Here is a 144,179-nt window from a genome sequence, read left to right on the forward strand (position 1 = left end):
GAAACAAATTATTTTTTCCAGTTAAAAAAACACAGCAGTTTAAACTCAACAGTCATTTATTCTATTGGCCGAGTGTTAGCCAATGCATACTTTGGACTCAGTCACAGGACAAACCATTTTTTACTTAGCCAGTGGTTGACTTGGAAAGGACCTGATGGATTGTGAATGTAGATAGAGATTCAAGAAACAAGGAGGGGAAATTAAGCACTGTTGTTGTGGCTGGAGGAAGTAAGTAAGAATACAGAGTAAAAAGAATCTGAAAAAAACTAGTTGTTACTAGCCACAGTCTCACAGAACAACTTGTACCACAAAACAATGTATTTCAAAACAATACACTGTCCTAATGTGCACAAAATCCACATTCTTGTACCCAAAATGAGTAACTAAATGTGACATTGGCCAGCAAAACACCTATGCATGCATTTGTGAGGACGGGTATTTTTGAGTGAAGACAATTTTACAGTCAACAAAGGAAAACTTTAGCGTTACTCTGTCCTGTCCACTGTACCTAATGAATGTATCTAAACATATGCAAATCTGAGAAGAGCCACAGAAGAATGCATGAGTTTTCACAAGGTTCGTTATGAAGATTGTGGAAACATGCACTGTATTAGTAATGAGGATACTGCAAGGATATCTGGGTAAGAGAGGAGTTACGAGATTATTTAAGTTTAACCATCATCCTGTGTAAAATAAAGCTTGACTGACTTTGACAAAGTTATGTACATTTACACCAACTGAGGACCTATCTCGTATTTCTTCTGTATGTTTTTTAGATCACTACTTCATTAAGGAAATAGTTGACACCCCCTCCCCCTAAATGAATAACTATATTTACCCTGAAAGAACTGAATAATGAGCTATCTGCACTAACTGATGTGGTTCCAGATGCTTAGAAGTTCAGCCCTGCAGTTTCAATGTCTATGCTGATTTCCCTTTGGAAATGTGCGACTACATTCAGATACTGGTTAAACAGTGAACACCTTACCTACTATAGGATCTTCCCTAGATTATTATAAATAAAACCAATTTAGGGAAGGAATCATTTTAATGTGATTGATTTATGACTGGTAAAGACAAACTAGCTTGCTGTAGCTTCCATACAGACACATAGTTAGGCTTACTTAATATCCATAAAAAACAACTTTATTTTCTGTGTAAATATCAAAGTCTATCACTCCTAATAGTCAAATCTCTCAGGCTCCACACTCATTATACCTTCGCTAGTTTCCCAGTTTGGGAAATGAAAATGCATAAATAAATTGTACATGAAGTTCATAGTGGTTTTATACTGACAATGTACACAATTCTTACCAGCATGATAACTCAGGTGGTCACATTATGTACAGTGGACACCAGTGATCACTAATCATCAATTTGATGATCATCATCAAATGTCAAGTTTTGTGCTTGATCCTGCAAAAGGTTTGGAATTCTTCAAAGTATATATCTGGAATTGGTATGCAACCTACAGGATTGACCCCCAGAGCATAATGCAAGTTTCGTTATCGCTCAACCCCACATCACTGAGAGCAATGGGTGTTTGATAACATTTACTTATTTTTTAAATGCTATTGGAGAAATTCTTGTTCATTTTGGCTTTGACAAAAATTATAGAATTATTAGATTGAATGGAGGGTTGGTAGGTCATCTAGCCCAGCCTCCTTATCAAAGCAGGGTCAATACTGAATTCAGACCAAGGTGGTTAGAGATCTGACCAGTTCAGTTTCTAAAACCTCTGAGGATGGAGACTCCACAATCTCTTCAGATAACTTTTTCTACTGCTTGATTATCCTCACAGTAAAAAATGTCTTCTTCACATCCAGTCAGAATATTCCCTGCTTTTTTTATGACTGTTGCCTCATGCCCCATGCATGTCAGTAAAGAGCCTGGCTCCATCTTCTCGATGCTCTTCCCATAGGTACTGCAGAGGAGCTGTTGGGTCCCCGCCAAAGCTGTCTCTTCTCCAGGCTAAGTACAATTCTCGCAGCTTCTCCAGCCTTACAGACCCTCCACTGTCCATCAACAAGCTCTCCTTGCTTTCATCAGCAAGGTGTAAGACAGTCTTGCTTGCTAAAGGCATGGCCCAAAGCTCCCTGAAATCAATAAAAAGACCTCCATTGACACTAACCATGAGATTTGGATAAAGTCCTAGTACTATGAATGTTAAGTGATCCAAAAATGTCCCTGCTCTTCTCAACTTTCAAAAAAGTTTGTTACTTCTGAATCACAGTTTTGTTTTACTTGTCTGGGTGGGTTGGAGAGCATTGTATTTAGAGAAATAATATTCAGTGAATGTACCCCTAACTCTTACTCTGACATCATCAAGACAACCACAACGCAACTTTCACTGCTGTGGATTTAGCTTTGCCATGAAGTGTAATTTCTGCTCACAGCAAACAGCAACATAATGTTCATTTTAACTGTGAAATTCAGGATCACAAAGTTGATGTGAGCTTGAATCTTAGATATTTTATTCAACCCCTCACCCCTGTGGCTCACCATCTTCCTCACTTTAGCAGTTTTGTATTTCAGCATCTGTCAATCAGTTACTTTGTACTCCAGCAAACCCCTGAATCACTTTTATTTGAAGAAGGCAGACACAGAGCATACTTGGTTTTAGTCTGGAGAGAGAATACTGCCTAGAATTTTAGTATTAAGTATACAGTAGCTGGCTATAGATAAATAATTAAAATGGGACTTTCCTACAGAGAGAAAATCAGATATATTAAACCCAGGGTCAGAGAAAGCAATAAGGGCCTGGTCTGCCTTCCTTCCAGACAATGGACACAGTCCATGACTCTTTAATATAAGATTGTGTGGTCTTAAAAGAGCTTAATGATTAAACACACACAGGAGAATTTGGGTATTTTAGTAGGTTTCTTCTTTTAAAGAGTTTCACTGATACAGCCAATTTCAGCAGACTAAAGCTGAATTAACATTTAGAGTTCTGACCAGAAAAGTTTAACTTTAAAAGAGCCTGCTTTTAACAAATCAAAGAAACTTATTCAGTCCGTAGATGAAAGGCTGGAATTTAATTTTGAACATTATAAATTATAACCTAGAAGTGCTGAACTACAATTAAACAATAATGACTTTAATTTTCAAATGATTTCTTAAGAAAGGGAAAGATGAAGTCAGTGCAATCCTAATCTTCCCCTCCACCCCTTAAACCACTGTTCTGCTGATCCTGTTCTCCTGAGTTCTTTTGTCTTTATTCTATATCAGTCTAGTGCTCAAGGTGCACAACATGCTCTATACTGATTTTTGTCATAGTTTACTACTGCTCTTGTTGGGCACATCAGTAATTTTTTTTTTACATTGTTTCTATCTTGGGTGGCTTCTGATAAAAGCATAGACTGCGTCCCCCCCCTTTTTTTAAGCTTATCATCACAGTAATTCTTGATGCTCTGTCTCACAGCAGTTGCCACCTCGTGTTTTCTATTTTGCAGTGGAAGCTGTAGTGATTCTGCAGGTTTTTATTCACTTTGATTTATGATGTGCTCTCTGGTCCTGTAAAATATTTTCAACTAATCTTCAGAAGGAGTTATTGTAATGTGATTGCTGCCTCAAAGCTGTTGGAATCTGATGATGGTACCAGTGCTATGGCCTTCCTAATAATTCATCCTGATGAATGGGAAGCTGTTGCTTGAATTACTCAGAACCCTGTTGGACATTTCATTCACTGGAGGGTGTTTAAAGGTTTATTTCTTCTCTATACAGATAGCTTTTTTTCTTTGACATAAATTTCACTTGATGTTCAGGATCTTCTGGTAGATATTTGGAAAAACTAAATGTATTTTTAAAAATAAACATTAAATAAGAAAAATGTCAACATGGGAATGACTTAGCATCCCTGCAGCAACCCTGTAAAGGCACATGGAAGAAAAGTCACGAGATCATATTATTTATTTCCCTATGCTTTTCAGAGCTTAGGGGAGAAAAAGGTGTTGTGTAAGCAAAACAGAAATGGCCATAGACTCAAAACTGCCCATCCTGATGTCAGAGTCCAATACTCTCTCACCAGGTTCCTTTAGATATTCCACCCATAGAGGTTGCAATGTATAATACCAAATTTACTTATTTGAAGAAAAGTGATTTTACACGGGATTTTCAATCTAGCAGAGTAGTAAAAAATGTACTGAAAACACAATATAAATGTAATACTGATGAGATCTGCATTACTGGTCTCTATGATATGCTGTTACTATGCTGGGCATCCCCAGTCAACAGGAAGGAATACATGGGTTAAAGCCAGCCCAATCCTATTGCTCTCTTCCAAATTATTTTATCAGTTTTTTAGTACTTATGCTCTGTATTGGGCTGAGACACATCTCATGCTGGTCTGGCTAACCCAGGGAGACATCCACATCCTTATAATTAACTCAGGTATAAACACACCACCAGTTCACCCACTCAACTGTCGATAGCTGCTTGTCTAAAACAAAGGCCACCCTCAGTCCCCTTTGTGTTGAGATAAAATCAGCTTTCTTTACACCAGCTGTGGTCAGACACATCCTGCATTATTCCCTGAGCTTCATGAGCACAGTGTCCCTGCTCAACTCCTCTGATCCCTCTTCCATTATAGGGGTTTATTGGTCAGTCACAGCTGACTTCAGTGGAAATGAATGAAGTGAAATAGCAGTACGTGTAACGACACTCAGGTCTTCAATCAACCCTAAAAATGCCCTGCTTCAAAACACAGTAGTAGAAATTCTCTAACCAAAGATAATGGAAAGGAACAACCTATTCCCATGTATTTGTCTGTTCCCTGATCAAAATTCAATCTGTTGTAATTTCATTCAGTTACCAAATGCCTCTACTGCTCTGCTCCCTCAGTTTGTGCAGTGATGAACACTGCTGTGTTTCCTATATATGCATTTCCTAGGCACATTTAGGCATGCAAACCCTGTATAATTCTGGGGGGAAACCAAAAATTTTGCATGCTGGACCCTAGGTTCTGAAAGCAGAGCCCCAGTTTTCCCAAGGTGAGTGTTGTTTTGACTTACTTCCTCATTTTCATGAGGAACGCAAGTAAAAGAATATCATAACCACGTATTCTTCTAAAATATGACAAGATTGTAACAAATCTTTGCCAAAAAAAAATGCCTGCCACAACCTCCAGGTTTATCTCTCAATACAGGATATTACTGTAAGCATTCAGTCCTGCTCAACAACTTAAAACTACACCATCTCTTTCATGCTTTCACTCTCCCCGTAAGACTACACCAAAGGGCATTAGAGTAGGCGCTTGCTCAGAAAAGCAACCTCTTGAATTTCTGCATTGCTTTTTAAGCAAGTTTTTTCCTTCTCACCTGCTGTGTAGCACCTTGTCACCACAAGACAGTAGTGCCACCTGCTGTCACGGCACTAAGGCTCTGTCCTCTGTGACAGGTGTATGGATTGTCTGCACGGGATTTACTTCAGACAGGCAGACAGGACTGCAGCATCCAAGAATCAATCCCTGTCTCCACTCAACTATCTACCAATAAATTTCCTTGTCTTTGCCTTCCACAGTAAATATCACACAGCACTCTCAAATTATTTGCTGCTGTATAAAAAAAAAAAAGGCTACAACACACAGCAAGTGGCAGGCTATCGCTGTGTTATCACACTGAATTCAGACCCCAAATTACCAAAGTTCAGTTCTAAAGGTTTGGCCTGGACCTGCTTGTGCCTGTATTTCAAAAATTCAATGAAAACAGGTGGAATAAGTTTAATAAGTAATAAACTCCTGAAAATTTTGAAATTAAGTCCATAAAGTCAACCACGAATGCTTCTGCAGGCTTGTCAAAGGGTGAAACTATGAAAGTGGTTACAAGATAAAACTGACATAGGTCAGGATGGGATAAATCTACCTAAAGGTTAGACTGTGTAAACATTGCAAAGTAGCAAAGTACTTTCTTCAAGGTACACAAGATTGCAACAATAACCCTGTGAGCTATGCCAGCAGTAAGACATCATTAGTTATGCAGAAAATCCTCCCAAGGATCCTGATAACGTGTACGCTGTAAATCTTAGATCTCAGTTCAGAGAACTGTTATATATTAGCAGAATGCTGAATTTGCTGAGAAACCACTCTGAAAATCCAAATAGGAGATACACTGAAAATACTCATCAAAAATAACACTCTGGGAAAAACGTCTTCTGCGGGATGGAAGATGAAGCCAAGTACAATGTGTACACTATAAGAAAATTTTAATTAAATTTTATTTTGTTTAAAAACAAACAAAAGGGTGAGAGCTCTTTCCCACAAAGGACTTGTATTTAAAAAAAAAAAAAAAGTTGTATTTTATTGTATCTTCTAAAAGTTTTTTACCTGAACCTTCATACTTAATTTGGTTCCATTTAAAAGCATTGTGTTTTAAATTAGATCCTGGCTAGAGGATAGGTGTTTACTAGATCAAGTTTAATCTACTGATGGTGAGTTTCAAATAATGAGGCACTGAATACTTTATAAAAGAAGTGTACAGCAGCTCTGCTGAACCAAGAGAAAATTAAGCACATTCAAAAATCCTTTATTTTGCCTGAAAGATACATTACAAAGGCTGTGTTGAGTTTTTTGGTCAAAAATTTACAAGCCTGAAAATATGTATATTCAAGTATGTTTTTTCTATGATCAATCCCTCCGTTATATTTTTGCAGATATGCCTTCAAGCAAAGCCCTTTTTTTGGTTTTGACTGTTTCATGAATAAAGATATCTATTCAGAAACTATTAATGCTTGCCTCCATTCTGACTGAGAGGTGATTATCTACTTCGAAAACCACTTTTACTCATTTTTCATTCCAAGGACTATGCAGGAATCCACCCTTAAAGCATTTGACTAAGTTAGTCACTTATTTCTGATTTTAATGCAATTATCATAAATGACAAAAAGATCAGTGACTTAGTGGTTCATTTTGTGACACCACAAACCTGAATGTGTGAAAGGACATGCTTTGAGACAACTAATCCTTAGGGGAATTGAAACATTCAAAGCTGACACAGAGATGAAGAGCCAGCACCAGTATTTTAAATTGGATTCAAATAAATGCACACAGGTCCTAAATTTTCTCCCCCCACCACTGCCAACCTTCTGACCAGCGAGGACTGTGACAGGTTCAGAGAGCGCTTAAGCTGAATGCCGGACATGCTTATACTTTCTACTTTTGGTTTAAAGTGCAGGCTCAAAGTCTTTGAATCTTGTACCCATTACTTCCACCCATCTGCATCCTACTATTCTTTATTATTATTCCCATCAAAATGTTTTCTATTTGGCAACCCTAACATAATATTTGATGATGTGTTGATTTTGGATTTGCTTTGTTTTTCCTCTCAAGATTGATGAGATTTTTTATGTTTCAGACATTTTGGGAAGCATGAATTACAGAGCCAGAAAGCTAACACTCATTTTTTTCCTAACTTATAGCGTATATCAATATATATTTTGGATTCTGCATTCTAACGGTGTCTTCTAGCACTTCTTTCCATAGTGATTTTGTTTATTAGTAAGCTTTGGGGTGGTTTGTCCATCTGACCAGCCACAGAGCTCAGGTCTTTCAGTGTCCTGAGCAGCAGAGAATGACAATTGAACTAAGGTCAGCATTATTTGACGTGCCAGCAAGGGCAGTGGGAAATGGAGCCTCATGTACCATCCAGCCAAACAGCACTCGAACTCCATACTGCTGCAAATGTCACATGCCTAGGAAACTTCCGGTGAATGACATTTGGAGAAGTATGTGTACTGTCAGTAACTAGGATGTCATGAGGATATAAACTCTAAATTTCTGAGGCTAATATCTGCAGAGCCCTATCCTAGAGATACGTTAAGTGACAAGTGAGGCCCAGGGTACACAGACAATTCTCACACTGACAAAGAACATGGGATGTAGCATATCTTAAGGATGAGTCTGCAATTCACTTTAGCTACAACAACATATATCAACCTACAAAAATTGGCATGGTCTTATTGTCTTCTCTATGCCTGGTATTTATCTCCATATCTCCAAAAGATTTTTTTTGTCATTATTTTCCTGATTGTTTTAATGAGTAAAAAGGCACTATGTATTTTATGTTCAGTTGTAAAAGTAGGACCTTGTATTTAAGTGATGAACAAACTGCAGAAGGATATTTGTCTACTGGTGAGGACTTTCTTTTTCATGTACAGGCATGTTACCTTATTAGTACTTTTTAAAGTAAATCCTCTAAAAATTTTAATTTCTGACCATACATTCTTTTCCTCACTTAGCCGCTGACACTTTGTTGCCCCTATCTTTGCTTGGTGGGTCTAAAGAAACGATCAAACATATGGAGAAATTATGTCTTTCTTCTTGTCTAAAATACATGCTTCTTGCTCAGTGCTTTTTAATTCTTTTGCTAAAATTGCAAGCCAGCAAAGAACGAATAGCAGCCATATACAAAATCTGTATGTGTATGTCATTACTACCGAAGGCACAACAAATAAAAGGCTTTCAAGTGTATGTAAAGCAAGCAAACAAACATACAAATTAATTACTGTAATCAGTGTAACTCCTGATCTAGGAGGTATTTGTAAAAATATCCCATTTGTATTTATAAAATATATCCCATTTTTCCTTGAAATATATATTTCAAATTAACAGTGTCCTTTGAATCAGATATATTGACTGAGACCGGGAATCATCATAAAAGACTACCTTTATACTTCATGTGTCTGGAAAAGCAGGTAGAATCCTCAGAGGAACTAAACAGGTTAACCAGGGGACAGAGCTAAGTTGCTTTCAACCTCAGTTATTTTCTCCTGTATACGTATGGGTCTGTGATCCTATTAAAATGAGTACATCAGTTCTGTTTATTATTCACAGATTTCTTAAAAAGAATAAGAAAAAATACATGAAGTACAGTATCACTGAGAATGAACTGACAGTAATTTAATCAGTTTCAAAGCAAGTAGAAAAATGGTGTTGCCTTCTACATGGCATATCAGAAAGCTATCTCACACTTAGCAGTAACATCATTTCTTTAAAAAACCACTAGGTTTGTAAGCAACCTGTGTATCTCATTCATCATTTTCTCACTAGTCCTTTCAAATTAGACATACCATGAGAAATAGGTATTGAAGACCATCAGGGATATCATGGATTAACTTTGAAAGAGAAAATAATATTTTCAGAAAAAGGTTGGGAAAGAGACAGACACAAAAATGTTTTAATGTGAAAAAAAGATTAATTAGTTTTAAAATTTTATTTTGTTTCAGGCCTAACTCATGCTAGGGGCAACTTACTCAAATATGGTCTGTCTTCCTAGGGCTTACTGCAAGCTTAACTTCTGTTTCATAAATTAAAAACTTTGCAACCTATTTCCCATGAAACAAAGACAATTTAATGTTATGATTGCTGGTTTTCAATGGCATTATATATGCAGTGTTATAGATGTAAACCACCTCAATTAAAGGCTGCTTTCTCCTTTAGCAGATACAAGGAACGATTTTTCCCGCTCCGAATTTTAACCCTATTATGGATGCCCAGTTGCTAGGAGGAGCCCTACAGGGAATAAGTGAGTATCTTGACCGATTCTAACCCATCTTTTTTTTTAAGAAAGCTCTCATAAAATAACAAGCATTAGGCAAAATAAACACTCATAAAATTAAAAGTGTCACCATGTATCTGTTGATTCTTCAAAGTATCACAGTAAGACACACTGGTGATGTCCAAATAAATCATGTATTTGCATTTACAGGGACTAAGAGGTGATTAAGATTAATCTGGAATCTATACCAACACTTATAGTAATGAATGCTTTCCTTGAGAAAATAATTAAAAGAAAACAGAATTCTGTGTTATGTCACTACAATGAAGGCCAACAAAGGAAAGGTTTTTAATTGTAACTTCAACAATTATCTATTAAGTCTTTCAATCAGTCATCAAGAAATAAAAATAAATGGACTAGAAAGTTTAAAAAATTTATTATCTTTCACTCAGGAGAAATTTTTGCTTTCAGTCTATGTGCAAAAACATTTTTGTTCACCAAAGCATTTTTCTCTAATCATATTTTTGTGTTTTCCTGTTGAACATTGTCAGTACTGCTGAGGGTCAGAATATTGATTTAAATTTTTTTCTGAAACATTTTCCTCACATTAAAATTGTTTTCTGTATCAGAATTTTTATACCCCTTAGGCTTTTCGCAAGGTTGTGCAGCACCAAGTCTTGCATTCTGTTTCAGTTTTTTTAATGGAAAAAATAGTTCATCTGCTGAAAGTGTGATAAAGCCAATTGATTTGCACTTGGAGATACACTTACACTGGAATGTCATTAAAATGCTCAGCCATCAGAAATTACCAAGGGCCAACTTTTGGGATGGAAAAAAAATTTTAAATGATAGAACAATTTTCAGAATATGTTAATCATAAGCAGTAAATACTGATTCATTATAAAAGTTTAGTAGAATTCTCTAGCCATCAAGCAAAAGATCACTGGTAACCTTCAATAAAATGCCCTTGGAAATAGGCTAAAATTATATATTTTTAAAAAATTAATAACTTATTTTATATAATTCCTCGGAAAATATATGTCTTTCAGTTTTTCAACAAATGGTCTGACCACAATTTGTCATCCCCATAAAGGAGATCTCTTATCCTGAAATGACAATTTAATCAATATGAACAGGGCATACAAGTATGACTTCCCAGGCTCAGCCACAAATTCTGCTCATGTGCCTAGTTCTGAACAGATTAAAGCCTCTAGCTGTTTTATTGATGCTTTCAAATCCATTGAGCTTGAGAGAGATGGTGATGTATCTGATAATAACAGACTACTACACTTTTTGCTAGTATTACACCAGCAAGTGCAAGGTACATAAGCACAGTAAATATAACTGATGTTGGTAAATACCAGTGGGATATTAATCTGTTGATCTATTTTTTTCAAGAAATTAGGTTAATGTTCCTGAACAAAACACGAACAATCACAAATATAAGTAAATAACACTTTGTTAACTTAAGAGTCTGTGTCATGTTTCCTTTACAGGTTGTGAGAAAGATGTGTTGATTGATATCCTAACACAGCGTTGCAATTCACAGCGGCTTATGATTTCCGAGGCGTACAGAGACATGTACGGCAGGGTATGACACAGCCGTTTTGTACTTTCAGTACTTCAGTCTCTCCTGTCTCCAGTGCGGTCAGTCAGCCCTTCTCTCAGGTCAGTCACTGGAACCAAAAACCTGGCAGACAGCTAGCTGGCACCAACAGATTGGCACACAACTTCGCTCTTTTAACTATGGATACCTCTGCCAGTTTCAAATTGTCATTTATATAGCAGTAGAAGTATGTCTTCCATACACAAAGTTAAAAATAAAGAGACATAGAAAGTTTCTTCTTCTGTAGTTCATTTGCCTCCTCTATTGACCAAACCAGCATTTCTGGACCAACTTATTTCTTCCTCTATGTGCTTTTGGAGGTTTCTGCATTACTTTTTTCAAGTTTTTGGGCTACCTTTTAAAATAGTATTGTATTTGGTTTGAAACACCAAACAAAAACGCCATACCAACAATTACAGGTAGTTCTATCTTACACACTGATTAATGTTCTCATCTCAAGCACTGACATTCTCAGACCTCATACCATGTAATCCCATCCATACTCTAAGCACAATATTCATCTAAGCTGCCTAATGTTAAATTTATGAACCTTTGAAAGGTGTTTCAAAAATTTTAAGACATAAAAAGCTAGCTTTTTTTAAAAAATGCATTTTATCCATATTTACTGTATATTACAAGGTAATTTTTGTTATACAAGTTGTTGAACATACACAGGGATAGATATCCTCATTCTATTTACAGATCTACTATTGCTAACAAAATGACTTTGGGAAAGTTGCAATGCCTGCATTTTCCTCAGTTACCCCAGCTGTATGAGGTCGAAAATAATAGCAACACCTTTCATAAATCCCTGTGAAATCTGGTGATGAAAAGTGCTGTATGAAACTAGATCCTATTGGAAAGCTAAAGAAAAATGCTGTGATTAAATTGACCAGACATGCCCTTCCCCTAGTAAAAGCCAGCCAAACATGTTAAACAAAATCCAGTTTTCTTCTTTTCCTGAAGCCTGAAAAAGTAACAGCTTGCTGGAAAATGTCTTGAAGGTCAGTGTATGCTTGCCATTGAATCGATCAGTGTGAATGACAACAGTGAATTTGCAGAAATCCTACCACACAGCCATCAGCCTTAATTAGAGTTCACTAGAAATGGTTCATTCAAAAATTCCACATTAACTGCTGATGTGGTAGTCTCTTACACCACCAGTCTGTTAACCAGCAGAACAGTGTATTATCTTATTTGGGTAGCCCAGCAGTTTTTCAGAGACAGCTTTTGTGCCACCAGTATAACAAAATAGCTCAAAATCATTGACCTCTAAACATGCTGAAATGCCCCCATAGTCTCCTGGAACTGGGAGAAAGAGAAGAGCTGGGTTTAATCACTGTAGTGGCTTGATTTTGTGTTGTTACTCACCTATAGGAGATCACTGGCTTTATTTGGAATGTTATAAAAATTCAAACACACAATATTTGTGATATTTTAGATGCAGCTTTGAATGGATTAGTATGTTTTAAATAGACCATAAAAGAACAATAACTGAATTACAGGTATCCTTACCTTCCAAAGACTGTGACAATGACTGTCACAATGACTGATTGATTAAAAGTGGTTTTCTATTATGACATATTTATTAGGTTACCATTACCATTACACATGCAAACCACACATGTTCAGTGTTTATCCATGCAACATTCTTCACTGAGTTTTATAGAAAACTAAAGCATGTCAAGCTACCCAAAGGTGCCTGTGAAAGTAAACTACCCAAGCCCATTCTTTTCAAGTCTTCATTTATCTCCTTAATCACTGAACAGTGCTCCTTCTCTACTCTGTCCATAGCAACTGGCTGGTTTCTTTTAACCTTTCCTCTAGAGTGTTTCAACTGGACCCTTTGTTTTAACAAGGAAAAATGTTTAAAAGTTCCATATATTTTTTTTTAATTTCTGCCTTTTGATACAGGAAGATGACCTAGAGATATCACTAATAATATCTCAATAAAGAATTGCCAACTGTCTTTCAGGAATAGAGTTACGATTTGCCATATTAGGATTAACAGAGAACAATTATTGACTTGTTCAGCACTGATCTATTTGGATTTTCTTTTCAAATTCAAAATGAAAATATAAACAAATAAAGAAAATGCCTATGAAACAACACTGCCTTTAAATTTATACCTCTGTCAGTCATATTCAAACCTGAAGCGCTATAAAACCAGTGGCCACAGACCTAACGACCTAGAACTAAAAAAGCCAAGAAAACCTCAGATGTCATTTTTAAGAATTTCAATGTCTAAAACTATGAATAATAATAGAAGACAAAGGCAAGCAAACTATTTTTATGTTCCAGTAATGAGCTACTGAAAATTCTGAAACTCATGGACCAAATATTGCATGTATACCCATAATTTTAATTTAAATGAATCTGTTAAGCACTGGGTATACTTGACAGCTTATGATATATCAAGATAGTCTTGATAGCTTTCAAAAAAAAAAACCCAACTAGTTCTACCTTTTGTCACGTGGAAATGGGGGTCAGTACAAATTAGTTTTATTCTAGTTCAGAGATGAAACTGGAATACTGTGGGGTTTTTTTTTGTCTAACCTGTGATAGCAGATATACTGAAATAGCTAATCTGGTTAGTGCTTCATGCAGTTCATTTGATTTATCCCTCAAAGTTTGTTATCCTGGGCAGGAAATGCCAAACAGGGTGGTATGCGTTTTGCCCTGAATTGGTGCAGTTCACACTTCAAAAGATAGTTCAGCACTCATCAGTGATCGCATTTCACAGGCTGTAATCTGTATTCATGGATATACTGCATTGGGTAAATGTGCCATTCAGCAGTCCCATCTTATGAGTGGTAAACTCTGCAGGACAGAGAAGACAGACAGCTAGGCAACAACAGTTTTAGCCTTCTCAGTTTAATCTGTGTCAGTCCAATCCTCCACCCTATTAATTTTAATTCGGTCTGTTCAATATGGTAGCCACTACGCCCATTCATTTGACAAATGTAAAGTGTGACACATTAGAAGGAGAAATATATTTTAAAAAAAGAAAATAAAACCCTGAACTGGCTGCATGATTCAGACATGCAGGCAAGCTTTAAGATTCCTTCTTAGAATTAGCCTTCAAGGACTTCTTATAACAGAGACAAACAAGGAAATGTTAATAAGGACAACTTACAGTTGTCTTTTCTTATTTTTTAATACTTCACTTCCCTTAGTTCTGATTGCAAGAGTAATTTTTAATTAGTATCCATTTGTATTATTAATCCATTTTCCCCCAGGCATGTTGTCAGAAGTGAAATGTCTTAATGAATTCATTTCTATTCCATGTGTGATTTAGTGGTTGTCAAATGCATCTAATGTGCATTCACTGAAGACTGCATACATTTCTTCCTCATAAATTTATGTTTAATGTGTTCTCCATTGCTACTCTAGTTACTAATTTAATTATATTCAGATAGGTATCAAAACCAAAGTACAGGCCTGAAAAAGATGCATCTCAGAAAAAAGACAGTTTATATATTGGGAATCATTTCTGGTACTCTTTTAAATTCAGACTTGGGTCAGAACATATCTGACAGTTGCCCAGTGCTGTACAGAAATAAAAAATAAAAAATAAAAATGAGTGCACAAGTATCCTCTTAATCAGAAACAGCAGCAGTATAACTAACAAGCTTTTGCCATTCACCGTGTTCTGAAAGATGCTACTGGGAAAGGGGAGCGTGGGGAGGAAACTCTCATCCATTAGTCAGCTACCTGGCAAGTGAGTACTGAGACACATGCGGGGGAAGAAGGGGGGAGTTCTTTTTACTAATCCAGCGAATTCAGTTTGAATGTACATAAATTGAAGCACATAACCTTCCAGTAATCCAAAGCAGATATTTTTATGTACTAGGAGCAATATGGATGATTTTTTAAATTATTCACATAGTGAGTAGCACTGAAAAAAGCACAAGAAATCACCTGTGTTCTATGGGATTTGACTTCCAAAGCTCCTTATCTCCCACAGATTCTCACAGGGAATATGCTAAGGGAAGCTGCAGATGCTCTGCCATGGTATTCAGGTTTCCAAGCCTTTAAGTACTAGTTGCTCTTAAATCCCTGAATTTTCTTCTGTATTCTAATGAACTGAAAATCAACAATCCTATGTGGTCTACTTGCTTGTGTGTGTCTATTGACATCTCACCCATACTATTAGAAAAAGCAGATACTATTTAAAGGAATATTTTTCTTACTTAATTAGCCAGAATCCATCTTCAACAGATCATCTTTATTCATTTACACAGAAAACCACTAATACTATTTTTGAGCTGTCTTCATAAAGTGTGACTATTGAAATAATCCTGTCTATGCATTTTCTTTTTCTGTTCAAGGACCTGATAACAGACCTAAAAGAAAATCTCTCTCATCACTTCAAAGAAGTCATGGTTGGCTTGATGTATCCACCTGCCTCCTATGATGCCCATGAGCTCTGGCATGCCTTGAAGGTACTTGTCTAATTCAGAATTTCTTCGAGTTGCCGTCACTAATTACAGTACTGAACATATGTTAAATTGATTTCTTTGACATTTAAACTGTTGATAAACTGCTGGAAGTTAGTACACGAGGTCATCAGACATCCAGTGCTATATGAAGTTTATTCACTGGTATGCTAAAAACAGCATAAATAATATCCTAGCCATGTAACAAATAGAACTGACTTAACACCCATGGTAAACTTGGTAAGTGAAGAAATATTTATACTTAGAAATGTAAGGCCCTGATCCTGCAAGCATTTCTGTATGTTACAAACATGATTCATTTGAACAGCCAGTGCCACGCACTAAGCCTCCACCTCTGAAGAGACCAATACTTCTTTAGTAGAACATGTCTTTACATAAACACAAATTACTCTGTGACAAAGCAATGATCACTGCACTCAAATTGAACTGACTGCACATTTTAAAGAAATTATTTCCTATTCTTTCCAGGATCTGAGACTGTGCTCCTTAAACAACTGAAGTTTTGAAACAAAAAAAAAAATACTTTTTCAAAGGTTATGTAATTAAACGGTGAAATTCATTCCCACGGGGCATGGTGGAGGCCAGAAGCACAAATCAGTTCTTAAAGGACTTCAACAAATTCTTAGAAAACTGGTCTACTGTTGGCTATTGAAAATAATAACACTTGGCAAATTCCTTCTCAGGAATTTCCTAAATTGCCAGTTCCTGGAAGATGAGAACATATCAGAGTTCAATAGTGCTTTCCTTTTCTTTTTGCTACTGTCCACTGCAACAAATAAAATACAGATTATACAACTCTGAGCAAGGTGATCCATCTTACCTATTTTGAGAATCCCCTCAAAAAAAAAAATTAAGTTTGTTAATTGTCCTTCAGACACTTAAACCAAGGCACTTTAATACACTTTTTAGAACTACTGATGTATTTTTAATTACAGCTGGCATTAAAAGGATTGTTAAATATCATTGGTAGCACTGGAAGCATGACTTTTATTAAAATTATTGACAAAATTGCCAAAGTTATAATTTTTTCTAAATGTGGCTCAAAATTAATCTTTCTTATAGTATTCTATCTTGATCTGGATTCATATGGCCAAAGCAAAAAACAGGCCATACGTGTCTCCAGGCTCAGGCTCGATGTCATGTTCTCCCATTATTCCAAATGCAGAATACTCACCAACTCTATACATGTGCATATCAAAAGCAGCATATCTTATGTCAATTCAAGTTTAAAACACATTAATTCAAAACCTGTGGGAAAATACAGTGATTTGCAGCACTGCAAGCATGGCCATGATGCTTCCCTCAAATACCAAGCTCTACGGTAGACATTACAGACCATAACTTTCCTAAATAAATAAATAAATGAATAAAAATAAAAGAAGATAGAAGCACAACATAATACTTGTACTCATATCTACTTCAGATTGCCTGAACACTTGCTGGGGATGTATGCTCAATCTCTGCATCTGATTTCTTTCAGCAAATCCTAAATGCTTACTAAAGCTTTAAAATTCTTCCCGTTATGTTTCTGTCATCACTAGTCTTGCTTCATTCCCCACCTGTTAATGTACATGATGAAATTCAGACTAAGTAGGAATATATGTACAATACAGGGTTCTACTATTAAAGTTATTTTCTATTTAAACAGGCAGACTATGCAAAAGTACACATTGCATTGCTCCAGCAGAGACTGCTATTATCTTGTTACTTCTGATAAGTGCAGCATTGCTTTCTTCTAAAAGCTGTGATTTCTACTAACAACATCTTTTCTTATTTACTTCCTTCCTCACAGGGAGCAGACACGGAAGAAAAATGTCTAATCGACATATTAGCCTCAAGATCAAATATGGAGATCTTCCAGATGAAAGAAGCCTACTTAATGCGTAACGTTTTTCACAAGTGCACAGTAGCAATTGTACTATGTGTGCTCTGGATGTATTAGTACACATGAAGGAACTGAACTACAAAAATTACTTCCCAATACTAACTGGTTCCCTTCCCCTTCCTCTCCCATAACTATATACAAAACACTGAACCGAAATGTTTAAAGTTGAAAATATGTTATAGTATTTTTGAGATGCATTCCTGCCTATGACATTTGAAATACTTGGCAGTCACATTTGGGGATTTTCAGAAACTTGCACAATTTAAAAAAAAAAGTACATAAGCTATTTTCCTTCAAAAAGTGCTTACTTGGGCTGGACACTCCACTCACTTCCCTTGATGGGTCATTTCCAAGTATCCAACCATCACACAGCTGCAGCAGTGGTAGGGCTGTGCCCGTGTGTGGGTGGACAGGCGAGCCAGGGCAGCAGCTGGGCCCAGACAGACCTGCCAGCCCCATGGCTAGGTCTGTGTAGGACCTGCATTGGTTACTGTGGAATAGTCACTATAGAAAATGGACATGTATTAGCACCCTATTTATTTATCCTTTGTTTGCTAATCTTCACTAGTACTATTCAGAGCATGTTAATTTGTGATTTAGATTATACATTTTTGTTTTAACCTAGAATATAATAATGATCTTCAACAAGATATTGATTCTGAGACTTCAGGTCACTTCAGAGATACACTCATGAATCTTGCTCAGGTACTGTAAAAACAAGTAATATGACTTGCATTTCTAAAAAATACATAACTACTTTTGATCCTGTTTGAATAGTCTTAAATTTTAAGGTGACCATGGTCAAAGCTAGTTCAATAGGGCTACGCTTTTGAACAAGAGATGGGAAAGAGCAGAAGAGGAAGAGAACTTGAAGTCCTCCATCTACTTTGACTTGGCTTTCAGATGGAGGCAAAGGTCAATAGACTATTTCATTGAGTAAGTCTCTGGATATTCAACTGCTGACCCTCTGCTTAATCTGTCTCATCTCAAAAGGAGTCTACTTGCATGTACAATTTTTAATTTTTAAAGCTCTGTTTTCTCTGTTGGTAGAATAAATGGTTCATAATTCAGTCTAGGTATTATGTAAAAATTGAGATATACCCATATTTGATTATGAAATAAAGTATCAAATAGTCCTCTGGTTTAAACATTATGTTCTTTGTGCTACTGCACATACTAAATCACCATGCATTTGCACGCAGGCAAACAAATCATCACTATTACACACCAACTTCTGCAGTTTTACCAGTTTGTAGTTTTATGCAACAAAGTTGGTCACCCTTGTCAGATCACAACTTCCCATTCCCGTTGTTGTCACTGCCCTCATTGTCTTAAAATCCTTTAGTAAATGATTTTGATGATGAGTAACAAACAATGACAAAAGGATTGCCAGCAGATAACAGCATACATAAGGTATATCCATACTTTTATATATGTTTCTTACTAAGATAAGAAATGGCAGTAGGCTTCACTCAGGTATAGAGATAAAGAGCAGATGTTTCAAATGTAGAAGGTATAAACAGGAAATTTTTTTTTTAATGATGTTACATGTTTTTCCCTTGCAATAACGAAAATTCTTCCTTGCTTAAAAATGAAGAGCTATAGGTTAAGCAACCTCACTTCTCACCTTTATTAAACCACAAGACACATTTCACTTGTCAAAAGAACAAATTTAAAATAAATTATCTCAGACTAAATTGTTACTCCTTATTTTCTTAAACCACAGATAATTCATAAAGAGGCCTGAAATCAGCAAGTTCTTAGCTAACAAGATTTAACTGCTATTTTTCTCAAGATAAAGAATAGTTGCAGGAAATTCCAACTTTATTCAGTTATACTGTATACTTCTGAAGATTGTTAGTTTAATCATCCCTGTTCAGATATATTAAAAGTCAGGGATATTTCATTAAAATATATCCATTGTGGTACCATGCAATTCACAGAAGATTATTCTATAGCAACATTTCCAATGCATCCCTTAATGTTTTTTTCAGAAACCCTTTGATTTGATTTCTATTAAATCTTGGGACTCATGACACACACATCTGACTGAGGATAGAAGTAAATGTGCTTCACGTATGGACAGCAAACTATTCAACTGCTATAGTGTGGTATTTATGGTTTTCATGTCCACACTGAGGCAGATCAGAAGTTATAGATTGTGGAATAGTTAGTCCTTCCTAAATAAATGGACTGAGTTACAAATTCAGGCTAACTAATGTTCTAGTATGAGACAAACAGAAGCTTTTAATTCTAATTCTCTTTTTCAGCATATTGATTGAAACATGATAATTTCCTACAGTTTAAAAAACAATTATACATATTGTGGTGTTCTCCAGCAAAACTATGCCAAGAGTAGTCACCATTAAATGTTACAGAGAAAAGTGGGCATTTGACTAACGTAGAGTATTATTTAATTTATTTTTCGCTTGTCTGTCTTTTTTTCCTGTGTTTTCTCATGTATGTAACTTCATGCAGTCATTCCAGCATAATTTCCTTCAAGTAATTAATCTGGTTAGTAGGAATTCCACTGTGTGAAATTCTTACAATTTAATTAAAATATAAATTAACATTTTTAACAGGAAAGAGCTACAAATCAGTCACTCTACAAGGTGACAGCCAATACATAATTTTAATCCTCCCTTTCACATACAGGGTAAAATGACTAAATTTTAAACTAAATTGCTTCAAACACATACCATTAAGGCAGTGATTAAATGCAGCTTGAGATTGTTAAGAGTTCTGCAACCAAGGCTGATTTGTACCCTTACAAGACAATTATGGTTAAAAAAGCAATTCCAAAAGTTGTGTGCTTTTTGTAACAACTATATAATTCAGATCATAGCGTGTTTACTAAAGCATATTAGCTTGATTTGTGTAGAAGAAAAGCTATTAAATGTATGGGAAAATTAGTATTCTTCTGTGGTTTATGTATCAAAGTTGTCAAACAATTTCCTAGTCTTGGATCTTAAATTTAGGCAATGATTACGAGCAAGCAAAATCTCCAGTATTTGATGTGCTTGCTCCTACAGTTTGTGCAGGGAGAAAAAAAAAAGAGAAAAAAATTCTCTGTAATATGCATATTAATAAGAAATAATCAGTGATGGGAAAACTATGATATTTTCCCATCATAGTTACCTATTATAGTAAGCAATATAACATCGATAATACTGGAAATGGTGGTGGGATGGTGGTGGTAAGGAAAAAGCTTATTTAAAATGGGACTAAAAATGGCATAGGTTTATCCACTTGCCCCATTTTTTTCTCTCACAAGACTGTTTGCCATTCCAGAGTTCCTCTACTTAGAGAAAATGAAGACATAATGTGACAACTTGACAATATTTCCTACAGTTGCAAATTCAACCATTGAATGCACTGATCCAATCTAAAAGCCCATATGTGTTAGCTCAAGAAATGAAACATAGCTTCATATAGAGACAACCTTATATTCCTACAGTCTTTTAGGATTTAACTTTTGAAGACAATGTATCTTATTTTTTTCCCTCAGGGAACAAGAATGGAAGGATATGCAGATCCTTCTACAGCTGCTCAGGATGCAATGGTAAATATAGTCAGACGCAAGCTTCTCAAACATAAAAAAAAAGAACAAATACAAATGTTGAAAAGTGACTTGTTTAAAATCTTTTTCTTTTTTTTTTTTTCCTTTTTCTGGTATATTAGATTCTATGGGAAGCATGTCAGCAGAAAACAGGCGAACACAAAAATATGCTGCAAATGATTCTCTGCAACAAGAGTTACCAGCAGTTGTGGATGGGTAATCCAGCAGTTCAGCTGTTTGAACATAAAGTGGAAAGGGAAAAGTCTGATTTGCTAATAAAACCGTGGTTTACGTACCGAGAAGCTCAGTGTGCAGCATGGTGTTAGCCTGAAACCTAAGTGTGAACTGTTGGAGCTCTCAGACTCCCACTGAAGTTAATGGGATTTTGGAAGTAATGCAAAACTGAACTTTGCCTGATGACTACAGACAGCTGTAGATAGAACAGAGAGACATCAGGATGCCTAATAACAGAGAGAAGAATGCATGACCAAAGAAAGGCATCAGCTATGGCTGCACTGAGTTTACACACACCACCACAGGATGAGGCAGATTCTCTCAACTATTTTCCTCATTTTTCTTAAGTCATACTGCTATGAGTGGAAACACCTTGGGAGAGGCAGTTGGAGTATTTTCAACAATGAAAACACATTGCTGTGTTGAAGTTTTTCCCTGAAGTTTCAAATAAGTTTTTGATGGGATCACTTTAGGGTCCACATCCACTCTCTCATAATGGATATATACACAGAAACATAATGGGACATTTTTGTTTAAAATACATAATCAGACACAATTACAGATTGCAAGGAACTTATGTGAGACATCCAGATCTTCCACTGTAGAAAAGAAACCTGTTGTATGTGTTTGGTGACAAGTTTGAGATATCTTTTGCTCTGCAATGAAAAAACAGGCTGTTTGGTGACAAGTTTATCACTGTTCAGCCAGCTGTATTTCTTATGCCAAATTGTAACAGTAGCTCAGAACTACTTTGCTGCCATGGATCAACAAATTAAATCTTCTATCAGGACTTCTGTAAGGCTGGTGATGATAGGATTAACATCATGTAACATGCCTGCTTATGCTCTACTCTCTTTCTGGAACAGAGATTTGAGGGTTCTGCCTGTGATGTAGTCTTCCACAAGTTTTATAGTAAGGAGTGACTTGAAAATTTTCCTCCTTCCCTAAAGGAGTAAGCACACCCTATATATTTGTGTGTGTAAGTCTGGATACCTGCATCATCCAGAGAGTGTCCATGTCTGGATACTGACATGTTACACATGTCATGCCATGGCTTCTTGTCATAATCTGTGAATCTCTGGCCAGTTTTAGCCAAGCTGAGCAAGAAAGTTGTCTTAATGATATGACTTTCTTACAAATTTCATAAGCAGAGGTTGCTCGATAGAGAATTTATTAAAGCTGCCAGTGAAACAGAGGCCTCGGCATGCATTCATTTTATACTGTATACCGGAGAACCCGGAGAGAGAGAATGTCCTGGAAGCCAGATTTCAGGCTATTCATTTAGATTGCCTTACCTGGGGGATATAAACATAATGAAAAACTGAGAATAAACAGGGGAAAAAATAAACTCAATAGTTATAGTACTGGGGGGAAGCAGGGGAAAAAAAGCAAGTTGATCGTTATTAATGAACTAGAATAAAGCAAAATATTTTTTTTTCCCCAAGTTTTCCAGGAGTTCCAAAATATCTCTGGGCAAGACATAGTAGATGCCATTAACGAATGTTATGATGGATACTTTCAAGAATTACTGGTTGCAATAGGTAACGTAAAATATTATTTTATACTAGCAGTAATCTCTTAATAAATATCTGTTATGGTATCTCTGATGCATCAAGAATATTGTTTTTCTTATATTTTTATCCACTTCACTCTCCTATATTGTGTAATTAAATTCTCAGAGATAATTAGAAAAGAATATTTGAACTACTTTTTCACATTTATGTAAATCTAAAAATGTATATATGCAGCACTAGATTCTGACTGAGCAGAACTAGTATCTGTCCTTTATTTGATAACAAATTTTGTGCAATCAATGACAACTGCATTACCAACTGATTCTACACAAATTAAATAATTTGCAAAGTTTTCAGGAATTCAAAACAAATATAAACAAATTCCAAGATTTATGTGCCTTTGTTTCCCATTTATAGAATAAGGATTATAATATTTCTACAAAGATGTCACGTGAGCATATTCACTGATATTTAATAAGCCCTTCAAGGCAACAGCATTGAGTACCCACCCAAAATAAGTACTTGACTTTTGAATTATAAATACGGTTATGTTTGTGAAAACAGGCAGCTTAATTTTAAGTTGAGTCATGGACAGCATTACTAGCTTTATATTTCAAGGAGCCCAAAGCCAATAGAAATTATCTTATAATAATCTTATGTTTACCTGTTGCAACTCTTCTCTCCTAGTTCTCTGCGTTCGTGACAAGCCTTCCTACTTTGCTTACAGGCTTTATAATGCAATTCATGTAAGTAGTCTTTCTTCTTCACATATCATTAAAAGTAGCTTCCTCACGTATTTGTTTGCTTGACCATTCTCAAACAAGTACTTACAAATCAGTCTGTTCAATCTTTAAGGTGTGATTGCGTGTTTCAAAACCATTCATACCTGCATAAATATCAAAGCAGTAGTGTCTAAGCAACAGTTAGAATTTATTAGTAAAAGGTTAAATATTTAGATTCCTTAAAAATATATCTGTCTGGTAACTTTGTCGATTTGTTTTGTTGAAATTGAAAATCTTTCTTTTCTACGGATTCTATCTCCCCCTGCTGTGCAGAACTCAATGTGCACTTTTCTTACTATGCGATTTTTGTCTCTAGAGATTTAATAACTATCACTAAAAATTAAATCATAAATTAATGTAACATAAAACCAAATGGTCATATTTTCATGTGGGGCTCAGTGTATATATGCAGGTTCTTTTATCTTTGTGCGTAAGTGCTCACATACTAAAACAAATGAGTGCCAAGAAAAAATGTGGGTAAATGCAAAGAAACACCCACAAATTCTTCCTACTAGAGGTCACTGGAGACATTTTCTTTTGTTTTTCATTCATTAGTGAAAATAATGAGGCGTTATGTTACATGAAAAATAAAGAATAATCTTTTAAGATTAATCTATTAAGTGTAATCTTTAGAAGATGGTCATAAAAGCTAGGCATGGGTAAAATGTGAAGTATCATCTTAAGCAGGAATGGCAAAGATAGGATTCAAGCCAGAACCATCAAACAAAACTTTTCAGCAACAGTTCAACAGGGCCCCAGTATCCTCTTCCAGATGCTGCCACTACTGCTGTCCCTTGTTTCAGCTAAACCAGCAAGAGTGGCAGTAAAGAACCAAGGAAAATCCTGGGGGCTGTGAAGAAGAGGCAGTATTTTGTCTGAGTGGTCAAAAGAGGACATGAAAAAGGTTTGCCAAAAAAACAGGAAATACCAGCTACCAGGAAAACTGATGTTTCTCAAAGGTCCTGTATCATGACCGCTTTTCAAGTTAAAGCCTCATTTTTAAGTTTAAGAAATATCACATAGATACTTTTCTTCTATATTATATTCAGATGATGTACGTCATGCAGGAAAAAGTTTTTTTAATGATTAAGGATAAACATTTGCATTTTGGTTTAATTAATATTTTACCCTGTTTTCTCAGTGTTTTAATGAACACAGATAATTCTCAAAAGAAATGCAAGAATTTAAAATAGTGTCTGTTTTTGCAACCAAGTTATGTCCATATTATACCAAAAGCTCTTTATACGTCTATTTATAATACAATGTAATAAAACCCACCCAGGATTCTAATGCTTGAAATCACAGTCCATAATGGTTTATAAAGAAAGATTTTAAGCTAGCCATCAAGCACGTATCAAATTCTCCACATGCAGCTTTGTAACATATCTCATTACTTGTTTTTTAGAGAACAAGATTTGAATATGAATAGCTAGTTGATAAAATTACGATTTAGCTTTAAACGATCTAGATTGGTCATCAATCATCCCAACCCTAAACCTGTTTTGTTTACTTTTATTGCCACTAGATGTCCCCATTCTCCACACAATTACAGTATGAATATTTATTTAGAAACAGTTAAAATAAAACACAGGTGAATACAAGCTACGTAAGTTCCAAATCAATGGTTAAAAATCTCACTGAAATCACATTTGGCAGAATTTTTTGTGAAATAGATTATTGGCTTCAGTATAGTTTGAAATGGACTCCACGACGACAGTCACAACAGCTACTTACAAACTGAATACCTAAGACTACTGACAAAATTTCATCAGGTTTTTCTTTTTAAAAGTTTCAGTGCATGGCCAAAACACTGATACATGAGGAATCTCTGTTATTCAGTAACATGAAGTCTATTATCTGAGCATGTGAAAACTCTAGAATAAAACCTTTGAATGGTTAGACTTGTTTAAAATCTAAGATATCTCTACGGATAGCCTAATTAATTGGCTTATCTATCAAACATTAATATGAGTATATACAGACAGGAAAACACATATTGTCCTACTGTCAAGTTTCCTCTCATTTTCTTTTCTTTTTAGGACTTTGGGTTTCACAATAAAACAGTTATAAGGATTCTCATTGCCAGAAGTGAGATTGATTTGATGAATATACGACAGCGATACAAAGAGAGATATGGGAAATCACTCTTTCATGACATTAAAGTAAGTTTTTATACACTTTTGCATATATTCAGCACTGGCACCACACAGACTGTGCTAAGCCCTACCAGAAAAATACAGAGGGTTAATCTCCATTCAATCACATGGTTAAAAAAAAAATGTATAAACGCACTTTTCAGTGCCTCAGACTTCAGTACACGAGCAGTGAATTCTCAACTCATTCTCATTCTATGTGATTTTGTCCCTCCCCAATAGCAAGAGGAGGATATACAGGGCAGGACAATGTATGCTGAGGAATAGGTTGCGTGAATAGTTTGTACGCTAATGATAGCATCTTCTTTCACACTGTCCTGCAAAGTTAAGCTGATATCACTTTCATGCAAAACTAAGATAAAAATCTGTTTCTATCCTTGCCCTTAGGTACTTTCAACCTTCAGAAAAACTATTCCTCTTGTGTTCTTGCTCTGTATCTTAAAACTCTGACGCTGTTTAATTATACAAAAATGACTCTTGCTACAACAATTTACCTTTTTTATGTTGCTATAATCCAACTGTAAGATGTGCAGGAACTGTAAGAAATTGCCCATGACTTTTGGTATTGAACTTGAGAAGTATTAAACAGGTTTGATCCAACCTTTCAAGGGCAGATTGTTCTTAGCTGCCCAAGCAATCAAAGCCCAAAGTATCTGAAATGAAAAAAATCTTGGCCTAGAATTCTTATGAAAACACTGTAGTATTTTACAAAACTTTACAACATCAGTCTAGTCCTCACACACCAAAAGAAGAAAAATTATGAAAACATATAGTCACAGAAATGTTGATTTTTTTTTCTTGCAGCATTTTGCTTCAGGGCATTATGAGAGTGCTTTACTTGCTATCTGTGCTGGCGATGCTGAAGACTATTAAGGAAGAAGAAGATGAATTTTGAAGGCTGTATAAATCTATTTAAATAGAAATTGAAGCTATACACAATATATTAACTGTGAAGGACTCCTTTTCTGCATAATAGAACAGAAAAATCAGTGCTATCCATTTGCTAATATTAAATCTTTCTTGAGACAGGGCAAAATGTTGGCAGGAACATGGTTTTATCCCTAGTTCTAATTAATATTTCTGTTTCTATGCTTAATGTAAATTAATGAAGTAGTAAAACAACTCCATGCAAGCATATGTTTATCATTTAGTCTCACAACACTCCAAACATTAGGCAATAAGCTCTGGAAGAACCTATTCACTTCCACAGTGCAGAGAAAAAACTTTTTGCTTTATTTACTTCTAGCACCATGATTTCTTCAAGTATGTGGGTTTTTTCCTTTTCTTTCCCACTTCTCATACCTCATATTTTATGCTCTTTAATATTATTGATTTAGTTATTAGCAAACTAAGTATCTGCCCCTGTCTATTATAAGTCACTCACCAAAAAGGGCTTTTGTATTCTTTTTCACTTAGCCCACATACTTAATGGCATTTCCCTTTTTGCATTTGAAACGAAAGAAAAAATTAGAATCAAGTATTCCAAACAATTCTTGATTCGGTGCCATGCACTGGAAGCCCCTGGAAGACAAAGTGGTACATAGCTTTGAGCGGAGAAGTTCCAGAGGATTAATCTCTGAAATTCCATTTGCGCCTCTCTCATTTTAATCATTAATTGAATATGGACCTTCAGAGCACTGAGGTATTTCCAGGATGCCCTGGTCGGTAGCAGTGTGTAACACCACACCTCCAAATGAGGCTGAAGGATGCAGTGCTCCTCCGAGTACCAGAAAACAGAGTCTGACAACATCTGGTGACAACTGGTGCCGCACTGAGGAAAGGCGGCACAGCCGGGCCCTGAGCCCTCGTCCCACTGGAAAATGTGACACTGCTTTTAAATATCCCAAGTCTATTCAGTGCTGCCTGTCGATGAGATGCTCCAGCCCCTGTGTTTGTACCTCATGTCAGTCTCTTATGTAAACTGACATGAGTAAGGGAAAATGTGGTAATATTCACTAAAATAAGCGCCCTTCGTTTTAATCCTGCAGCTACAAGGTTTCAGAATTGACAGAGACATTTGGTATTTTTTTTAAATAGGTACTTTCTGCAAGTGTAGCTCAGTATGAGTGAATAAAGCACTGCTATAAAAACATACAAATATGTGGTTGCTTTTATGCTGTTTGCACCTGTCCCCTCACTCTGTGAAAACAATGTTATTTTCAGTCTCTTGCTTTTTTGCAAATACTGACTTTATGTTACACATCTACTGATTTACAATAAACTTAAAATTTCAATCGAATCCCTCTTGAGTTTGGCGCATTTCAAAATATTTGAGGTGGCTAATGTAATTATTAGGCCAGAACTTTGGAAGGAGGGGCTATGGGAGGAAAAATACACTAAGAACAAAAATGATGAGGACTATCCCAATTCGTCAGCATTAACAAAATCCTAAGCCTAAGTTATATAATGATTTTGCAACTGCAGTTGGAGGTAGCTAACAACAGCCGTACCTCTGCACTGTGGAGTTACTTCACTTTAACTCTGTGTACTTGCAGACAGGAACAAGAACCGCAAACGCCTTGTTCACCCGGTGCTTCCCACAACACCACCTCCCCAGTCCCCGCCGCCACACGCAGAGCGGAAATTCTCTGGAGAGCCTCTCACAAAATGGCGGCGGCGGCGCTAGGGCCCGGCAGACTGGTCCCGGGGCGCGGCCCCTCCCTCACAGGCCGGGCAGGAGGCGGGTCCGATCACACCCGGACTGCTCCGCGCTCCTCCCCCCCGTGGCACCGCCTCACGCCCCTGTCTGCCCTGACTGGAAAGTGGAGGTGTCAATCTCGAGCCTTTCCCAATCGCCAGCGCGTATCTCCTTGCCCCTCCCCTCGTTACCTCGTTCCACTTCCTGGCAGTTCGCAGCTCGCCGGTGTCTTCGGCTCTACTCGCCGCGGCTCGCAGCCCCTCAGCAGCGGGGGCTGGCTGCTGCCGAGCTGGAGGCAGCGGAGCAGCGGGACGAGCCGGAGGCGCCCAGCCAGCCCTCCTGCGAGCCGGGCCGGGAGCAGTGGGACGAGCCGGAGGCGCCCAGCCGGCCTGCCGGCGAGCCGGGCCCGGGGCAGCAGGAGCGGCGGCCTCGGTCGCCCGCCTGCCTGTCGCAGATGGAGGCCAGCCTGACGTGCGCCGTGTGCCTGTCCCTCTTCGAGGAGCCGGTGACGCTGCCCCTCTGCTCGCACAACTTCTGCCGGGCCTGCGTGCTGGAGTGCCTGGCCTCCGCCTCGGCCGCCCGCCTGCAGCAGCAGCAGCGGGGCCAGGGGCAGGCCCGCCTCTCCCGCGGGGCTTCGGGGCCCGGCGCTGGCGGCGGCGCGGCCGGGGCCCGGGTGTCGTGCCCGCTGTGCAGGAAGCTGTGCCCGCTGCCCCGCGGCGGCGCAGCCGCGCTGCCCGTCAACACCACCCTGGCGGAGGTGGTCAAGCTCTACCGGTCTGGCGCGGCGGGGGCCGCCAAGGCCGGGGAGGCAGAGCAGGGGCCGGGGCCTGGGCTCATCTCCCCGCTGGCGCTGGGGGGAACCTGCCAGAAGCACCCGAGCCGACTGGTGCAGCTCTACTGCCGGATGTGCCGCCAGGCGGGCTGCGGGCAGTGCGTCTCCGAGGAGCACCAAGGCATCTTCCACTCCGTCAACCTCATAGACACCGTGTACCAGGAGGAAAAAGTGAGCGCGGCGCTTCCCCTCCATCTCAGGGGTCCGGCCGGGAGGTCGGGCTGTCCCACAGGGTTGCTTTTCCTCAGAAACGCAGGGAAAACCGCAGTGTGGTGGGCAGGCGAGGGGCAGCGAGGGAGCGTGCTGCTCTGAGCCAGGAGTTGGGATTTGTTTGTGGAGTCCCGGAGTGTGCCTTCCCCTGCTGCCCTCAGGCTTTGTTCAACACATACAGGGAGCCAGGCCATTATTACAGTATCAACAGATCTGTACCCAACTTGCCAAAGCACCTGAAGAGTGCGGGGAGTGGTATTTGTTTTTAATGTAGAGTATTACAGTCTTTGCTGGGGAAGCACACAGATGCTAAGGGTTTATTGCATGTCTGAACGCAGTTTTTCCAAGTTCAGGAAGATGCTAGTCCTACTAACACAAAAAAAAGCCCACTCACAGATACCTTGTTTATAGGCTCTCTGAGCTGGCGTATGTAATTGGGTCATGGATAATTACATGTCTAGAAATGGTTTAGGTACGTAACAATCTAATAAATGTAAAACCAAAATGCATTCCTTTTTGCATGAAGAAAGCAACTGCCTGGCCTAATGGTTAGTTGGCTGGTTGTAGAAGTAGTTGTGATTTTTGCCAAAACAGCTACCATCTGGGTAGAATGAGCTTTTTATGTCCAGTGCAAATTGTGTGGGGGGTGGCATGTCATACAGTAGTTATGCTCTGTAGTAATTGAAACAACTGCAGGGCAGTGATGAAGAGTATAGGTATGAAAGTATAAGTACAGCACTGACTGTTCTTAAAGCCAAAAGTTGCTTTTGCACTAATTTCCCTCCTGCCTCGCCCATCACCTATTGCACGTCACTTGGGAAAGCAGGGAAAAACAGTTTTTGCACTAGACTGTATGTAAAACTTAGTGATACTGTAGTGAGGTAAAGGAGGAAAAAATAGTGATAATCTTAGTTTAAAACCAAACGGAATTAGCGTAGGTATTGGCAGCTTTCTATTTTATCAGTCTGAGGCATTAAAAAAAGTGAATATCACACAGTTGCTTGTCAAACTAGAATAACAGCATTAAAATTTACTTTGTGATAGATGTGTGAGTGAGGGGAGAGCTTAAAAAAAAAAAAAGTGCACAGGGAAACAATGGTTTAACTGTAAAGTAACCCTGTAGCCATTCTAGCAATAGGTATTGTAGGTGAGCCTAAAAACATTATTTTGAGAGAGAGAAATAGCAGAAGAAAGTTTGCATCCTGATCCAGGAAAGCATTAAATGTTACTAAGTGGTGTTTTCACTCACAACCTTTGTTTAATATGTTGTACAGAACATTCCATGATGTGATTCTAGATAACCACTGAAATGTATTTATTTTATGAAGTGGATAAAGTTGTAATAAGTGTTTCAATTGTCTTGCAGTTAACCTTCTTCAGCAGTCTGAAAAAAATGAGAATAATAAATGAGAAGCTGATGAATGAAATCTTAAGTCAACCAAATGATACGGATGTGAGTTACAGATGCTGGATGTCATTTTTATATATATACACATATGTGTCTTTGTTTCTCTTATCATAGATTAATGACAACATGGAGGGTACTGGTGCTTCTTGTGATATAGTTGTGCTCTGAGCTTTGTTGGGAAAGTGACTCCGTGTAGACATTGCTACTGCATTTTCATCTGGTTTTATGTTCTTGTGCTTCTAGGTAGCGCTGAACAATGATGCAGAGATAATTTCACTGGAATTTGGAGAAATTTTCAAAACTCTGGAAATGAAGAAACGGCAATTGCTTGAAGATGTTGAAAATCAAAGAAGTAAAAAAGAGAAAGAATTTCAGATTTGGAAAAAAATGAAGGAAACTCACAAGAAGACCATTGAGAATTTTTTGAAGGACTGTGAAAAGCTTGTCCATGAGCGTGATCCTCAGCGTTTCCTGGAGGTGATGGCCTTTCTGTTATTATTTGATATCAGTTGTATAATGAACCTCAACTGTCATGTAGAGCCTGCTGTATTGTAGATTATGGTTATGATAATGACTGGACCAGGAAAAACAAATTCAACAAACAAAACATACAGACTAAAATTAATTAACACTTCATACTCTTTTTTTTATACTAGTGATTTTCATTTAGAAACATTTGAAAAGCGTTCTTTGCAGCTTATCAGTGATATTTAGTGAATTCAGTAGACACTTATTTTCTTCACAGAAAATTGGTGAAATTAATATTGACTGTGCAGCTGTTGCTGTAACACTTGATATATTGTGCTGCCAGCTGTGAAAATAAACTGCCTTGATGCTAGGTAGGGAGATATTTACTGCCTTCAAAATTGACTCACATTTATTTGCTTTTTCATATTTATTTTCAAATGCTTTGTGTATTAAGCACTTCCATTGCATTTTTAACTTGTAAGACACTAAAAATGCTTTTTGGGGCAAGATTGGAGCCCAAACTGATAACTTGTCTGTGCTGCACCATGGAGTACCATACTGGGGATACCTGAGCTAAGGTGATAATACTGATTCTGAAACCTGCTGTAAACTTTGCACTGTGGTGTGCAATGGAGGTAAATCAGCCTATTCACAGCTAGCTTGGGTACTTCTGATATGCGCTGTACTATGTAGTATATAAGCTTCTGCATACAAGACCCTGAAAGTCTTCCTCGTAGCATTCAAGGGAACTGCAGAGAAAAAACAATTTTTCTGATTTAGAGGTAAATGCTAGAGGAACCCAAGACACAAGCTTAATTTTCACTGTCTTTCATCTCATTTATGTCAAACACTGGCTGCAGTTGTATGGAATTTAGGCAGGTGGTAGATATGGGGCAAAGTACTTAAATAACTACTGAATTTTGTGTTTTCTTTAACTTCAAGGCTTATGCTTTCCTAAGAAAACACAGCATATTGCTGTTTTCAGCAATGGGTCTTTTTGCTGCCTTCAGAAAAAACAAGAAGCTAAGAAAGTACTTGGAGTTTGACTAAGTTTCTGGTAACAATTCATTACCCACAGTAAAAGCAACTCCCACTTTTGGAAGAAACAGTTTGATTCCAGTGATTAGTATGCTTTACACTTAGGACCTTCCTGCCTGCCCCCCATAACACTACATGACTCATTTCAGTGAGGTGGGGGGTTGGGGGGATGATGTTGTTTTAAGATTCAGTACAGTGAGATCACCAGGTTTTTATAGAGAAGAAGCTAGTCTATAATCTAGTCTTTTTTTTGTTTACTTTTCATTACATGTTCTTTGGGAAGTGACACTTTACTATACTGCAGTGCACTTCATACTGCCATTATCTGACTGATTTTTAAAACTAATAGACATGTATGTTCGTTTGTGTTTTTTTTCTTTTTTTTTTTTTTTAATCTCAGTGTAATAGCATCTTGAGAGCAGGTAGCAGAGGCTTCTCTCACCAAAAAATACACAATAGTCTTTGGTTTGAATGTTTACAAATATCTGAAGATCTGAAATGGATTATATAACCATATGGGTCATGATTCATGATTTGAATGCCTTCATTTGGCTCCGAGGCAGCTCTTTTTGTCTTTAACACAAAATATTACAAGATACATCATTGTCTCAGACATACGTTTTTTTCCTTTACATTTGGCTGCTCTTATTTTTTTTTTTTTTTTGAATTAAGAGGTTTATTTCCTATAGTTCTGTGAAATGAAGACAGGGAGTTCAATCTTAATTATTTTGATAAAGCAATAATCTCCTTTTGAGAGTTGGAGGAAAACGCATTCATATCTTACGAATTCTTGTTTTATTTATAGGTGGCCTGTGGCTTGAATACAAGGTATATTATTTCTTTTTCATGTTTTGTTAAGTTCTGTAGTGTAATTTTAAAATTAAAAGCTAAGAAAATAGTTACTTTGGATATGGTCAGATACAGCGACTTAAAATTAAAATACTATTTAGTAATTAAGACTGTAATGCTTTCAGATTTTTGGATGATCCATATTCTAAATTTTAGGAAATATGTCAAGAATTTTAGTGATGGGATTAGAGATAATCAGTCTTCTGAATTGGCTCCCTGACAAAAACTGCGTATAGGAATTCATTAATACATGATGATTGTATATTTTTAGATATCTAAGGAACACTGAAGCATGCCTGGAGCTTTTACAGACATCTTTAAGTCTAAGAACCTGTATGGAGATTCCACAGTGTCTTCATTTTTGTTTGCAGTGCACATACCCTGTATATTTCTTTCTAAAGATTTTTAATTACATTTCTTATCACTTCTTAAGCAGAGTTTAAGAAAGAATATTGGAAATGGAGTTCTCTGAAATATGTTGTGAGTCAAACTAACATTAGCAATGCCCTTTGAAGAAAGAGTATAATTTAGATTCAGGTATAGTACACAAAGAAAAGCGGGGGGGTTTTAATCTTTTTGCTGAACTACAGGCACTACTTCTAGCAACTTTCATTGTGTATGAAACCTAATTCAAGTGAATCATTAAGTAGGAAGTTTTAAGAAAATCTGGGAAATTTGACATTTTATTGAAGACTTTTTCTGATTTCTTCTCCCTCTTAGTAATTGCTTTTTAAAATACTTTTTTGTATCAGGCAGGTGTAATTTAGTTGTTGGCATGTAAGCCTTAAGAAAAGTGTTTAAGTTTTGGTTTTTTTTTTTTTTTTCCCTTTTCCAGGATGAAAACTCAGCTTGACCTGATGAATATAGCATCCAGCTATGAAAAACCACCAGAGTATACTCAAAAGAAGATGGATATCAAACCTGTGGTTAATGAAATTTTGGCTTTGAAGTTAATGCCCGTTAGTGTAGGCATTGTTAAAGGTAGGGAAGAGGAAATTATACGACAAGACTCGGGAAGTCACTCTAGGAACCTGCAACTTGTGGAACTAATCACTAATAAACAGTCTGCACTGCAACAGTATGCCAGTGATCAGAAAGCAACTGAGCAAATTGATGGATGGTAAATTCATCAAGGGCTTTTAAATGCATTTTGTGAATGTGCTTTCTCTACAAAGTCCATAGGCTGTATTTTTGGAAGGTGGGGGAAGTACTATCGCCACCGTTGGAAGTGTGTTGCTGCACTAAATGGGCATTTGTTGTAGTGCAATATGAATGTTAACTATGCTCTGATTAAATGATTTTACCCCATATGAGAAAATGTTATGTTTTGTATCGGGGCAAGCATCTCCAGGCATTTAGAAAACTTCTTATGCAGGCCTCTTGCTTTATATCACAGAAATTTTGATAAGTACTAGGGTCTCACTTATGGCAATATACTTCTGTTCTTAATCAGAACCTCTGTTTAGATGCACAGGAACCGTTCAGTGTTTTCCATACTTAATATGCTCGCCATCAGTATTCTTATATTCTTTCTAATAGATCTACCTTCTGGAGGAAACGAGAACTCAACAAAAAATACTCTACTTAAAAATAACATAAAGCAATGGCAGGACCAGAAGAATATACCCAACACATTTCTTGTAAGTTATTGAGTATGGGGCTACAGCACTGTGCTATTTTGTTTATTTTGTCTTATCAAAGTGAACTATAATGTCTGCTGCAAAACATTTTTCAGCCTGTGTCAGGACAGGAGGAAGCACTAACAGACGGTAGCAGGATCTGTACTCGCTTAATGTCAATATCAGAAATGTCAGCGTTTCAAAACATGAGTCATGAGGTATGATTGAGCATCTGTGTAAGTATGGTTAAGCTACTATTTGTTATGATACAACTTTCTAAATAGCTTGTGTAATCTTTTTTCAGTTTTCTTAACAGAAAGGTACCCTTCTAATTCTAGAATGTAAATCTGACTAGGTTATTAAAGCTGTCAGGATTTTACTTTTTTCTTTTTTCTTCAGAAACCTGGAACTTAATCTTACTGCTAACTTCAGATACTTATTTTTATGTTTTATTGTGGCTTTTTGAGTCAAATTTGTAGCTTTCTAATCCAAATAAGCTTCTCTATTGCCTGTTTGAAGAGGAAGTAGTCTGTGTTGTTTTCTGAAGATAATAGAATTCACTCTTCTAAGACTACCTAAATTCCTGATGATTTGACATGAAACTGAGTCCAGTCTCTTTTTTGTTTCATTTCCAACTATACAACTAGAGTTTTTCACTTAATAGCAGTTCAGTGTTGGTGGCTGAGTATTGTTCCGTACAGAATTATTCTAGTTACAGCTAGTAAAGCATGGCTGGCAGTGAATCACATAATGTATGTCCTGAGAATACCAATGGCAGATGACTGAATGAAAAAGTTGCTTAGGTTCTTTAAATACAGAATTATTTTTCTTTTACTTTATTATTTTGGAGAACATCTGTTTTCTATTCCCATTGAGAATGTAAGTTCTATAGTTATTACATCTAGTTTAAAAAAAAAAAAACAAACAAACAAACAAAACCCCAAAAAAAAACAACAACCCACTACTTAAATTGGTTTCAGTTGGTTATTTTTCATGACAACTTGAGAATTTGCCCCTTAACGTCTAAGCTAGTATTTTTAGCTATTTCTGGTTTTGGCAGTGACTTTAAATACAGTTTTCTATAGTCTCCTATTTGAAAACCAACTTTGTCTTCAGGGTTCCTTGTGTATCTTGTTCAATTGTTTTTAAAGAACTTTTTCCATAATGACTTGTGTTCTGTTGCCTTCTAGCAGCAATACATCATAAATGCTATAGAATGTACAAAACCTTTTCTTCAGTCTTAGGACTGTATGTGAGTTTTATAACCTCTGAATCCATAATTCCATTTTACTTAATGGGATTTTTTGCTGTAATTGTAGGAGTTACGTTACAAATACTATATGGAACATCAGAAGCTCACCAATGATTTCAAGGCACAGACTTTACTTGCAAATAAAAAGTACAAATTTGTAACTGCTGAGGCTTTGAAGGATAGGTCCTCAGGAACTCCTTTTCTATCTTCACCTACCGAAGAAAATAACACGGATAAAGTTAAAATGGGAACTCTGCAAAGAACAGATGGCTTTGATGAGAGAAGCTTTTCTGGAAGCAGTAATCACAGCATCCCATCCACAAATGTGAACTTTTCTGAAACAAGTCGTGACTTTAAATTATTTCATGAGAGAAGTTCCCAGGAAGTAACCACTCCAGCCTTGTCAGAAAACACTAAAGACTTAGTAGTTAAAGAAAAATTGCCAATGCAGGGATCGGTGGTTATTGTTTCTAATGAAATGGACACAAAGTCTAGCACTTCATCTGGCTTAAAACCAGCAGCATCAGTAGCTGTTACTGTTTCAAATTCAGAATTTCTAGATGTTTCTGCCTCACCTTTTGCTTTCAGTGCATGTAACAACTCATTACCCAGATTCATTAAAGATGCAGGTACATTCTCCTTTAAAAAGAAAGACAGGAAATACGTTTTCCCTCAGTTTTATCTGGGAAAATCTGATCATGTGGATAAAACCGATAATGAGGATGAAAGCAGATTTAGAAAACACGGTCCTGTAACCAAAACCACAGTTTCTGATGCTTCAACCAGTCCCAATTTAGACTCAGCAGAAAGTGAGAAGCAGGATTTTTCATTTCCCTTTGGTAATTCAGAAAGAGACTGTTTTGCAGGATTGGGAGTCAGCAATTCATTTAAGGGTTTACCATTATCCTCACTTTTTAGCCAATCTGAGAAGCCATCTGACAAAAATACATCATCTCACATGACAGAACAAACACTTTGTGCAAAGGAAACTGCAGAATATGGTACGCAGAAGCCATCTGTCTCATGGGAACAAAAAGCTAATGCCTCGGAATCCGTCACAACTGTAGCTTGCAGTACTTCAGAAACCCACACTGCAGCTGGGGTGAATGATGTCTCCAAGTCCCCCCTTCTCCCCAGTAATTGTGTATTTTCTTTCAAAAATAACTGTGCACAGTGGCCTTCACCAGTATTTTCATTTGGAAGTATTGTCAGAAATACCTCTGATTTGCTGACTTCCTCCATGTTTTTGTCTGGAAATGGTACTGAAAAAACAGAAAGAGAGACAATGAAATCTGACAAAACGACTCTAAATCTAGGGAAGCCTGTGTCTTTGGAATGTGCAGAGCCTGCTTCTAGACACAGTCATCCAAAATGTGAAGGTTTATTTCTTCCCATGAACTCATCTAAGAAAACTGAAAGTGCAGAAATGCTTGCTGATAGTAATTCTTCATGTAGTCAGCCTATATGTTCACTTGTCCTTCCTGTTAAACACGAGAATGCATCTTCCACTCAACTTACTATTACAGCAACGAAACAAGAAACAAAGGTAAAAGATGAAGAAAGTGAAACTGTTGCTGAAAACAACTGTTCCTGTCCTCAGAGGGAAGATGCACCCGAGTCTATACTGTTTCAGAATGCAGCTTGTTCTGTTCCTGGCACATGCAATGATCCATCTTTAGGAGGTTCTCTGCTTACAGTAAATGAGGCAGGAGGAATGCCAAGTGACAGTGATTCTGACACTGAAGAGCTAAGTCAAACATCCGTCTCTACTGACACCAGCAGTGCATCAGAGTATTTTTCTGTCGCTGAAGAGAAAATGTCTAGTACAAGAAAATCAGAGACATGAAGACAGTGAAATGGAAGATAACTATACTAAATAAGCTGGAATGAAATAAATGCTACTTAACTCATTAAAAAGTGGGGATACTTGTGTTTTTACAGCTGCTGTTCTCCCTGATTCTTGCCAATTTGAGGTATCTCTGTGTTAGAAACATAACTGTTTATTAGCAAGTACAGTTTACTAAAGTGATTTTTATAGTACAAACCCAAACTGAAGAAACAATCAAAAATGTTTTGTCTGGTTTAAGACTTAAGTATGTCCACGTATGCTGTATCTCTAAGAAGGCAGACCTTCCAAGAAGTGCCACTGGGGTACGTGTGGGTGGTGGGGGAGTGGGGTGTCCCAGAAAGCAGGTTCAGTGAAGCCTCAGCAAGAGGAAGCAGTATATTGCTGTTTCAGTGCAGCAGCAGTTGCACTAGGGTTAAATCAGTAACGAGAGCACGACAATAATCCTTCACCTCATAGGGAGGGAGGGAGCAGAGCCATGGGGAAAATAGGGGATGTGGAAGGGCATTACTGAAAATTGTTTTGCACATCTCCCTCTGGCTGTTTTCTTTTCCTATGATGTATTTGATATATATTGAAGGTGGAACTTCTAGTGTGGTTTCAATAATTTCTCTTGTACTTTTGAAATTGAGACACCACATCAATGTTCTTGTTGTACGTTGCAGAAGGCTATCAGTTGTGCTTCTGAAATGCTGCCTTTATGAAAAGTAACCGTCACAATTAATTTTCAGTTCCTTTTGGCACCAGTTTGGGAATCAGTGGACAGATAATGACTTGCTGTTTTGATGAAAGCATTAGGAGAATCTAGCTTTTCAAACACAAAAATCTCCTTTTAAAGTTTGTGTACTTACAGGTAAAAAGGAAAACAGCACTTTTCACTGTAAGTACTAATGATTATTGAATTCTTAGTCTGTGAAATATGATACAAAATGAGGATAAAAATACCATCTTTTCTAGTTTATTAACTGTGTTGCATCTAAGAGATAATTGTGCTTTAGCTATTAGAATACACAGATGGTAGTACTATTTCAAGTTAAAGCACTACTTCATTTAGTGTTCAATCTGCAGCAAAAGCTAGTGCCAGATTTTAAATAAATTAATCCTGCATTAGGTAGACATGTAAACTGGCAAGTATTGGCTCAGAATGTTTGATAGCCCTTCAGAATTTTTCACTGGCACCTAGATAGCAGTAGTCTTTAAAAAAAAGAAAAAATGAATCCGAATTATCTTTGTAACTTCATAAGTGAAATAGTACTTAAATTAAAATCTCTGCAAGGCTTACCAATATACTTACTGTGACAGAGTACTTAGAAATACTATTCTTGGTTTAGGAAACATCAACCTAATTTTAATTTCATTTGTGTTAAATTCTTGGCCTCAGGTTTTCTATGGCAGTGCATTAATCTATTAAATGTGTTGAAAAGTAGACTCTAGAAATTATAAAACTTATTAATCTTCCCTTTGCATCTGCATCATCGTAAGGAAGGCGGTGAAAAATCTCTTTGTTAGTTTTATAGTTCTTTGTGTTATCTCTTAAGTCTTACTGTTTTTCAGTTTTCTTAGAATTGTTCTGCTTTTATCTCTACACATTCTTGTCGATTCTTCTACACAAGTACGGGAGAAGTGTTAAAAAGGTATCAAGTTAAATTGCTGGAAGATGAAGGCTGAGCATGATGATAATGGCAGAAAGTGTTATGGATGGAGGTTGATCTCACTATAATGAAAACGAGAGAAATGGCACAATTTTAGAGAGACAGATGAGGTGTCTATAAAACTTGTTGCCAGAAGGTTGTAGAAAATGCTTGTTTTCTGCTACAGTGAGTAAAAAAAAAATCCTAATGAGCTTGGGTTATTCAGAAACCGTATTGAGTTTCTTAAAATTGTTTGGTTTTGACGTATCTTCTGTTCATTTCTATCACAGTGTTTCGTAAGAGTTTGATAAAGTTAAACTTTAAAGCAAATACTTTGTCTTTTGGTGAAAAGAAACCTTTATAAAATCATATAAACAGACTATGATACACTTTTTTGAAAAGCAGAAATTGTTGGTGTGTGGGTTCAGAACAGTCCTAGGACTGCTTTTCAAGCATGACAAGTTGTTGTCTAAGTGCATTATAACTCAGCACTAAGGTTTTACAGGTTTTCCCCCCAGTATCTCTTAGCAACATGTTACATGTGGTTAATTGCTACCTTGAAGAGACTTCAAGTCAAAGACTTCATCAGTGGTTGGTTGATGAACACCAGAGCTAATTCAAAGAAATGGGATTCTGAATTGTCCTTAATGCACATTTTGCTTATTATCAAGAAAATAACTTCCTTCACTATCTTAGTCATCATTACAAGATTGTGTGTGGCAACGAGGACTGTTGTCAAAGCCTAATTTTCCTATCTAAACATTAGTAATGTGTGTGTATATTTTTTCAGACTAAGAATAGACTTAAATGTGGTGTTAAACTGAAAAATTTTCAGGAATAGTATGAAGATACTGCTAAAAACTTTCCAGCAAAAAACCCAAGAAAATAGTTAGGAAACATTTTACTGAACTCGGTGATTTGTCTTGCAAGGGACTTTTTGACAAGTATGCTAGAGGTGTCCTGGATCTTTCTGACTCCTAAGGATACAAGAGGTGAAAAGTGAAGCAATACTCCATATGGTTGGAACATTTTATTAATCAAACTTCATTGTATTGATACAAAACCCTCTATATGCTTAAAATTTTGTAGACTAAAATTGCAGACCTGTTTAAAAGGTTTTATAATGATTCAGGAAGGTACTACTTCATAACTTAATAGAAACCTTGGAAAATAATTAGACCAATTTATTTGATTATAATTGCCAAAGTAATTGCTGATCATCCTTCACAAATGGGCTGAAAGTTTCCCATGCTGTCCTACTGAGAGGCTAATCTCACCAGCTGTCAGAACTGTGACATTTGTCCAGTATATTTCTGAGAGCTGTCTTAACATATATATCACTGCCTGGAAAAACAAGAAAAAGTGCAATTGAGAGATAAGTGCAATTGCCTAGTTTTGTAATCTGTTAGAAACAATTATGTAGCTGATACTGGAGCTGCTAAAATGTCCATGTCTAGAGGCTGATTTTCTAAAGTAAGCTTTGTATTACTAATATTGGCTATTACTGAAGCTTTATTATGAAACATATTTGGTAACTCAGACCTAGTCACTTCCTAACTTAAAAGGCTGATCTATGTGGTAAGAGTATTATGTACTGCTGCTTTTTTTTTTTTTTCTTCAGGTAATGGACTTCAGTTTCTCTGCATAGATTTCACCCAGTTGTTGAAATGCCAGTAGAACGTTGTCATTTGGATCATCACACAGTTCACTCAGTGATGTTCTGTTTAAAAAAAATTTAAAAAAAACATTGTTTCATTTTAAGTTGCTTTCAAGGTGAATTAATTAATTATTAAATATACTGTATTATCTTTTTAAAATTAAAAAGCAAAAGTTTATCATACCCAATAGACTTAATGAGGAGTGAAAAATCCTTTAGTAAGTAGTAAGCATCTCCTTCAATTAACCTGAAGAAAGAAAAAAATTCAAATGGATATACACTATAACATACTGTTTCACCTTTAATAAACCCTGCCATTTAATTTGGGTAAGGATGTAGAGATCATATTCCATGGCCTCAAACATGACATACTAATTCATTAGTATTACTGTAGAATATCTATAAGCTTAAAATAATAATGCTGTAGAGACACGTTTCTATAATTATACTAAACATATAAAAGACTCATGAGTAATATTTGGGAAAATTAGATAATTTATTATCTTGGGAACATGGTTTAAAATGTTTGAATAACTAACCTGTCACCAGCTAAACTGGAACGCTATAATTCAGATGAAGCTGCTGGCTAAATTGAGCAGGAGATAGCATAAGCTTTCTACAGATGTTGAAGACCCTCTATTTTGCAAAAAGGACCACTGATTACTGAAAAGCAGCTTAATAAGCTCAGGTCCTAGTAATTAAGAATACCACATTTTTTAAAAATTACAATCATTATTGTGCTAAAAATAATAGAATTATTTGGGCTGTAAGGGACCTTTAAAGATCATCTAGTGCAGCCCCCTTGACACGGGCAGGGACATCTTTCACTAGCCCAGCTTGATCGAATCAAAGAATGTGTTTCTTTAATCAGTATATTTCCTCATCTCTTGATAATGTAGCATCAGTGCCAAACTCTGCTATTGTAACTACAACAGTGCATGGAATGTGTACTCTAACTGTTCTTATTAGAATCTTCTTTGAAGAGCTTACAAAAAAGTAGATAATATTGTATGCTCCAAACAGCAGCCTCAGGAAGCAGAGTGAAGTGGTATTTTCCTACTCATAAATAAATTCATGGCTATGAGCATGAAGGCAAAATAAAGATACTTGATAGAGTAGTTGGGAGAGGGAGCTTGTGGTGGAATTTTTTGAGCTGAGGTTGGGAATAAAACGGGTATGTGAATGCCTTCATTAAGAACAGCAAGCCATAAGTTTTATAAAGAGATGGATTTAATGAACAAGGTTACAGAAGGCCAGTGAGATTCAAAGGAGAAAGTAATAATGATGAAAATAACAAGACATCACATTTGGCAGGTGCATCTCTAAAAGACTGAAGAGGACAACAGGGCTGTAAACAGTAAGAGCAAAAGAAAGAAAATCTGAAATTTGGCTTCTAAGAAGGAATAGAAGACTGATGCAGTTTATAAGTTGCTAAATTAGGAGGGTGAAACTGTCTGAAAGATTATTTGTTTGTAGTTGTATCAAGGGTAAGAGCTTGACAGGCTCTTCAGAAGTTGTTGGGTTTTTTTATTAATCAAGCTTTTTTTCACAATGAAAAAGATCAGGAATGTCCCTGAAATGACTGCCCAATGCAGTTGTCTAGAAGATAGTAGCAAAGAGATGTCAGAAGCTTGGTCAAATAATAGAAACATATTAAAGGTGGAATTTGTGATCAGCATTAAAAGAAACAGGCACAAGAGTGTAAAAGAAAAGGTTAAAACTCCTGTTTTGGAAAAGCTAGAGCATAAGTGACCCAGGAGGAGAGAAGAAAGGAAGACTGCATGTACCACAGGTTTAAACATGAAAATATTGTGAGATACGGCAGGGGTCCACCAGCTTGGGCACGGAGTTTTTGGTGGGTGGCTGTTTTTTTTTTCCTTTAAAGAGAGAAGATGGATAAAGATTGAATTATCAGGACAAGTTGCTAAATGCTTAGAAAAGATTAGGAAAAGGGGAAGCATTGAAGCAATACTGATACAAATATTGAATTACTGGCAAATTTTGCTTTGCTACTGTAAAAGTCAGGTTTCTATGATGACAGTCTTCCTGTTCCAGAAAAGAGTTTGTTTTGGATGCAGCAAGCAACGAGAGGTAGTTTGAGCTCACACCACTGTTTGGTCAAAATAACCTGTGTCACTGTTGTGGTTTGGCCTCAGCCGGCAACAAAGAACCACGTGGCCGCTTGCTCAACTCCCACAGCCATGGGCAAAATCGGAAGAAAAAGGCAAAACTCGTGGGTTAAGATAATGGCAGTTTAACAGAACAGCAAAGGGAAGAGAAAACAATAACACTGGTAAAGGAATATACGAACGCGATTACAGTGCCACTGCTCACTGACTGGACACGGACAGCCGCAGCCTGCTCCAAGCCTGACTTCCTGCCCCCTCTCCCAGCCAGCTCCCCCCTATAACCTGGGCATGGCTCACATGGGATGCAATACCTGTGTCCCCTTGCCAGTTCCTTGAGAGAATTAACCCCACCACTGCTGGAACCAGGACAGTCACTGAAGTCAAGACTTCCCATTTATGGTACTGTTTTGAATACCCAGCTAATACTTTACAGCCATTGCCGTTGGACTTTAATATAGTATATGTTTTACTCTCATTAAAGCATTCACTTTATCTAGTCATATTTAACAGCTATTCCATCCCTAAGTTCTGGAGGGAGGAGGCTCTAAAAACAAAAAGATGTACTTATTTACCATGTTGTAAACACTGCTGGTCTCTAACCATATTTAAATTTGTAGTACGTACCAGTTATCCGTTGTCAATGCAATCAAGGAACCATGCTTATAGAAGTCCAGTGCATATGCATTGAGTGGCCTCCTCCTTCCTTGATTATCATACTTGTTCAAATAAAGCAGGGGGCAGTTTGTGACATTAACTCCAAGGGAACGTAAGACAGCCTTAAAAAAAAATAGAATTATCTGCTGAATAGCTGTTGTGGTTTTGTTTATGTGCCTGTTTCTTCAAACCTACACCTTTAGACCCACAGCTGGAAAGTTCCACTCTTCTGATCCTACACCACTCCAAAAATCTGCACAAGTACACGTAAGCTGTAGACTTAGGAGAGAGTTTGTTAGTAAAGTGACTTACACTGCCAGGGCAGCTCTGGGACATTCTGAGTAGTTTAAAGTTTCACTAGGCCACCAGATTTCTCTTGAGTTTTAGATGAAGATTTTTCCATATGCATAGACTATGTATGCATACTATCTCACTGATGCTTTGAGTGTATTAATCAACCTTAAGCATGGAACATTTTAAGGGTAAGGGTGAATTTAAAATCCCCAATTGGAGGAATTCAATTTTTTCTATTACAGAATTGTCAGTCATGTGGTAATTCCCTAACATTCCTACAAAGCCCATGTAGAAGACAGCAGGAAAATGCAAGCTGAGTGTAAACATGTTGAGGTATATTACAATTAAGCTAATTCACACACTATTTAACATGATCTCTGAAATCCAGTTGAGAAGCAAATGATCAATGCAATAATGCATCCTTTTGCTAGGATCCTTGAGACTATGGTGTGATTGGTTTTAAAAAACAAATGAACTCCTGATGTGGAGAAAACAAACTGGAGATATGGTTTGAATCTGAAATTTTAAGAGTCATTTACTTGTCTCAGTGTCAGAAGGAACCAGATGCCTTGCAAGAAAGCAAACTATTTACAGAATATTTTTTCCTACATCAATCTATTCTGTGTTTCTTGCACTGTGATAATCTGGTGCTACTGAGTGCTGATTTTTTTTTTGAGACCTTTCAAATTGTTTCTCTAAAAGAGTGAACATGAGCACAGTGCCATCATATTACAGATAGGCAAGAAAAGTGTAATAAAAAATATTTTTATTGAAATGTAATAAAATTCTGCCCCCTATAAAAAATAACTTACTTTATTAATGATATCCCCATGAAACAGGTTGTTATCAACCACTCCAGATAAACATGCAAAAGGTGAGATGGCAGATACGCTTTTGGTGTTGTCCATCAAATAAGATGCTAGTTCAGAGCCATGCCAATTCTTAGATGTAAAATCTAGGCAAGAAGTTTCAAATACAACGTAAGTTATGCAGACACAAGCTCCCTTTCAGCAATCTATTTTAAAAGCAAGAAATTTTCAGTTGAGTAGATAATGATAGGAAATAGAATTAATCTTCTAAACTTAAATCCTTCTTGATACAGGTTTGTTTCTTTTGTTCATAAGAACCTTTATGCAATTGATTATAGTATATAAGAAAAAGCTTTCTAGTGGTGAGAATAATTACATCTCAATCTCCCCTTTGCATCTTAAGCCTTTCTCCTTGACTCAGCTGTAGCCAAAATTGCTAACAGCATGGAACTGTGCCAAGACCAAAGTGACTGTTACTATTAGAAGACTTATTTTACCTCCATCTTTTATTCTGTCCTACATTGAAGAAAAACAGGTTTTTTCAACCTGTATTCACAGGTCTTAATAGCTAGACATCTAGTAATCTTTATTGCTATCCTCTGAACTCCCAGCCAACATTCTTCTTCAAGTGTGGAGCTCTAAAGAATGAATATTCTAACTGAGGCCTTGTTAGAGCTTAAGTACATGAAGGTTGTCACATAGAAGCACTCTACTTTATGCAACCCAGGACGAATTTCTGTTCTTACAGCAGTATTGCGTTTCACTTGGCTTATAGTCTTATTCTTTCTTTCCATATTGTCAATGATACTTCCAATCCTTATGCTGCAACCTTTTCTGCTGTGTGTTATGGTACGTATGCTGTAGTTACACTGTTTATGGCACTCATAAAAAAATCTGAGCAGTCTGACTTTTTTTTTTTGCAGCCTTCCCCCAAGTTATCGTGTGTACAAAAGTCTCTACCACCTCTTGAATTGGACATGCTTTGATCTTGTATTTCTTTTTCTGTAAATCTAATGGAAAGTGTTTCAAAGTGAAACAGCTTCAGTAAAATGGGGGGAATGCGACCGTATTACACCTTCTATTTAAGCAAAAACCATTACTGTTAAAATAGAATATGAATTCAATTTCCGCAGCTCACATCCTGGGTAAAAGTAGCATTAGTAACACTAATATATATAAAGGAATATATACCCTGAAAATGCAAGGCAGCCCACGCTTTGCTTTTCTAATTTGGAATGCCATCATTTTGTGATTTACAGCTCTTCATATCTGATGTTTTTCAGGTAACTTATCAAGGTGTGGGGTCCCTTCATTGTTAAAATAAGCAATCTTAATTGAATATGAAAAAATAGGGTTTCAATAGAGTGTTGCTAACGTTATACCATTATGTAGCACTTTCCAGTGCTCCATACTGGAAATGGAAAACTGCTATTTACTATCTCAAGCCATACGTAGTATTCAACCTTGTTTTGCATTGACCTTATCTGTTGATCTCCTCCAGTGCCTCACCTTTGTGTTGGCATCCACTTTATACAAAACTTTCTATGATCCAGGTATTCCCATACTTGAAATTCAAAGTAGATGACAAGATACGGTAGTTTCTAAGGTGATTTGGGCTTTTTTTTTTTCCTCATTTGTACACAGCAGAGAAAAAAAAAAATCACTGTACCAATGCAGGAAAAAAGGATGAATAAATACAGTTATTTGCTATAATTAAAGTGCTTCCTTACTGCAAAAATAGTATTTTTGAAGGCATGCTATTTTTAGAAGAGCTAGGCAATGGGGTAGTGGTGTATTACATTGCTTTTATATCTCTCTTCCAGGAAGTAACATGACATTATGTAGTAGTTAAATATTTTTCGCCCAATCCATATTGCTTGGTAATTTTATAGTCATGCCTTTTCATATTGCTTTGGTTATTGGACATCATTTATTGGCATAAGTAACTTAGTTGATTTAACAAATGGTGCAATGTTTTATTCCTTCAATCTTAAGGCTGTTCAGATGTTGAAAATCTAACCTTTGTAATACTCTGAAAGCACTTCAGTTATCACAGGCATTTGAGGATCTGCAAATGCATTGATGACTACATAAAAAGGCTTTAATTCAATAATTACATTTAATATATTTTTTCCTTTTATAAAAAACTCCCTTTGATTTTTATTTCCTCTACAAAGTAATAAAAGAATATCAACTAAAATGATCCTTTTCCTGTACAAAACTTCTACCATATACAATATAATGATTGTAAACCAAAAGTGCAATAGAAATTGTATCTCTTTATTAGCATGTCTGACATCACCATTTTTTTCTTTAAAAAACAAGAATTAATTTTCCTAATAAAATAAATTTCACAAATTATGAATATGCATTAATTTTCCACTTCCTACCTGTCATTGACAGTGGAAGTCTGTATTCTTGTTCCATATCTGCCAGCTTGGCAGTTGTCAGAAGAAAATGAGCAAAATTTTCCTTTACTTTGGTGTTGTATTCTTTCACAGCATCCGCAAAGTCTTTTGGCAGGTCTTCTAGAAAGACCTGAAATAACATGCAGTTTATTGTTTAATTCAGGTAACTTCTCCAAAAGTTCTACATTGGGGCATACATAAAGTATTAGCACACACATAGCATATTAGTAGAAAGAAGGAAGGAGTACAGCTCCAAACTTTACCCAACTTGTTATATTGCCTGACCATCTAGAATGAATGGATCTTAAAGATAAGCATGAATTTCATGCAAAAAAGGCATGGAAGATAATCAGCAAGAACAAAATTCATAGATTTTTAGTTACAGAGTACTTTGCAAACAATTCTATTAAAGATGTTTCAGCTAGCTAAAAAGTGACTTTTGAAGGGCTGCCTTTCCCAGATCTTGTTTTGCATATCTTGGTGTTCAACCAGTTCCCTACCAACATGACAGACCGATGCTTTGCTGCCATCAGCCACAGCAGTCCGGTAATCCCTCCTGCACGACTAGCCACTTTTCAGACATAAATAATATTTTTCCTCGAATGCTTGCTAGAAACTGGCCACATAAGCATCTTCATCTGGAATAAGTTTTCTTTGTTGTTCCAGCCATAGCTGTGTCCTCCAAAACATTAAGGCTTTGCATAGAAGTGTCAACAGGAGCACATTACAAATGTTTCACTTTCTGCCTGTACCCATGGTGGGTTAACTTCATGCATAACTAATGTTAATGCTCATCCTACTAATATTGTCCTATTTTTGGAAAAAGCCCTAAGCCTACAGTGTCATGTACCACAGAGCACGCTGGTGTCCTTCTGGGTCATTGGTATGTGTCACAAAAAGCTACGCTCCTTAGATGGAGACAAAATTCTAGCAAAGCGAGGAGAAGGAAGGAAATTGCCATTTGGAGAAGAGATCCTTGAATTGTATTGTATAAAGAAATGCTGTGTCATTTATACTTTTACATTTTGCAATATCTTGACAGTAACTGCATAATCATCTGTCATCATTAAAACATACTTGGATAATCTGGTACTTTTCATTTAACTTGACAGTCAACTGCTGCTTCTGTGGTTAAATCAAGGCTTCTTTATTTTAATCCATTAAGTACTTCTGTCATTATTCTAGCTACTTATATTGTGTGTAGGTAGCAAGGTGTTGGCAGGGGGCAGGTATATGGCTCAGGGCTGTCTGCTGTGAGAAGTCACGGGCTGCCCTGTGACAGACAGCCCCACCACAGGATAGAGCTGAGCCCATCAGGCACAGGTGCAGCACCTCTGTGAAAACTTATTTAAGAAAGAGCAAAAATGTCACACAGGCAGAGTGAGAAGCAGCAGTGCTAACACCAAGATCAGAGAAGGAGGGGGAGGAGGTTCTGCAGGTGATGAAGCAGAGATTCCCCTACAGCCTGTAGAAGAGACCACAGCAGAGCAGAGACTTCCCTGTAGCCCTCTCAGTGGAAACGGCCATGCTGGGGCTGATATCCACACTGCAGCCTGTGAAGGACCCCACACTAGAGCAGCTGCATGTTTCCTTAAAGAACTACAGCCCATGGAGAGCCCACACTGGAGCAGGTTTATCCTGAAGGAATGCAGAGGGCTCACACTGGAGCAGGGATGACACGTAAGGAGGAAGGAGCAGCAGAGCAAGTTCCTAAGAATCGACCACAACTACTCATTTCTCATCAACCCTGCACTGCTTGGGGTGGGGGGAGGTAAAGGAGTCAGGAATGAAGGAATAAAGTTGAGCCTGGGGAAGGCAGGGAGGGGGGGAAGGTGGTGTTGAAATTTTTATTTTTTGTTTCTCACTACCAAAATCTATTTTAATTGGCAACAAATTAATTTAATTTTCCACGAGTTGAGGCTGTTTTGCCCATGACCATAACTGGTAAGCAATGTCCCTGTTTTTGTCTCAACCCATGAGCATTTCCATCCTATTTTCTCCCCCATCCTGCTGAGATGAGGGAGTAAGAGAGCAGCTGGGTGGGCAGCTACCTGCTGGCCCACCAGACTACTGTACATCCATAATGACACTAGTCTAACTGACAAAAGGAAACAAGTTCATTGAAGTGGTACACAACATAAGTTACAGTAAAGACCAACGCTTTCTCTACCTTTGACTGGCAAAATGTGCGTTTATATTTCATTGAGCAAGCTGGAAGATATTTTCTCCCAAATAGGTTTGCTAGAATGAGCACTAGCTTTTCCAGGACATCTTCTGAGAAAACAGTTGAGCCTATGTCAAAACAGAAAGTACTTGGGTTAAATATGAAAGTTTAAAAAAAAAATTTTTTTTTTTTTTTTGCTTAATATAAAAAACTCCTGCTCAGGAGTTTCCTTCCCAGCTGCCATTGTCATGACTGGTTATGCAAAACTATGTTGGATAAAGATCAACTCATTACATACAAAAAACTCTGGTAGATAATTAAGCAACTAATATATACAAATTAATACTGTATTCTTACATGTTCACATATCGCAGATTATCTCAGTGCACAGAATGGATTTTACTCATGTAATGAGACATTAATAGTACTTAATTTTTTAAATTTGTTAAGATGGATGACCACTCTGAATATCATTTGCTACATGGCACTCAAATCTTGCTCTGGAGTAAAAATTATTAGTTTTTCTATGTATAGCACTTTTTTCTGCCTCATTAGAATGTTTCACAAACAGTAAATTTAGGTTCATGACACTAGCATTGCCATATGTGTGCCTTGGCTTTCTCAGACAGAAATATAAGCATGTACAGACTGTGTAGAGGCAGAGGCTGAGGATATGAGGATGAAGGCTAAGCGAACAAAAGGTGGCAGCAGCAAGAAGGCACCCAAAACATTTCAGAACCATTTGGGTTACAGAGCCTGCCATAGACTGCAATTAAGATGCATGGAGTATTATTTACCTTTAATTGGCTGGCATAATTTGTGGAATAAACCTTTCACAAGAAAGCTCACTAAAACAAAATTTGAAGGTTCATGATAGTACAAGTGTGTGACAAGTCCAGCAAATCCCATGGGGTTACCTTCTCGATCCAAGTAGCCCTATTATTTTAAAAGCAAAAAAAAACTTAGTTGTGAAAGATGAAGTTGGATATTACAAAAATGTAAAATGGTTGCATTCAGAACAATAGTCATTCAACCTAATACATATGTACCTATTGAGACCATTCAATTTCCACTGAAAGGCAAAATTTGCCCTTACTGAAAAAAAAGTCACCAACTATTTGAGTATTTCCGTGAGAGGTGATCTTCTCCCTGTGCAGAGCATAGTTTTAGCACCGATTTAGATCATATTACAAAAGAAAAGTGCATACAGGCACCAAAGTAAGATTTGATGCAGCTTTCACTAAAAAAACCTATTAACCCAAATGTTTGGTGGGATAAAAGCACAGTAAGCAGTGATCTGTCAAATATGTTGCTGGAAGATGTTTTGGTGCTAGAAGCTTACATAGTTTCAAAAAATAACAGGTCAAACTCATGGAATGAAACTCCATGAAAGGCTATAAATGCCAGGACACCTCTCCTGCCAAAGATCACACTGCATCGCACCCTTTAAGAAAGTAGAAAGTATCCAGAGAATAATCATTATAGGGTTGCTCCCCTTTCCCCCCCTCCCTTTTTTTTTTTAATATATTTCCGTGGGAAAATTATGATACTAGGTATGTGGGTCAGATTTTGTCCAGTTCTTAGGCTAACTGTAATTTTTTGGAAACATTACTAGTCTCTCTTGTATACTGACTAGATTCTTCTCTTCAATGGGAATATCAGATTCTTGGTCTCACATACATGGGACACCCAGCAGAGGAGGCAGAAATGTTGGTTAGGGCTCCTACTAGGAGTAGGACTCGGAAATCTGGGCACAGATGATTTGTTAATGTAATCACATTATTGGTACCTCTTACTGCCTGTAGTTCTGGGATGTAAGCCAAAATGGAGTAATGCATAAAATTTTTCCAAAATGGTACCCATCAACTTAAAACTGTTACTATCGAAATATACACCACTAATTTTCAGTTGTCCCCAAGACCTACTTCCTAAATTTTTGTTAGAGATATAATGTCTCCCAGCATTTTGGAAATCATGTCATCCTTAGTGTGTTTTAAAAGCCTATCATTTCATGTGCATGCATCTTCATATACAATATAAATGCATAACGCTTACTTTCCTAATCAATTTCTAATCATATAAACCATAACATAAGATTTCCCCTGTTGAATTTATTCCATAATATAAGCAGCTCAAAATTAACCTCAAACTTAAAGCACTCTAATTTTATCTGTTTCCTTGAATTTCTTCCTAATAGAAAGAAATAACTTGTTGCTATGGTTCTTTAAAGGAAAGCATACTAACAAAACCAAATGAGAATCTGTAGATATAAGAACTATGCTTTATGAGAATAAGTTAAAACCTACCTCTTTGATAAGAAATTGCAAGGAAAACATAAAATAAATTTTTAATATTTCAGCATATCTTTCTTTTCTGAATGACATCAGTGAGTGCTTCAACACTGACAATGCCTGGTCAAACAAAACAAACAAACAAAAGAAGACAAAATTAGAAATCCAAGGGAATGTTGATATTGTAACAAGCAAAGAAATTCTATATCCAGCTTTTATGCTTTGTTTCATCAGTTGGTTTTCAGGGTAAAAATGCTGGGTGGGGATTATGTTGTATTTTTATTTGAATTGAATACCTAACTCCTGGAAATGCTTGTGAAAAAGTCCATCCTCTGTCAGATGCGTGTGCATTTTCTAAATTTATGCTGAGGTTTGTAAAGTTAATTACATGAAATTCATATAGATGCCCACAAGAAAATGTATTTAAATATCATTAAACTAAAACCAGGAAATTTTGAAATTACTCCTTACACTTTAATAAGATTTTAATATTTTATTATTTAACAGAGAATTTTACCAATTTACTTTGTTATCTTAAGAAGACTCATGTCTGAATGCATTCAGTGAGTCCTTGAAAATAAACGTCTATATGCTGGAGTGGATGTAAAAACAAATAATCTGGAAGTAAGAGTTCCTTAATAATTACAAGAGATCTCTGACCAATTTGTAATCATGGTCATGGGTTGTTTACTTAAATCACTGCATTAAATGCAAGAATAAGAATTCTTTGATTCCAGGGAGTTAGTATGCAGATTTAAACAAATGAGTAATACATAGAATTTTCTCATTGCTTTAATTGAGATAGCATTTCACAGTTCCCCTCTTCCCTATGGAAATGTATGTTCACATCTTTTCCTCAAATAAAGCTGGAATTTTAAATATTGGAAGACTTTCTGATTCTTCAAGTTAATGCAAATATTGTATAGAACAACAGTCAGTAAAAATACCTTCCTGATAGTAGCATTCTTTCTGATGATAATATTTGTTGCAAAGAATAAATGCATGAAAATGGACAGTACAATACTGTGGAGAAGACAGTACAGGTACTAGAAGTAGTATGGAATTTAATTTGGAGGCAGATTGTTTACTTCTGAAACACATAATTTTCTGCTCATGTTAAGACACAATTTAATTAAATTGCTATTGCAAAAAAAATATTAAACCTTTGCTCTGGCATCTGCTTTGTCATCAGCCTTCGCAGCCAACAGCATGAGTCTCAATATCAAAGTAATAGTCAGAGGAAACTGGCCTTTCAACTGAGGTACGTTGGATTTTATAAGTCTTTCAACTTTGGGCAGTGGGATATCATAGAAGAACACATTTCCAATCATATCTTGTCCCCGTCTTCCAGCACGTCCTGACATCTAAGATTAAATATTTAATAATTATATTATTAAAATAATAAAACTATTAATTTTTAAGTAATATATGCTTACTTTGTATACACTGGTACCATCTACACAGTCTTAATAAAGTATTTACGGAGATTTATTAACATAATGTTTGCAAAATAAGTTGTTCCTCAAATATAGCTGGTTTACAAACGTTGTGGATTTATTTACTTTTTAAAATATGGACTTCCGAATTTGATAGAAGACCTAAACACTGGCTGGGTTACTTACATTCTCTCACATGTCTTTTTAACATTTATATTTCTTCAAGGTAAGTTTTAACTTAATTTATACCCATACACCTGCTTTGTGTTCAATTCACATTTAGCTCTGAATTATTTCTAGGTAGATTTGGGGCAGAGCTAGTCTCAGTAAGAATAAAGAGCAGAGAATATGAATAAGGAGTAGAGAGAAGCTGCCTAAGTGTGCATTCTCTTGCTTGGATCACCTTTTCTTGGTCAGGGCCATTGTAGGGACTTGGCCCTTGTACCAGATGATGTGACAAAGCAGGAGTCATATCTGCAGCAGAAGGGAGATGCATGTAGGTCTGGCTACTGCACAGATCCACCTACACTCTGAGAGCTACCTGCCAGGTGATGCCATCAGCTGTATCTGGCCTATATGGTCTTTAATCTACTGAGCAATTCTAACACTTTCATTGCTGAAACAGGTCTTTTGACTACATACGTTATTTGTGGGCTGGCAGTTCTGAAACATAAGTAAAAATCACCTTAGCTAAAACTATTATTGTCACCAACGTTAACAACTAAAACTCAGAACACACCCAGAAGCATATGTAAAAAAGACATTTTTCTGAATTTGTGTATGATGACAGCTACATGTGTACTGTTCTCATAATAAGAAGTAGGTGTTCTATTTCCATACCTGCCTGTAATGTAGAGCATCTAAAAAGACAGAATCTTCAGCAAAGACAACAGATTTACATGGCATGTTGATTCCTAGAGCAAGTGTTGAAGTAGCTGTGACTACCTATAAAATATCAAACATAAGTATATCTATTAGAAATGGTAATATCCAGTTTAAAAAAAAAATGCCTGTAATACCCAACTTAAATCAATAGGAATGTTACTGTCATTTTTCATATAGCTAAACTTTAATCTCATGAATTTAACAGAGCTATGAACATACATGAATTTCACTCCTTAGTGTAGTTCATGTAGATATTACATATGCGTATTAAACTTTTGTATCCTGAAAGTTTATACTGCTGTGGAACACCAATTGAAATAACATTGAAATTGAACACAAAATGAAATATTCCGTGAAGACGGTACAAAATATCATAATCTTATAGTGGTCATTTAACTAAAAAACATTCAGTTGGCTGTTGCAGTAAAAGACAATAAAAAATGTTTCTATAAATACATTAGCAACAAAAGGAAGGCTAAGGGGAAACATGGTGACCAAGGCTGAGAAAAAGGCTGAGGTACTTAATGCCTTCTTTGCCTCAGTCTTGAATAGTAAGTCCAGTTCTTCTCCAGGTACCCAGCCCTCTGAGCTGGAAGACAGGGATGGGGAGCAGAATGAAACACCCATAATCCAAGGGGAAACAGTTAGCAAGCTAACAAGACAAACACAAGTCTACGGGGCCTGATGGGATCCACCCAAGGGTACTGAGGAAGCTGGCAGAAGTGCTCACCAAGTCATTTTCCATCATTTATTAGCACTCCTGGCTAACCAGGGAGGTCTCAGTTGACTGGAAGTTAGCAAATGTGACAGCCATCCACAAGATGGGCTTGAAGGAGGATCTGAGGAATTACAGGCCTCTCAGTCTGACCTCAGTGCCAGGGAAAGTTATGGAGCAAATCATCCTGAGTGCCATCCCACAGCATGTACAGGACAACCAGGTGAACAGGCCCAGTCAGCATGGGTTTATGAAAGGCAGGTCCTGCTTGACTAACCTGATCTCCTTCTATGACAAGGTGACCCACTTAGTGGACGAGGGAAAGGCTGCCCAGGGAAATGGTTGAGTCACTATCCCTGGAGGTATTTAAAAGATGGGTAGATGTGGTGCTGAGGGATATGGTTTAGTGGCGGACTTGGTAGTGATAGGTTAATGGTTAGACTTGATCTTAAAGGTCTCTTTCAACCAAAACAATTTTATGATTCTATAAGCTAATCTGAAGGATAGAAACTCTTAGTTAGAAGTAAAGTTTTACTGCTATCCATTCACTTAGTTTATTTTGTTTGTTTGGAAATCGTCCTGTCAACATTTTTTAAATGAGTGTGACAAAGTCAATGCAATATATGTTACCACTGGTGAAAGTTACACTATATTTTTTAATTAAATATATGGAGAAACTAAAATTAAGAAAGAAAAACAAACAAACAAAAGTGATCCCAATTTACCAACCTTGATATATCCCAGCCTGAAAAGCATCTCCACTACTTGTCTTTCCTTGGCACTCATAGATCCATGATGATACCCAATGCCCCTCAGTGCCATCATTTGCTGCAGATAACCTCTTCTCTCAAACCTAACTCGATGAAAAATCTTCCTCAAAGTCTACAAATAAAAAGAAATGTCAAGTATCAGCCACAATGAGGTTTTGATAGTGAAAAAGAATGTCTAATCTGATGAAATTCCAAGCACTACAGAGAAGTATAGCTGTTTATGATCTTCAGTGAACCTGACATGACATGACATCCTCATTAGGAAGCTGAGGAAGTATGGGCTAGATGAGGTGACAGTGAGGTGGATTGAGAGTTGGCTGCGGGACAGAACTCAGAGGGTTGTGATCAGCGGCACAGAGTCTAGTTGGAGGCCTGTAACCAGTGGTGTCCCCCAGGGGTCAATACTTGGTCCTATTTTGTTTAATATATTCATTAATGACCTGGATGAGGGGACAGAGTGTATCCTCAGCAAGTTTGCTGATGATACCAAACTGGGTGGGGTGGCTGACACCCCAGAGGGCCGTGCTGCCATCCAGCGTGACCTGGACAGGCTGGACAGCTGGGCAGAGAAGAACCTCATGAGGTTCAACAAAAGCAAGTGCAAGGTCCTGCACCTGGGGAGGAAGAATGCTAGGCACCAGTACAGGTTAGGGGCGGACCTGCTGGGAAGTAGCTTGGAGGAGAAGGATCTGGGGGTTGTGGTAGACAGTAAATTATCCATGGCCCAGCAATGTGCCCTTGTCGCCAAAAAGGCCAATGGAATCCTGGGCTGCATAGGGAAGAGTGTGGCCAGTAGGTCGAGGGAGGTCATTCTCCCCCTCTACTCTGCACTGGTGAGGCCACAACTGGAATACTGTGTCCAGTTTTGGGCTCCCCAGTTCAAGAGGGACAGGGAACTGCTGGAGCGAGTCCAGCGAAGGGCAACTAAGATGATTAAGGGCTTGGAGCATCTCCCTTATGAGGAAAGGCTGAGAGAGCTGGGACTCTTTAGCCTGGAGAAGAGAAGGCTGAGGGGAGACCTTATTATGGCATACAAGTATCTAAAGGGTGGGTTGAAGGAGGATGGAGCCAGGCTCTTTTCATTGGTTCCAAGTGACAGGACGAGGGGCAATGGGCACAAGTTAGAACACAGGAAGTTCCGTTCAAATACACGGAAACAGTTCTTTACGGTGAGGGTGACAGAGCACTGGAACAGGCTGCCCAGGGAGGTTGTGGAGTCCCCTTCCCTGGAGATTTTCAAGATCCGCCTGGATGCAGTCCTGAGTAATGTGCTCTAGGCAATCCTGCTTTAGCAGGAGAGTTGGACTAGATGATCTCTAGAGGTCCCTTCCAACTCTGATAATTCTGTGATTCTGTGATTCTGTGAAGCCCAAAGTCTACCATCAGTAGCTTATGACAACAAATCCAGGCTTTTTGGTACACTCCTATATACTATCATTTTTTTTCACCTTTGCAATAAATGCCAATTGTCATACCACACAGCTAGATGCAACCAGACATGACAAGCCTGCATATTCATGACTTTCCTACTCAAAGCATGGCTTCATGACCATGTACTGCATGCCACTATCACAGAACAAATTCCCAAGTAGCTATGTGAAGCTGATACTCTTCTGCTCTTGTTTATCATCCCTGCTCTGTACCACCACCTCATCTCGCTACACAGTTAGAAGCTTCCCTTCCCCAAACTCAGAAATAGCACTGAATTAAGCTTTTTAGTATTTTCTGAACTTCACTCTACAGTTAAGTGCCATCTGTTCCAATGTCCGAGCTACTTCTTCACTGCCTTTACCCATGTGCAACTGTGGGAAGCAATGCTCCCCCCATGCTGGCTGACAGCAGTCTAAAAATGCCACTGGGATTCCAAGTTCCCAGGATAAGGAAACATAAGAGTTTTCGAGTTTGGTCCCAATACACAGAATTTTCCGCTCTTTCAAGACATATCACAAAAAGCAGAAAGCATTATCAAGACACTTCATCAAAATTTTGAGCACCTCTTCTCTGAATTAAGAATTATATATCGCAATTACTTTTTTTAATCAAAAAAAAAAAAAAAACAAACCCAAAAAAACCCAACCAGCCACGAAGAGACAGCTATATAAACCACAGTCATGTTTCAGGAAGTTTAAGCCAGAGGGAATATCCTGGATAAAGGCCCAGTCACCCACTACTGCTGGAAACAACATTATATAAGTATCTTTCGTAAATTATTCCTTAATTATTTGTATAAAAATACATATATTAATATTTCTGATGCACATCTGAAGATTTTCAGTGCTTTTCTCACCTTTTCTTTCCTCAGGGGACACAAACGCATTGAAGAGCGTGGAAAATGTTGTTTTGTGAGAACTAGAACTTTTAGAGCCTAAAATAATTTATTATTTAGTATTTTTACAAGATAAGAACAGCTTACAAATATTTTGATAAGCACACAGAGGTGCCACATAGCCTATGCTGATGACTCAGTCAGAAAAATAAAGTCTGCGATCGGAATCAACAACTAACAGAATTGTATTGCTGATAGTTCATGGAAATTAATTAATTCCAGTATAAATCCCAGGACTCCTATCACAAGGACAAGTCAACATCTTTTTATTTGGCAGAATGAAAATTATCCACACATCTTAAAAACAAAGTTACCCAAGATTGATACCTGGAATCAAATTTAAATGAAAATATTCAGAATGTTTCATGAAGTCAATGTGTACTGTTATGAAGTACAACTGCATCACACACTACATGCTTTTTGTGTATTTATGCACAAATTCAAGCATTTCAGACATACAAAACCAAAACTATGTTATAATTATCAGTGAATTACTTACATCTTCATCCACTGCTTTAGGATCAGCATAGGTACATGCAGAAGGGATAGCAGTTAGCCTTTTAAGTCTCCTTTCTAACTGTTGTTTTGTACTCAAAAGAAATATCATGTTGTCCATTGTACTGGGGCTCAACTTTTTGGTATCCCTGTATAAAACATACAATTAAAATATTATTTCTTTAATTAACATTTATTTCTTGATGTTAAAATATTCTTTGGGTGCTGAAAGACGCAGACTCATTCCCTTTTAAACTGTAGGCTCAAACAAGTAGGTAGATCGGTTAATGTAAATTTACTGATAATCCTAACAGCTTCCTTTTATCATGGCTTGTATGCAAAACAGCGAGTAATTCTGGGTGAAGTAGAGAGAAGGAATTATGGTGATACACAAAATCAAAGGAAGATAAAGACAGTAACAGTAAGTACCCTATTTAGCAAATTAGTAAGCCAACAAGATTGCACAGTAGAATTAAACACGAAAGAGAAATATGATGGATTTACTGCCAATAATGACATGGACTGTAAGGATTTAGGACAGGATTTGAAGAAGAGAGGAGAGGGAAAACTATTTAGAGGCAGATTTTCAAGCTACTTCAATGTCTAAATATATGTCTAAATTCCTACTGCATTTTCAAGTTCTCACTGCTATTAAAGTCAGCTAAATTTGTTCTTTCATGATGTTATGTCCAAAGAATGCACTGTAAATTGTCATGATTAGGAGGGCAAAACTATGATTTTTTATGTTCCTGACAATCCTGATAACTATAGCCATACTTCATTGCCAAATGCCTTATAAAAATCCATACCCTATCACAAAATCAAGAAAATTCAAGGTTAAGGAAGAAACAAATACAGCACAATCCATGCAAAAGACTGACAAATACTCAAAGAACATCACATCAGCCAGGTGAACCCATGCTTCAGAGATCCACCACAGTAACCAGCCATGGTGAGGCTAAACTATGAAAATATTCTCCCACAATGGCTGGCCCAGCACAAGGGTCAGATGCCACAGCGTTTTTAAGAGATGCATGACAAAAGTCACTGTCTGGAGAAAGAGATGTTCTGATATCTTGGTATCTCAGTAGTGAATTATTCCAAAACGACCAATCTCATATACTCACGTCTGTCCCTTTGATTCTTATGTTTTAGTGCCAGCACCTTAAACAATGTCAGCAACACTGGTATCTTCCTGCTGCTTGACTATGCACTAGGTACTGCTGACTGCTACCTGCCATACAGCTGCTCTTACTGTGCAGGTTGCCAGAGCACAAAGAGGAGCAGGAACTGCTATACTGCAAGCTAGATGAATGTGCTGCTATAAGGTATATTCCCCAGAAATAAGTTATCACAAAATTATACTCTGTCACAATATGTAAGCATTTTAATAATATATAGTTATAATACTTACCGAGAGTTATATTTTATTAGCTGTTTTTCCACTTTTCTTAGTTCGTCACTCAAATGTTCTTTTTCCCTCTCGGTATTAGGGTGTTGTTCACTTTTTTGTTTTTTCAGCAAACTGAAGAATACATTCCTGGCTGCACATTCCACTGAATTCACGTTAAATCTTAAAGTAAATAATATAATATACATCAGTTAGGTGAACTCTAATAGAGTTTTTATTTATATGTAATGCTATTACAATAATACTCTGTGAGCTTTATCATCTGACAATAGTTAGAATCTAATCATTAGAAGCATATCCCTATTCCATTTCCAAATCATAATCTACATTCACTTTCAAACTGCTATTATTCCAAAACTGGGTGGTAAGATGTAAAATGGTTCTGCCAATAAATTACCTATAGAAAGTATGCTCAACTCTACCTTTCTGTAAGGTGGATGCTTGGACGTACAGATAAAGCAAATTATAGCTTAAGTCATTTTAATTCTTCTCAACCACCCAGTTGAGAACCAGTGCCTGTCTTTCTTAGCCTTCTACATAGCTGTTCTTCCTTACAGCTTTTTCAGTATTGGACTGTCTGGAGTTTCACTGGGATGAAGGCTTCCCCAGCTTCACTCTCATAGTATTATTTTTATTCTTGTTGCAGCAGGCAGATCCTGTTAACTAATACCATACAAGGTGTTAGCAACACGTAACATCCTAGTCCATTAGAATAGTCACAAGTCATTCAAATCTGGCAGTCACCAAGAACAGGAGCAAAAACTGAAGAACTTTATCCTTTTACCCAGAAAGACCAAATACAGATTTTAAGGCTAGGTGGTAACTTCTCCTTAAATTAAGGTTTTCGAATCTTCACGGATGACAGAGCTCAATAACAGTCATTTGCAATTTACTGGGGTTTTGTCCCCCTTTGAAGCTCAGACTGAATGATCTAATTTCTCTCTATCATTGACTTCACTCAGCCATAAGGAGTACTAAAGTGGTGCCAGCCTGTTCTTTTCCTTGGCGGCTCTAAGAAAAGCAAAGCAAACTCTAAATATTGCTTTTTCCCTAGCACCAATGGCTGTGACAGCAATTTGGCTTCTACAGCTCTGATACCTGCTCTCTCAGGAGTCTCCATTAATTCCATGCTAACACGACACCATACAGGATGACTGCTTTGCATCCTCATTCATCAATAATGGCTTAGGGAGAAAAAGCTTACCACCACCAACAAAGCATAAACATCTATCTACTACTCCAAGTCACTGTCTACTACTTGTAAGGTCTACTCATCCCCGTCATCTCCATCACAATTTCTTAGGACTGGGACATTTAACCAGACAGATTTTTTTATATCTTTTTTTTTTAATTCTATCTGATTCTTGTCCCTTGTCTGACTATAAAGACACTGGGAAGCTCTATCAAGTGCTGTTACCAAGTGCCTTAAAAGACCCCTAGATAACAGATTTCTGTACCTCAAGCCGCAACTTGATATCACTAGGTTCTGCCTCCACTTTCACTGGTCTGGAATGTGTTCTTGTCTCACCACAACCATTTATCAATTGTCTAGGATACTCATACTCTGCTCACAGTCCCTTATCAGAGCTGTAAGTCACCAAGAATTTCTAAGGACCCATCATTCCAGGGCAGATGAGAGGAAAGCACTTATCCATCTCCCCTACGGAGAAGCACCTTGGAACTTCCTATTGAGTGCCCCAAAATGATGTTGCAGCCCTGAAATTATTCCTTATTTGAAAAAATTACAAATATCTAGGACTTCTTTTGAAAACTGTAGTTTCAGCTTGAAATCAGCCATAATAATAATTTACAACTAGACCATCACTGAGAAACAGAAAAAGAAATAATTTACCACCAACTAGAGTATTTTGAGATGTGCCATCAATAAGTATAGTCACTTTTTGCTTCTTCCTTTCTAGACTTCTTTCAGAAATGCCTATCAGCATCAAGCACCCGAGAACTGAAATGGCAGTGAGCATTCTACCCCTAACTATCCAACTGTCCAATGTAAGGAAGGGTAAGGCTTCATACTGAGATGAGAAAACTTTCAATTTTTATATATTGTTACTGTGTGTTATTAGAGTGAGAATATGCACTAGACAACTGTTTACTGATAAGCAGCTTCTTTTTACTACTAAGTCCAGCATTGAGGTACATGCCTACTTTACTAACATTAGCAACATCCCTCACAGTAATGGTATTGTCAGTAGGCTCGAAGTTGCGTGCATTTATGTTATATAATTACATCTCACATACGTGCAAAACAGGTTGATTGATGCATGTCACTGGATGTACGGTGAGACTGTTAGAGGCTATGCAGTGGAATCGTCATGATGTGACAAATGTATACATTAATAGAATCTCATTCCACCCTTTTCCCTAACAAATCTGCCCCTATGTACACCATTTTCACCTCTAAATAAAGAGTATACTTTAAAAATAAAGAGTTTTACTGACTACACTGCAACAAAGCAACTGAGAAGCTGACTCTCATTTCAGCGTGATTCAGTTTCTTGCCATTTTCTCAGACATCGTGCATGGATTCTACCCTTTCCACACAGTAATTAAATGCTCCCAGTTTTATTTCAGCTAAACCTTTAGTGCCATAAAGATGCACAGGTTAGTAGAGCTTGTAGGCCTTTACTTTGTATGTTTTAAATCAAAGGTAACAAATACCATATAAATGGCACTTGCCAAGCCATATCAACGCTTATCTCTAAAAACCATTTTTCTGAATATAGGCAATACACATGTAATACATGGAATGTAAATACTTACATGAAAAATATGGCAGGCAACTTATTCATCTCATGTAATTTTTCAACAAAGCTTGCAAAACGCTTCCACTTTTCCTGTTCTGAGCAATCCACAGGTTTTGGCTTAAGGTGCTCCAGTAGCTCATTCACCTGATCAAAGTAGTATTATTGTGGAGCTGTGAATGGCAGAAACTTCTGGCCAGAGGCTAACAAATATGAAGACTCCATTTTCCTGCATCAACTTTTATCACCTTGAATTTTTTTAAATCATTTAGAAATGCAATAGCCACATAGGCTAAAAGGTCTGCAAGTTATCAATTGACCTTGGTAAGAGCTTAAAATGCAAACTGTTGTAGCATTCATGGCTACCATCACTGTGCAAATAATAAAGTATCACTAACATACTGATTATGATATATTTTCACATTTAAGTGTCACAGTTCAAGATTTTTTTCCCCAAATAGTCTTTATTTTTTCCTTGTTGTGTATTCACCACCTCCTCATATTCCTTTTTATGATATAGGAATAGGTGGCCTCCAATCAAAGACTTGATTTTCTGCTCATTGCTTTAATTTTTATCTTTTACATGAAAACATACACAGTCTGTGGTTACACAGGAGGTTTCAAATGCAACTGGCTGCTCATGGCCTGGACAGGTATACTCTTCGTTGGGTAAAAAACTGGCTGGATGGCCGTGTCCAGAGAGTGGTGGTAAATGGAGTTAAATCCAATTGGTGTCCAATCACGAGTGGTGTCCCCCAGGGATCGGTGCTGGGGCCCGTTCTCTTTAATATCTTTATCAACGATCTGGATGAGGGGATCGAATGCACCCTCAGTAAGTTCGCAGACGACACTAAACTAGGGGGGCGTGTTGATCTGCTTGAGGGTAGATTGGCTCTGCAGAGGGATCTGGACAGGCTGGACAGATGGGCTGAGGCCAATGGTATGAGGTTCAACAAGGCCAAGTGTCGGGTCCTGCACTTGGGTCACAACAACCCCATGCAGCGCTACAGACTGGGGGCGGAGTGGCTCGAAAGCTGCCTGGCAGAAAAGGACCTGGGGGTGTTGGTGGACAGCCGGCTGAGCATGAGCCAGCAGTGTGCCCAGGCAGCCAAGAAGGCCAACACCATCCTGGCCTGCATCAGGAATAGTGTGGTGAGCCGGACTAGGGAAGTAATCATCCCCCTGTACTCGGCACTGGTGAGGCCTCACCTCGAGTACTGTGTTCAGTTTTGGGCCCCTCACTACAAGAAGGACATTGAGGTGTTGGAGCGTGTCCAGAGAAGGGCTACAAAGCTGGTGAAGGGTCTGGAGGACAAACCTTATGAGGAACGACTGAGGGATCTGGGGTTGTTTAGCCTGGAGAAGAGGAGGCTGAGGGGAGACCTTATCACCCTCTACAACTACCTGAAAGGAGGTTTTAGAGAGGGTTTTCTCCCTGGCGACAAGTGATAGGACAAGAGGAAATGGGTTCAAGTTATGTCAGGGCAGGTTTAGATTGGATATTAGGAAGCATTTTTTCACTGAAAGGGTTATTAAAGCTGCCCAGAGAGGTGGTGGATTCACCATCCCTGGAGGTGTTTAAGAAAAGGGTAGATGAGGTGCTTAGGGACATGGTTTAGGAGTGGTGGTGTTTTTATCAGGGTAGGTTAATGGTTGGACTTGATGATCTTAAAGGTCCCTTCCAACCTCACTGATTCTATGATTCTATGATTCTAAAAATGAGGTAGACTGAAAAAAACAGAGTGATGGTACAATATTCTCACTAAGTGTTGGAGGTACCTAAAGGAATCAGGAATTGAAATCTCACAGCAGTATCAGTAGTCTGATTCCCAGAGAAGCTTGTGAAAACATCACCTTGAAAATGCTTATTGAAATGTCACAAATATTAGTGCCTATCTTTCAAGTACAGCAGCAGTTAAACCTAGTAATAATGTCAGGAGAAACTCCTATAATTATATTATTACATATAATTATTATTATTATTATTTTAAAGCTGTACACAATCTTAAGAAAGCACCCTGTAACAACTGTTACCTTCTGTCTTTGGCCAAGCACAATCCATTTGCTTAGTTCTTTTTTCAGTTCCTGTTCGTACTTCCTCACATCTGGCTTTTTTATTACTACTTTATTCTTGAAAGAGACAAACTCCTCAGGATCTAGCTCCTGGAAAACACCATTAATATAAAATATTGCAGTAATTTATTATCTATTTATTTTTATATATTTTGCCCACAGCTGTGTATACACACCTGTGCCCTTGGCCACTCTTGCCAGACTTTCACCATCGCATCATAAAGCTGGATGCTCTCTCGTGGAGAGAGAGAAAGATCGGAAGGAATACCATAGTTCTCAATCTGCAAAGAGTTTAAACAAAAGAAAAATAAAGGAATCATTTTGATGGAATCCTTCGTGCCTAAATGTGACAATTGCTAAACAATGTTGACACCAACCAGTATTATGCTTACATGATTGACTGTTAACGCAGCACATGGATGATAATGTTCAATGATAAAATCACTGCCCTTTAGAGAACACACATACTTTTCCAAATCATTGTATCTTTCTTCATACAAGACTGTGAAGAGACAAAAATGCTGTCATGATGCACTTGTTTTTTTTTTTAAAGCAAGTACTTAATCCTGAAAGATTTATTTTTATTTAAAAGGAAACCAAAACAAAATATGCTTAAGCTCACATACCATCATTACAGTTTTTGCAGAAGTAACACTGAAATTTATTTCTTAGTGACAAAATATTCTGATACACACCTAGTCTAACACGATATGATTTCTTTTGTTCTGGTATTTTAGATTTCACTTTACATTTTCTTGTAAAGTTCTTTTCAGAGTTTGTAGAGCTTCCTTCTGTTTTGTCCTCAGCATGTCGCCAATACCTCTTCACAGACTGTAACCACCTACGGTGCAAGAATAAAAACAAGAGTTGTAAAAATATTTTAATAAAATTGCTACAGCTATAATAGATAAATTACTGCAATCTGCTCAATTTCTCCTATAGAATTTTCAGTCCCCCTTTCACCATCTTCAGTGCAATTTTCTCCAGCTTATCTCAGGGTGCAAACAAAAAAAATGTGAAATAGCACCATTATATACATAAATATAGTACAGGTGTCTTCTCTGATTGATGATGGATAAGTGTGCTTATCAGGCTTTGGCAATTCAAATAGATGCAAAAGCCACCTCAATTCCTCTGCACAGTTTAGTTATAGGGTCTGAATGAATAGTAGTGCCTGTCACAGTGTTAAGATCAACAATATTGTTTTGTGTCAATTGGGGCAGTAAGGGTAGCATAATAAATGTAACAATATAACTCTAAATCAGTTGCCTCCCAATAGTAATTGACCTCTCTATCTAAACCAGTTCATATTCATTTTAAATATGCTCTTGTGAGAAAGAAAATTCCACACATACTCAGTTAGGTGTTCCGGGTTACTGACAGTAGCAGAGAGTGCCAAAAATGGACACCGAATTGTTACCAGAATATGCTCCCAAATCTCTGCTCCAATTTCACCGCCAAGACAATGGACCTATGTTTTCAGGAAAAAGGATTAACAGAAATTAAGTGTTCCTTATCAAAGTGCACCCATAACAAGAATTGTTTTATGTTTTGCAAAAATCAAAAGTTTGGCAAGATCAGTACTAAATAATTCTTAACAAATGACCATGAGATCCAAATCAAATGTCCAGTAAATCTCTCTCCAGACTTCACTGGATAGAATATTAGTTTAAATTTCAATACTATATGCACTGTTTGTACCCTAGATACTCACTGTCATCATTAGCAATTAATTCTATATACATGAAAGAATACAGTAGCAATTTTAAATTCAGCAAGATTAATCACTGACTTTTTCCCTGGAAAGACTGACAAATACCATATGATGTGCAACATGTATGATCCCAGTCTGGAATACTCTATTTGTGCCACTCAGACTACAGTGGTGGCTTTTAGTTCTTCAGTTGACTGGCTTGAGAGAAATAAAGGAAGTTCCTGGTAGCTTTCACTGAACTGTACATCCTTTAGAGGACTAACAGGGTTTTAAGTTCTTTCACTGGAGTACATAAACACTATCAGCAAACAGGAAAATGCAAGCTGAGTCTGAAGTATTTCTGAAAGTTGTTTTTTTTTTTACTAGCGATAACATATGTAGTGAAAAATTGATTCACCAGCATTTTTCCTCAAGATTTTTCATATATTCGTTAAATTGGTTACTATTAGAAGATGCCTACCTCATCAAATATAACATATTGTATCCTTTTGGTCCATTTCTGGCAACGAGGAGACAGCATCAAGATTTCTAAACATTGAGGCACAGTCACTAGTATCTAAGAAGAAAGGTTTGTAAAGTATTATTTTCAAGTAAACTAACTAATCAACTACAAGTAAATTCTATATTTAAAAAGCCTTTAAAATATTTATGTATTTGATTTCAAGGTAAGCATGAACGAATTAATTATTTGCCACTGCTATCTTCAAGAAGGGCAAGAAAGAGGACCCAGGAAACTACAGGCTGGTCAGCCTCACCTCCTTCCCTGGGAAGATGATGGAGCAGTTCTTCCTGGAAATCATTTCCAAGCACATGGAGACCAAGAAAATCATGAGAAGTATTCAGCATGAATTCACCAAGGGGAAGTCATGCTTAACCAACTTTGACCAACTTCTATGGTGAAATGACTGGCTTGGTAGCAATGGATGTTTTCTTCAGCAAGGTTTTCAACAACATGTCCCCCAAGATTCTCACAGACAAGCTGCTGAAGTATGGGGCAGATGAGCAGATAGCGAAGTGGACTGAAAACTTGTTGGAAGGCTGGGCCCTGAGATTGGTGATTAATGGTGCAAAGTCTAGCTGGAGGCCAGTAATTAGCAGTGTACCTCAGGGGCCAATAGTGGGTCTGATGCTGTTTAACATCTTCATTAATGACCTGGATGATGAGGAAAAGTGTACCCTCAGCAGGTTTGCTAATAACACCAAACTGGGAGGAGTGGCTGATGCACCAGAGGGTCATGCTTCCATCCAGAAAGACATAGACAGGCTGGAGAAATGCGCTGGTACGAACCTCATGAGGTTCAACAGGGAGATCTGCAAAGTCCTGTACCTGGGGAGGAACAGCCCCATACACCAGTGTATGCTGGAAGCCATCCAGCTGGGAAGCAGCTCTGCAGAAAAGAACCTGAGGGTCCCGGTGGACACCAAGTTGAATAAGAGGCAGCAATGTGCCCTCGTAGCAAAGAAGGCTAGTGGTATCCTGGCCTGCATTAGAAGGAGTGTTGCCAGCAAATCAAGGCAGGGGATCTTTCCCCTCTACTCAGCACTGATGAGGCCGCACCTGGACTCCTGTGTCAAATTTCTGGGCTCCCCACTACAGAGAGACCAACTAGTGGCCTTCTACGATGGAGTGACTACATCAGCAGACAGGGGAAGAGCTACTGATGTATTCTATCTGGACTTCTGTAAGGCATCTGCTGTATGCTGGCAACCAAAGGATTTTAATGTTTTTTTTTCTTTTAACCAGAGCTAGTAATCAACTGTATGTCCCCTAATGATGACTAGGTAAGGTTGTATGCCATAGACTGAAAGTTTCTGGTACGCAGTATAGGTATGCTTAGATTTTTCCTGAACTTTGTATTTAGTAATGACACAATCGTTATAATAAGAATTAACATTTTCAGAAGCCAGATGGAAGACAGAAGTCATTATTATTATTACTACATGTTAAAACACGCATAAAAATATACCTGAGAATTCATGACGTCATTGCGATAATCCCGTGTGAAGACTCCACACATTACCAATCCATCCGGAAGCTTCTTGGTGAATCGACTGTATATAGTTCCCACTACTTGGTTTACAAGGGCCTTAAATAAAGCACGTCATTAAAACTAGACAGTGTATGTCTAGAGGCATATCATATTCTTAGACATATAAAAGCATTCCATTTTGGCACTGATGTTAATGTACTACACTATAATGAACTGTGTAATGTATTCTAAAGTCTAGACTGTCAACAATGTTAACTTCAGAGAGATATACTTGATTTTTAATTATACTCAAATGCTTTCAAAGAAATTTAGTGTTGTGTAAAGTGAGTTATACATTATCAATTCTGTATTTTAATTATTTTCAAAGCAGTTAAAAATAGGTCACATACTAAAGTGCATCCACAAGCACTTTAATGATCTCAAAGTCCTGAGGCTGCAGGTGTAAAATACGTTTCTGCATCCAGACTGATATTCAAATGAAAAGGTGATTTTGATGACCAACCCAAGTACAAACACAAAAAAAATTATTTTACTTACAGAAAACAATCCACAGAGACTGTTACTGCATAACAGCCCATGTAATTCAATATCAAAAAATCATATTACTGAACATTAAAATAAGTTTTGGAAGAAGTCAAAACATTGTGCCTCAGCACTTAAGTCAATTTTTAACTATTATGACAGAACTCTCTCTCAAAAAAATATCCCACTGCCTAGAATTTAATAAATTTTCTCTCAAAGCATCTAACAGTGAATTCAATTTAAAAAAGACAACTTGCTTGGATATTGTTCTGTTCCAATATTACTTTAACCATGTTGGTAGGCTTTTAGTACTCTCACCATTTACTTAACATGCTACTTACAGCATTTTTGTATATATTAGCATTTCTGACCTTAAATTAGCTATGCAGATATTAATAGAAAAAAAACTCTGCATGAGCTTAAATACTTTGAAGACTCTTTTAAACATGCTGTTTCTAATAAATTTAAATGTACAACAGAACCTAAAGATTCAATTTCTAATAAAAAATATATGTATCAACTAAATTTGTGTAACAAGTTACCCCAAACAGTTTCAGAATCAGACTGAGAAATACAATAGTCAGACATAGAGAATATGTAGTAGGATGCAGCCTTACCTTTGTAGGAGCAACATACACAACTACTCCATCATTGCTTGTGTTTAGAACTTTTTCCATGCAATAGTATGATGCGTATGTTTTTCCTGATGAAGTGGGAGCGACAATCACTGCAGACTCATTATTATCTACAGCATCAAGAAGTTCTCGCTGCGAGAAAAACAGTTACTTATTCAGTGTCTTATGTTTTTATTGAGTAAACCAGCTCTTTCTGTGACATCTCTTATTTTTGCATGTAGACTTTATATACAGATTTTAGACTGCAGAAATTTAGAGTTAATCTAGTCATTTTATGACTGTATTCTTTTCTCTTAAAATGTTAGTGGGAAAAAAATGGAACTACAAATTGTAACTTGTCTATTTCAATTATTTGGCCTGAGATACTGATACCACAACATTCTGAGCCCAAACCTGGACATTTTCAAATTAAAAAATAAAGCCAGTTAACTCAGCAGCATATAATTTAGTTCCAAAAACTTCATTGTTGTATACAAGGCAGTATTTTTTTCTTGCATTATAATAGTTAGCATCATAGAATCATAGAATGGTTAGAGTTGGAAAGATCTTAAAGATCATCTAGTTCCAATCCCCCTACCATGGGCAGGGACACCTTCCACTAGACTGGGTTGCTCAAAGCCCTATCCAACCTGGCCTTGAACAGGTTACATCAATACTGTCCAAATCCCTCTTCTGCTCCTATCTTACAGTGTTTATTAATCTGTTTTCTTCCTTATTACTGTCTTCCTCCATGCTCTCTCACCTTACATAGGTCTGTGAAAGGATGGGGGAAGGGGTACAGAAGAGGAAACAGAAATAGTACTAACACTATCTTTCTCTATCAGCATATATGCCAAATTCCAAGTTGCTTTTCAAGCAAGTGACTGTTTTGCAGATATGGACATGCAAAGCAGCAAATTCACCTGGCCTCCCAGTCCAATAATTAAAAAAAAAAAAAAAAAAAAATCTGAGTTAGACTATTTAGACTTACTTTGCTTTAGACAGAAAAGTTATTTCTTAGCTGCTACTATGGGTAATTCTCTAGGGACAAATGAGCAGAGGATGAACAGTCAGAGATTATCCAAATGGGGCATTACCAAATGTTGTAATAAGCAGTGAAATCCCATGGATTAGGCATTTCTTATGTTGAATTCCTTGGGCCAAGCTCTCTGTAGAAAAGCTCTCAGTGTAGAAAGAACATGGAATACAGTCCAAAATGATCTACTGAATTTGTTAAACTTGTTAAAATGTTAAATTTGTTAAACAGCACTATTTTTGACAAGTAGTATAATAATGTGTGGTTTTAAATAAAAAAAAAATTTAAAAAAATCAAAGATTGTTTCCACTAATTTTATGCAAAGGGTTTGTCTCCTTACCTGCCATGTGTCTGGTATGAAATGCTGCACTCGGGGATCTGGATCATTTCTCTCTTCTCTGAGCAAGTAATAATCCATGTATTGTAGCTGAAAGCGAGCTGGACTCACTTTGATAGCATACTTGCTTATAGTGTGATCGCTACTTTCTCCTGTCTAAAAGGTCAAATGAAAATTCAAGTCGGTTTGAAAGCTAGCAAAAGATTAAGAAAATGGCACATCTTTTGCTCTGTGGAAATCTGCAAGCTTTGAAAAACATATGAAAGTGCAGGTGATTTTTAAATAATTTCTTCCAGAAATCTACACCATAAGGCCTTATGTCAGGGTTACGCTTGTATCTCTTCAAAGGAGATTATGTTCTAAAAAAAAATACATCTTCCATAGCTGGTGGTGGTAGTGGTGTTTTTGTTGTCAGAAGAGCTAACAAAACTGGCTAGCAGGCAAAGCTTAGCCTCTTCAAGCCACTGCCTGTCAGAGCCTTCTTATCCTTTATGTCTCTCTTCTTCTGCCTGCTTGTGCAATGAATCACAGTTGCAAAAGGAAATTCAACATAAAGACCAACTGTAATCCCAAATTCAGCAAAGCACAGTAATTTTAAACAATGCCTGTATACCCTACAACATACCAAATTTAATGTTCATGGACACATCTGGTTACAACATCTGATCCTGAGAGCTGTATAGAAAAGCATTACATGTTACAATATACACCAGAAGATCAGAAAATCACATAATGATTTAGCTTGTCAGGGATGTCTGGATGTCAATTAATCCAACTCACTGGTAAAAGCAGGTGCAATTAGATCAGGTCACTCAGGGCTGTGTTCAGCTGAGTTTTTACTATGTCCAAGGATGGAGATTTCACAACTTCAATTTCTTGAAAGAAGTATCTTCAGCTACTCCTGAAAATTTTAGTTATTCCTAAAATTCCCCCAACTTTGCAAAAGTAATAATCAGAAACAAGGAGCTGCAAAAGCAGGTCCAAAATGCACTGACTGATCTAGAGCTCTTCTGAACAAGACATTAAACTTGCCAATGTATTCCTTTTATCACCACAAACCTTTACAACAGACTGAGATCCTCAGATCCTACAATTCCACTTACTGAAATATAATATCCTTCATTTGGGGAACGAAACCCCCTTACAATAACTATGTAGCCAAGAGCAAACAATCATTGTACACCAGTTGAATTCACATAGGAAAAAGAGACAAATAATTCTCACTCTTTGAGGGAAGAAAATTTCTTACAAAACAATCACTTCCTCCCTCACCTCTTAATCCTGATCCTCAAGGAAGGATGATAAACACTTTCCAAGCTTCAAAAAATTCCTAACTCTACTGTGCCTGAAAAATGAGACACTGAAGTGACTGATACTGGTTTTACAGTTCACTGTAATCTTCCTTCCTTTTGCTTTTGACTCCATCTTCTGCAGGCTGTGAGTTATATCCTCTCTCTTCTGCCTGAGAGACACTTTAGCATCCCCTCTCCAACATCCCATCTACACACAAAAGTATCAAAATGCTCTTAACATGAAATCAGCTGGTGGGCAGGTTGCTAACATGCAGAAAAGCATAAAGTCAATCCTTCAAGAAACTCCTTGAGAGCCAAATACAGTGTAGGTACTGGTGGTCTCAGCTGTGGTAGCGAGGACAAGCAATTCAGTATCTGAAATGGTTTCCTTCAGAGGTGATCAGTAATACCATAACAGCAAACAGAATAGTTTTCGTCCACCTCTTCAGTCTCAAAGATTTTCTTTTCTAAAGTAGCACATTTAGGCCTGCTAGAGAACAGCTTTTAACAGTTATTTTTAACATGCAGAGTTCAGCTGTGTGATGAGTTGAACAGCAGGTATCTCTCAGAGATGTCTAAGGCAGACATAACTAGAGCAAGTTAATCGTGACACATGTTTCAAAGGGTATCTTTGCAGCCATATAAAGTTCTATTTGTTAAAGGGGAAGTGGCCTGTTGTGCCAGCTAGCCCCCCCATCAAGCAGAGAAATGTATCTGTGGAACTAAAGATTAATATCTGAAGCAAGACTAGACAGTTCCAAACCTTATGGGACAACACAAAATAAAACAGGTCATATATAGAGCTCAAAATATAGATCTTCTACACACTATTCAGTGCTTAAGAAGACACTGCAGATATTCAGCTACAAATCCAGTTACAGTAGAATCCAGAATACAGAAAGTTACCTGGCCAGACAGAGAGCATGCCAAATTCTCAAATCCAAGAAGTCTTAGATATTTGGTCAGCTTTAGTAGATGTGGTTTCTCCAAGAGATCTTGATATTTTTCAAGGAGGACATGAATTCTCCTCATGACTTCAACAGCTTTGCTTAAATCTTTAGATTTCTCACCTTTAAAAAAATGCCTACAGTTATTTGAGAGCCGACTGTATCATTGGGAGTCTTCTGATATTAGGTATTTTTAGAACAGACCTTATCCATCTAACCACATTTATGACAATTTAAAAATTAATTTTATTTAAAACAACTAGAAAAAGGCAACGCATTCTCCTGTGACCTCTACAAGGAGTGCCACTGAAGACCCACCACCCAAATAATTCTGTTTCTGCATGCTCAGCTATAGAAGAAATTCATACTTCTGACATCTATGCAGTAACAGAGCTCCTCCGTTTCACCTTCCAGACCCACACATTTGTTACTTCATCTTATTAGCAACATATTTTACTTCAGTGTTTACAACTCTCCTCAACATATTCAGAGCAGAGTGTGTTTGGACCCTCCTGACCAAGGGTATGAACTGAATAAGTTAATTCTACTGAAACAGGAGTCCATTAACCATGTTAGCACAGATTTCTGTGCAAATGGTCATCATTCACACCGTCAGCTGACCACCTCAGCTAATTAAACAATCCACTGCAATATAGATATATTGTAGTGTGCATGATACATAATCACTGAAGATATATACAATAAAAGAAACTATTTATGTATGCAACATTTACAAAGCAATACAGGAAGATAGCTACAATCTCATTTCACTGGATACTTTACGGCTGACTCAAAGGATCTTGAAATTGCAAAAGGGGACCAGAGCCTGTTAATACTTAAAAGCACCCTTCATGCTCCTGAAACATGGCTGTATTTACACATCTTTATTCCAGCTGAGGATGTCCAAAGTCACTCAGTCTCTTGGTTAAAGGGAGTGGAAGTTGAATACTTAACATGAATTTGGCTATCATACCTTGTTCTTTGCAGTGTTTCCGCCACACATCTAAACAGGCAGACAGTCCTGTCATTTCTACGCTGAACTTCACAGATTTACTTTTAAGGGTCTTGAGCAACTTCTCCAATTTATTTATTCCAACAGTCATATTCGCTTTTATTTCCTTTTCAGCTGGTATACACAAGGCTCTCCATTGCTCCTGTTCTTTCTTTTCTTCTTCAGTTTTTCGTCGCCTGTTGTTTTCTTCTATAATTGTTTCTGCTTTACTTTTCTATCCAATAAAATTAAGATATTTAGAACTAACCATCACTGTATGGAAGCATCATCTAAAAAAAAGCTAATCCAGAAACTCAATCACAGCATGTACAGTATAGTTTTCAATGTATCTGTTTGATACATTGTGGATTGGGAATTGTGTAAAATTGTACTTCATTTTAAAGGAGGTATAATTTCTGAATCCCAATATACATTGTTCAAAAGAGCTTCCCTAAGCTTCATTTTAAGTCAGTGTAAAGCTTCACAAGTAGCATAAAAAAGCACGAATGTGGAAAAATAAAATAGTACATGTCTGAAAGTTAAATTTCAAGCTTTTATTTATTACATGGGTAATGGTAATTCTGATCATATTGAGATGCTTTTCAGTAAGCTAAATCAAGTAAGGTTGAACTCTTTATTTTAAGTTAACAAAGTTATCTTATATACAGACTTTTACAGGTAATTCAACAGGCTATAATCCGTAATCCATAATACAGTTTCCATAAACAGGAAATATTACTCAAATTATTATTGCTCAGTATTGTTCACGAGTATGGAACTACATGCTACATACCCTGTGATGTCTAACAATGTTCACATAGTTAGGATTAATTGCAATATCTACAGGATCTTTCACAGAGAATGTTTCCAAATAGCACAAGGAAATAAATAACTGAATAATTTTTTTTTTCCAGTATTTCTCAATAGTTTCTTAAAGTAAAATTAAATTCATGAACTCCAGTTTCCTTCACTCCACATTATAATACTGGTCATAAGCCAAAACCTATCAACCTTTAAAGAGTTCATATTTATTGGTTTTGTTAATTTACTTACGCCTGTTAAAATATAATCACTCATTAGTATTCCTAACTAGGAACAAAAATACTTTTACCAATTAGCTAATTAAATTTGAAGTACAATGGCAATTTACATTTCTTCAACTGAGAACATACTAGTGCACTCGGAATGTTAAAACTTCAGCTGTAGGACTCATACAGTAAAATCCTTTACTGGATAATAGAAAAAAGATTTGGAAAGAGCAATTTGAATATACTCACATGCTTTTTTTGTGTCTTTTTGACAGCAGCGCTATCATTCCCTGACACCTCCTTTTGATATACAATAAATTTTGAAGTGCTGTTTTCTAAAGTGCTTCCATAAAAATGACGAAAAGTCTGTAACTTTTGTATTTGTCTTCTTTCTTCTGGATGTTTGGATTTTGCTGCAAACAGACATAATTGGTTAAAAAACACTCTGGTAGAATTCCAAGCTAATCTACTTCCAAGAAAAGACACGTGGGTAATGGATAAATTTCCTAAAAATTCCTCATTGACCTAAAGACCAAAATCACATTTTGAAAGAGGCTGGCTACTAAGACTCACTGAAATCCAACAGTAATCTCAGAATTATCTGAGAGATAGCCAATAGACTCAAATTCAAACTACTTTAGGCACACATTAACAATACTGGAAAATTTAACAAGCAGGATGTCTGGAAAGAAATTATAATTGAGCAAAATGCCTAGGCTTCTCACACAGTCCATGAAAATAGGCAGGTGTCTTCCAAAGGCAATTCAGATGATCAGAAAGAAACCTCTTCCCCATGAAAACAAGAGTCTGTCATCAGAACATAAATAAATAAAGATGCTGGAAGAACACTTATGCTAGCCAATGGAAGATACTGAACTGAGCACATGGATACTTCCACACTCAAGCCTAGGTATTTCTCTCTGCCCTAAAATCAAAACAATGAGTCAGTTTCTGAGTGTGAAGACACACTTTGGAAGATCTTTCTGTTTTTCACAAGAAAGACTGAGCTGACACATGTCAGCATTCAGAGTATTCATGCAAGGCACAGCAGAGAGAGGGCCCTTCTATTCTGCAGATTATGCTCTCCAAACTTCCCATTGAAATCACAGTGCACAGAATAAAGCAAAAAATCATCCAATCAGAAAGATGAGCAGATGGAACCCTCGTTTCATAGGTCAAATGGTGCAAACACCCACTCGGGAAACATTTCTAAGTCACTAAATGAAAACCATAAGCAACACTGGAAGTACCAGCAGTAATCCATGATTTCTCAAGTCTTGGTAGGTTTTTCAGTTTAATTCACTGTATGATGCAACAGATGAGGGGAACATCTTTGAGAGAAAGTTTTCTGTACTTGCTAGTACCCACAGTGTCGTACACTTCATTTCATGTAAATATGCAAATCTAAGACCAAAACTAAGTCCATGGTCTGTTTTCCTTAGTATCTCAAACCAGAAAAAATCATACAGTGAAATGTAATGCATAACATCAAGAATTATGACACAAATAACTTTTGTTTACTTCTGTGCTGGTTTCAGTGGGATAGAGTTAAATTTCTTCATAGTAGCTTGTATGGGGCTATGTTTTGGATTTGTGATGAAAACAGTGGTGATAGCACAGGGGTGTTTAGTTTTTGCTGAGCAGTGCTTACACAGAGTCAAGACCTTTTCTGCTTCTCACACCACCCTGCCAACAAGTAGGCTGAGGATGCACAACAAGTTGGCAGGGGACACAGCTGGGACAGCTGACCCCAACTGACCAAAGGGATATTCCATACCATAAGACATCATGCTCAGCAATAAAAGTATGGGGAAGAAGCCGGGGTGGGGAATGTTTGGAGTGATGGAGTCTGTCTTCCCAAGTAACTATTACACATGATGGAGCCCTGCTTACCTAGAGATGGCTCTAAACACATGCCTGGCAATGGGTAGTAAATGAATTCCTCATTTTGCTTTGTTTGCATGCACAGCTTTTGCTGTACCTATTAAACTGTCTTTATCTCATTGACAGGTTTTCTCACTTTCACTCTTCTGATTCTCTCCCCCATCCCACCGGGGCAGGGGGGAGTGAGCGAGCGGCTGCATGGTGCTTAATTGCCACCTGGGGTTAAACCACAACAACTTATTTTACTTCTTATTTTAATTCTGTTCTCAGAATATAAGATTGGCTGCGTGTACACTGTGCAAACATCCGAGCAGATTTTACACATGCATGGTTGTGCTTACCAAGCATTTTCCAACCTATATATTTAAACGTTAAACTGCACATGTACATACAGTTTGCTTATATAAATCTGTGAAGCACTTTGCAAGCAAAAGGGAATGTATCATGATCATTCTGTTATACTCATTAGACTCATTATACTCATTATATACAATGCATATAAATAAAGCACAGGCACACCAGTTTAATTTAGCTATTGCAGTAGTTCTAGTTTGGCAAGTATTTATACAGCTGAAAGTATTTTCTGAAATGAGAAGTCCTTCTCCAAAACCACGATAACCTTTACAATACTGTTGTATTCAAAACAGACATGTGGGCTTTGTGTTAGTTTTTCTTACCATCAGCAGTGCACCATACTCGCTCATATTCCTCAGTCAAAGGTCTGCCAGAATGCCAGTGACGAAGCTCATCAAATTCCTTGTATTTAATAAGTGAAGTAATTGCAGGATCATTGCTGAAATACACAAACATTAAACAGGCAGAAATTAAAAGCGTTTTCTGGCATCTCTAATGAAACATGAATGTTTTGAACATTCAAAAAACTGGGTAATTATCAAAACATAATTTTACTATGGCAGAAAAGCAACATAGGGTTTAATTCTACTCCAGATATAGCATGTAAAGATAGCCTCAGTTTTTCATAAAGAATTACTAACAAAGTAAAACCCCATTTTTTCCATTTATTTTCATATCAATCAATCACAGAATGCAATGTAACTACATAACTCATACACTGGCTAAAAAATAATCATTGCACTGCACAGAACCCACTTCCACAAGCAGCAGAGCGAATGTAAAGAATAACCTCTTCTTACTTTCTTTTTTCAGTGATTTTATTCAATGTTTTTCTTTTCCTGAAATCAATCTGAGCTTTGCGACTTACGATAAGGCCTTTCAAATACAAATCATACATTTAGAAAAACAGTTCCAGAATGTAGGATAAGAATCAGATTATAATGCAAACAAATAACAGTATCAGAAAATACAGATACGTTGACTCTTACCCATTCTTGTTCTGAAGTTTCTGTTAATATTTACACCACTATGTGTAAACGTGAAATTTTACCCAGTCATAGAAAAAGCACTTCTACATTTGTATAAATTGAGGATAACACAGATGTAAAGTGCAGGGGAGTAGAAAATAAGCCCATATAATGTTATTTCATTAGAATAAAATTCATATATGTACCTTTCTAAAATAGGTAGGTCTTTCAAAACATCTCCAGCATAACTTTCAACAAGATCAGATTTCACTGAGATAAGTCCAATGTTAGGAATTTCTTCTTCATAATCTTTACAGTGTAAAAAATAATTAATATTGTTTAATTAAGAATATATATAATTGCATATCATACTTGAAAATTTTGTCATTACATTATAAATGAAATTCTCTAAGGTGAAATTTGCTAAAAGTAAGCAGCAGTTCACAAGTTCCCCTTTTTCTGTTTCTTCTCAAGCATGAGAAGAATAATGAGGCAGACATCACTATGGCTTCCTGCATAGATATTCTCATAATCCATTTTAGGCACCTATGCTAACTTTTTGAATGCTACAACCCATCCCATCTTACAGGCATCTACTTTCCTGCACTGATTCCATAAATATGCACTTTCAACTGCATTTATGTTAGATGACTGATGATGACACATAATCCTTGCGTATCCTTCCCACGTTTGAAGTCTAGCCCCAACTTCAGTCTTTGAGATCTCCAAAGGAGATACAGAAATGGGCAACACAAATGCCGTGCCAGAAGATGCCTTAATATCCCACAGATAACAAATAAACTCGTTTTTTGTCCACTTGCCCACTTGACGCCTTTGAAACCAGTTGAAGAACACTCGCAAACTTAAGTAGAATTACATTCCAGCCTTTACTGAATTTCTTACCAACTGTCTCTTCTAAAGATTTATACAATTTGATAGGTTTGAAACAAACATTTGAAGGTTGTAAAAAAAATGGTTCTCAAGAAATGTCAGGTATCAGGCAAAAATGTCTGCCTACTTTCAGATATTCAAAACAGGTCTTTTAAGTGAGGGAAGAAAACAAATAATCTCCGAGCCAGCCATGCATTTCCCCAATTATGGGCTACTAAACATGATGATGGTGTAATTTAAGACTCTTATGAGCAAGTCACATTTCTAGAGCCTTCAAGGACTGCAGTGTGAGCTACAGTGATGGCTGGTCTCTCTACCATTAGAGCAACAATTCCATATTTCGCTTAATTTGCTGCTCCCATACCCAATACCTGCATAACCCTATGTCAACAAAGATGTTCTTCAGAGACAGTCTTCCTGCAGCATAATCATTACTTTAATTATGAGTAATTATTACGCTTTTTACTATTATTTGTATTACACTAATCATAATGTTTTTTACAATACAGACAATAGATTTGGGCTAGCAATCACAGAACTAAACCCAATTCCTACTGAAGTCAATAGCAATACTTGTGCTGTCTACAGTGGAGTCAGAATTTCACCCATAAGGCCTGGTCAGACTTATTTTGGCATCAGCTTCACATTTTGCTAGGGGGTCGAAAGGAAGGAGGAGAGAATCCATAAAGCATGGATTAGATTTGTGATCAGGGTTAGATCAGATCACTACTCCTAGAACTTTTAGTGATAGTAATGAAGATCATGCTTCTAACTCTCTAATTTGTGGACTTGTCAGTACCTCTAAATAATGTCTGTTCCTGTTGAAGAAATAGTTGGGAAGTCTTTCGTATTGGGAAAGCATCTCCAAAACTGTATTTCGCAGCCAATTTTGTTACAGTATCCCATAAGCATCGGTATTCATTCTCCAGCTCTTTCCCCAATTCCTTTTTGAGCTCTAATCCTGCACAGGGAGTGAAGAAAGAAAAAAAAAAGATAAAAATAATTTTTAAAAAAGAGCTTAAAATTAAAAGTTTCCACAAACAGAACCTCCTATTCACCTATGCAACATCAGGCATAAAGATATCAGCCTTATCCAAGATCTTTGGTCATTACAAGAAATTACGTTAGAAAGTTGTACATTCCGTTTTTAATAGCCCAGGGTATAAATAACTAAACGTACTGAGAAGATGTATTTTCAAAAGAACATGAGATTTAGACTGCCTGTGGAATTCTGAAAGCTCCACAGCTAAAGAAGAGTTTCCTCTCACTTTCACCTCCTGCAGGGTAGGATCTTGAGTTGGGAGTTTTCTTTAGTGCCCAATAATATGTATCATTATAAAAATAAATGTTTCATATTCCTCATATGTATTTCCTTCAAAAATTCCTCTACACTTCCTTTATCGAGGTACATACAGGACATCTTGTGACTAGATTCATAAAGAAAGTGTTCTAGTTTACTATCAGACAGATAAACCCATAGCAGAGGACTTCAGATAAACAGAACTACCCTGAGAAAACGTTTGCTACAAATCTTTTCCCATATTTTCTTGCTCTGTCAGCTTTTGTAACTTTTTTGTGAATCTTAACAAATCTGATGGTGTTCTTAAAGCTCCAGCTCCCAATTCACGTATTTGTAAGACAATACATGATTTTGTCTGAATCAATCTCATTTGAAATTAAAAATATTATCCGATGCCTCAGTGACATTAGGGATCAAATCTAGTTTCCTTTCTGACTGTGTTGCACCAAGACAAAATGAAATGGATAGAAAACTGGCTAAAACCCAAATGGTTGGGGATACCCAATAACAGTGATGCAGAGCTCTTACTACCTATGCTGTATCACTCTTCCTTTGCGTTAAGTAAACATGGCACATCAAAGATATGACATGGTAAAGAATTCTGAATGAGTGCTGGTGAATGACACTTTCACATGCAATTTTCTAGACTTGGCTATAGAAAAAAAGTTTCCCTATTATTCCATAAAATGTGTTATTATATGGGTAATTAGAAAATTGTGCTCATTTCTGCTTGTACAAGCAGTTTCATTCTCATTTTGCAGCTTAATAAAGTTGGAAATGTAAGAAAGCAAACTGTTCAACAAAGAGAAATACCTTTAGTGTATTCGACCTCATAGTAATGTGCTATATTTCTGAGCAGTGAATCATCATTTAAGTCAGGCAGGTAAGTTAAATCCAACTTCCAACCATTTGTATCACTTAGCTGTGTCAGACAAAAATGCGTACACAACTGTTGCTGTTAAAATAAAGCAAACAATTAATTCTTATGGAGCACCTTCTCATGTGGAGGGATCAAAGCATCTCCAAAGCAAGGTTAACTACTACAGGTTTTATTGACATGAAAAATAACACATCGTTACCTGACTTACCTGTGATCAGGAAACTGCCTTCACTATTCTCCTTGACGGTAATAACCAACATTAAACAACAAAAAAGCCTGCCATCAAACTTGCCATACTGGATGAGACCAAAAGGTCCATCTAGCCCAGTACCCTAACACTAATGCTGGCTAACTGGAGATGTCTAAGAAAAGGGTAAGTATAGAGATTATTGCTCCAAATCCTCTCCTAGACCCACTGACTTGTGGCTCACAAGATTCCTGAACCAGGTAAGGTTTCTCTCCAGCAGGTACATAACGTTCTTTGATCTCATCAGATGACTAAAGTAACATATAAAGGAAAATTAAAACTAAAATGACAATAGCACCTGATGACAGGGGAAGTAAGACAATGCTACACATACCATCTTTATTAATGGTAAAACTTGCTTAGTCCAGCAGGATTTCATGATCCTAATCCGAACTCGCTGTGAAAGAGGCATATGAAGAAGAAAGGCAACTGTAAGACATTGCATTCTGCAGAGGTCAGCTGCTTGTTCCTGAGATAGGGGTTTACTTCTTCCCTGTTGAGAGATGACAGATAAAAAGTTGACCACATCGTTCAGTAAAATAATTGTGCTCGCTTCTACTTCATTCAGTGGCTTGCACTTTGTTAAAGCAGCTATTAATTCTGATCTATTTAAACAATTTGTGCATTGTAATTACTTGTGGATACACTTACTTCAAAACGAACATTCTTGTAGTGCTGGTAGATGCAGATCAGTTATAATGTAATAAAAGAAAAATCTCTTTTCTGAAAAGAATATAACTATGAAAATCAAGACAAAACTTAAAAACAATTGTCAGTGTGTCTGGCTAGAAAGGTTACTATTTTAAGAGGAAAAGCTCTTTTCTCAACTGCACAGCAAAAAGCATGTAGAGAAATACAGCTGTGCTAACCACTCATAGCTATCCTGTAGTCCACTGAATATGTGTCTCAAAATATTACTGATATATTGCATCTGTGTTAACTTGATGAAAATATAAGGCTTGTAGTACGGTCACAAAAACAATGTCATGACTGCATCTAGAAAGAGGTCTTTTTTCTTAAATGTCTTGCTAACTTGAGGAAAAGTGTATTCTTCTGCAAAAGCTAGTATTCCACTGAATGTTAGGAATATTAGGAAAAGAAAAATAACGAGTGCAACTATCTCCTAAGGTAAAACTTCCTATAGAAGTAATTGCTCCTAAGGTAAAACTTTCCCCAGGAATAGCCATTGCGGCAAGGAGCACAGTGCCACCCACAGAGAGACCATGCTCCTTTGAAAAAGCTGTGGCCACAGTAATTATCTGAAGCAGACCACTTCCAGAGTACTGTCACAAAGGAAGCAGCTAGGTCTCTCTTCAGCTTGGGATCTAGAAGGACAGCCATCTCTCCTGTTAGCAAAATGTTTATGGTCCCTGTGCTGAAAAGATATTAAAAAAAAAAAATCCTTACTCTTGCTGATTGCTTTGTCTTTGCTCCCATGGAAGTATTTGAATTTTTCAACATGTTGGTGTATGTTTTTAATCCCACGGCACAAGCAAGAACACAGACCACACGCCGAATGTCAGATCCTTTAGGCCACAGTTTTTTCAACAGATGGACAGTCTGATGAACCTGTAGTCATAACATTATGAATAGCACAAATGATCACTATAATAAAAACTACAAACAACTACAAGTCTTATCTTTACAGAGTTCCAGAGAAGGGGAAGAAAGGATGTGAAAACTACAGGAGGAAAAGTGCACATAATCATTAGTAAAAATAGCTCTTTTTTGTCATGTACTCAACAGGACCAGAAGTACAGTCACAAAACTGCAGTGTAACTTATCACTCAGGAAAATGGCAGGGGTGTATTAGGCACTAAAGGTACAATATATACATAAAAATACCAAATTTTTAAGGTTAAAGTATTTTAAAACAAGAGTAATGAATCCATTGCTTTAATCATGCAAGAGCAGACCTTGCAACTGTAATCAAGCTCTGAAAAAAAAGATACCCAGATTGTGACAGTTAACAGTATGTGAAAGCCTTGTCAGCTGTAAAAGGGAGGTTTAGATTTTGAGATGTCTCTACAGACGAGGTTGCTGCTGGCAGCAGCACCGACTCTTGCCCACTGCTGCTGAACATGCCCTCCTGCACCCTATCCTCAGGAGCCAGCTGCTGCTGTGGGTGTGAGGCAATGGCCACAGTTCGCCTGGAGGGTAGTAGCCACAGCCCCCCAGGTGGCTAAAGGTGCTGAATGGGCTGGTTCCAGTCTTCTACAAGATAAAGGCAATCACCAAGATGGGAACAATCCCTTAAGTGGCATCCCACTGAGCAGCTTCCAGCTGAACCATCCTACTTCAGAGAAATTTAAAGAAAGAGAGAGCTTCAAGCTGCTGTGAAGAAGAGTAGGCACAAAGGAGACCTTCTCAGACTCCAGGCTTCATGTCAGGATAAGGAAAGAGAGCCCGCAGTTCTGGCTAGGAAAGAATTTCAGGTAAAGGAATGGAGGAAGACCATCAACCTGAGGAGGAAAAAAAGAAAAATTATCAAATTACCTCTTCTTGTATGCTTTTCAGACTCAGCTTGAGATGTTCATTTAGACACATCAATGGTTCTTTGTATCTGACTAGGTTTTCACAGGCGTATCGCAGATCTTGCCGATACTATGAAGTTCAGAAGTCAAAGTTATATGCAAAAGTCAACAAATACAATGCATCAGGGACTACTAGCCGCAGACAGAAACCATTCAGATATATAACAGTCTACAGCCTCCAAGAAACATCTAGTCTAAATAAAACTCCTTTAAAAAAAAAAACAAAAAAACAACAACACATTCCTGGCCTAAATGTTAGTCTTGTCTGGCATATTACAAGTCAACTAAGACACGTGAGAGTGAACATATAGAAAAGGCTGTATTTGAGACTACCATATCTTAAATAGAATCCTTAACAAGGATGTGAAATGAGACTACAGAGAACAGGGCAGGAATTTGCCACCAAGCACAATGTTTGCCTGTTAAGGATTTCAAGACCAGCAGATTAAAGAAACATAGAATAAGTCACGTATCAGTGCTTTATGATTTTAATACATAAAGTATAATACTCATATTGAGATATTTTAATTAAATCTGCAAAGCAGAATAACACAGTTATTGCAAACCAACAACGAAGTAACTAACCTTTTGAAAAAATACTCTGTGTTGATACACACTCTGAACATGATATCCGTAAACTCTAAGAATATCATACTCCTGTCCTGAAGCAAGCACAACGTTGACTTTCTTTGACAATGAATGAGCAATTAAAATAGATAAAAAGTCTGTTTGGCGAGAGTTCAGTCCTATGTCAGATACGATGATGAAGTAAGGATAGCTTTTCTTCAGGAAAATCTCCCATTTGGACGATAAACAATTGGAAAATTCTGTATGAACAGTTGTGCCTGTGTTATGCCTCAGGTGTTCTATTAAGGCAGTACGTAAGAAAAGAAAATGAGGATACGGAAAGTACAGCTGTTCTGCATCCTGTGGGAAACAAAAACAATGAAATTATTCAGTTACATTTGTTGATACAATGAACAGTTTCCTAAACCTGATTAGAATCAAGCAGTTGGTTTTGAAGGAGTGCAGTGGTTTAAACAGCAAAAAAGTGTTACTTGTTCAGTACCTTGAAGAAAACAATGACATATTTTGCTCCTTTTTCAGTGAAATCCTGCAGGAAGCATTCAATTTGGTAGAAGAAGTTTAGATATTGTGTTTTCGAATCTGAAAACATAAGTAGTAAGGAATCCCCATCTATCACAAAGAATTCAGACTCAACAAAGTCTTTTAACAGACTGACATACCTGAAAGAAGAAGAAAAGGCATATACTTACATTACTCAAAGAAAAGTTGAGGACATGGGACAGAAAAAATTTGATACTAATAGATTTTAAAATAGATGGGTTTGTCCATTAAATCAGCTAAATACTAAATGTATAAATTAAATCAATAGCGAACCATCTTCATTGGATCTAACATTAGTCCTAAATAGCTTACAGTCCTTTCAGTTGTTGAACGTATTAGCAATTGTCTCCTTTATAGCTCTGGAAGATTTTGTAGCATCTGAGGCTTCTGTGACATATGTGGCACCTCTTGTCCATGTCTGCTTATGCAGAAAGTGTTATCTGTTCTCTAAGAAATACCCCACAGGAGATAACCACAAAATATATTTTGAGAGCATTCCTGCCTGAGTTTCCAGCTAAAAATAGCAAATGGGCTATCAACAACTATCATGACAATGACAACTACCTCCCTCATCCAAGGAACATCTATGGCAAGAAAAATACCTTAACGGCAAGAGGAATCCAATCACAATACATTCCTTCAAGAGACCAAAGAATTAAAAGACTTCATCATCCCCTTACCATTTTAGAAAAATATGAAAGTTGATAAAATTTGCATTAATCAGTCTTAGGTCAAACTTGAAACAAATTCTCTTCACCAAAGATGGCAAGTATAAACAGGCAGCACGTCAGTAGTTTTTAATACGTAATAGTTTAATATGGAGTTGACTGCGTTCTCCAGCTCTTTAAGAACCCACAAAAATCCAGGGACATAATGTTTTACCCAAGAGAGACCAAGGAGTCAGAAGAATTTCTGCATGTCTACATGAAGAAGAGGCAAGCCCTTCTAGTAAAAGTTCTCTGCTTTCATGTTTGTCTATTACATACTACACTATTACATATTACAATACTACTGCCTATTATGAGAACATTCATACTCTAATGGTAAGAACATGCTTGTTTTCTTTAAGGCTGTGAAAAATGCCCAATACATATCACCTCAGATCCACAGCTGGGAAGACACAGCTTTTCTTTCTGGCTGGGATCAACAGCCGCTGGTTTACAGGTCCAATTTGTTATCTGATGCAATGAGTAGACTTCCATGAACAAAAGCTACATGAACTTCTGTCTTACTACACTTAAATTGTCTGCCTTTAATTAATACTAATCTCTTTAGCATGTTAGCTCCAGAATGCAGAGAAGGCACTTCACTGTCAATGTAACTGTCACTATTGCTAATTCTTTTCCATATCAAGCAGGGAAAGGAATCAGAATCTGGAGCTGCGGAAGGTCATGCGTGAGAACTGATGTGCAAAAACACAGAAGGTATATATGAAAAGGAAAAGTTAGTTGGAAAATTGTTTTAAATGCTGTATAAGTAGTAGCCTTAAAACATGTCAGGAAACATGCTCAAAAAAAGCATGACAGAGAATTTGAAAAAGAATAAATAGCAATAGTTAAATTTGTATATAAGTTCCTAAAACGTCTAGGCAATGCCTACTCTTTGGGCAGACTTTCTATTATATTAGGAATCTTCCTTCATGTGGCTGGAGGAAGTATGAAATCCTAACCATGCCTTAGGTCTCCTGTTTTTCCACAAACCTAGGTGGCAAGCACACAGCTTCTTTCTCTAAGATGTCTCTGTGATGTCTACTTAGTTCAAAGAAACTATTTTTATTACCATTTATTACATTTCTTTCCATGAACCCCACTGTACTTACTGAGCTCTTGATAGGGATGCCCAACTGTGTAGCCTCAACTTCTTCAGAAATTCAAGATGTCTTCTTGTTTCTAAAATGACCACATACATAGTTATTGATGGAACCACATAACCATAACTCATCAATTAATTACAAAAGAGCCAAAAGGTAAGACATTGCAACAAAAGCCACAGGCACGAGCATAAGCTAATAACAAGTCCTCACCAGGGCTTTGGGAATCACATTCATGCTGGAGAATGCTGAAATCCTTGCCTTCAGTTTGTGATGCCTGATGTATCCCTTCTTCATTGGTCAAGATACTATAAGCATTACGGTAATCTAGGTCTTGGGCTTCTTTTTCTCTGTCTTCCTCTTCTCTAAGCATCTTCATAACATCTGCTTCTGCTTTGTCACTGGTCTCATCCTCCTCATCACTGTCACTTGTACTCCCACTCTCTTCATCTGCCTTTGTTGGAATGAAGCCTGTTTTCTCGCTGTCCTTGTCATCATTACTAGCATTCTCATTTGCATCACTATGAATGATTTTCTTGAAATAATCTTCTACAGAATCCATCATAGATCTTGATTCTGGCATCCAAAAAAAAGAAAAATCTAAGTAATCAAGAGATAATTTGCAGGAAATACGGTACACTCTGAGGCTTTAACCATTAAATTATCTACTTCATAATCACACTTGAATAAAACTTAAAGAAAAATCAGAAAGTCTTTTGTGAACATCCCTGTGAGACATATTTTCATTTTAAAAATAAATAAATATTTTTATGAAACTATAAGGAAAACATCAGCTTTTGTCTTTCTTAAAGTTTACTAGAGGAGCATTACTTACCTGTTTTCTTAAAACCTTTCTTAAAAAAATAACAAAACAAACTGAAGTGCAACATCCATTTTTCAGATTCCACAAACTCAGTGCTCAGCTGCAATTTTCTTTCTGATTTTCACCTTGCATTAAACTCCTAGCAAATGAAGATGAATAAAAAAGAAACAAAAATACATTTTTATTATCTACTTGTAAAATACTACACACGTAGTATGCTGTATTACAGTGGTGTGCTTAACGTAACTTTACAGTGGAACTTTAGACTTATTTTCAAGAAATGTAAGCTATTTATATACATACAACTACATAACGTCACCTTTTGTGTACCTGCATACATACTTTTTATCAAGGCAGCAATAAACCTGAGACTTTTCACCGTCTTCCTATCTAAATTGAAAAAGCTGTATCAAAGGCTTCAGAACACCATTCTGGGATGAATCATGTATTTTTGCATGCTGAAATTGTTGCTTACCTAGAAAATGGCCATCACTACTTCAGCAATCTCCTAAGCAAGTGTGACTTTCCATAACTGAAAATGTAAAGTCAGCTGCTCTCAAAGAAAGCAAAACAGTATCTGCACATACTCATGTATGGACTACTCTATTTCCTTTCGAAGAAAGACTTAAATACTTTGCTACTTGGGTGCTTTTCTGCACACTGATATCTGAGGTGCTTGAGGCTGCAGCATGGGCAGAGGGGCAAGAGGGTGGCTTTGACACTCTACCAGCACTCCTGTTGCCGCTCCACCCTGGAGGGTGCTCCCTTGCCGCCCACAAAGTCCCAGATGTTCCCCTGCATGCAGCCACCCCCTCCAGCCCTAAACCAACTGCACCCCTAATGCAAACCCCAACCCCAGCCCCACCAGCCCCAAACCCCAAACTAGCCCTAACTCCCATCCCAGCCTCAGCCCCAAGCCCCACTCTAAAGGCAACCTTAACGACAATTTTTACCAAAGCCCCGACCCTGACAGTACCTGCTGCCGCTGCCCGCTCCACCACCCGGCCCGGCTCCGCCGCTACCCTGCATTTAAGGCGCCGCCGACGGGCTGCCCCAGGATTGGGCCCCGCCGCCCGCCCCAATAGCTTTCGGTTTCCGTTCCCGGCACAGCCAGGCCAGCAAGTTCAGGTTTCGTTTCCGAAGCGCCAGCGAAACTGCGTCCCTGAACACAGCACTGCAAGGTATCATCAGTATTTCATCGCTTCAACTCAATTATGCTTTTCTGTCATGGCAGCTTCAGGTGATGGTCCAAGAGCCATTAAGCCCACATTGCTTAAAAAAATCTTGTTGATGCAGGTTGCACATCTGGTGAAGAAAATGTTAATTCTTATTTCTGCCCCTCTATTCACCACAATCTATTCGTCTACCAGCTTGGTTTCGTAAAGGAGGAAATTCCATATAAAGATAAACTAATAGATATACTTCACACAACTTTTTAGCATTTCCACCAAATCCTTTAGCAGGAACAATACTGGACCCCTAACGCTAAGTTTAAAACAGCAAAGCCTGATTCACAAGGGAACCTACGTACCCAAGTCCTGTTGAAACAACAATTGGGAAAAACAGAGTTTACTTATCAGATTGCCTTGGCTGGAAATGCAAAGCCCAGCTCCTCTTTAGATCAGACACTTGTGCAGGACACAGAACAGAAAACCCACTGGAGTTACATATCTAAGTAGTCTCCTCATGGATCCAGACAGGTTCTTGACAGCCTTCCTGGCGGACAGCTGACACATAACATTGTCCATGTAAAGAGATCAGAGGTCTCTTCCACATCTTGCATTTCTTTTGAGCCCTGTACAAAGATTCCAGACACTCGGGGGATGGGTATCTTTTACAGCATAGTAACACACCCACAGTGCTCCAGCATATCAGAATTGGTTTGTTTACCTAGCCAAGATAAGCCTCTCCTCCCTCCTCTCAGCACACTTTCTTTTTCTTTGGTAGGTAACGCTCTGGGAAATAATTGGAACTCTATTTCCTTGCCTCAAATTAAATGGGAGATGATCTTTAGCCCAATGCTGCAACAGATTTTTAAGATAACTTTTAATTAGGTCCTGAAGACAGACTTTTAGATTCAATTCTCCATCCTTTTGGATGATGTATTTTGGTTTAGAAAAGTCTATTTTAACTTTGCTACTCATGCTATTCACGTGACTAAGGCAGACCAGGCATTTTACTTTCCTGAGGAATCTGGTGCCACATGAAAAAATATTTGCATGCTACATGAAAACATACTGAAGAAAGAGCAAAAACACCAGTCATGCAGAGGAGTGAGGAAGGGGGAAAAGAAAAAAAAAAAAAAAAACAATAAAAAAGAGTGAGAAACACTAGCACATGGAGGGCCCTATGCTGGAGCAGGTAGATATGTCCTGAAAGAACGACAGCCTGTGGAAAGCCCACATTAGAGCATATTTATCCTGAAGGCCTGCAGCCCATGGAGGGGACTCACACTGGAAAAGGGGTAAAGTGTCAAGAAAAACTGTTAGGTCCTGACTAACCCCCACAACTCCTCATCCCCCCGTACCACTCAGGGTATGGGGAGGGATAGAGGAGTCAAGAATGAAGGAGTGAAGTTGATGTAAGAAAGGGAAGGGTGGGGGGAAGGTGGTGTTTAAAATTTTAATTTTTTATTTCTTACTACCAAAATCTATTTTAATTTGCAATAAGTTAAATTACTTCTCCTCAAATCGAGTCTGGTTTGCCTGCGATGGTAACTGGTAAGCAGTCTCCCTATATTTTTGTTGACCCACAAGCAGGAAAGAGGTACAAAATGGAAAGGGGTACAGATAGATGCCTGAGATGAGGATCTGAGTCAGCCATTCTTTCAAGCATGAATCAGAGTGCCTAAAAATCATCGAGCAGTTGGCAGTAACCATCTAGTATAGAAAAACAGCTGCAAAAATTTTAACTTGGGACATCTTATGAAGGGGAAATTCAAATTGTAACTGTTCAGCAACAGTAATTGGAGATCGAGGAATGACCTGGTCCTGGCAGTAGGTAAAGCTTAGCTCCAGAACCAGGTTAAACAATAGAAACAGGAATACCAGAGGTAGAATGACTCAATATAAGTTCCCTTGTTGATAAAACAAGAAATGCTACAGTATTGATTTGTAATGATATGACTGATGCTGGCACAAGCATGTATAAGGAATCAACTCATGCCACATCTTTGCAGACTCCCTGTAGAACCGCTTATGGCAGTAGGACTCTGTCCAATGCATTGTCCATTAAATCACTTTATACCTAAGCACAAATGTGTATTTTATTCACCTCAAGGGGTATAATAAAAATTCCCCAACACTTACTTGAAGCTGTCAGGAGCCACCTATCTTAAGCTAAGCTAAGCTCTCTCCATTAAAATAAATGCATAAATTCAAATTTTGCATAAGTTGTGCCTCAACTGGTTTTGGAATCTAGCCCTAAATTCAATACAGGTGGTGGAAAGACTAGTACATGTCTGAAACGGAGAAATTTTTGACTCAAAGATTAAACTAAATATATGAATATTTGATTTCTTTCATTAACCTTACTGTAACAACACAAAGTACAGAAAGTAGTGATAAGAAATCTGGTACTGCTTTGATTACTTTTCGAACAGTACTAAGCATAAAGGCCATACCATAAGGAACCCTCTGCTTGTCTGGTCTAACACCAGCCATAGAGCTTTCACCACATTTCTGAGACATCACTTAAAGAAACACTGGAAAATAAAAGGGAAAGATTAAATGTGCACATGCTTTTATGTGGAAGAAAAATTCTTTGCTTAGTGTTAAGATAGAGTTATTCTGAACAAGCTGAAGTTTTAAATTAGGGACTATTCATAGTTACCCAATTATTTTTATTAGTATTTTTACTGTGCATTTTCTCATTGAACTTTCTAAATGTTGAAACTTCGGTCACATTTTTCTTGGCAATTTTTCTTGAAACTAGTCATCACAGAGAGCTCTCAATATCCAAATATTTCAGCTCCATTTCTGCAGGCCAGCTAGATTTTGATACATTTCTATTCAGTTTCCAGGAATAAGTAATGAGTCTCTCCCAGACTCTAGGGATCTGCATCTGCTTATAATGACTTACCCATTCATGTTAGATTTCTGAAGTGGGCTTGCATCCCATTCTGCGTGGACAAATTACTCTGCTTCCTAGCACAATGGTAAGCAAGCTACTAGAATAAGATCCCAACAGTGGTTTTGCTCTCGAGGAGGGAGATATCAAGGGGGAGGAGGGGTGTGAACAAGCATGGGAAAACAGAGGGATAAGGAGGCAATAGGCTGATTGCATGTAAACAGGTTGCTGGGCAGAATGCTTGTCTAGCCATGCACCCACATCTAATCAGCACAGACTGTCCTGTCTGCTCATTAAACTCCATTTCTAACCACCTTCCTGGTTGAGGGACTACCTGTTCTGTATGCACATGCGTGTATGGAGGTCTCAGTGCCAGCAACTGGCGTCAGACCATGCATGGGTCACAGGGGTCCATGTGTCTGTGGAACCAGAAACAGGAGTGAGTGAGGGTATGTAAGTCAGAGTGCAATCCCTAGCGACCATCAAGCCAGACCTGCCAGCAAGCACACAAAGTGGCCTGGGATCCAGGTATGCATGCCTCTAAGGGTGAGACCCCTGGAGGAGCCGGCTACCAGGGGTTCCAGACCAAATACTGGCAAGACTGTAAGGTCTCAGGTTCATCTGAGGCTTGTTTCCATGTGCACGTATTTCCTCGTGTGCAGGAGGCAACTGGGGAGAACCAGGATGCATGGCCAGCCACTGGATAGCCCAACTACACAAGCATGCAGGCCCAGCTACTAGTGGGACCTGCGTCGTATATATTTCCCACTAAAGGGCCTTCTTACTGATCAGCCAGTGAATGCTGAATTTTTCTCTGCCTCCCTTGACCTATGTGGCCAGCTGTGTTTATATGTATGTGTTGTATATACACGTTTGTTTGTATATCTGATGGGGACACATGTTCAGCCCCACTACTGGTTAGACCAAATATTTTCCTAGAAAAGTAAATCTGATGTATACTATCAAATTTAAGGGCATGAAACAAACTTTTCCAGGTATAAAATCTGTTGATCATCACTAAATTGCATATGGCTGTAAAAGGATAGTAAGAATTTGACATTTAATAGAAAAGTGTTCTTCATAAAATAAGAATACCTTTCTCATGTGGCTGTTTTGAAATTAGATTCCCTACATGTTTGTCAGGCACATTAATATCCTAAAACCAGTAATAAAACACAATCGATAGAATTTCATGTACATCTCCTGAAATATATCCATCCTATATATGAAGTGTGTCCTTATAAGCCTTTTAATTACATACTTACAGAATTGAAGCTTTCTGCATGAGTTTATAATTGCTGCATAAGCAGTTATCATAATTTCCAGACGAGCACACAAAAGGTGAGATAGCTGTTCTTACATTATTAGAACCCATTAAGATGCCAGTTCTGAGTCAGTGAATTCATTACCTGAGAAGTATAAACAGAAATGACATAAAATGTAAGGGTACTCATACTTACACACAATTCTTCTCCAACCCATACAAAAAACTTCTTCATACTAGTGTTATTTAAGCACTGCCGCTATAAATTTGAAGTTACAAAAAAACAACCGAAAATCCTGAGGACTTACTTTTTTTATTAAAGAAAAATTCAGCCGTGTTCTTCATCTAATATTTTAATGATCAAGATCCTTTTACATCCTGGTAAATCTTTCCTCACTTTGTGTATACAGAGTCTCTGTTCTACCCACTTGTAACTTTGGATAAAATGAATCTGACCCGAGATTTTTACAAGCATGCTCTTTGCATAGGATGAATAGGTGTTTCTTAAAAATGCAAACCTTTTAACAATTACCAAGAATAAATTTAGGGGGAAAGAGGACTAATTTTAGCTAGTATTATTTTTCTATTTCTTTAGAAGCCTCTATTTTAAAATGCTGTACCCGCAACTGTTATGAAAATTTCCTTCCCTAATTATTATATCAATCATAGTAGGATTATATCAATTACAGTATGAAAGCATATTAACTTTTTTACAATATACACTGCAATGTAATGAGGTGGTGGAATTTTACTGGAGGTTTTGGTATTGTTCACATTTAAGTAAAGCAAACAAAAGGACACCTCATCGCAAGCACCAGAAGAGCCCAGCCCTGGAAATAAAGACTGTCCATGAAGGATAAAAGATCCCCCTGGGCAACCAAGGTTATGCTAATATCCTAGCCCCTCCAAAACACCTTTGAAACCCTCCCAGAAACTGATGTCACAGATAAGTCCTACACCAAGACTGACTCCAGGGACATCTGGATCAATGGGCAAGGAGCAAGAACACTGATGATGCTGCAGAAATATAGTGGCTTTGCAAAGTTTTACTATGATTAGGAGTAAGTAGTTTCTGTGTGAATTAGTTATAAGTCAAATTGTGTTGTACCCAAACACTTGAAGGGTGTAAGATCCCTGTGTAAAACCACGTTCAGTGTGCCCCAGTTTGGCTGGGATTCTATGATTTTATGATAAGTGTTTACCCTTGTAATTCTACAGTTTGCTTCCTAGCCTCTTTCCTGGGCTGCAACGGCCAGCTGCAAAACTTACATAGTACAATACATAGGGCAGAAAAATTTAGATTAGTTTTGGTGTTAGACATGTGACATTTAAGTCCTAACAAAAGTTCACCAAGATTTGGGCTAAATTCAGTTCATAGATGCCAATTCATTACAGATTATTTGTAACAGCCTACTGAAATCTCTGATTACTCCTATACTACATATGCATCAAGTGCACAGACTAACCACACTGAGCGTGCCTTACTCTTTCTTTCAGTCTCATGATTATCACAGAGGAAATCCATCAAAGTGACACAAACACAGGAACAGCAGTGAAATGCTTATTGGTGCACTGGGTGGGGACACAATAAGCAAACAGGTTTTGATTAGAGAAGGAACAACCACAGTAAGAGAATGAGGGCACTGCAAGCCTGATATTATACAGAGATTATGTTTTCCCACACACAAACACACAGATGGTCCTCCAAATCTTCCTGCAAGCCATACAGCAGTTTGTTGAAGTTACACTGTATGTCTGATTATAAAAATAGAATATTTACCTACCAATTTTTAAAAGGGGAAGCCAGTATTCTTGTTCCATATCAGCCATACTAGAAGCAATCAATAGGAACTGGCCAAAGTTCTCCTCTGTTTTGCTGTTGTACTCATTTAATGCATCAGCAAAATCCTCCAGGAGATCATTATGAATTACCTAAAGAAAAACACACAATTTACATTTATGTTTCTGAGCAGCTAGAAGAAAACATGAAATGCTATAAATCAAATCAAACAAAATATTGTAACTGAAGTTCATTGTAATACAGCCACAACAAATCAATCAGTGCCATTGCTGGAGAGCAGGACCACTCCTGGCTGGAGGCTGAAGCAGCAGCACAGGGGCAAGGACCACACTGAGGGGCACAGTCCCACCAGGCAAGCAGAGCAGGGTGGTGACAGCAAAGGGTTCCACCAACAGCCCGGTCACCAACAGCCCAGTCACCATCAGGCAAAGTAATAAGCCAAGATCAACCCAGGAACCTCACACGGTAACTCAGGAACAAGGCTAAGACAAGCCAGCTGTAACTGGACTGAGCTTAAATGGAGCCCCACGGTTGGGGGAGTGTAGGGGAAGACTCCAGATGAGGCTGGTCAGGGCAGTTAATGCCAATTAGTACACTCAGGTTCCCTGACAGTATCTGAGCTTAGGCTGAATTACTTTTTGAGCAAGTTTCAGTATCTGTGTATTAATTTCTAAGAATCAAAGCTGACGTAGAGCTAAGACCCATGTATTTTTGCAGTTTTGAGGCATAGAATTTCAAAGCAAATCCACTCATTAGCTTCAGGATTTTGCAAGCAATTTGTCTTTTATTTTGTACTGTTTCTGGAGTTTACACTTGGCTGTGTGATTTGGTACCTTCCTCAGCTTGCTAAAAAGAGTACTTTCAAAAATGTGAATATGTCTCCTATGCTGCGTGTTTCTTATATTAATAACATAGGAAAGACCTTACTCCTAATTTCAGAAACTTACCATATGCTCAATGAAAACAACGTTAGAAGAGGATATATCTTGGACTATGGTCCCTTTGTCACTGATGATTGAGTGCTGGGAGCTGTCTTGTTTTTTAGACATTATGTTAAAGAAAGCAGAAAGACAACACAATGAATATGTTCTGAATATTACTTTCCTGTGTAAATAACTGTTATCTTTCCAGATAAATATTTTTTAAAGTACATGAGAAAAATTCTTAGGTTGTGGTCCATATTTTGTGAAAGTTTTTCAAGGGCTTCTAGATGTTGTAGAAATATTTACTCTTTCAGAGAGGTGATATGCTTACAAAGGACTCAGGTACCTTCAAGGCATCAACTAACATGGTTTACATCTGAGAATATATTCTGAATTAACAGTTATGAATATGATTGCTGTCACACTCTTAGTGATAAGATAAAATTTCTTGTCAGATTTCCAACTATCATGTACTATCATGTAGTCCACCTCTATTTACTTTCCTTCATCATAATCTTTAACACAGTTTTAAAACACAATGGTGGTGTCAGGGTGGTGATATTAGACTCTACCGTCTAGCTGATAATGTGGAAATCCCGACCTGAAAAAGACATACAGCATTAACCTTAAGCTTATTTGATAAAGATGTCAAATAAAGCAGGGGGGGCAGGGGGCAAGGGGGTGAACAATGGTGAACAATGAATGTTCACCATTCAGCATTTTTGATGCAAGTGAAGCACATGGAAAGTGAAGTGAAGTACATGGAAAATTTGGGGCCCAAACAGCCCAACTGGAAAGCTTTTGGACAGTAAAAGCAGTAACAACCGGTATAACTAGACATGCAGTGATAAAAGCTAAACAGCATAACATATTTGAAAAGGAATTGACACAGCAAAGAACTGTGCATGGACAGATATTTGTGCCCAAATATTATGTTGAGGCCACAGGAGTGTAAATGTAGAAATAATCCATTTGTTTATAAAAAAGAAATAAGACAAAGACTTAACCCTTTCATTAAAAATGCATAGAAAACAAAAAATGGAGTTTTAATATCTCTAAGGGTTTTGGTTGTTTGAAGGACATAAATGAATACTTCAGCAGTGACAAAACCTTTGAGAGAAAAAAACCTTAAATAGTCTATCTCTAAGAAGTTTAAATAGATCATCTACTAGTAATTATCTGTTAGTTATACAGTGATGATTTTGAGATGTCTGGGAAAAAGAAAAATAAAGTGAAAGACTGGGAAGGAGTATCTTTTTTCCCTCTTCTCTTTCTATTTGTAGCAGGAAACATTATTCTGCCAATATAAATGAGATGTGAACCATGGCATGGATGAAGGGTTAAGCTATTTCTTATACAGTAGAGACTGCTCTATTTTCTTTCTTAGCATTACAGCCTTCTCCCCTCCATCCTTCTGAACAAGTAACAGAAGGTATTTCTCCTGATTAGAGCTCTCTGTGAGCACTTTAAGTAAATAATAGAAAGCAAACATGCATATTACATGGAATAGAGAAAGAAAAATATAATGATTTTTTACCATTTAATGTATTAGGAATGCTATTTTTTATCTGCTTACTGAAAACAGGATGCATATTTTTCAGCTTGCAAAAAATAATATATAGATTTAGTACCTTTATTTAAGATTTTAAAAATGTGTTTAGCTACAAGGTACAAAAGCTACTCTCAAAATGAGGAATAAAACTGCATCATATACCTTTGCTTTTGTATCTGCCTAGTCATCAGCTTTGGCAAAAACCAGCATGAGCCTCAATACCAATGTGACACTCAGCAGAAACTGGTCTTTTAGCTGGAGTATGCCAGATTTTACAAGTTTTCTTATTTTGGGCTGTGGAATCTTTAGAAAATCCTGTTTCCCAGCACATCTAGTCCATGCTGTCAAGCACATTCAGGCATCTAAAAAGAAGGGTTTGAAAATACAATTTTATTTCATTTTCTATTCTAGCATTTCAGTAATATTCAGGACTATGCCTTAAAGTGAAGTGTGTTGTCAGAAGGGTTTTGAGTACATAAAATTACATTGAATCAATGATACCATAGCGTAACTTGTGGATATTAGTACTTCTGGGAGAGTAGATAGGATCTGAAAGATCAATAAAGTGGAGAAAATTTTGGCACTATTTGACAGTACCTCAAGATTATAGTCTAGACAGAAAGAGGAAAGAGACTGAAGTGGAAGAAGAAAATAAATAAATGTTTAAGTGAATCAAACTATTCCTTCATCAAACTTGCTGTATTAGATGTATCAATATCATGCTATCTCAAATGAAGACATTTTTAAATCAGTGCGTTCCACATCTTTTCTGACCCTCACACAGCTACCTCAGCTCTGGTCCTTCGGGGTGCGAGTTGGTAAAAAGAAAGATTTCAGAGATGTGAGAACCTTGTATTACACAACTTGCCTCCATGTGATTATTTTACTGTGAGATGCCTCATACTGTAATTCAATTAAACTTTTTAAAACAGTCAGTCAAGAGAATAGAGGCAAACCAGTCAGTGCCCCTATTCAGACCGTATTTTAAGCTACACAAAGTAGGCATACACAACCATACTCAGCTGTTAAAGGAAGGAAGCGTCAAAAAAGTATGCTGAGATTTTTCATTTCAAAGTGTTTCAAATCATGAAGTTTTGCCGCTTTCACTAGCTAAAAGTTTGTAAAGAATCAGGATTGGAGTTGTGAAGTGTAAATGGAGTTTACATGCTGTTATTGGACTAACAGATGTTTACATGTTGTTATTGTAAAGTATAAAAGGTTTTTTAAAGGGATGTTTATTCTTCTAGTGTTTATGGCAGGACAGTCCTTTGTTTCGCCTCGTCTCTGTTCATGCACTTTTTATCAGGTGACCACATCCAATGCAAAGGCTTAAAATAGCCTTGGGTTTCATGATTTACAGGTCCATTTATCCATGCCTGATTTTTTTCTATCCATCCACTTCTACATTTCATCCTGCCTCTGTGACATACAGGAAAAATGTCAGTTTCAGCACTATATGGCAGAACTAACGAACCTAACTGCCAACCCATTTCTTTCCCAATTTGTTGCACAATTAAAACCACCATCCATCTCCAAATCATTGTAGTCTGTGGTTATCCCCGATTCTGTTCGTCCTACACATTTAAGCCAAATCTAAATTATGCTGCGTTATGATCATTAGTGATGAAACTATAGGTAAATGTCACAAACAGCTGCAAATGACAATGAACACACTCAAGCATTCTACATACACTGCATAATGTTACCAAAAAGATGAGATTTTTCAGCAAGTTTTAACATTGCCTTGTAAGTATTCTTTTTTTTCCTTCCTATGTATGAGCTTTAGTAACTATCTTCATTCAACTATGTAGGTCTTAAGAATGGGGGAAAAAATCCTCCATCAGTTATAACACAGAAAAATACTTTTTCCCACTCACCTGTCTCCACCAGGATGCTTCCCTGCTTCTTATACTTAATGCTGGCCAAACCACCACTGAAAGACTACATAGGCAGCAGTAGCTGGAAAAGGTCAGAGCAGGCTGAAGGACGTGTAGGGAGAGAAAGGAGACAGAGAGCATAGGCAGTGGATTAGACGTCCTGAGGTTTAAGAAGCACAGTCCTCTACGAGATGTTTTACCGAGCCTTGTCTTAAACACGGGCCTCAAGTATGCCTTGTTTCCAGACAGCTCTCATTTGGCTATTGAAATGTCTATTTATGATGTAGGGAGTTGTGGGAAGAAGTAGCATTTTGTAGTGAAGTACAAGCTAGTTTGATGTGAGCTGGCAGTTCATTGCAGCTGCTGGGAATATTTCCTTTTCATAATACATCTCTTTCAGCTCTTCTCTTTCACTCCTTTTCCACCCATTGCTTATTCTCAGACACACAACCCGATCCCTTTTCTGATTTTGTTTCTGTCACTCATCTGCTGATTCAGCTCACTAAGATGGTAGAAAACTATTCACTTTCTTGGATTATTTCTCTCCTTCATTGTCTTCATCATTTCACTCGCTGTGAAGCCAGATAAGTACCAGAGCCAGCGAGAGATGGGGTAGTTCACACAGCTGGGACAGGAGAGAGACTGTAAAAGAGGAGAAACAAAACTAGAGTGGCCTTTTTTGCCCCAGCAAACTGTTAGATTGGTTTGGCCCAGGGCCTCTGATTGTACTCTTCAGAAATCTTCGTATTTGCAAAGATGCTTACATTCCCATTATATAGGGTGGGTCCCTCATGGGGTCACAAGTCCTGCCAGCAAACCTGCTGCAGCGTGGGCTCCTCTCTCTCCACAGGTCCACAGGTCCTGCCAGGAGCCTGTTCCTGAAGGACTGCACCCTGTGAAAAAGACCCACGCTGGAGCAGTTCATGAAGAACTGCAGCCCATGGGGATGATTCAGGTTGGAGAAGTTTGTGGAGGACTATCTCCCATGGGAGGGACCCCACCATGGAGCAGGGGAAGAGTATGAGGAGTCCTCCCCCTGAGGAGAAAGGAGCCACAGAAACAATGTGTGATGATCTAACTGCAACCTTCATTCCCCATCCCCCTGCGCTGCTCTGGGGAGGAGGTAGAGAAAACTGGGAGTGAAGCTGAGCCCAGGAAGAAGGGAGGCGTGGTGGGAAGATGTTTTAAGCTTTGGGTTTATTTCTCATTACCCTACTCTGATTTGACTGGAAATAAATTAAATTAATTTCCCAGAGTAGAGTCTTTTTTGCCTGTGATGCTAATTGTTGAGTGATCTCCCTGTCCTCATCTCGGCCCACAAGTGATAGAAAGGCTTTGTGAGCACATTGCATCCAGCCAAGGTCAACCCACCACACCCATTTCTATCAGTGGTAACTGTAGGTACTAAGGATACAGACAAACAAGCCATTCAAATCTAAATATAGAAATGTGCCTAAACTTAGATGCCTATATTTTAAAAATGTAACTGTATTTTAAAAGAGACTAATATTTGAATTAAAGCTGTATTTTTTATTTACTGTCTTGGTAGTTTTCTGTTTTCTGCTTCTTTTTTTTTTTTTGAAGCTGTCAACAAACTCGAGATTTCTTCTCCTTTGCTCTCAGCATGTTGCCAGCATCTCTTTATTTTCTGTAAGCATAAAAAAAAATAAAAATACAATGCATTGTATTACTTTTCTAGCAGATGTAATATAGCTATACAAACTTGGCAAACTTCCAAACATCAAAACCAAAACCAGAATCCACTGGTAAAAGGGTATGCTTTTATGTCACTACGGAACACATTTTTTATTTCAATTTGTCTAACAGCCATTGGGTGGCAGACGATGAACAATATGTAAATGGCCTGCTGTGGGCCTAAGAGGTTTCCTTATTTATGCAGTTTGTGCCTGATCAGCTGGAGATTAGATAGATCCATTAGCTCCTTGTAAGATGCACAGTTAGCAGCACAGCAGTGTCCGAGAAGTTACTGAGCTGCTTCTTATATAGAGCCCACAGATTCAATCCCTCATCTTTTTGAATACAATCCCAATACAGATTTGTACTATTTTATATATTTTTTCCCCCAGGATTTCTCATGATAGGCAAATTCTGACAAAAAATTCCTTCTTGAAAAAGTAAGTAGAAACTACAAATAGTAAGCAAACCTAGCATGATATTGTAGCCAATTATATGTGTTTATTAATTTTGGTAACATAAAGAATTATTTTACTTTGTGCTTTTCTGTGTGTCTGCGTGTATGTGCATGTATGTGTAGGTATTTGTCCACATGTGTATATTTGGATGTGTAAGTGTACGGATGTTACTGCAAGAGGAACAAAATTGCTTGGAGAAAAGCTCCAGATCCTGAACTCCATATGAGACAAAGCCCAATATCTTATATCCCTAATTTCTGGGCTGGAATTCTACATCTTCCAGCTGGCACTTAATAAAATAGCTACAGTAAGTGCTAAATCAGTGTACGTATGCATTCCTCAATGAAACAACTGTTGTGCTAATGAGAGCATATTCGTTCTACAATGTCAGCCCTTGCCCAACAGTGTTAGTTTTTGTATGTTCTTATTTCTTTGGAAGTTCACAATTTAGAAGTAGAACTCTTTAATACTGATATAGCCACAGTTGAATAATCACTTTTTTTTAAAACAATTGAAATAATATAGCATATCTGACAGTTGAGAGCATCGTGGTGAAAATCCCATCTAAAACCACCACGCACTGCAGTGTTTTATCAAATCAATTGCAGAAAGTTGCCCGTACTTAAGTAACAAGAGCCTGATTTTTGAGAAAATGCAGTACTTCAGTAATAAGTAAACAAAAGTAAGAGATTAAAAAGAGTAAGTAAAGATCTTGGTTTGTCATGTTCCAGATGACACAAAACCTGGAGTGGCTGATATGTCAGAGGGTCATGCTGTGAGGGTGACCGAGCACTGGCACAGGTTGCCCAGGGAAGTTGTGGAGTCTCCCCACCTAGAGATACTCTAGGTGCCCTTGCTTGAGCAAGGGGTTGGACCAGATGACCTCTAGAGGTCCCTTCCAACCTCAAACATCCTGTTATTCTGTGATCATTGAACTACCCACGTTTTACTACTGTAATTCCAGCAGTATACTACAGAATCACAGAATAACAGAATGATAGGCGTTGGAAGGGACCTCTGGAGATCACCTAGTCCAAACCCCCTGCCAGAGCAGGTACACCTACAGCAGGTTGCACAGGATGGTGTCCACTATACATTACTGTATAATAAAGTCAGTTCAAAATACAATTTGTAGAGATAAAGGATGTGGTATAATAGAAAGCAACTCAGCATGCTTCATACATCAGAAAATAATGATGACAGAAGGTTTATACTGAATGCAAGAAAGATCACACAAGATCAGATTAGCCACATTATAGAGACTGTATTAAACACCTGTCAACTTTTTTTGCTGATTTCCATGTGAGTTTGGTCTTGTCTGAAAATTAAGGACTTAACTCCAGCTAGCTAGGTCATCAGTCTGCACTTGTCAGCTTAGCTTCCAAAGTCTAATGTACCTGCGCTACTTCACACAAGTTGATGATACTGTAATACTGCAGTGAATTACTATTTTTTATTAAGCTACACAAGATAGTAAAGTCATAAGTTTGTAGAAGCAACACACAGAACTAATCCTTCATTACATTCCTTCAGGATTTTTTCCATGCAGTTGTGTGATACATAGGTTTTCCCTGATGAAGTAGGGGCAACAATCCCTGCAGAATTATTGTTACCTACAATATCAAGAACCTCTTGCTGAAAAGGGAGCAAATGGATGGCAAGTTAAGAAAACTTTTTGTGATAAAGCCAGAATTGCACACACACAATTATACCATTTCACTGACATAGGGTCAGTATTTCTTCTTTTTTTTTTTCTTATTCTCTTCACCATTTTTTTCTTTAAGGAAAGACTTTTCCTTGTTAAAGGAAATTAATCTTTCCTTCACTAATATCATACTGCAATTTGGTACTACTAAAGCATGATACTGTGAATAAAGGTCCTAGTTCCTTCTATCAATCGTCATCAGTTTATCGTGTCTCACAGTATCTAAGCTTTAGAATATTTTTGCTTTCTCATTCCAGAAAAAATGGAAATCCCCATTTTGTTTTTAGTTTCTCACTTTTGGTGGAAAATGCTTGAAAGCATAATCTAGATATATCCCAAAGTTCTAAATAAAAGAAAATTAAGAAGTTAATAAAAAAAAAAGTTTCGATCTGATTATTTTTAATCCAATGCTATGATACTTTAGACTTCACTCACTTTGTTTGAAATGAACAATACTGAAATGAGAAAGTAGATGTCACCTTCACTGTTTTCTTTGTTTGATTTTGCAGTGTAAATAAGTCTATCAGGGGTTTCACAGCTAATGTTGTTGATTTAACTTAATATTTTGGGGAAAAGAGTAACAAATATGGCTGCAGCAAATATATATAGGAAAAATAGAAAAATTTTATAGAGATAACCTGTGAATGATCTGGACTGTTTGCCAAAATCTCAAATCCAAAACATCTAAGGCATTTGGCAATCCTCTGATAAACTGTTGTCTGCTGTAAGTCATGCTATTTATCCAGCAGAAAATGGATTCTTTTCAGTGCTTCAACAGCTATTCTTAGCTCTTTCACACTTCTCTTTTGGGGAAAAAAAAAAAAAGCCAGCTGTAATGCTTGTCACATCCAATATTTTTGCTTTTAAGAATCTTTCTCCTAAGGGAATAAACTTTCAAAAATCAGAAGCCAGTGATTCTCACAGATGTCCTCAAGTATACAGAAATCAGCAAATACGGTAGATGTACTTGGAAAAAAAAAAGTATGCATATTCTGTCTGCAAATGTGTGGCATGCATTTTCCCCTGGTCTCCCGTATCATTCCAGACCTCCAGCTCTGTAAAACTTAGAACCACCTGCCGATCTGGGTTAAATAGTTACTCATGTCAGCCCACCCCTAACTCTTGTCACTGCTTCATTGCTGGCTGTTACTCTCCCAGTTATTCCACATTAACTGATGATATGCTAAACTTTACCTGCTAGGTGATCCAGCTTGAAACAAAACAAAAAGCTGCAACAAGAAGCTAGTATGTACAAGAAAGGCTACTGCAAGCTGTTTATCATTTCCTTTCATTCTTGGAGAGTGTATCAGTGCCTCATCAAAATAGCTCAAAATGATCACCATCAACAGTCCCAAACTGAAGGGCTTGTGGGTGTGGGCAACCACAAAATAGCAATGCATCACCTGATGCAGTACCAGAGGCCCTGGCTGACACTGTGGAGGGAGAGTATTAGGCAGTAGAGAGGCCATTACACTCAGTGTAGGCATACCTCACTCATGGACCTTTGTTCACCTTATTGTTCATCATGTGAAGAACGTATGTTCATCATCAATGCTAAGAATTTAGTGGAAACAGAAATGAAGCAAGATATGCAATCTTGTCATAATAAAAACACCCTCAAAAAGCATAATATGGGTCTATTGTGTGCTTAGCAGGTTTAAAGCATTCTGTTACTCAGCTGGCCCAACATAATCTGCAATATACCTATTATGAAAAACTACTTCTTACAAAACTCAGATGATGCCAAACTGATGAATTACTGTAATGCCTAGAAAACTCCTCAAATAGAGAACATGCCTCTCCCACAAATTAATTTCCTTGAAGTGATCTGATCTATACACAAAGCTCTGCTGTTAGTATGAAAACACTATGCCACTACAACAGGCAAAGTTTATTAGGAAAGTCTTCTCCAGTCTTCATACAGTTAATTCCTGCCATCCCCTCCAAAGAAACGACAAAAATATGTACACTTACCTTTATCTAGGTATTGTTCATGGATGAAAACAGACATTCAAACCAGACATTTCCGCAGTACATTTCACAGAATTACTTTGACATGTTTCCAGGAAAACTTTTAACTTATTTATTCCAGACCTAAAATTCTGTTTAATTTGGTTGTCAATGCAAAGGCTTTTCCATTGTTTCTCATCTTTTTTTTCCTCTTCATCTTTTATCTTTTTTCTGGTTTTCTTCAATGATTTTTTCTGCTTTTGTGTTCTACCAATAAATCAAATTATATATAAAGTATTTGTGAAATTTTAGTTAAGAAATGCTAAATGTCTTCCATAAATTCCATGTTCATTGCTTTATAAATTTGATTAACATTTTGCATTTTCTCTCATATAAAGTATTTTCAAAACAAAATCACAGTCAGTGTATATATCACCAGTAGTAACCCAGTGGTAATGAAACATAAATAGTAAAACACACCCACATATAGTGAAGAAAATATGTCCAAGGACAAAGCGATATTAAGACTTTGAGAACTCTGTAATAAATCTTTGATCTGAGTAAAGGACACATGCACTTCATTATACATACAAGTTGGCTAATAAACAAACACACAAAACAACAGTGATAGTCAACTGACTACTTCACATATTCAGACTAAATGAAATCTTTTTTACTACTGTAGTATTCAAACTTTTGAAACAAATTTATTTTCACTCTGCATCAGCTACTATCCAAAATTATAATTATATTTAGAATAAACAACCTTTGTAAAAGAATAATATTGACCAATCTTTTGCTAATTAAACTGTCTAATAGTAATACCCAGAACATCGATTACCTCATATGCCTTTGCCATTCCTCTGCCCTGTCCCATTTTTGTGTATTAGCCAAGAAACAATATAATTGTTGTACACATATTAGTGTGAATGACCAAAGTTTTTTATGCCTCTGTTCCTGTAAGAAATGCTCAGAAAAGATGAGGGCTGCAAGTCAATAAAGGACCAGTACTCATCCCTTATTATCACTATACATCACTTAACAAATGGCAGATTGAAGAGATTTATCATGAAGTCTTGCTAACGTTTTGAACTGTGTTTTTGAGGAAATGTGTGTCTGAATGTCTTAAATAATAATCACTCAGATGCCAGTGTAGTAGGTAGAACCTAAGAACGAAAGTAAACTTATACACATACATCATATGATGAAACACTAGTCCGTTCAACGTACATCTGTGCAATTCTAAAAGTGAAATTTTAGAAAGTCTTAGCAAACTATCACAGGGATTGTGCAATGATTTTCAAGTACCCCTTTATTCCATGATGCAACATACAAGAATAACATTAAGGCTGCAAAGCCAAACATTCAGAAATCAGACAATGACAAAATTAAGTCTGCCTGCAGAAAGAAAATGAAAGCACATGGGAACTTAGGACAGAAGTGGCTAAACTAGGTTAATTTCCTTCTGTCTTGTTCTTTCACAAGTACTATGTCATGTAAACAACATGCACCCTCTATGAGACCTTAGCCGTGAGGCAGCAGCCTGTACAAATGTGAAGTCTGCTTTCAAAGCTGTTATGTTTAGGAACTTGAAAGCTTTGTGCAAATATCCAATTCTGTACACGAAAGGCATCGGTTCCTGCTTGACTTACAACTGACCAAAAATTAAGGTATTTGGTTGAAAACATTTCCTAAGTCATAAACTGTTGCCTATCCACGCAGCATACTGATGAAGTATAAGAACAATTATGTCTGCTCTAATAATAAAGTACGTATAATAAAAGCTCTGCAATAAACTTTTTTTTTAAAAAAAGTTTTGATTAAAATACTTTCCTCAAGCCATGTGAAAGTTTGATAAATACAAAAGAGAATTAGCTTCTTACCTGGATTTCTGAATTTTTTTTTGTTACACTCATTGACTGTCATTATCTGCTCTATTTCCTCTCCCTGCGAAAATGGATTTGAAAATTCTCTGCAGTCACTTTTATTTTCTCCTTGATCTTCAAAAGATAGTAAATTTTTTTTACAGCTTTTAGCTGTGCGATTGTCATTATCAGTTCCATTTCAAAAACAAAGTGCCATGACTGTCACCTTTCAGTTTATATATACTTATTAGACAGACGTGTTCTATCTTCACATATTACACCTTCTGGATATCTCTAAGGAAACGTTTATACGTTTATATTCTTATAAGCTTTATTAGTTAAATAACTATAATAAGGAAGTCAATGGGACTTTGAAAAATGAAAGCTATCTATTGTTATAAGTTTTGGTAAATCATATTTACTAATCTACTTCATCAGGCTTTGAAGTCAATGGACACCAATAACCTTAAGCATGACCTCTGCCATCGTTTCTGTGCGACTCCCCAGTCTGCAAACTCACTCTCACTCACACCAGTACAAGTGCCCAGGAAAATTAGGAGTGTCAGAAATGGCTATACAGGAAACCCTTCAGGCTTCACTGCTTGCTGGAATATTACACCATCCATTCAACTTGCAGAAGAAAGGTAGGAAGAGAGTTCTCGGTCAAACAAATCTAGATGTCTGCAAAGGAAAGGTAGTTAACTTTTATGAGCTTCTTGAAGTATTTGACTCTCTGGCTAAATACTCACACACAGCATTTCCCAAGAGGAAGCTTTAAATTTCAGTTGCTGAGACTCACTCATAAGACTGCTTTCAGTTTAGGATTTAAAACGCATACTCCAAAATAATCCTGTTAAAAATAGAGATAAGACTGCTATAATAGCTGATTTACATATAAATTATATATCCACTGATCAAAAAACTGTGCAATATATTCTTATACAGTAAGTACAATTACCTCAAAATAATAAAAGTTTTGTGTTAACTAATTCCTCAGAACTCTGTATTTCCATATTGTAGTTTTACATGTGTGTATATTTTTTCAAAAATATATTATACATAATTATTCCACCAATTCCATATAAAATATATCTAATTCCTCCTCTAAAACTGTTTCTATTAACATAAATTTTCTCTCTCTCCAGCCTGTTTGGATTATTTTAGGATTTGGGGGTGGCAACAAAGTTAATTAAGCAGCTTGTTGTTTGTTTTGTTTTGTTTGGAGCACCACCTTCTCTCTTGTCATGTAAAGTAAAATCTAGATTGGTTCTGTTGGATCCTAATTTTGCACACCACACCTACCTCTATTTTTATCTGTACCACCTTGTGCAACAGTACAGTTAGTGCTACTGCAAAAAGTTTTTCAATAACAGATTTATTACCTAACTTCTGTGGGTTATAGCCAACTTTTACCCTTGTCCAAATTTCAAAGCAAATAATATATATGTATTAGATTGCTTATATGGCATCTTAGAATTTCAGAGCCTTCTGTCAAAGCATCACAAAAGAAGCCCATCTTTCATCTGAGGATTCTTTGGACCCAGACAAGCTTTGGTGACAAAGCCAGAAATTTTATGCCAAATGGTCTGAAGGTGTTGTTCTAGTAATCCGCTTGAGTGAATCATTGTTTCAGTAGCTCCCTCAGCTGTCTCCCTGACAGCTTTTAACTCTCATACACATATTTGCATCATCATTAAATGGTGGTTGTCTTGGCTCTTCAGGCCTGCTTCCTCCCAGGTCCACATTCGCCCTCTGACTAGTTGAATATTTTGTAGGATTATCCATAATATTTCACCTCTTAAAGAGAGTTCATTAGTTCACTGATCAATCAGTCTGACTCCCTTTTCTAGACTAATACCACCAGCTTCATATAAGGACCAGAAAATCGCTGTATAAAGTATCACTGAATCTCAAATGACATCTCGTTCAGCAACTATGAAATACATGAATTAACTGTTCCTTTCTTTGATAGGGAGTATCCAATTCAAGGTGTGCATCTGATGCTGTAGAATTTAAAGCATATAAAAACATACCTGCAGGTGACTGCATACTTTGACTCCTTATCTTGATTCTAATCAAGCTATCAAATAGCACAGGAAGGGAGGTGTGCATATTTGTCATGCATTTCTCCTGTTTGACGGTGAGTAGAACCTACCATGTTATATCTGGAATAGATTTTTACGCAGCGTTTCATCACTAACTTCTGAATGTACTCAATTAATCTCTGCAAATACTTCCCCCCCCCCCCCAAGAAATGTTCACTGTTTAGGAAAAGAAAAAGCTCAATCTTGCCAAAATGGAGAATATGTTAAACAGCCAGTCTTACTCAAAAATCTTGGGCTTGCTTTTTTCAGTCCATCAATGACAAAGCATCAAGACTGTACTCCTACAATGTTTAGTCATTGGCTCTGAAGCTGTAACGCCTAGACAGAGATGTACTTTTAAGCACAAAATAAATACTGTGTCAAAATTCTAACTCTTACTTTTGTCAGAACCAGTGGATAAAATTTGGGGGTCCAAGCTCTATAAATTGACTCCAAAATTAAGAAATACAAGGATTCTGAGTGGCACCACATGGTTTCATTGCCACTGAAAGGGTCCTGCTTTCTCCCAAGTTTTGAGGCTTACTTTATGTCATTCCTAAAAGCACTTATTTCTAAAAAATTATTTTTTGCTACATCATTTATCTCTAAAAGTAAATGATTCATTTATAATGGAATAATACATTTCTGTTTGAAGAACATAGGTTCTTTAAACATAAAACATGTATTTGTAAAGTACATAGAACACATCACCCCAGAAGAAAAAATATATGGTTTTAGTTTTAAGCCATTAAACATGTGCTATGGTAGAATAAGCCTCTCCCAAATTGTAAACACAGGTCATTGTATTTTCAATCAACGTTATTCAGTGCTTTCTCTGACCTCTTTTCGTTTCACATCAGAAAGAGAGAAAGGAAAAATTCTGTTATATTTTTACATGATACAGCCTATCGTAAAACAAAAAGTACGTTACCATAGCTTGTCCATATGATATTCACGTCTGGAATATTTCTGCCACCACCTTTTTCAGCACCTGTCTCTTGGCCAATCAGAAAAAAGCAAAAGGCCTGAAGTCTCTCCAACTCCATGGAAACTCTTTCCAAAAATACTCCCAAGCTAAGTGTCTCCCTAATAGAAGCTAGTGACTGACAAATCTCTCAGCAGTTCATTCTATATCGCCAGCTGTGTTTTAACTTTTTTTTTTTTTTAAATTAGTCCTACTGAAGTTAACAGCGGAAGTAATCAGCTGTTCAGTGTTCCTCCTTCAGCATTCACTCCTCTTTCCAGAAGTATGGGTGTCACATTCTTGCACATTTGTCTTTGTTTAGCACTATGACTTCTGGCAGCAATACACAGCTGTCTACCCTTATCTTGCACCAGGCACGTTTTAGGTGGCAGGCTGAGCCTTCCTACAGACCACAGGAATACATTTGGCATAACCAGAAGACAGCTTGCAATAGTTGTTAAAAAGGTAAAGTAGTGTAAAGTTGTATTATGATAAAAGGAAAAAGAGAAGTAAATATTTATTTTCCTAGAGATCAGCATTTCACAGTTTGTTGAGAGAGGCACATTCCTTTTTCAAAGTTAATCCCCTTGTAAAGAAAGAGGCTTTAATCTGGTATTGAACTTCAGCGCTGTCTGTGCCTGCTCAGATCAAACACATTTCCCATGCCAAGAAGGAATCTGAGTACATGACTGGCTGTGAATATAAACATGTAAAATATGCACTATAGGCTTGCAGCTAAAATTAATCTAATGGAGATCATTTTCCTTATGAAGAGGGAAGTCTAACTGAGCTGCATTGACAAAGGCTTAGTACATACAACACAAAAAGATGCCATGTGCTATAAAGCACTTTTGTCACTGCCCAACTATGAGAGTTTTATGATATGCATAAGTGCAAACAGTTTTTATTTAAAAAAAAATAAATCAGATTTGTTTGAAGTATATTTTTCACAGACATGTAGTACAGGTAACAACTAATGTGACCAGGTCTGAAGCCCATACTTAAAGTTAAGCAGGAGTTCCATACTACGCAGGGCATAGAGGGATGGATAACTTTTCAGATATGGTACAGCAAATGATAGCAAGTGTAATTAATTTATAAAATAAAATAAATGGTAATGCCACATGAATATGAATAACATTTACAGAATACACAACAAAATCAACTTAGAGAAGAATAATAGTTGAAGCAGTTAAATTAAATGAAACTAGACAAAATTACGTCTGAGGTCTTGAATGTGGACTCCTTTAAAGAAAACTCTTGCACAGTTGGGAAAATTAACTACCTAACACCTATGGTTTGCTTTTCTCCTTTCAAACAGTGTATGAAGTATCAGTCTGTTTAATTTAGACTGTTCCTTTTGTGACACAGATTTTCCACCAGAGTGTTTTAGTTATAATTTCTTTCACTTCTTTCCTTAGAAAATTATGTAGGACTACACTGAGCTGATACATTACAAACAGTGTTTAGATTTCTTAAATTTATCATATAATCTGAAATCTTTACATGCTAGACTATTCAATTTCAATTATATTGCCATGTGCTACCCTGCCAAATTTCATCCTTGCTTTCTCTAACCCTTGTGAGATTGCATCAGTCCTGTGTTTGGTAACTTTCACTCCTTTCCCGTGTTTCTTAATTCAACAGGAAATGGATTTCCTGGGGTTTTGTGCTTTAACAACATCAGTTGTATCAACAGACTTGCTTAAATTCTTATTTGTATACATTCCCAAATGCTAAAACCTGGAACAGCCTTTCTACCTAAACCACACAAGCTGTCAATTCCAGTTTGACAACACCTCCTTTCTTGACCTTTAATACTAGTATACAATATGCCTTAAACATTTTAATGGCATCAGGCAGCAGCAGAAAGGCCCTCTCTAGGCCTTCTGCACAGATGTAAGCCTAGCCTAGATGGGTTTTCAAGGACTTTTATTATGAAAATATCAGTACCTGTAAATCAGATTGTCTGGTCTGAAAAGAGGAATTTCAACGAGAAATGTGTCAACAGCACAGGGCCTAAAGTATACGCTGGCCCCTGGCCGAAAAGTTTGATGGCACACCCCACAGTTTGATGGCAACACGTCCTGACAGCAGAGCTTGTCCTGTGGGCCTCCACCATGCCATGACACCCTCCCGGTTTCCACAGCCAGGTGGGGCAGCGGGTTCCAGCCGTCACTTGCCACCTTCTTCCCCCTCACCCGGACTGCCGGGCTCCCCTCCCCGCCTAAGGCAGTCGCTCTCGCCGGGTCCGCCCGGGACCTCTTCACCTCCGCCCCTCAGCCGGCGGCAAGCGCCCGCTTCCCTTCTCCCTCGGCGCCGACTTCCCCCCCACACCCCGCGCTCTTCTCCCTCAGCCCTGTCCCGCTCCCCGCCCTTCTCCCTCAGGGCCTCGCCTTGGGCCCCTGAGCGCTTACATGGGTCTGTGAGTGGACGGGCTTAAAAAGGCGAAAGGCAGGCTCAGAAACGAGTGTAGTTAACCTCGAGGGAGTTTGATGAACTCCGGGGCCTGACAAAAAAAGCGAAGGGGCCGCCAGTCTCACGGGCTGAGGTGGCTCAGTGACAGTGCAGTCCAGCCCAGGCCACCGCCCGCTCTCAGGTAACTTGGGCAGGCATGGCTTTACCCCAGGCACAGTGTTTATTGGTGAGGGTGGACAGCTTTGCCCTGCTTTTCTTCGCCGTCCTGCTAAATCCTGTGAGGGCACCATGGTGTGTTTCAGAGCCCCGGGTGCAAAAGTGTATCAATCGCAGTGCACAGGGCCTCAAATTCCTAACGATGTTCCTGTGAGATTTAAGGGGGGTTGAAGATATTCACCAGTAAAATGGCTGTTTGGCCATGAGTTCCGATTTTACCTGAATGGCTAGTGATAGATTAAAAAATAAGGCATCTTGAGAGAGAATAGTATTACAAGTGTTCTCATAGCCTTGAGATAAGGGAAGCTGAATTACAGGTTTTGCAGTCTGAGGTAAATTGCCTCAGCAAGACCTTAGATACCAAAGAGCTTCAACTGAGAAGCCTTCATCTCATCCCCAGTTTAAAAAACAGTATTAGTTCTTTGTGAGTTGCTTGTTAGCCTCCCTTTCCGCTTTGCAGTTTCTGTCCCTACTTACGGCTGTGGTAGTTCCAGAAAGTTGTGGTATTTTTAAGTTTATTGAACTGTTGTTACTTGTAGTGCCTCAGTCACTTTGTTGAAGTACTCTGTAAACAAAGGGTGTGAGTTATTACTATTCTTTTAACAGTTTAGCAACTGTTGTGTTTCTTCTAGAACAAGTACCGGTACCACTGCTAGCAAAACTGAAGGTGTATGAGCTTTTCCGTTGCACTTCTACAGTTTCCTCCTGGGAAAATCCTCAGAAAAACTCTTCCAGAAACTTGGAAAAATAGTGTTAGAGTACCATTGACACAGCTTGACTATTTCATTATGTTTGACACTTTCATATATATATGACAGGTAGGTACTTCCAATGCACTCTATAAAAATACACAGATTAGCTCTAGCTATGTAATAAATTTATTTACAAATATGTTTACAAGCAAAGCTAAACATGTTTGCATACTGAGGGAAAGCAAAAAACCAAAGTTACTTATGTCATCAAACTACAGCAAAGCAGTGACCCAGTATGTTTAAGCACAGGTGACCGGATTATTATTTTTTTTAAACTTTCAGAGGTGGAAAGAAATGTCTGTCAGTGACTCAAAATAACTGGAGGATTCCGTGGCAACTAGTAAAGGGGTTTGTATCTGTCTCTGCTGCCTAAAGTAGAAGCAGCTCTTAAAGATTCTTATTTGAAGTTTACAAACTGTTGTTTGGACCTTGGGTCTTGGAAAGGAGATTTCCTGTCTACTTCTATTTTATCCTGTTGCTATATAGAGTAAGATACAAAATAACAGGAACTGTAACAGAGGTTTTGTGCATTCTCAGGTAAGTACATGAATTAGTAGGGTAAAGAGCCATGCTTGTTATTGTATTTCGGTTTTAGCCCAATTAACAATGAAAATCTTTTACACTAACATCTTCATCAGATGGAATGGAAAGCTTGTACAACCAGAATAGCTTTATAGTTTATGACATGAGGTTTTGAATGACTTGGGTTGACTGGTGTTAGAAACTATTATTAAGGTTTCAGGAGATCAGCCTAGCTATGCTCCATCAAATCTATCGGTAGTGAAGAGTGTTATCTCCATGGGGTTCTGTTCCTCAGTTGAATTTGCCACAAAACTGCAATCGGAATGGAGTGAGCATATCAGGCATAATAGCTTTTATCTTCTTTATATGTTATTATTAATTTTTTCATTTTACATGTAAATGTTGTATTATTACATCATTGCATATTATTGCACATCTTTCAAAATGTGTAATCGTTCCAAAGTTTTAGTCCCTCTGGCATTTACTTATAGCGATTTACTGCTGTCTACCACCTTTGTAAAGGAGCATACACATTATTTTTGCAATAAAAATGGAAGGTCTTGGTCAAAAATTAAGTTAGGTTCCAAAAGATTTGGCACAGATCAAAGGATATAAGCATTCCCTAAATCTTAGTAGAAAAGCATTGTGAAAACTTGTTCGTGGCTTAATACAGCTGTACAAACCCTTGCCCTAGTCAGTTTGCAAGTTATGATGAGTATGTCATGAACACTTGAAGCCACTAGGAATAAATGGAACACAGATCTTTCACTTTCTGGGCAAATGTTTCTATCACGGTGTACAACAGGTAATAAGCATACTTGATTTACACAAGTCACCAGTGTAACTGTATTTGTAAAAGCTGTTTGTTTAAAAATGATTTCTGCAGGTGTCTCCAGGCACATATATTTTCTTCCCAGAAGTAACAATTAAAACATATATTTCCAAGAACCAGGATTTCATCCACCCCCTCCCTGTAGAAAATGCTGAAGATAGCCCAAGGCAGTTTGCTGTTTATATGCAGGCTATTTTTGGCTCCCATTCCAAGGTGGCTAACTCTAATGCATTTAGAGGAGAGGCCGGGTGCCTGATACAGGGCCTGGATTCCACTCTGTGGGGTGACTGCTTAAAAATGAGGCATACAGTGGTTAACTCTTAGATGACCAGCTCCTTTTTTGTGTACAGTTTTTAGCCTGGAATTTTTAGAGTGGCAATTCTGTTCTTATTTGATACACTGAAATTACTGTAAAATGACATGAAATAAAATCATTTTTATTAATTTCATTACAACGTGGTAAAGGATCCCAAGTCATAAGAATGGGGCTTGCATACACTGTGAAGTAAGGAAGTATTCCTAATCCAATACCCAATCTGTTGAAGCTGTGATTAGGGGAGATTAATTGCCCGTATGAAGATGCAAAGAAAGATACTATATTAACCACTGAAATAAAATGTGCGATACTAGCACTTGGTAACATATGAAGATGGTCTGAGATCAACAGGGAACTATGAGTCTCTTGGGAACTTCTGTCACAACAGTGGGTCCATTGCACTTCCATTGTTGCTAAGGAAAAAACATTAGTAAAAAATGCAAGTCAATATCTAGAAGACCTTGAGCTAAGAACAAATACCATATATATCCTTTGATCTGTGCCCACAAAATTAATTCCAATCAGAAAGCAGATATAATGGACACTGGCAGAAGGGACAGAGGCCTCTAGCATCTATTTGGAGATACAATTTCTCCTATCTACTCTAGTGAATTTGACTCCTAATAGGCTGCAATCCGGCAGAAACAATCCTACCCAGACATTGCTTTTATTTCTGGAAATTTTGTGATAAAGTCTGTAGATTAAACCAGCACTCCTCATGTTTACTTCTTCCTTTCACTGAGTATCAAAGGAAATTATATGCCTGAAAAGGCACAAGCATGCTCTTGGACAGAAAAATTTTCTTCTCCGAGACAAAATTCTCACTTGAGTTCTTAATGAAGTGAAAGTACTTCCTTAGCAAAAACAGTAAGGGAGAGTTGACTGTGTTACTCGTTACACTCTACAAGGCTATAGAAACCAGAAATGCATTTTGATTGTTTCAGTGTCAGAGCTGTGGGGTCATTTTAAAGCATATATGTTTTCCAAGGTTTTTAAGTGTCATTTCTGAGGGAGATACTTCTTTTCTGATTACAGGATTACTTCATTTGAGATGTGAAAATTCAGTAGGCAAATTTATTTATACAGTGTAATATATGGTTACAGACTACTGATTCTCTATTTTTACAAAAAGATGTACTATTTCTGCTGATAACTCTAAAAGTGAAAAGGGTGTTTTCCAACCTAAATGATTTTGTGATTCTGTTTTTTTCTTTCCCTGGAAGATTTTAAGGTACGCAAGGAAGCTATTAATTTGAAACTACTTTTTGTAGAAAAAGACCACTATTTTTATTATCATAAAAATAGTTGCTTTTGTTAAAAAATTAAAAATCTGTTAAGTCAAAATACTGTAGAAAGACATTATTTTTTAAAAATTAACTTTCACATACTCTGTTTTCTATGACCTGTGAAGATAGGCCCTTTAACAATGAGCAAAAATCACATCCTAAATTCCAGAATAATATTTTAAAACAGCCTGAAATACTGCGTTAAATACAACAAAAATTGCTCATATAAATGATTAAGTTCTCTGAATTTCTGAGTAGTAAGTGCACAGAACTTTGTGCCACTTCCAGGCCAAATGTTGCTTCGACTGGAATTCCAGATAGTGGCAGTCTGCTGAAACATGAGTTCAGTTACCAAATATAGATGAGTGGAGTAAGAATTACATAGTCACAGAGGACAGATGTAACGGACAGGCCACAGTCTTCTCAATGCTTACTGAGGACCAAGCAATCTTTAGTGAATAGCCGGAGCAACTTTAAGCCTACTTAGATAAAGAAGGAAAAAAACAACTCTACCCGCTATTAATTATACTCGAGACTCTTCATATTGGCCTGTTAATTGTAAGGTCTGTTTTATGTTTTCTGCTAAATTTAATTAGTGTTCTTTTGTGAGTAATTTTGCAGGACTTCAAAATTCAGAGGAAAAATGTGTCTTTTTTGTTCTAAAAAAACCTTAGTAGATACCTTTCTTGCTTCATATTATTTCCTTTGAACATATTGGCTTTGCGTCATATTTTTTTAAGTAATAATTTTTCATTGGACAGGTTCTGCAAATTCAGGATGCTTATATTTTCTTGAATCCTTTGATTTTCTATGGTTTTCCATATTTCATTATATATATCTTGATACCTTAATGTGATTATTTTGTTTTATTAATTATTTTATATACATTTTGACTTTACTATTTACCAAATTACTCTTTAGAGCATCTATATTATTTTCTGAACAAATATTTAAACAGCGTGATATTAAAATGTGTGTTTTCTTGTGAGTAATCTTTAAATATATAGCAAATAGGACCCCATAAATAGTTTATATGGAATAATGATGGAAATATAGCTAAACACTGATCTGCATGGAACATTGTATTTTATGTTTGTGTCTTTAAATGATATAGTAGATGGATTTGTAGGTTACCTAATGAGTAATGATGATGAAAACTGTTATAAATACATTGTAGTCTAACTCAGAGAAGCTAGAAATAGCATTCAAAATATCTAATTATGTTCTATTTGCTACTTGATAGGGTTAGTAATACTTCACCTCCAGTTCACTGTGGTTACAAGTTGCTCTAAAAGAATAGTGGGTTTGTGTATTACAGTGTGGCTGAAAAAAAGTCTTTATACTGGAAGCTTCCATTCAGCTGTCTAAAGCTAGACATATAAATCCATTTTTAGGCACCAGACCTTTCTCCGAAGAAGGCTTACCAGCATTAGAAATTGCCAATAACCAGCATATCTTTAAATTAATTGGCTTTATCTAAATACACAGCTACAGACTGATTTACCTAAATTTAGATACTGAGCTTTGAAAATTATGACATATGTAGCCATTATGTTTTTCTAATGATAAAACTAAGTATTAGGAGGAGGCATGCTAATTCATAATACATTCATTTTAATCATCATGTCGGGTGGCTAGCAATAGGTGAAATTGTCCTCTGACCCATTGAAACGCCAGAGCAGCTTGGTGTTAGAAGTCAGAGAAATTTATCTGAGTACGTAATGTGTCACTTTGAGATGTGAGTAAGCTAGGAACCAGTATGAATCACATTTAAATAATGATATAATTTGAAGCACAGATATTTACAACTTATCTAAATAGTAAACTAACACCTTTATTCATTTGAATATAAAGTTTTAAAAATAACTAAGATTAAGGAGACAGAAATTCACCAGGTTTAACCCTTGGTTCCCTTGCATTTATCCAGTTTATGCATTAACAGCTGAGCCTCTAGACCAACTGTTTGCTTGGCTTCTCAGTTTCATTCTTTAAAGCTGCTATGTGGTAGTCAGTTATACTGTATATACTTTTTTAGATCCTGATGACAAGAGATTGGCATGGTTGCTAAATTTGTTGCCCTGTAAACACAGATAAAAGGAAAGAAAGATGTAATCCCAGCAAAGAATAAGCCTATCACTGTATTCTGTAAAAACATATATCAAATCCTAAAATGCTTTGGTTCCCTTATACTTCTCTTTTATGTGTTGGTTGTAATCTGTTGGCAAGACAAGCAGGCATATCAAGAGGTGCGTACACCAGGCCAAGAATTACAATAATCTATCAGTCAGTAAATGACTAAATGCCGGGTAAGCCCTGGTGAACTGACTAAAGGTAACTGGAGCTTGCACAAGCTAATGTAAAATACATCCGAGTGCACCTCATGACTGTAAAATCACCTATCTATCAGTGGACAAACACTCTGGACCACTAAGAGAAAACATAATATTTTTTAAAATCTTGTGCAGAATTAACCTCATAGAAATTATCATAAGAAGAAGATAATTTCAAGAGTAATTAAAAACACTTACATTCAAGATAATTAAATGCTTTGCAGAAACAGCAATTACTTTTAAGATCAGATCACCTGCAATCTAGTGACCAGCAGGACAAATAAATTTCAATAAGGAGAGTTTCAGATAGATCCTTCCTTTGGGAAAAGAGCAGTTTCTCTGATGTCTTGTTTCTTACTGGCTATACAGAGACAGAGAACGCTCATCCTCATTGTAAAATCATGTGGAAAAACTGGAGGTGTATAGATGCTCCTGTACTTTGTGAAACCAGTACAGAATATACATTCTATATTTATATGGTGCAGGATGATACATAGGTTGTGAAATCTATTTCTTTAGTGTTTTACTTTTAGCATGTGGTAGTTTGATATTCCACTTATCAGTGCTGAGAAAAGTGCTACTAAATTGTATTGAACAGTAACAAGTTATAAACATTAACAGAAGAAGTAAAATAATATTAAACACATTATTAACATTAAACAGAAAGGATAACTTTGAATTGTGTAGAATGTCATAGTGGCTTCTACTAGAACAATGTTTTCCTCTTGGAATTTGGTGGTTTATTGTCTGGAAGGCAGTGTTACAGGAAAGAGAAAAGTAAATATGTTCCCCAAATCATCATAAGCCTAAAATCAGAAAAAGTGAGGTGTAATAGCATTGATGTGAAATAAAAAAATCAAGTGTGAAATAACAAATCACTCACATTGCTTCAGTGGTATTGAGCTTGCGGTAGGCAACGTACAGACAAAGGATGTCTTCATAGTTCTGAAGGAAGACACATGAGAGAAATGACTCCTAACTGCTCTCATTTCCACCTAGACAATTTGCAGCCCTGGACTGTTCTAACAGAAACCAAGTTTTACAGTATTTTGTGCACTGTTGGGTTCTGCTCTACTCCCAGTTTTGTGTCTAGCTTACGGGAACCAGCATATAATAGGTTTTTTTTTTATTGACAAGTTTTTTGTTAAGGAATTGTATTTGTGTCTTCCAGCATGCAAGACAGAAGCTGTGGCCAGGCATTGCCTCTTTCTTTAATGCTGAAGGAAGCTTACTGCGCAGAGAGAGGCACCAATAAAGGATATCCTGAAAATATGTCAGAAGCTTCATCCTACCATGACTTTTTCTATGATTCCCTACCAGACATACAGAACAGGGAATTTTCAAATGAACTTTCTGCCTTCCTTACCCAAGAGGAGATATGCAAAAGCCTTGACATAGCTCGGGAAGCCATTGCCAATTCCATGAAGGAGGATCAGAACGCAGCACCAGACTTTACTCATTATTTCAACACCCCTCTTTCTAGCACTTCAGAAAATCCTTCTTTCAGGGATACTAAACTGCATGAGCAAGATGCTTTACAGAGGTCTCAAGCAAGCAGTCTGACTTCATCACCTGCAAGTCACATTCTGCCAGGGAATCAGAAAGAGCAATCCACCGCATCTCAAACAGCAAGTAGTTTTGTCACAGTTCCCAGAAAGCAAGCAAGCACCTCGCCTTTGCTAACTGCTAGTCCCAGCTTTGTTAGAAGCCTGAGAGATTCAGAGAAAGATGGTCCATGTGTGCCTAAGACAAACCCAAAGTCCGAATCGGTATTGCAGGGAGAAGTTCCTTTCAGGAACAAGCTGTGTGACAAAGCTGCCACATTCATAGAGGAATTATCATCTATATTTAGACAGGCAGCAAAGACAAGAGGCCGAAGTCCTGATGGGGACTCTTCTTCTCCAGACAGTGGATACCTGTCTCCTAAAAAGAAACAACCAGCTGCAAGTACCTCAGTGAACCAGGAGTTTGACAGACCATATCAAGAGACTGAGCCTGAGACAAAATTACCTGGGGTTCATCCGAATGGAGAACACTTTTCGGAAAGGGAGAGCATCACTCAGAGTGAAATGGTCCTTTGCCATCCCTTCATCAACGTGGAAGAGAATGAATCTTCACCACCTCAATTCACTCAGAAGCTCCGGAGCCAGGAAGTTGCTGAAGGAAACAGAGTATTGCTGGAATGCAGAGTTGCTGGCAACCCAGTCCCTGATGTCAGGTAAGTTCATGCCTTTTAACTAAGGCACTGGATATCTTCATCTTCTGATTGTGGAAGATACCTAAGGACAGTTATCACAGGCGACCTGCTTAAAGTTAGTCATGTAAGAACAGTGGATCATGCAGTGATTAGTAAGCACATGGAATAAGAGATTCTGACCTCTTTAGTTCTCTTAGAGTGTTTCATTGTTTTCTGCTTGGCAAATGAAGTTCTACTTGATTCAAAAGCCACATGGCAAAATTAGAAACAGAATTGGCTCTAACAACATTCTGTGTGACTGTCACCTCATTAATCTAGGTGAAAGAATTAACAATTTGCCCCTGCAAGAGCATGTATCAGGCAGTTGATACAGTTTTTACTGTCAATTAATTAGATTTTCTCCAAGCCCCATACCAATGGGAGTTGGGGTCTATACTGTGAGATAACCTAAATCTACCAAATATCCTCTTCTGTAAGACATTTCCAGAAGACATTAAGATGTCCCCATTTCAGAAATTCTTTTGATACTTTGTAGTGGAATTTATGTGCATTTGCTTTTGTTCAATGACAAAGCATAAAAGTAACTTCTGTGTAAGTTTGTTTGGTTTAGGTTCTTTACTAACATGTTTATAACAGTTATAAAAACTACATCCATAGTATCAGTGAGGGTTGAATACCGCATAATTTCCACTGTCTTCCTCTCCTTCAAAAGCTAATAGAAATTAAGGTCAGCCAGCAGTGCACAGTGTTTGCCACTTCACAGGTGTGAGCCTTAATGCTAATATGATTGCTTAACACGTACAGAGGTAGAGTGTATTTCTAGTTCAATAGTTCCTCACAACTTATTTTGGTTTAAAGTCAACTGAGCATATTGACATTCTCAAAGGAAAATTTTGTCCAAAAAGTCCTGTTTGGACAGGATAGAATTTGTAGTTCCCCATTCAGAACTTCCTGTAAGGTTCTTTATTTACATCTGAAGACTACATAATTATTTTAAAGTTCTAAAAAATTCCTTAAAGGAACGTAGCAATCACTTTCCTGTAACACTTGTTGTGCTTTAAATTTCCTCATATATTTTGCTGTGAAGTCTTTCAACACTTTGAGACTACTAATATTTTGCATTGTTACCCCTGATTTCTTGTGAAGTCACATGGATAGGCCTTGTGACTATGCAAGCTTAGAAATTCCTATCCATCACTGAACAGTGTCTTCATACATGCCATAATTGAACTTTTCCTTTGAAATCAGTCTTTCACATATTTTTAAAATCTCTACCTTTTGGTACAGGTTTGCAGAGGGAATAAACAGAGCTGTCCGTTTGAAGATTTTAGATCTTTGTCAACACGATTTTAAAAAGTACAGTTTTTAAAAGTCATATTATAGCTAGAGGTGCTTTCATTCCAAGGTGAAAAGTTACTGTGTAGAAAATATCTCCAGAGAGAGATATTGCCAACAGGTCAGGAATCTTACACCAAAAATATAGTTGTAATGCCTAAATTGTAACACCCATCAAGCAATATGACAGTCATATCATGTCATTAATAGTTGTTTGGTGGGGTGGGTTTTTTCGTATTTGCTGGGAAAAAATAATAAGAATCACCGTTATGGGTGCAAAAGCCTTCCAGTTGTTCATTCTCCTTCAGACTTCCATGAAGCAGGAAAAGAGACTTGTACATGTTGCACAATTGTGACAGCCAGCGAATCCTCCTTCTTGGGTTTCTTCTCTTAGGTCCTTCCTTCCCCATCACTAAGATATTGCAGCCTGCCAGTGGTACTGATGTGGACGCTAGGGGCAACACAAAGCTGTTAACTTCTAGTAATTCTTTTGTTGTTGTTGGATTAGGTAATATGACAACTAACATACTGCTACTGATACTTTTGAGTTGTAAAATAGAGTAGTAGCAACAGAGGGACCACCTTAAGGAAACAAAATAATTACTATTAATTAATACTAAAGACTTTTCACCTAATTTTACCCATCTATAGGTTAGCTATTTAACCTGACCGAGTCACCCTAGATTCCATCTGCAGTCACTAGAGAGAAGCACATCTACCAAGAGTCACTTACCTGTTTACTACATTGATAAGAACTTAAGGCAAATACTTCAGACTATATACACTTCAGTAGTAGCTTGTTATAATAGGTGAGGTGAATCCCACCTGTTCTCCCATCTCTATGCCAACGGATGGCACACGGTGAAAGAGTTGCTCTGCCAACTCATATCCACAGGTAATGCAACTAGAAGAAAGAAACCTAAACTGTCTGTCTTACAAGTGAGAACTCACCATGATATGAAGTGCCTCAAAGGAACTTAATTTTCCTAGTATTTGAATTTTGAAAACATCCATATTCACATAACTTGAACAGCAAACTTTCTTACAAAGTTTCTTGCTAAGAAAGCAAGAGACACAAAGTTTTTTTTATAGGGTACTAGTTATCAAGTCACTAATAAAACTATTAAGGTACTGAGCGTCAGTCTGTAGACAATACTGTTTTACCAGAATGAAATAGTGTTTCTGTTGGCTTGAATGTTTTTACTACCATCAGTCTGTTACACTTTAACACATATTTACAAAACATAGTTACAAAATGTATATTGCGGGATGAAAATTATCTTAGAAGAGGCAGCACATAGGCATGGGGGATCCCTAAAAACAGAATTGCTAAACATCTGTCACACAGAACCCACGGTCAACAGGCATTTACTTTCATAACACAGCAAAAATCCCTCACTGGTGCCATCAGATTCACATACTCTGTATTTCCTGCCATTGGTACAAGTATAGTTCTGTTCAGAACCGATTAGATGTTGTCGATTTCTGTTATGAAACATAGCATAGACAGTTTAGGTGAGTTTGACAGCAGCAATGAGGTTGCAGTGTTTTTATAGCAAAGATGGACTGTTGTAATGCTTCGGTATCTTGTTGCTCTTATTTTATCGGGCAGAACATCAGTCTAGTTCAGTGATATGACTCCAGAACTGCGCATAAAAATCAACTGAAATAGGAAGTTGTGTACAAGCTATGGAGCTTTTTTTTTGCTTAGGTCTCATTTCAGAGGCAGCTAATATCAAGATGTTTACAAGAGATGTAGAAAAAAAAAGCATTATGTTCTTTAAATTTTAAGGTTAACTGCTTTTCTGAATCTTAACAGTTACAGAATCATTAAATGAGAAGGCAAATCTTAATCACTGAGCAGAATGAATTATGAGAAACACTGCTGAAAAAATAGTAGATGATTTTAAAATCAAGTGTACTTCTAAGTAATCTCATCAACATCAATTAATTTTGAAGTTTTAGTTTTCTTCTCTTTTTGAAATCCATAATTGTGCTACTTTTCCAAAGTTCCCACTGAAAATAAGTTTCCCCTTTAGTCTCCACTTCATTGCGGATCTTCAAGAGAGGAAAAATAAAGCAGCCATACCTCAAAACCTGTTCGTTTTGGAAGTCAATACAGTTTTGCACCGTGACCTTTCTGTAATGACACTGCCTTAGCTGTAGAGGTCACTCGCACACAGCACGGGCAGGGCTCTGGCAGGCGGGATTCCTTCTGAGGGTCGAGCCGCACAAGGGGGAAGTATAGAGCCCTTCACCTGCTGAGCGCTGTTGAGGAGCTCATAGAACAGAAGCCGCGGCTCATTCAGTGGTTAAGGGACTATGCTAGCCGTGTTAAGGACACAGCAAATACTTGCATGCTGTTTGGGTGAGGCTCCAAAGTCCTATCTCTGAATCTTGGGGAAAGGAGGGTGTTCTTTCCTTTATAGAAAGCATGCAGAAAATTTCGTGGTGGATTCTAGACTACAATAACATTACCGGGAACTTTTAAACAGTTACATAATATCACCTATACACATCACTTCCCTACTTTCTAGAGCTCAAAGAGAATTTTATGGTATATACTGGATATCCAGTAAACAGCTAATATGGTGCAGTGGAAAAAGACAAGCCTATTAAAAAACACTGATGTATTGCAGAGCAAGTGAAGAACGCTTGCTGTTTGTGCCACTTTCAGGAATATTTCTGTAAATATAACTTTTATATAGTTGTGGGGTTTTGAAAAAAAAGAAAGCAAAACACCAATGATACAATAGTAGTTGACCACTCTCTTGTATTTTGGTAATAAAAAGAATCTTTGGAGCATAATCATATAAGAATTGGGAAGATTTCAATATCTACTGCTTTCTAAAGAAACCAGCCAGAGGGAAAAAGGTGTAAAAGGTATTAAACATTTTGAGAAAACTGCTGAATAAGTAGAAGGTAAAAATGGATATTAATGTTATTACCAAAAGAAGAGCTATAGAACAAGCTGAACAGTTACCTGGTCTGTGAGGCAAGTCACTTAGCAAATGCAAAACTTGCTGAACAGGAGATGCAGATAGGGGTATGAGCCAGGATTACCACGGTCTATACATTTGCACATAGCAATAAAATCTGCAGAAACCAGGCCTCAATTGTTCTGATTTTTTTCACGGAAAAGCCAGTTTCAATAATATAGCAACTGCAAATAATATTTTTGGAACTTTCTGTGGTAAGTGTGATAAAAGTAGGCCTTCAAAAGACACTACTTAGGTATTTCTGACCTTTTAGCACGTTACTGCTTTTCTATGCATCACATTTTATTCCGGATCCCAATAATCTTTAAAACTGGCTTCTTCACTTTTCATAGCTTTTTTGGAGTTAAACTGTTCAAAGTCGAGCTAGAATCCTGCCTTAACCTGCTATCCTTCTTACGAGGCTAAGGAAAACAAGGTTACAGAATCTTATTATAAGCAAAGAAACCATCGAATGTAGTAGAAGGACAAGTTATATATTTGAAAGTTGCGTGACTAGGAAGGCCTCTTAAATTTTAAGTTCCTTGAATGTTCATAGTTGTATCATACAGAAAGTAAAAACTGTAAGTATTATGGTTTGAGTAACAAAACTTGACCAAAGTAGTTCTACAAGAGTAAAATAAGTAAACTTTGACAGAATAACTTATAACTAGAATGTCTGGGGTTGAATCCCAAAAGAAAATAATCAGTTAAATTTCAAGAACCACTAGATTTCCTCAAAATTCAATGCCTAATTTACTAGTTCTACTAGCAGAAAATTAGATATCTAAAAAACAAAGATTTTTGCACTGGTCAAAACAATTTTAACATTGCTGAACAACCCAGATTCTAACCTAAGACGTAGCAAAGTACTGAGTAGTTTGGGAAATTCTAGGATATCTGTCTTCAAAAGGTCTAAAGCATGTAAAATATTAGTTGAAACAGAAATTTTCTATATTACTCTCAAAACCATTGTATCAGTCAGTAGCTCTCCTTCAAAGTACATCAGCAGTACAGTACTTAAAATACCCAAGTAAGCATTGAGCTAGCTAAAGAAAATCCCTGCTGGGAGTGACTTAGAAATCTTCAGCATTTGCCTCACTACCGGAATATTTAATTACTTCTAAGGTCTGCCCTGAGTTGTAAGCTATGATTAAATTATTTACAGATATTCACCCAGATTCTGTAGCACAACAGGTGTTGAAATGTTTTGTGCAAAGTAGATTCTCTTCCTTCTTCAACAGCAAATTGACTGAAAAAAAATACACTTATGCACTTTCCACATACAACATGGCAAGAACAGGGCTTCTTTGCTTTAAGGAATCTGTTTGCTCTCATTGTAACCCTTTTCTTCTCCTAAGTGTTGTTTATCTAAATTTCACTGTAACAAGTACCCAAAATCCCCACCTAAAAACATTACTTGCATGTAATCCAGAACTGTTCTTAGAAAATATAGAAACAAATACAAAGTTTAACCCTTAAATTTATAATAAAACCCAAACTACATTGATTTCTATAAGTTCACAAAACTTACCCAGTTTTATGGCTTTTAAAAGCTTTGAAGTCTAAGAACATGCAATAAACTCTGTCTCCACTATAGGCCACTATCAGGCACAGCTGCAAAGAACATTGGATGTCAGATTAAGTAATGCTTAAAACAAATCTACACAGCTGGGTGGAAATCCAGGTGTACAGGATAATAGTGACTGAACTATGTAGAAAACAGTCGGTAGATTTTGAAGTCTTGGGAAGGTAAAGGGTATCATAATGTACTTTCTGCTTCTTTGCTAGACTTGATTTCAGGTAGGAAAACTGGTTTAGAAGTAGCATTTAGTTTTGTTTCTTAAAGTCTCATTGTGTAAATTTTGTAGTTATAATGAAATACCAGTGTCTTGGTGGGAGATTTAGGTGTTCTACTAATTCTATAATTGCAAGGCTTTAATATTACTTATTTTTTATGAAGTATGAGTAGCCATTTAGGTATGTGTGTTAATGGAATGTATTTGACACTCCTAGGTAACCTTAGTTCAAAAAAATCTGTTTCTTGGTGTGTTCCTCACTTTTTTGTCTATGTTCTTTAATAGTCATCTTTAGAACTCTTACTTTTCCATTTGTAAAATCTTAATTATTGAGGTTAGAGTTTAGAACTAGGTGGTTTGGGTCCTGCTTTTCAAATATTTTCATAAGCTTAAATACATACTTATGTATGTATATGATGGAGACTTTAGTGAAGCTATCTTATGACAAACTTCTTTAAAGTATTTGTTAATTCCATTCTTATTTGCTAGCTCCAGACTAAGGAAGGGCCCAAGAACTAAACTTGCTTCTGAACAATGAGATGCTTAATGTGTCTTAACAACAGACTATAAGCCTTATGGTAGCTACAGTGATTGCAGAAATATTTTGTAAAAAATTAAAAGGATTAGTGTGTGCTCTACGTGGCAGGAGGGGGCTCTTGTGACTTGAAAATCATTAACAGCTACATCTATTATTCTTATATGGTAAAAATAAATATTTTATTGAAGTTTAATGTGATTCTCACATTGTTTCCTATATGTGTGCTTTAAAATGAAGCTCACTAGTTTTTGAGAAATAGGCAACAATTCTGTTGCAGAAACTGAAGTACTACTTTGTTCCAGAGATAGTATTGACTATTGGTTTATTTCTGAATTTTTGTAATTTTTATTATTGAGAATTGTCATTTAAACTTGTCAAAAATCATTACTAATACTGTAACTGTAGCAAAGTTCTTTTTTTTTTTTCCTTTTTTCGTTATGCCACACCCATCTCCTCACATGTTTCTCACAGAATCACAGAATAGTCAGGGTTGGAAGGGACCTCTGGAGATCATCTAGTCCAACCCCCCTGCCAGAGCAGGGTCACCTACAACAGGTTGCACAGGACAGCGTCCAGGCAGGTTTTGAACATCTCCAGAGTGGGAGACTCCACAACCTCTCTGGGCAGCCTGTTCCAGTGCTCCACTACCCTCAAAGTGAAGAAGTTCCTCCTCATGTTAAGATGGAACTTCCTATGTTCAAGCTTGTGCCCATTACCCCTCGTCCTATCAATGGGCACCACTGAAAAAAGACTCCTCCCATCCCTCTGGCATCCTCCCTTTAAGTATTTGAAAGCATTAATAAGATCCCCCCTCAGTCTTCTTTTCTCTAGACTAAAGAGACCCGAGTTCCTCAGCCCTTCCTCATATGAAAGATGTTCTAATCCCCTAATCATCTTCGTAGCCCTTTGCTGGACCCTCTCCAGCAGATCCCTGTCTTTCTTGAACTGGGGAGCCCAGAACTGGACTCAGTACTCCAGATGCGGCCTCACCAGGGCAGAGTAGAGGGGGAGGATGACCTCCCTCGACGTGCTGGCCACACTCTTTTTGATGCACCCCAGGATGCCATTGGCCCTCTTGGCCGCCAGGGCACATTGCTGGCTCATGGTCATCCTGTTGTCCACCAGGACTCCCAGGTCCCTTTCCACAGAGCTGCTCTCCAGCAGGTCAGCTCCCAACCTGTACTGATGCATGGGGTTATTCCTCCCCAGATGCAGTACCCTACATTTACCCTTGTTGAATTTCATTAGGTTCCTCCCTGCCCAACTCTCCAGCCTGTCCAGAGCATCTCCCAGATGCTCTAGTGAACTTACAGCTTTATCAGAGGCCTGTTTGCTTCAGTAGGTGTCTAATAAATTTTATTCAGGTATTGATACTTTTAAAAAGACATTTTTCATTTTAACTCAATTAATGTACAAAGTATTTTAACAAACATTAAGCACAGTAATTCTATCATGTTTCACTTTTTCCTTTGGTCTGTTGATCTACTGGATTTTCTGTTTATTATTTTGTGTATTTGTGGTGGGTTTACTTTAGTTTATTAAAAATGCAGTATTTTACAGTAAGTATTGATCTAAAACACTTCTCTAACTTATATAATAGTTTCTATTCCATTAATTAGTAGCGTTTTTATAATGGTTTATTACTGCTTAGACCAGTGTGACAAGAAATAGTAGTTCTTTTTTATTATGCAACCTTTTGTAAACAAGACGTGTTTCCAGAATATTTTATATTTATTTCCTAAGGGAGATAGTTTATGGAGTCAGTTGTTCAATTGCTCCCAAATATAAATATTTTTCTTACATTCTCCCCACAGTCTCATTGGTTTTCTTTATGAAACTATTTTGCCCAATAAACATACTTTTATACAGGAATCTACAATAGCCTTCTATTAATAATTTCAGAGCAGAAACCCACTAATTTGTCTTCTTACTAGTCTTCTGTAAAGAGAGAGTGCTTGTTAAGACTGGAGGAAGATTCTTGTACCCAAGGAGTTCCTTGGGTCAAAAAATGTTATCTTTGCAGATCTGGATGTTTTTCTGTGTATGGAGCGAGATCATCCGAAACTATAAACAGTGTGTGTAATATTGCTAAGTGTAAATAGAAAAATGTTTTAATGTGGTAATACATTCATTGGAGAAATCTGCTTAGCAGTAATGTGTTGTCATTTAGTACTTTATTTGCATTCAAATTAAGATATGACATCTATAGATCTGAAAATGCTATGTCAACATCCTAAATGTTTTTCTGTCACAAGAATATTTTTACTTCTTCTTATATCAATAGTCTCTTCTTTCTTTTGCCTCTTTCTCCCTTCATTTACAAGTGCAAATAGCTATTGAGTCTTGACCCTGTTATTCTTTTAGCCCTTCTTTCCTTCTCATTTATTTCCTTTTATACTCGGTTTATTGGATGATGCTATGCCATTCTTATGTCTTTTGTTTATTTGCTTTCGCTAATTTTAGATAAGGCCTGTCGTTACATCTGGACTGTAGTGTTGAAAGTCACCTCAGTGACTTACGAAACTGCTTCTTTATTTTGTTTGTCTTAGAACAGTGCTCTGGACTAGTAGCCTTTATTGGGGAAGTGAGGATTTATATCCTAGTGCAAATGGGTAAGCTATTGCAGTGGCTGCCTGTAGTAATTTGGGGCCTGCAGGTTTTAGGCAGACAACATGCCTCTTTCAAATATTATCTTTTCCATTTTCCATTCATTTTGTGGTAATGAAAGTCCACACTGTCAGGTTTTTATGCATCTGGAGGAAAACATACAGTGGAGTTAAGGCCTATTTAGATCATGTACCCATCTGCTTTAAAAAGTAATGTGGAATATCTGAGAAATGCTAGTAGTGCATCAGTTTTCTTAACCCGTAAGTAAGACTTTGTTTACCTTAGAACCACAGGGATGTTGGAAAGAGGATTCTTTATGATTTGTAATCATGCTTCTTAAGAACAGCATTTAGGAGACTCTTGTAGCATACGATAACTAAATGTTCTATTTGTATGGGGTATTTTGTCTTGCTTTATTGGCTAAAATCATAGAATATTTAAAATGGGTAACTCAAGAGCCAGGCTCTTTCCTAGGTGAAATAATCTTTACAAAGTCCAGATTGTGATAACAGGATAACTTATGAAAGTCTTATAAAATAAACAGATTGCTGGAGAACTTAGGCTGAGAAATCCATTGATATTACAAAATGAATATTCAAAAATCTAAAATCAAGAATGTGTGGGTGTGTTTGGCGGGGGGTTGCTGGGGAGTGTTGTGGACTGTTTGCTTGTTTGTTCTTTGTAAAAGCCTCAAGGAGGATCTGTAAATCCTGGACATTGGGGTTATTCTTGCGTTTCATTTATTTCTTGTTTCTGTAGAATAGTTTTGACTACGTGGTGTATGCATTTCCTCATCTTGGTTTTACAGGCTCTGTGCATCTCCAGGCTCTCTTTCTTCACAGCTGTAAGTTTAGCTGAAAGTTTAAGCTGAAATATCTTTTTTAGGTTTTGTTTTTGAAAATTGCATGCTTTCTTTTTGGTTTTCCATCCTGAAAATAGGAAGAACAAAGCCTGTTAGGTGCATGAAGATGGGTGTTATAAGAGGCAATTGTAAAAACAATGGGATAGTTGTTGAAACTAGGACTGCTCTTTCAAATTGGAATTAGGAAGAGAATTCCAGCTCAGTTACTTTATTTTTCTGTCTATCTGTGAATGGCAGTGTCTCTGTCTTGGTGTATATCTGGTTACATTACTAAAAGTTTAAAAGCATCTCAGTGCACTTTATTCTTTTGTTCTGTTCTGTCTGCCTTTCAGTAAAAGAATGCAGATCTAAAGTTCCTTGCTAATGCTTCATAAATAACTAATGTATTAACTAGTATTTATAAAAAGACTCAAAGAATAGATAAAAATTGTATCAAAGTACATTTTAAACTGATTCTATGCTTGATGGCTAATATGAAAAGCTTATAAGTAAATTAATAAAATTTTCTTTTCTAAAATGAGATTATGCTATCTGCATAATAAAAAATGTATAAAGAACTTGTGCCTTTTATTTACATGGGAATTGAATGAGACTTGGATGAACTCTAAAATAACAAGGCACCACACATCTTCAGAAAGCTCCTTCGCTACACTAGCATTGTCCACGTTAAACATTTTTTATTTAAAAACTAAGCTTAACTGAAGTAGTTTTAAAATACAGATTTCCAACAAAACTGGTGCTGAAACAGGGCCAGAGGCAGTATTCCAAGGGGCTGCTTTTACTTCGTGTTTCAGCATTTATTTGTATGTATTAATATATTGTCTCTGGGTCTTTCCAGTATTGTGCACAGCATCAACAGCCATGAAGTCTAACAGTGAGGAAACACATTAGCATTCTGCTTGTCATGGACTAATTGAAAGTACCAATCTGTGAAAATTAAAACTAAATCTAGAGGCTAAGTAGAACAGAGGTGGGAATGAACCCTGTTTTAGTTATTTATACTGAAAGTTGCAGAGAAAGAGTGTAGTGAGGCCTTTCATAGACAGAAGTGTTTGGAGTCAGTAATTTGGCATCATTACTTATCAGTGTTCAACAGGTATGCAGTGCTATTCCAAATCCTATTTAAAATATTATGCTTAATATTCTTTGACATGTTTGCTCATTTGCCTAAGGGCAATACCACATCTTGGATTGTTTAAGTTTCTTAGGGGTAATTACAGCAGTTTAATAACATGACTTAAACAGGACATACCTTTGTAAGATGCAATATGTTGCTTTATAAATATAAATTAAGTAAATACAATTATCACTTTGAAACTTGATGCTTTAAAATTCTTTCCTAATAAAAAACTTTGTCATGTCTGAAATATGCTCTGTAAATGCATTCTGGACAATATGAATGCTAACTTTAGAGATCTGGATGATGAAAACAAACAAACAGGACTTCTCTGCAAACATTCATAGTTGATGACTGAAAATGTTAGACCTCAGCTCATGCAATTAGAACTGACAGGTCTTTGAGGGAGGTAGAGAAGGCTATGGACTAGAAGCTTATAATAGACCAAATATAGAAGAAACGTTTTTTTAAACAGCAGTGAATATTGAGCTTATTTTATTAGTTCTAGAACCCATCTGGAAAGTGCGTTCTTTCTAACAAGTGTTACAGTTTGATACAGCTCTGTTAAATGGACTATAAACGTGGATCATTTAGGTGGCCATGGGCTTGCCCTTTAAACCCATGCAGAGGTAAAGGAAGGAGTAAAAGAAATTCCCTTGCCTGCCTACTCCCTGACACGTGAAAATAAGAGAGTAAGTCCTTCCCATAGTATCTGTATTTCCTTCCCTGAGCACAGACATGTAAAGAAAGCAGGAACATTAAAGAATTAGCAGTGCTTTGTTTTTATACCTTGTACAATTGTGCTCTCATTTTGAGGTGGGTGGTGCAAGAACAGCACCAAATAGACCTGTTATTTCTGTGGGCCCTCTGAAAATCTTCCCTTCAGTGAAACTCATCACTCTGATCAATAGTGAGGCTCATAGAAAGAAATAAATAAATGGAAATTCTGGGTAGCTTTTTAGCGTATGTGGAAGAGATGTTCAAGGGACATAAAGATGAAAGAAGCCTGTTGTTCCTGCTCTACGCAGAACTTTACGAAACCTCTGCACGTGCACTATATGCAGAACAGCTATTTTGTTTATATCCAAGGCATTACAGTGGTTTCTCGCCATGTTGCTTATTCACAAAACATTTTATGTTGTCATGAGTTCTCACATTCCATGTGCTTTAGGAAGGAAGTGAAGATTAAAAGATTTTTTTTTTATGCTTTTGCATGTTGAAAAATAATCTAGTTCTGGAGTGAGGAGATAGCATTTCTCTTAAGATAGCAAAATGAACAGAATTTGGAAGTCTAGCTTTTCACAGAATAAACATTCACTGAGGTGTTGTAGCCTTAGCCACTTATATGTTTTTTCTCTTTTGTCTTCTAGAAAACTTTTACATATGTTAATGTAAGAATTGGAATTAATTGCTACTTTGTGTCCCTATCAGTTGCCTTGTCTGAGGCAACTCACAAAAGGAGAATTGATCAGTAAGAAGAGTAAAAAATTGCAAACAACTGAAACAGCAAGGGACTTGCTTAAGTATTGAAAACTTTAATCAATACCCATATGACATGTTTCTGCAAATCAGGAAATGAGCAGACTTCTTAAATATACACCTAGGTAATCTCAGTAAAGAAGAGATGCTGTTTTATGAAATAAATTAGGAGGAATAATTCAACTAGATAATTACACCTCTATATTCAAATATAACTTCAGGTTGCAGAAGGGGAAAACACTGGTGTAGAAGTATCTTATCTGATGTACCAAAGTACTGCATGTCAAAGTGCTTATTGTAGACCAGAATCCAAGAACCTTATTTTCCTTAAGTAGTACGCTACAGTTAGTGTGATACTGTTCAGTATAGATGAGTACGCAACTCAAGATTAGGAGTAGTGTGAACTTGAACAGGTCAGACTTCCTATGGGAAAGGGTAATAAGTTAAAACGCTTGGGGGTTGGAGGTAATTAGCAGGTAGAATCACTCTTAAAACACGCGGATTTTTTTCAGCTACCTGCAGGTCAAAGCAAGTAGAGGACTAAAATTCTTCTTTAACAAGTCTGTTATGAAGACATGTTTCTTTTAGTCTAACACTAACATGCTGCTTCAAATCAAAGTAATTCATTGTTCCGTCTTATTAATAACGTATACTTGCAGTACATGCATGCATTAATGTTGTAAAAATAATTAAGATTTTGCACTTATGCAGTGCCTTTATCTGAGTATTTCACTGCTTTATAAACAGCTTGTATAATAACAACTTTTGTCTATCTCCTCTGATAAGGTTGTGCTTTTCAGGTGGACAAGGGATACAGATTAGACAAATAGAATCCATCCCTTATTTATGGTACAACTGACAGGTACCCATAGCTAACTATGAATTCTTTTAATATCACAGAAAATGTGGCCACTAAGATAACACATGGTCCAACAATAAATCATGGCTTATGGGAAGGCCACTTAAATATTTGCCCTGTGAGTAGCTGGGGCATGGATTTAATTGAAATAACATGAACAGAGGGCCTCCTACTCCTATAGACTAGTCTTGACAACAGCAAGTTGACAACAAGCTTCATAGAAGCATCCCTAGCGTTTCAGTCTTCCACTGTCTTTTTTTTTCCCTATGACATGTTAGTAAAATGGATAAAACATTAATACACTGATAATTAGGGGGCAGATACAGCATCAGATGCTGTCAGATCCTATTATCCTTGTATATTCTTTCCAGACAGCCGATTCTGAAGGGAAAGGTATGTCTCTTTGGTCAAGTGTGTACCTGTGTGTTATGAAAGCTTTGCTTTTAAGAGACAGCGAAAAAAAAAACACACCACCACATCCTAAAAACCTAGGAGTCGAAGCACACTACTTCATGCAAGAAAACAAGCTGTATTCAAATAAACTTTTGCAAGGGTGCTGAGTGCAATACTCACACACTTTCCTCCTGGGAATAAGATGGCAAAGTGCAACCCAGTTCAACAAAAATAAAATTCTCTGTTGATTAGTTTAACAGCTACATTCACTTAACCAAAATGGGGCCAGTTACAATGCAATGGCATTCTCTCAAATATCTGCAAAATCAATAAAGAAAATTCCTGTTCTCTTTTGTATGTAGGCATGCGTTTCTATTCATTGTCAAGTTAGAGAACATTGCAAAAATGGATAGTGAGTTATCAATCAGGTAAATAAATGGTTTCAGTGTCTAAGACAAGCAATCATCCTGTGATGTACAGAAGGAAGAAAAGGGCTTTTTGTTTGTTTTTTCTTTGTTTTTTTTAAGGTTGAATTACTTCCAGTAACTCATTACTACGGTTAGATATTCTACATGCCTATGTTGGACTGTGAAGGCCATGAGTGGGCACAGAGATATTATTTGTAATATCACACTTAAGCCCAAAAATGAGGTAGAAAGATGGATTTCTTAATGACAATTATCTGTAGTTAAATCTTGAATGTGAACTAACTTAGTTTCCACCTTATTCCCTAAAAAACCCCAAGTAATTTAAAAAAAGATAATGCATAAGTGAATTGACATGCTTGTTTCCAGCTAAAGCATAAGTCTGGATAAAAAGAAGTAATGCAATATGTATAGTTTGAGTTATAGAAGTTAATTTTTATAAATTTTAAAGTGTTTGAAAGTAAATTTCTGTTATTGTCCAGTGTAGGCTGAGTAAAAAGTGTGCTAGCTTAGAATTCTGATTCCAGATTAGATGTCCCACTTAGTAGAATGTGAAGTTCATCAAACCTTTTTCTGGTTTGCTCCCTTCTTCCTGGAAACGTGTTTCTCTGCTAGTTCTGAATGTAAATACTTGCTGAACCAATTAGTTCAGAAAATAACAGAAAAGTATGTAGGTAATTAACGAATGCAATGTAAAGTATAAAAGTAGCTTTTCATTTTCCCTATTCTTAGTATATAAAATCGATTTCTTCTGTTAAATACTTATTGGCAAAGCGTATTCTTAGTTCCAGACAGATCCCTTCACTCAGAATTTTCTAGTTTTTAAACCATAAAGACTTACATTAAGATAACTGACATAGCTATTTATCAAGTAGCCTGTTTACCAGCAGTTTAAACCAAGCCCTTTTAAAACCTGCAGTGTTCAACTGTATGTGCCTCAAGCAGATAACCAGAAGTTAGTAAGTGTATTATTGTTTAAAAAAAGGCAAAAAATATCCTCCAGGGAAGTTCTTATGCAGAATTGAAGTTATTAATAAAAAGCGGGGAAATATAATTATTTTTTTTTTTAAGGGTCTGCCTTAATTCTGAATGACTAATCAATAGAAAACTTAATTCTCACAATCACTGCATGGAGATTCCTCAGAAAGTGAATTCCATGATAATCAGTGAATGGGATTTATATGCCTAAATTCTGTGAGATCTCTCATGCACAAAGCTGAGAAATCTAATTCCGATACTGTGTATAATATAACATAGTTGAAGATTGGTATAATATTCCAAACTGATTTTAAAAAAAAAAAGAGGAAATTCTCTCAATTTCTGTTTCTGCACATTAACAGCTTTGTTAATTAAATATGGATTTTTATGTCTCCCAAACTATGATTATACTTAACCTGTCATCAGTGAACTGAATTTATAAAGGAAAAAAACTCGGAGGTGAAAATGCTTATTCTTTCTGTATTGGATAGTTTCCCCAAGAATGCTTGTGAATCACTGCTGCTAGAAGTTCTTCTGCAAATGTTTAGGGAGAACTTGAATTTTAGTGAAGAAGCAGTATAACATAATCAAAAGTAGAATGCTGAACTTAATTTTTTATATGTGTCTTTCCTATATCCTACAGAGAGTATTTGTATGTTACATTATTTATTACTAATTAATATCGATATTGACTGGATCTAAGGACTTCAATCCTTTATCTCTTAGGACAATAGAGATAGACAACTTAATGCTCAATTTATGATTTGCTTGAGGTGTCGGCACAGTGAGTCTCATACAGTGAAGAATAAGGAAAAACACTTGTAGACTTACAAAGGTAAATGTTACTGTATATCTTCTGCCTTTTTTTCAAAACAGCATTGCCGCTGGTGAGAGCTTTCAAGTTTAATTAGGGAGGGTTGGGACAGAAGGAGAGTTGATTCTATCTAAGCTTCCTCAGGCTTGCCATATGGCCAGAAGGAATCTATAAAAGCCTGTTTTCTGCAAAACCCATGGGAGGTAATTTGGGGGGACTTTACCTATAAAGGAAGTAGGTGGAGATGGTGATCCGCGGTTAACTGGGGAATTGTTACAGATGCCAGGCATTGCAATTCTAGAATGTGCTACTGACTGCAAATTCAGAGGCTGGTGATTCAGAGCTTCAGCCTAGAATCTGTCTTCATTCTCAGAGGATTTCTATATCACTGACTAAAGTCCCCACATTTAACTGTTGCTGTAAACCAGGTAAGTGGCAACCGGAAAATTGGATGCATGTGACCTTGTGTAGTGTGATATTACAGCCAAGGTCACTCCAGATGCCAGGACTGGCATAATACCCACAGCAAATTCCCATATAAACTGATGCAGAAACTTGCTTTCAATGAAGCCCTTCCCTCGTTTAATAGTTATAGCAGGCCCACTATGTTATGTTCCTTCATCGCTTCTGTCCTCAGAGGGACTGTTCTTTAGGTGTATGACATAAGGATAGAAATTACATGAGAAGGAAGATGCAATATTAAAGTTTCCCTAGCTGGATGATGTTGGATAGGTAACCTTTAGGTAACCTTTAACTGAATGTAGTCATCATGATTCAAAGCAGACTGTCTTACTCTGCCTCCTGCCTATTTGAAAGATGGCTCTATTATGTCAGCCTTCAGCACAAGGTTGCACTGCACTTCAATACTTCACATTTTAAACACAGATTGAATTCATTAATTATTGCTTCAATTGATCATATAGTCCGCTCTGTTGATTTTAGTGTAGTGCAGTTTGACTAAAAAACATTACAAGCCTTTATTATAGATGTGGATGTTTTCCTTGATATTATATATTTTAAGGCTGCTACATTACGTAATGTCTAGGTAGCTCGAACTGCAACAAAAATGTGGCATGTACCTCTATGGCCATGTTGATCCCAAGGATGATCCTGGTTTGCTGCATTGTTGTTTATTCATAGTACGGCAACTGTTCACTTTTCTCATGTTGTGGCATTCTCAAAGATTAACTTGCTCACCTGTAACCAAAATACTGCTTTCTAAATAGGGAATAGGAAAGGAGTTAAATGTTGACACGAAAGTGGACATTGTTGTCCCAACAAACATCTCTAGATTGAGTGTATGTAATTCTATCCATAACTTTTCTGCTTCTGGAAACAGCATTGTAGTGTATTATATGCAAATTTAAACTTTAGACCCTTTGGAAAATGAACTAGTGCATATTGTAATAACTTCTCAGTTTAGAAAGAATTTCATTAAGTTCTTCATGCTTAATTCAGAATTCAGAGCAATTCTATGGCGTTTAACGTGCAAATGAAAATTTTGACTTCAACAAATGGACTTCTTCAGGAGCTTGGAAATTTGCTACTTAAGTCCAGCTTACTATCTGTTTTTGTTGTACAAATGTGTGGTTGTTTTGCAGTCCTCTGGTTCCTCCCTCCCCTTTACTTAATTCTGTAAAAGGCTCTAATTTGGTATTTCAGGTAACTTTTGGAAAAAGTCATTTGTGGAAAAGGGAGTGTGAAAGTTGGGCTGATGGGGGATGTTATTTTTAGTCGTGTATTTTTCTATTACTGATGTAAAATAAGCATTGCCTAGTAGTGGATTAATATTTAAGTCATAGAAAGAATATCCAAAATCACAGGGCATCATACAATAAGAAATGGGAACAATCTATGAAAAGCACACTTGCTGAAAAGCTTCTTTGTATTCTTTGATTCCCTTCTTTTTCTTGAATATAATAGAAGAACTGAAGTTCTTTGTATCTAAAAGGTTAGTATTTCTCCTAAAGCAAGTTATTCAATCTAGACTACTGGCTCTCTATTTTCAAGTGAGAGGAAGATAATTTTAATCTTTGTGAAAACAAAGTTCAGCTCTATTTTTCAGGAAGGGCCTGTGTTCAGATAATTTTTGTAGTACATGGTATGAATCTCCCATGAACTTCAGTGAAGTCTGTTTTCGAACTGAAACACGTTGCCTGGCAAATCTGTTCTTGACTGTGATTTGTACAGCACCTTGCCAATTACCCTTATTCTGCACCAGCAATGAAACTAGCAGTTGCAGTAATCTCAGTTGACCTAACCATTTTCTTTTTTAAGATAAAACCTTAAAATTTGCAGCAGTGATTATTACAACCTGGAATCTGACTCAGTGCTGTAATAGGGTTTATACATCTAAAAGAAGCATGGGGCAAACAAAAGCATAGTAGTCTAGATACAGAAGTCCTTACTTAAATTTAAGTTCACCCAGTTTACATGGTGTTCTATTAAGATTGCTTTTGCAGCCAGCAACAGTGTTTGAGAGACAAGCTGGAAGCAAAAATCGTTATGCTGGAAATAGTCTTTCCAATAGTCTCATTGCCTTTCACCGCCTTAAGAAATGCGAGGCTATTTCTAAGGTATGTAGATGAGAATAATATACCTAACTTACCTCAATTCAAAGTGAAATGTCTGCTTTTAATATTTACTGAAATTTGCATTGTGGTAGCTGGCAACACTGCAGCTGCACTGTTGGCAGCTTATCTGTGTTTTCCTATGAAGAGTACTGCAATAGCTTCCTTAGATAAGGGATGTCAGGAGTGAAATAAGCAACTTTTGACTCCTTAGAAAGGCTCTCTTGACACACCTAATAAAGATTCTTGGAATGCAAATGTCTGACAGTGGGAGACATGAGGAACCACCGACCCTGTGCATGGATCTTCCCATATATGCCTAAGGCATTCTGTGATTTGGCAGCACAAGAAAACTGTGGACATGCTATTTATGGGTGAAATGAAAGAACTGAAGAAACAGCCACTACTTAGGAATGCTAGTGAGAGGCCTTAGGCTCTGCCCTTACTGGATATTTGGGTTTTTGCTAGTTCAATCTGGTTTTGACATCTCTTTAAGGACTCCCACTGTTGTAGACAAAAATCTTATTCTTATTTCCTGCTCATAAGTGATGAAACTGAGGTGCAGACCTTCACAGGAGCAGGTTTAGAAAATACCACAATCTGACTGCCGTTCATGCCAACCACGAGGTTACATATTTTCTTTCAACAAAAATGTTCTTTACTTGCTTCTACTAATTAAACTACACATAGAACACTGTAGGGAAGATGTGATGACCATCGCATACAACAGAGCAGATGAAGTCCCTAGTATTTTATTCTATACTTTTTGTCTATATTACTAACAGGGAATTCTGCTTTAGAAATCAACTTCAGTAATTTACCCCAAAAAATCAAGTGATACCTTTTTGTGTGTGTAAGAACATTTAACACTACTATCTGTGCCTATACCCTTTTTGTTTTTTTTAAAACCTGTATTTCAAGGAACAGCAATTTCTTGTCATAGAAGGGCAAGTATCTCTGAGAAATCCAGTGGCTTTATAACCCTTTACATCTGTATACCAAGAGTCTTCATATCTCCCTACTTTTTCCTTTAGGTATTCACGAAGTTTTTTCTTTCACGGTATAAGATAGTCCCACTCATGGATAACATCCAGAATCTAATTATAGGGATTTTTTGCTTCCTCAGATTTGGTCTGGTTTTCAAATACAACTTGGAGATTGAAGCAGGCTTTTGAAACTCAGTTGTAGGAGTGTCAGTTAGACCAGGAAAGTTCCTCAGTGTATTGCCAAGTATCTTACCATGATGGTTATTCTTCTTCCACTAGAATACAGTTAAGAGTTTTGACTAGTTGTAACTCTTCTTTAGCCTCTTGCTGTCTTTGTCTTTTTTTTTTTCTTAACCACCTCAGCTGAGCTATTATGTTTAGTTGCATCTAAATTAGGCTGTACTCCACTTCCATACACTGATGCTGATTTTTCTTGTCTTCCCACAAGTAGAACATGTCTGCCCTCAATTTGAAGTTCTTAATACATGAAATGTTGTAAGTCTTTCATCAAATTGCTGTTCTGTTGTTCTCTAGAATAACTCTTTCTTTTTATTGCTAATTAAGTTTTCAACTTTTTAATTCTTTCTTGTGTATTGTTTGGTGAACAACACTCAGGGAATAGCTTCATACTCACCATTTTATTGGTGCCTTCCATATTATATTGGATCTGTTTTCTTGTTTGCTCATTTATACTTATTTAACAGTACAAAAACTATTTCTTAATGCTTTTTTTTTTCCCTGTACTCAAAATTGAAACCATCTAGTTATATAATCTCCCTCAAAATTGTTGTTCATGTAGGAGGTATCTAAGATAAGATTCTTTGAACAAAAGGCTTTTTTCCTCATTGTTCATCAAAAACCAGTGACTAAATCCATGACTGAATTAAAAATCAGTAAAGATGAAAAGGTTCAAGTGGGTATTAAGAATGGAAGCATCAAAAACTTTGAATATTTGAAATTAAATCTCACAGATACTGGAGTGTGGGGACTGGGGTTTTTTAACAGTGTGCCATTACCTATTCCATGTGTATTAGGTGCATCTCTAAGATGAAAACATGGCATTGAACTTTTCATTCAAGTCTTAAAAAGCGTAATGAGAATTCTTAACAACTGTTATCTGACCTAGAAGGGATTTCAATGGCAAGTTAACACAGATGTAATATTTGATATAAAATAATTATTTACACCTTTGTTTTGGAGTGACAGTAGGCTATTTAAAATGTGGAGTTTCTTTGTTGTTTTCTTTGTTGGTTTCTTCCTTCTGCAGTGAATTAAGTGTTAGCATAATATTCTCTGGAGGAAGGCACATGACCCACTCTAAGGGAATTTCACTCATGGTACCATAAAGAATTGTTCTTTGCTTTTGCTTACTTTAATAAAAATTAAAAAAAAAAACAAACAAAAAAAAAAACCAAAAAAAAACCAATAACAGTGGGGGCAAGTTGTATGACATATTGAAGATTACTAGAACATACATGCTGGTAGTTAAAATATAGAAATAGTGCTTGACATACTTGGGCATATTTCTGCTAAATTTTGAGAAGATCCTATTTTTTCAGTTGTAAGACTAGATGTTTTTGTAAAGTCTCTAATTAGTCATTCCTCACATTTATTGCAGTGAATGTAGGTTTCACATTGTACTTAGTGTACCACCAATATTATTTGAGGCATTATGCCTGCAAAACAAAATGTATGAATAACTGCAAATTAGACTGTCATGTATTTGAAGTCCTATGAGGCAGTTTAAAGAGCTACTGTGTTGGTTGGTTGTTTTTTTTTTTAAATGTCAAAATGAACAGAGCTGTCTAAACACACAGTATCAAATGTTCAATATGGCATATTTCATCCTGACTCCCCAAAAGACCTTGTATTGTGCACAAAAGGGAAAGGGAGAAGGAGAACTGCTGAGGCTTCTAAAATATTGCAGGCATCTGGTATTCTTCTAAAATTAAACTTCCTTGCATAAGCTGAAGCAGGATAGCTTCAGCTATAAGATCAATTAAATCAGTTGCTCTGTTAGGTTTATTTAGTGAGTAGAATAAAACTGAACCTTTTCTTGGCTCACTGAAATGGAATGCCAGAGTCGTTCAGATTGATCATTTAGGCTGCAGGGAGATTAATTTCTGATAGATACAGTCTTTCTACATAACATACATAACAGACATAACAGCTCTGGGAAAGTTTTAAATTATTCTTGATGTTACTAGTTTTTCGGGGGGGGGGGGGGGACACGGAGGGGGACAGGGAAGGGAAGGGATCACTGTTTTAGTACTGCCCATAATGCAAGCACTTGTACTAAGCGCTTCACTTGAACCCAAGGTCCTGAATAAATAGAGAGGCACGATATATAAAAAAGCACTCCATTCCCAAGGAATTTGTTTAAAACTGATGATAACTCTGTAGTCATGTTTTGAAATTGCTTGCAAGTGTCCAGTTCTCACTTGTTAGTTAACTGAAGGAGGTTGCATGCTAAGTTAATTTTGAAGCACATCACTGTTTAGTGAGAGCAAGCCAGGGACAGGAAGGAAGGCTCCTGACTGTTATTTCCATATTCTAAAAATTTGTTCATACTTCTAAGCTTCAAGAAAGCAAGCATATTGCACAACCAGTTCCAATTTCAAAATACCCTTTATCATAAAGCCGGTGCAGTAAACAGAAACTAGGAGACTGATTTCAAGAGTCTGACAGATTAATGTACTTTCCACTTATTTCTCAAGTCTTAAACCCTTGTATCGAAACACAGGCATCAGTGAGAGATAACTGAGGGGCAGAACAAGCTAGTGGACAAAAAAGAGCTTGGCTTTCAATCTGATGTAACCATGTTACAGAACTAGAGAAATCTGTAGTACAACAGACCTCATGAGATCCTTTGGTGACTCACTGTCCTCATAGAGCACAAAGATAACCTTAGATGCAAGGAAGGCAAATACCTGTCAGGGATGTAAGCGCAAGGCATAGTTGAATGGATGGAGCTTGGTGCAAGCTACAAATGTGATTATTATTACTATTTCCCCTAATCTTGTGGGAGTTCTGCAGTTCTCATGGGACTTGAGTTTTACTGCATTTTTGTAGCTCCACTGCACCCTAACTCTAGCCACCTCTCATCTGTGGTATAGAATTTCATGAAGTCACTCAGTTGTAGAGAATGACTGTGACAAGTCTGTACTTAGCTGTGGTGGTTGTAACCAGAGCATCATGTCCCATTCCAGAGCTACCATTAGAGTCCAGAATTCCTGACTCCTTTATTCTGCTCCTTGTTAGCAAATGTGTGTGTACATTCTGAAATCTGTTCCATACATACAAACAGGTATTGATTCTGAAATGGTTA

The 144,179-nt window shown here is 37.2% G+C and overlaps 4 protein-coding genes across 5 annotated transcripts in view; 3 read left to right on the top strand and 1 right to left on the bottom strand.

Moving 5' to 3' along the window:
• Positions 1-9,436: 9,436 nt before the first annotated feature.
• On the top strand, positions 9,437-26,554 carry ANXA10 (annexin A10; the record flags this gene model as incomplete). The annotated part of the gene is made up of 11 exons (XM_082482380.1): positions 9,437-9,515; positions 10,985-11,079; positions 15,426-15,539; positions 17,347-17,437; positions 18,065-18,144; positions 20,948-21,001; positions 21,121-21,214; positions 22,678-22,773; positions 23,434-23,492; positions 25,568-25,690; positions 26,486-26,554. The coding sequence occupies exons 1-11, from the start codon at positions 9,476-9,478 to the stop codon at positions 26,552-26,554; spliced, it is 915 nt and encodes a 304-aa protein (XP_082338506.1). The 5' UTR covers positions 9,437-9,475.
• Positions 26,555-28,681: 2,127 nt separating this feature from the next.
• LOC309671424 (uncharacterized protein) lies at positions 28,682-38,004 on the top strand. Its single transcript, XM_082482656.1, has 8 exons — positions 28,682-29,322; positions 30,728-30,814; positions 31,013-31,246; positions 33,081-33,103; positions 33,960-34,105; positions 34,664-34,764; positions 34,860-34,961; positions 36,063-38,004. Exons 1-8 carry the CDS (start codon positions 28,774-28,776, stop codon positions 37,839-37,841), a joined length of 3,021 nt encoding a protein of 1,006 aa, XP_082338782.1. The 5' UTR covers positions 28,682-28,773; the 3' UTR covers positions 37,842-38,004.
• Positions 38,005-40,588: 2,584 nt separating this feature from the next.
• On the bottom strand, positions 40,589-87,799 carry DDX60 (DExD/H-box helicase 60; the record flags this gene model as incomplete). Its single annotated transcript, XM_082482296.1, has 37 exons — positions 40,589-41,192; positions 41,314-41,376; positions 43,883-44,034; positions 45,019-45,161; positions 47,406-47,553; positions 49,594-49,715; positions 50,385-50,523; positions 51,894-51,998; positions 53,042-53,242; positions 54,155-54,255; positions 55,640-55,796; positions 58,510-58,654; positions 59,920-60,078; positions 62,695-62,822; positions 64,710-64,838; positions 64,925-65,029; positions 65,141-65,250; positions 65,444-65,589; positions 66,104-66,219; positions 66,923-67,018; positions 68,430-68,549; positions 69,593-69,742; positions 70,966-71,118; positions 73,161-73,324; positions 74,175-74,427; positions 75,470-75,633; positions 77,782-77,897; positions 78,633-78,735; positions 80,117-80,278; positions 81,431-81,572; positions 82,079-82,237; positions 83,152-83,313; positions 84,241-84,348; positions 84,864-85,205; positions 85,348-85,525; positions 87,226-87,295; positions 87,430-87,799. The coding sequence occupies 37 exons, from the start codon at positions 87,797-87,799 to the stop codon at positions 41,090-41,092; spliced, it is 5,484 nt and encodes a 1,827-aa protein (XP_082338422.1). The 3' UTR covers positions 40,589-41,089.
• A 32,290-nt stretch (positions 87,800-120,089) lies between these two features.
• Positions 120,090-144,179, top strand: part of PALLD (palladin, cytoskeletal associated protein) — a gene marked incomplete at its 5' end in the record, with an annotated part of 205,036 nt that continues 180,946 nt past the window's right edge. The window contains one exon of one of the 2 annotated variants that reach the window (XM_082481981.1): positions 120,090-121,135. In XM_082481981.1, the coding sequence (XP_082338107.1) occupies positions 120,090-121,135 (1,046 nt within the window). The remainder of the gene's footprint in view (positions 121,136-144,179) is intronic. The other variant, XM_082481982.1, reaches the window with a different exon arrangement.

This window comes from Vanellus vanellus, assembly GCF_965231255.1.
Source record: "Vanellus vanellus genome assembly, chromosome: 4".
NCBI lineage: Eukaryota > Metazoa > Chordata > Aves > Charadriiformes > Charadriidae > Vanellus > Vanellus vanellus.

Coding starts and splice junctions, on each gene's coding strand:
- LOC309671424 (XM_082482656.1), top strand. CDS start 28,774: ATGGAGGCCAGCCTGACGTGCGCCGTGTGCCTGTCCCTCTTCGAGGAG. Junction 31,247..33,080: donor ATCCTCAGCGTTTCCTGGAG/GTGATGGCCTTT, acceptor TTTTATTTATAG/GTGGCCTGTGGCTTGAATAC. Junction 34,106..34,663: donor TAGTGTAGGCATTGTTAAAG/GTAGGGAAGAGG, acceptor TCTTTCTAATAG/ATCTACCTTCTGGAGGAAAC.